The sequence below is a fragment of the Peromyscus eremicus genome, chromosome 12 (assembly GCF_949786415.1).
Source record: "Peromyscus eremicus chromosome 12, PerEre_H2_v1, whole genome shotgun sequence".
Classification (NCBI taxonomy): Eukaryota; Metazoa; Chordata; class Mammalia; order Rodentia; family Cricetidae; genus Peromyscus; species Peromyscus eremicus.
Genome location: NC_081428.1, coordinates 55,961,055 through 56,103,401, shown reverse-complemented (window position 1 = coordinate 56,103,401; position 142,347 = coordinate 55,961,055). Strand labels below are relative to the sequence as shown.

General features: G+C 43.3%; 4 protein-coding genes across 4 annotated transcripts; 2 read left to right on the top strand and 2 right to left on the bottom strand.

The window, feature by feature from the left end:
- The first annotated feature begins 30,106 nt into the window (after positions 1-30,106).
- Cd80 (CD80 molecule) lies at positions 30,107-40,837 on the top strand. Its single transcript, XM_059277015.1, has 6 exons — positions 30,107-30,119; positions 31,291-31,608; positions 34,963-35,244; positions 37,868-37,972; positions 40,354-40,506; positions 40,620-40,837. The coding sequence occupies exons 1-6, from the start codon at positions 30,107-30,109 to the stop codon at positions 40,835-40,837; spliced, it is 1,089 nt and encodes a 362-aa protein (XP_059132998.1).
- A 10,636-nt stretch (positions 40,838-51,473) lies between these two features.
- On the bottom strand, positions 51,474-76,094 carry Timmdc1 (translocase of inner mitochondrial membrane domain containing 1). The gene is made up of 7 exons (XM_059277394.1): positions 75,809-76,094; positions 74,023-74,188; positions 68,255-68,343; positions 67,151-67,218; positions 59,433-59,511; positions 54,093-54,203; positions 51,474-52,025 (listed from the first exon to the last, which is right to left on the bottom strand). The coding sequence occupies exons 1-7, from the start codon at positions 76,000-76,002 to the stop codon at positions 51,875-51,877; spliced, it is 858 nt and encodes a 285-aa protein (XP_059133377.1). The 5' UTR covers positions 76,003-76,094; the 3' UTR covers positions 51,474-51,874.
- Positions 76,095-79,488: 3,394 nt separating this feature from the next.
- Positions 79,489-104,593, bottom strand: Poglut1 (protein O-glucosyltransferase 1). Its single transcript, XM_059277328.1, has 11 exons — positions 104,466-104,593; positions 103,710-103,800; positions 102,208-102,351; positions 99,357-99,492; positions 96,407-96,528; positions 92,174-92,233; positions 88,565-88,664; positions 85,967-86,025; positions 83,774-83,941; positions 81,477-81,533; positions 79,489-80,665 (listed from the first exon to the last, which is right to left on the bottom strand). Exons 1-11 carry the CDS (start codon positions 104,548-104,550, stop codon positions 80,509-80,511), a joined length of 1,179 nt encoding a protein of 392 aa, XP_059133311.1. The 5' UTR covers positions 104,551-104,593; the 3' UTR covers positions 79,489-80,508.
- An 8,505-nt stretch (positions 104,594-113,098) lies between these two features.
- Positions 113,099-141,783, top strand: Tmem39a (transmembrane protein 39A). The gene is made up of 9 exons (XM_059277143.1): positions 113,099-113,390; positions 114,395-114,581; positions 122,260-122,482; positions 125,283-125,366; positions 131,559-131,713; positions 135,506-135,848; positions 136,627-136,814; positions 138,632-138,752; positions 141,303-141,783. The coding sequence occupies exons 2-9, from the start codon at positions 114,469-114,471 to the stop codon at positions 141,534-141,536; spliced, it is 1,461 nt and encodes a 486-aa protein (XP_059133126.1). The 5' UTR covers positions 113,099-113,390; positions 114,395-114,468; the 3' UTR covers positions 141,537-141,783.
- Positions 141,784-142,347: the final 564 nt, after the last annotated feature.

The following is a 142,347-nucleotide window of genomic DNA, read 5'->3' as shown; positions in this document are numbered from 1 at the left end:
GGAAGGGTTTCTAACGGGAACTCTTGGTTTCTCGCCCCTAAATTATGATTCTGGAATTATTAGTACCCTAAGGTAGCGAAGGTGAGCCAAGATGTCGGGTTCCAAGTATAAGCCTTCGCCCCTGGCCACTCTCCCCAGCACCCTCGACCCCGCCGAGTATGACGTGTCTCCGGAGACCCGAAAGGCGCAGGTCCAGCGCTTGAGCTTAAGGGCCCGGCTTAAACGGGAGTATCTGCTTCAGTACAACGACCCCAAACGCACACCGCAGATCCTGCCTTGACTCTTTGGACCTGAGCAGGATCAACAGCTGTTTATCCTAATTGCAGACCCACTCCCAAGAACTCACTTTTAGGAGCTGTGCTGGGAATTGGGCCTCTCGTCTGATGTTTTCAAAACAGAGTGAAAGGCAGACTTACCTGGGAAGGAAAATTGCATCGAATAGTTAACCTCTCATTAACCTTGGCAATGATGACTCTATTCTTGCATAAATAAATCTTCTGTTAATCACAAAAAAATAATAAAAGAGGCGTTCGTGTGGAGTTTGGGGACATTTTTATTAAGCAAACATAAATCAAGTTTTAGGATGATGAATATATGTTAATAAAGCAGTGGAGGGGCTGCTTGGAAGGGCAAGCGTCAAGTTGTAAATAATTACAAGTGCTTCTCAGAGGGGAACAAGGAGTTTTCTGAGCAGGGAGAGAGATGAAGGAAATTTTAAATTTTGGTGGTTTTTTTGTTTTTGTTTTTGAGAGAGAGTTTCACTACAGCCCAGGCTGGTCTCAATCTCATGATCCTCTTGTCTTCACCTTTAGATGCTGGAATTTCAGTTTTGTAACATCACACCTGGCTTACAGCTTTTAGACTATTCTATGTTATATATAAAGAGATTTTAGGAAAAAAAAAATAGAAACCACAGGCTACCACTCTGGTTATATATACTTACAGTCTTTATGGTATGCACATGATTTTAAACCAAAAACAGGGGGGTCCTTTTGTAAATAGAATTTCATATCCTTTCTTTAAAAACTGGCTTTCTCAGCTACTAACAGGACTCCAAATGTTCACCTACGTTAATGCTTCCGGGATAAGCTCCCTTCTACTTGGATACAGTAAAAGTATGAGGCCCTGGTGCCCAGTGGCTCCCCCACCACTTCATGACTAAAACTGTCTTAAGAAAACAGATTCACTGACAATCAGAAAACAGGCCAGTTAAACAAAGCTTTCACACGACATAGTGACAGCTAAAGGTTTAGAAAATGCCTACTAACAGGAAGTAGTTAATATGCAAGAGTCTGTTGGGCTCTCTAGCAAAGCTTGACAGCCAAGCAGCAGCAAGAGTCAAAGGAGAACAAGGCACAGGCTAGGACCCTACTTCAATATGAAAACAGGAAAGCGGTCCGGTGGTGGTGGTGGTGGTGATGGTGCACGCCTTTAATCCCAGCACTTGGGAGGCAAAGCTAGGCGGATCTCTGTGAGTTCAAGGCACCAAAAGTACACAGAGAAACCCTGTCTCAAAAAAAAAAGAGAGAGAGAAGGAGGAGGAAGAGGAGGAGGAGGTGGAGGAGGAGGAGGAGGAGGAGGAGGAGGAGGAGGAGGAGGAGGAGGAGGAGGAGAAGAAGAAGAAGAAGAAGAAGAAGAAGAAGAAGAAGAAGAAGAAGAAGAAGAAGAAGAAGACAACCGAGAGAATAGCAGCTCCCTCTGTGACATCCTGGCTGGACCACAGCACTCAGATAGCTGTTCAAATCTCCAGATGGGAAAGTATTTCAAAATTGAGATTAGCCTTTATATCGGTGAACACTGAGTAGAGTAGATTATCCTCCAAAATGTGGGCAGACCTAATTGAATCAGTTCAAGATCTTAAGAGAAAGGATTCCCCTCCCCTAAAAAAAAGAATTCTGCTGACTGCCTTAGGACCATTGGCTCCTTCTCAGGGCCTCCAGGTTGGCAGCCCACCCTGCAGACTTGGAGTTTGCCAAACCTCATCATGTAGAAACCTAGTATAGCTCTGGCTGGCCTAGAACTCAATATGTAGACCAGATTGGCCTCAAATTCACAGAGACCTACCGGCCTCTGCCTCCCAAGTGCTATGGTTAACAAATCCAATTCCTAAAGTGGATTTCTCTTTTTCTTCTCTCCCCTTCCCTCGTGTGTGTGTGTGTGTGTGTGTGTGTGTGTGTGTGTGTGTGTGTGTGTTCTGGTTCCTTGACTAACACAGTATCTAAATGTGCCAAACTTTACTAAGTAGAGAGGTCAGATAATAACCAGACTAATAGAAGATGTGTCTAGTGGACTAGAATAGCATTAGGCTGTAAGGAACATGATAAAGAAGACCATTTGAGGTGCAGGTTGGTGAATGAAGACAGAAACATTTTTGAGTCAGTCATAAAACTCAGAGAATATGTATGGAGAGAATTAGACCTGAGCTGATGTTTGGAGACAATTAGGTAAGCAAATAAAATTACTACAAGCACAGAAAGAAACACACACACACACACACACACACACACACACACACACTTGCTTGAATGCAAGGAAATCTATTTAAAAAGAAAAGGATAAAACAAAGCCAGCTAAGCATGGTAACAACCCTGTAATCCTGGGAATTTGGGAAGCTGAGCCAGGAGGATCTAGACTTTGAGGCCTCCCTGGGCCACATAAGGAGGCTGTGCCTCAGAATAGAAATTAAAAATAAAAGCAAAGTCACAGGTTTAGTTTAGCATTTTCTTCCTGAAGGATGCAGAGCTGCTAGGCCCAGAGTTGAACCAGGTCCTGAGTTTTAAGACGATAGCATTAGCGTTCTTTCTCATTTCCCGTTTACCAAGACATCCTAAACACACCATATGTAAGGCCGAAAATCCTAAAGAACACTTGGGGAAAGACTAGAAGAACGACTCAACCAAGGAAAGCAGGCTCTCTGGACACCATCCCTGGGGAACCCATAAGAGTTTTTATTTGTTTATTTATTTATTTGGCTGTTCTTTTAAATTGTGTTTTGTTTTTGGTAGGAGGTTGCAAGGGCAGAGGGTGAATGCAAGGGGACAGGGAGATGAGTGGGATCAGGATGCATAATGTGAAACCCACAAAGAATCAATAAAAAATTTAAAAAAAAAAAACATACACCAGATATGGTGGTACACAGCTTTAATCCCAGCACTCTGGAGACAGAGACAGACAGATCTCTGTGAGGCCAGCCTGGCTGAATACAGTCAGATGTGGCGGCTCGTGCCTGTTATCCCAGCATTTAAAAAGCTAAAGCAGGCAGAACGAGGACAATGCCAGCTACGCTCAAAGCAAGTTTGGGGACAGCCTGGGGTACAGAGGGAGACTCTGCCTCAAAGCCGTGGCAAAAATAGAATGCACACGTCCATAAGAGTCGTTTAAGTCATCAAATGTTAGTTTCGTGGAAGTGTTTGTTCACCACATTCCAACAAGGAAACCGAAGCCAGTAAGGAGAGCTCTTCAGAGTTTGGGTGACCCAGGGTTACAGAAAGAGTCAGGCCTGGAACCCAGAGTTAGCCCTTCCATTCCCCATACTGCCACTTAGGAAAAAAATGTGTGAAATGGCTTGCAGTTAAACACTGATTACATTCAAGGCACAAAGCCTGATTTTATGTTATATATATATTTGTTTTGTTTTGTTTTTTTCGAGACAGGGTTTCTCTGTGTAGCTTTGTGCCTCTCCTGGAACTCACTTGCTAGCCTAGGCTGGCCTAGAACTCACAGAGATCCGCCTGGCTCTGCCTCCCAAGTGCTGGGATTAAAGGCGTGCGCCACCACCGCCCAGCGTTTTATATTTTTATGTCCCCCTCCCCAAAGTAGGCTTAAGCATCCCTTTTGCGACCATGTAAAAGTAGTATTTAAAAAAATATTATATGAAAAAGCAAAACTTAGATATGCGCCGTAATTTTAAGAAGTGGACAGTAATTCCAGAGAGTAAACAGGCAGGGAGGCTTGGTGGCCCTGACACTTGATGAACTGGTGTCTCACTGTTAGGGAAAGCTTCGAGCTTCCAAGCAGAACAGAAAGACTGGGAAAGTCCTTGTCGCCGCCCCCAGCTGCCTCCCCGAGTGCGGTGGCGTATTTCCGCAAGCCAGGGCTTCCCAGCCTTTGGTAGAGACCTGCCAATACATTTTGAAATCTTCTCTGGAGAGTTCCAGCAGGTGGCCTCTACTGCTGCCTTCTTACTTTTGATGGAGTTCCCGGCTCCCCAAACCCAGCTTCATTTCCCGAACTTGCAAAGGCCTTCCATGCCCCCGCCACAGTCACACACTAAGGGACTTCACTGGCCACTGGGCTCTCGGTAGATGAAAATGCAGCCTTCAGGAGAAAACCAAAAATGAACAAGAACAGCGGGTGCTTTGTCTGAGTGATTTTTTTCCTTCCACGCCCACTGTGCTCAGCGGCTTTCACTGACCAGCCTGGACTGGCCACGGTTAGTCCGCTCTCACGGCTGTTTCTAGAAGACTCCTGGACACACACAAGCAAAGAAATTCTAGCAGGAGACATTGAGTTGCCTCATCTTTCCAGTCTGTTCCTCCACCCTTGGAGGGGTCAGTCCCTCCCTCCTGGGTCACACTCCATCCTAAAACTGTTCTTTGAAGGGAACCCCTGAAAGCACCAATAGACCATCTGAGGAGCCACTCAACTAACCCCCAAACGAAATAAGCAGGAGGCTCAGGAGAGATGCCATCTGAGGCTCTGAAGCAGTATGAACCCCACCCTCCTGCAGAGCCTTCTAGTGGGCAGAAAACTGGCTACATGGGTCCTCACTAGCTATGATTAAAATATTGCGCTAGGACAGTGGGCAAAGAGAACATTCTGTGTAATTATATTGACACACAGTTCGAAATGTGCAAATGACTCAACAGAGGAAGAAGACAGAGAGGCAGGAATTGGGAGGGGACAATTTCAGAACTCATGGAAATGCTAGGGGTGATATACATGTGTTCACTATCTCCACTGGTGATGGCTTGTGTGTGTCCAACTTAATATTTTAAATATTTGTAGCCTTTTACTGTGTGTGTGTGTGTATTGTTGTTGTTTGTTTTTTTGTTTTTCAAGACAGGGTTTCTTTGTGTAGCCCTGGCTGTCCCAGAACTCACTCTGTGGACCAGGCTGGCCTCGAACTCAGAGATCTGCCTGCCTCTGCCTCCCAAGTGCTGGGATTAAAAGCGTGCGCCACCACGTCTGGCTGCTTTTTAGTATATTTTAATGATATCTTAACAAAGTTATTAAGAGCAAATAATCATGTACATAAATTATTAAATCTTGTCCTCCCTTGAAAGAATTAGTACAGGGGGAAATTCCACTTTTCCTTTAAGTCAGGAAATTTCTCTTTAGTTTTATGAACAGAATTCATAAAGTTTCCCTTTTTAACGAAATCTGGAAACCATGACCTTTTGTTCAAGAGCATATTTATAATGTTATGTTGATATTATGTTGTGAATGCAAGATAAAAAGGCAACTGTCTGGTTCACTTTTCAGGAAAAATACCCAAGAAGGGAAAAGAAAAGGGAAGGGTAATGGGAGGGAGGGGACAGTGGGCATTTGCTTCATCTTAGGAAGGAGCAAATAGCCAGTCTGAGCTGTAAACAGCCTACTAAGTCTTTATCAGGCTCTGCACTCTACAGCCATTTAAACTCACACTTGCCATGACCACACTGTCCTGTCCCCAAAACACCAAGACCCTCTCTGACTTTTCCTACTGCCTGATCATGTCTCTTTACTCCATTCTCAGAGAAAATGAAATCAGGAAGTAAAAAGAGTGGCATTTGCATCTATGTTCTGTTGGGCAGCGGATGGGGTGTCACTACCAAATTTGACTCTTAGTGCCTGAAATCCTGCAGCCAGGGACCAGTCAGGTTCCAGAGCCAGCAAGAGACCCCAGCAAGAAGCCCCCAGAATATCCCCATCAATAAGATTCAGATTGGGTGAAATGTGTTTTTTTTAAATAGGGGCAAGACCCAAATCCTCTCACTGTAGGTAAATTTTTAGAAAGAATGTACAAAGTAGTAAAAACCTGGAAGTCGATTTTCTCAAAATTATCGGGGCTACACTCATTGAAAAGGGTGCCCACAGGGATACAGCTTCCTTAGTTGGAAGACCCTGCCTTTGTCCTCCTGATAAGTCTTCTGGCCAGGAAGTGGATACCTTCCTTATAGGGTACCAGCAGGAATGCTTGGGAGGTGGACCTATCAGGTCCCATCAGCCAGCCGGTGCTTGACACAGCCCAGGCCTGACAGCAAAGGGGCGGTTTTGACATGACAGAGCCTTATTCCCGCCTCTTCCTTTTGTATGATCTCCATTGCTTCCTGTCCTAGGGACGCCCATTGACCTTAGAGTCCTGTCATACTTCTCCATCAGTCTTTTAGTTAAACAGATTACAGTGCAGACAGACCCTTCACTGTAACACTGTAACACTGAAAAAATAGAGGATAGATAGTAACCTAAATTGTGATTTTTTTTGTCAGAAAAACTTTGTCCCCTAGTAACATTAAGTCATTATTTTAGACATTTCTATACCATATTCTCCATGTAGCCACACTCATGCACCATAACTACTATCATTTACTTTTTTCCCTCTATAAACGCCCCCTACTTTAGAAGGAAAACTACGTGTCTCTAAGATACTCGGACTCCTGCTGTCTTATTCTGGGTTCTCTGCAAAACTATGCTAGAGACAAAGAACCCAAGTCAAAATTAAGAAACTTGAATGGATAGAGAGTAAAGAAGAGAGATGAGATCCAATACAAAAAAAACTTTAACAAATTGATGGCTAATAAAGACAATGGTTAATCCATCCCCCAGGACCTTCTGGGAGTCCCATGAAAGGCCTTAAGAACTTCCACCTGGGAGACAAACGTGGAAGCAGCTGCCTACCTATTCTCAGCTCCTTTGGTCAAGGGTAGTCCCACAGACACTGACTTCCCCGCAATTAAGGTTCCTCCGCACGCTTGGGCACAGAACTTGCAAGGCAACATGGAAGTTAAGAGAACCTGTTGTCATGTCGAGGCAGCAGAGGAGGTCTAGGTGGGTCAGAAGCCAACTGTGAAAAGTGTAGGCCCAGTGAAGGGTCTATCTGTGTCTACGTGTGCAAAGAGATTCACGGTCCGGCCTGGCTGGCTGCTTGTTGATGGGTGCTCCAAAATTCCACCTCTAGGTTCCCAGGGTGTCAAACTGACTGCAGATAGCAGTTGTAGGGGAGACTGGAGCCTTCTTCACGCCATCCCCTGGTGCTCTCATTGTGATCATTGAGCTATACTAGCTGTGGTAAGGTGAGTGTGAGTTCAGGGAGCACACTCTTTGAGAATGGACAAGACGCAAATACAGAAAACACGCCCCCCAAAAGTGCCTACTACGTATGAGCCAGGCGGCCTGTTCCCACAGCAGTCCTACCATGGGCAGGAAAAGAGTAACTCTGAGTATAAAAACATAACTCGAGAGCAGGGCAGAAGCGGTCAGGAAGCTCATACATCACTGTGCAGGCCGAGCTAGTGACTGTCCCTTGCTCTTCTTCTTCTTCTTAGATACCCAAAACTGTCACCATGGTTAGTTTATCCCCCGCGTGGTGAGGGCAGCCCACTGGGCAACCTGCCCAAGTCACACTCTCTCAAAGAGCAAGGGAGCTTCCTCAAGGCTGCAGTTAAGGGAAGTTGGAAAGGGGAAATTCCGCCTCCCTGCTGTTTTAGTCATAAAGACAGCAAGAAGAGAGAGAACAGCTCCTAAGTGGGCCCCATCTTTTGATTTTTAAGAAAAAAGAAAAAGGAATCTGCTTCAGCCAGTAAGTAAATGCATTTACTATTTATTACACCATGGGATACCTTAGTAGAACAATTTAACACCAACCTGACTTTTTTTTTTTTTTAAGACGGGGTCTCCTATATCCCAGGCTGGCCTCAAACTTGCTGTGTAACCCAGGATGATCTGGAACTTCTGATCCTCCTGCCTCCACATCTCCAGTGCCACCACACTGTTTATACAACTCTGGAGATCGAACTCAGGGCTTCCTGCATGTCAGGCCAGCATCTACCAACAAAGCCATCTCCTCAGCCTGCTTTTAAAACCAACATATGATTGTGTCTTGCCCTCACAGGAGTCTCCTGTGGTCTCTTATTCTCACGGCTGTGGCATTCCAACACTGTTAGAAAAACACCACCAGAATGCTTCTTCATTTCCCAGATGCTAGCAGATTTTTCTGTAGGCTGAACTTGAGTTTTTCTAATCAACAGAATGCTAATGGGAAAGCCTCTTCAAGCTTACCAGTGAGAGTGTGGCTAGGGAGACAATCTGGTATGGCTCAAGGATAGCTCCAAAAGAGGAGAGTCGCACATCTGGCCAGTTGTAGGTGTGACATCATTCATTTTCATTTCTCAATTTTGACACGTTTACTGGAAGAAAAAAAAAAAACATCAACAAGCCTCTTCACATCATACTGCATAGTCTAAATACGCAATGTTTGTACTATGTCTTGTCTTTCTTCACTTTTTACAGTAGATCTCTCCGTTGGTTGATATCCCTGTAGGACTTACTGTGTTTAAGATCTGAGGTTCTTGATTAATATAACAAGATGTCCTTTCCTAACTAAAACGCAGCCTTGGACCAATACACTTTGGCCAGTCACTCTGCGTTTGTGCGTGTGTCCAGGGGGGGATTTAAGCTTTCTTGAATTGGCTGATACTGAAGGGTCTCTGTGCTTTTTTGCTGTTGTTGTCGTCTGTGAAAATGGGGGCCTCACTGTGTTCTAACAACGTTAGCCACACCCCCAAACAGAGAACCCTTTCACCCAACTGTGGCTGGTTCTCGGAACAGGCCAGGACAAGTCACCTCCCCTAGAGTCCCCTCCACCTTTGAGTTCCCCTCATGGCCACACCCTGATTTAGAGGCCACTCAGATTAAGAACTCTCACTCACTCTTGTCTAGCTCACGGCAGACAACTGAGCGACTCTTACTAGTTTCTTTTTCAGGTTGTGAAACACAACCTTCGGCGACTCAGGAACTCTGTCCCATCTCTGTGGAGCAACAGAGTTGTCTTCAGTACCTGCTTGGTGTGTACCATCCAGGCTTCTCTACTGCTCTGTTTCCCGATTTTTGTGAGCCTAGGAGGTGCCCAGGCTCTGCTTGGCTTTCACCGTCTATCCAAGGCATCTGAAGCTATGGGTTGCCAACTGAGGCAGGATACACCACGACCCAGGTGCCCACATCTCAGGCTCGCTCATCTCTTGGTGCTGATGTTCGGTCTTTTTCGAATGTCCTCAGGTAAGGAAGGAACTTTCAGGAACTTGACTTAAGCTCGCCGGGGTTTTGAGGAAGATGACGCCGTTCTCTCTCTGTACTGTCTCCCTCGGCCTACTTTGTGGCCATTCTTCTGCTCACTTTGAGAACTGGAGGAACCTTTCAGGGCATTCCCAGAACACTTTAAAGCTAAGAAAGTTCTGGTTCGAAGAGGGTAAAAGGACATGTAGGGTCACACAGCAAGTCAGAAACCAAGTTAAATTAAGAGCTTCAACTCTAACATAGAGGTGGGGACAGTATTATTTCAACGACACAGAAAACCAGAGAGCAGCTTAGAGCTGTGGCCTCCTCCATCTGTATTAGATGTTCATTTACATCTTGTTATGTGCCAACAGAGTTGGTCTGGGATTCTAGTTTCCAAAGTATGTTTCTACGGTACAACTCAATTAATGTGGCCTACCTCTAAGACCAACCGACCATGACCTTTTCCACTTGGGGGAAGGCAGGTAGTTGAGAAATGTCATCTTCCTAGTGTGAAATCTTTCTCTTAATATTTCTTCTTAAGCTTTGCTTTCTTTCAGTGTATCAGCACTGGCATCGGGCAGCTAGGAGTTAGTACAAAATGATTTTTTTTTAAAGTTATTTCTAACTGGCGGTGTAGTTCATATGTGTTCTTCAAAGGGTATTTTGTCCTCAAGGTGATTCTGTTTCTATGCCATGTTGTCTTAAGGAAGCTGGAGTTTAGGCACTATGAAGGGCTGGGGGCTCCGTGCAGGTCATGGTTTGCTTGGGAACTGTCATCCACCATGTCCTGCATGACCTTTTTTTTTTTTTAATTAGGGGTAGCTGGTCTATGTGACTTTTTTTTTTTTTTCTGGTTTTTCAAGACAGGGTTTCTCTGTGTAGCTTTGCGCCTTTCCTGGGACTTACTTGGTAGTCCAGGCTGGCCTCGAACTCACAGAGATCCGCCTGGCTCTGCCTCCCGAGTGCTGGGATTAAAGGCTTTCCTGACCTTTTTTAAGGTCAGGAAACAAAATATCTGCTTTCTAAGGAGTAGAATATAAACTGTTTCTCGCAAACAAGGAGGGAGCTAGAGTGCCACACAGCAATGCAGAAACTGGACATTCAACCGCCCTGATGTAAAGCTGTTCACCTAAAATCCTGCCTGGAATACCTAAGAGCATGAGAGACAAGGAGAGGGAAGGGAAGAGGATGAAGGATGCGCAGGCCACCTGCTACAGTAGCAGCAGTTCTAAATTTTCTGTCCCAAGCTGTGAAATTTGGTTGTAGAACCCAGAGAACCATGACTTAAGTAACCATTCATACCTCAAGTTCTGTACACAGTCAACAATTAGAAAGTTAAAAATGTGTAATTGGAGGTTACCGTGTGTAATCTGGAGGTTAGGGAAGTACTCCCAAACTCAAGTCTTCTGGAGAAACTACATACACCCAGAAACGGGGCTTGGGAGTTGATGGGTGGGGTGGAAAACTCTTAAAAAGAAAGCAGGCACCATTTAAACCAAGGCTTGACAATTGCACCAGAAAAAAAGAGTCAGAAACAGAGCATAGACGATACATTTTTAGCCATTAGGAAAGCACCATGCACTTATCGCTGCATTCAATTTCTAAACCTGTCCGTGAACATCTTATTCTGCATGTCTACCTTACCCCGAAGTAGTTGAGCCTGCGATGCGTGCCCTCAAACAAGTTTGCATATGTAAGCCTTGGAACTAACCCCACAAGAAATATGAAAAGCAGGAGATCCCGACCACCAAAGCCCAGGTTCTGAGAAATGAGGGAACAGGGTCACTGGAGGACCTGATGGAGGCAAAGAAGGGTTCTGGGCAGGGTACCACAGTGAAAAACACCAGCACAAGTTTCCTCTCTCCCCTTTTTAGGCAATCTCATGTAGCCTAGGCTGGCCTTTAACGCATTAGGTGACAAAGGATGACTTTGAACTCCTGGTCCTCCTGCCTCCATCTCCTAAGTACTAGGATTCCAGACATGCAGCACCATGCCCAGTTTATGCACTATTAGAGATCCAACAGAGGGCATTCCAGGCAAGCAAGCACTTTGCCAATTGAGCTACGCCATAGCTGTCTAGCTCACTCTTTTTAAACATCTAATTCAACAAAGACCAGGCAGTTTCTGGGTACAAGAAGTGTTTATTGGTCCTGGGAACAAATTATGAGCTCTTTCGTTCGTGGAATTTAGAGTCACTGAGAGGAAGAAGATGAGCAATCTGATTAATCATAGCACTAAATATGTGACTACCACAGAGATGAGAACTTCGTAGAAAAGGTATTGTTCAGAGGCACCATTCTCGCCTGCTGAGGACCTGCAGACAGACAGTAGTGGATAGAGGAGAACCGGAAGGGAGCCGAGCCTAGGACCTGGACTTCCAGGTCACCATTGGGAACCTGAACGTTATTCATACTGCACCGGGAGGGGGAGATGGCACTGTCCCATACATTAATTATGCATATTATTACCTGGGGGGGGGGTTAAAAGGAGGTCTCTGGTTCTGGGGATTTTTCAGAGAAGTGAAACTGTTTTGTATAATACTATAATGATATGTCTATTAACCGTAGACATTTCAGACCCATAGAAAGCACACCTCCTAGGAAGAATGCTAAACCATGACTTTGGGTGAGGAGGATGTGTCAGCATAGGTTCATGGAGTGTGACAAATGTGTCACCGTGGCGTGGGATGTTGATGATAGAGGAAGCTCGAAGGCGAGGACAGGACTGGCCTGTGGGCATCCTTCATGTTTGTCCACCCGGTTCTGCTGGGAACCTCAGACTGCTCTGAAAAATACTTTCAAGATCTCTTAGGTTTTGGTGTTTAGAGTCAGGATCTCACTCTGTAGCCCAAGCTGGCCTGTAATTCAGTATGTTGCTCAGGCTTGCCTCCAACTCCCACCGCAGCCTCCAGAGCAACAAGGATTATGTATGTGGGTATGCCCAGTTTAAAACTGTACTTTAAAATGCTGCTTCGGGCCGGGCGGTGGTGGCGCACGCCTTTAATCCCAGCACTCGGAAGGCAGAGCCAGGCGGATCTCTGTGAGTTCGAGGCCAGCCTGGGCTACCAAGTGAGTTCCAGGAAAAGGCGCAAAGCTACACAGAGAAACCCTGTCTCGAAAAAAACAAAAACAAAAACAAAAAAAAAATGCTGCTTCAGCTTAGGTGGGTCTGGACCAGGGCCCGAGATTCTGCATTTCTAACAATCATCCAGGTGATGTTGAGGTTGATGGATTGACTATACAGCCCTGTTCATCCCTGTTTAAGAAGTAAGTCTGTATGTAAATAATATTCAAAGAAAAGCAGGAAGCCAGACATGTTAACACTGGTGTCAGTAATCCTAGCTACTCTGGAGGTTGAGGCAGGAGGATCAAAAATTCAAGGGGGTTGGTGGGGGGTAGTAGTAGCACACCTTTGATCCTAGCACTTGGGAGGCAGAAGCAGGCAGATCTCTGTGAGCTCGAGGCCAGCCTGGCCTACAAGGAGAGTTCCAGGACAGCCAGAGCTATTACACAGAGAAACCCTGTCTTGAAAAACAAAACAAACAAACAAATTCAAGGCTAGCATGGAGAGCTTAGTGAGACCCTGTCTTAAAATAGAAAGCATGGACTCGAATATAGCCTGGTGGGTAGAGCGCTTGCCCAGCATCCACACGGCTCTAGCTCCATCTCTAGCAAGGTATAAACTGGGCACGGTGGCACATGCTTGTGATGTCAGCACTTTGGAGGTATAGGCAGGAAGATGAGAAAATCAGAGTTACTCTCAAAGGACACGGTGAGTTTGAGGCCAGCCTGAACTACAAGAGTCTTTGTCTTAAAAACAAAACAAGGGGTTGGGGATTTAGCTCAGTGGTAGAGCTCTTGCCTAGCAAGTGCAAGGCCCTGGGTTCGGTGCTCAGCTCTGGAAAAAAAAAGGGGGGGGGGATTGCATAGACAGCCCAGTGCGCTGGCCTCACACATGTGAGGCTGTGCATTCAATGCCTAAGACTGAAAACCACACAGAAATCTTGAGTCGCTGAAGCAGAGGAATGGTTCCTAGAGCAGTCGCCGTAATTGTGCAAAACCCAACAGGAGCCTGTTTCTGGGGCCAGATGCAGATGGGATGGTTTTGATGAAGAGAAAGGGGTCTGAGGGAAAAGGATGGACTGAGACATGAACAATAGGAAGCCGGTGAGGACTTGGTAGATTTTGGTGAGGATCTGAGGGGCCTTTGGTCCCTGCGGTCAGGATGGTGTAAGGTGGAAGTAAGATGATGGAGGACTGTTTGGGGCTGTGGATATGCCACACCTTCAAGCCTGCCCTGGGTCAGGAAGCCACACCCTGGTGGCATGGTCCGCTCTCCCCTACTACTCTCCAGCCATTGGCTTCCAGGGCAAGTGGACCTCTTTCTTTCATAAGATAGGACCCAGCCACATCCTCTCCACCATCAGGTTTCAGGCATGGTCTCTTGAGGCAGAAACACATGGCTGTATTCCAGAAACTAAGAAGCAACCATCAGGGAAGCGTAAGTGGGCAGCCTTTCCTTCGGGGCTGGGATCCTTTCAAGATGGCTCAGCTCTGAGGGCTGGGGAAAAGCTTCCTGAGGAAGCTGGATATAAATGCATTAGGAGCTCTGAGGTAGAGAAAAAGCAAGCATCCTCAAGGTGTCACAAGTAGCAACTTCCCACCCACACCCTGCTGTCTGAACACAACTGGCCAGCACATCTCAAGAGTTACCATTGCCAGGCGGTGGTGGTGAAGGCCTTTAATCCCAGCACTTGGGAGGCAGAGCCAGGCGGATCTCTGTGAGTTCGAAGCCAGCCTGGTCTACAGAGCAAGATCCAGGACAGGCACCAAAACTACACAGAGAAACCCTGTCTCGGAAAAAAAAAAAAGAGTTACCATCGTTACTGCCATTGTTACCCTGGTAACGGTAGTCCAACTCTCAACGTTCTAATAATTTAGAATTTAAGAGAAAAAAAATAAAGATCTGATTTCTGCACACTATAAGGGACTGTATCTAAACTGAAGGGAAAGTCAGGGGCAAGAATGAAGTCTTCCAATGGCTCGTGTGCCCTCACACATCATCTTCCTTGTACTGCTGGAACTCTGCACAGGCCTAACATCAGACCTATGGTATGCGCTTAACGAAAAGCTTAGAAGTGCCCCATAATATCGCTTCCACAGAAAAGGCTGTGCGTAAACATCAGTCTCCCATCCACATACTAACCGGACCCAACCCTGCTTAGCTTCCAAGATCAGAAGAGATGGGGCACGTTTGGTGTGATATGGCTGTGAACCTGAATATTGACATTAACATCTCCAGGTGTTAGGATGATAGGTAATATTTATGTTTTTCCCCCTTTCATTCTTTCCAAATTTAATGTGTGTGTGTGTGTGTGTGTGTGCGCATGTCACAGCTCTCATTGGAAACCAAAGGAAAACTTGCAGGATTTAGTTCTCTCCACCATGTGGGTCTGGGGATGGAACTCACGTTATCAGGGTTAGATCAAGTGCCTTTACCCATGGAGCCATCTCACTGGCTTTTATTTTACTACTTTCGTTTTATTATTTTCTTACTTTCATCTAAAACACCCTTTTCTGAAAAATATAAAAGTATGTACTCTTTGGTTTAGGTTTGGGGGCTTTTTTTTTTTTTTTTATTGAGACAAGGTCTCATTATGTAGCTCCGGCTGGCCTGGAACCCAATACACAGACCAAGTTGACCTGCCTCTGCCTCCAAGTGGTGGTGGGATAAAGGGCGTAAGCCACCGTGGCTGGCTGATGGCACTCTTAAAAAAGAAAGAACTATGTAGTCCCTAAGCTGTAAGCCAACCATAATACCAAAAAAATAAATAAGTAAATAGAAAGTTAAATTATCTGAAGGGCTTTAAAATTTGTCATATTAAAGTGAATAGTTCCCTGGGTTTTAGCGTCTCGTGTTGTTATGAAGCTCTCTAACTACTCAGAGTATTTTTGTCGCCTCATAATTAGAACAGTTCTGCAGCCACTCTTCCGTGTCACCCTGGTCTCGTCTCCTAGTAACCGCTACTCCACTTCCCTCTCGTGGACCATGCCTATTCCGGGCAGAGTAGAAGCATGCTTCCTGTGCTGTGTGTCCAGCTTCTTTTCAGGGTTCATCTGTGTTGTAGCATGTATTGGAACACCATTTGTCTTCACGGGTAATAATGCACTGCTGTAGACCGAGTTCCTAAAAGATGAGTGGTTTGTCTGAACCCAGTGGTCTTACTCTGGTTTCTCTTCAGGTCATATGAATCTTTTGCCTTTTACTAAAACCAGTGGTCTTTGTGTCTGTAGACGAGGCGCTTCCTCTCCCAGGGTGCTGGTGGCTGGGAGTTGAAGTCAGTAAGGGAGGAAGACGCCAAAGCTGTCAGGAAGGCTAAAGCTAACTGCTTAGTGTCCCCAGTTTACCACCCAGAGGAACGGTGTACACATATTCATTAGAAGTTGTCTTAGGGTTACTACTGCTACGACGAAACACCATGACCAAAGAGCAAGTTGGGGAGGAAAGGGTTTATTAGACTTTACACTTCAGCATTGCTGTTAGTCGCTAAAGGAACTCAGGACAGGAACTCAAAACAGGGCAGGATCCCGGAAGCAGGAGCTGATGCAGAGGCCATGGAGGGGAGCTGCTTACTGACTTGCTTCCCATGGGTTGCTCAGCCTGCTTTTTTTTTTATAGAACCCAGGACCAGCAGCCTAGGGATGGCACCACCCACCATAGGCTAAGCCCTCCCCCATTGATCACTAATTGAGAAAATGCCTTACAGCTGGATCTCACGGAGGAGGCATTTCATCCACCGAGGCTCCTTCCTGTGATGACTCTAGCTTGTGTCACAGAAAGCCACTCAGTACAGAAGTAAACAGAGTTGCCTCCTCTTTGTGTTCAATCCCTCTCATAGCCTCAGCTCGATCCAGCTGCTGATGTCTAAAAGGGGCGTGATGTGCACCCCAAGCCAGCTGTGGGCCTTCCATTCAGACCACAAGTCAGTTTCTACAGTTCCATTCTGGGTGTGGTTCAGCAGAGCAGGATGTGGTAGGGTTGTTAGAGGAGCCTACCAACATCTGTATTAGAGCCGGGGTGATGACTCTGAAGATAAACACTTGTGTAGGCCTCACGACCCTAGTTTGATCCCCAGAGTCAACAGTAAAGGGAGAGAACCAATTCCTGAGATTTGTCCTCTGACCATGGGGACACTAAGCATGACCCGTGGCATGTATCCATCCGCTCACTCACGCACATAAATAAAAAATAAAATAAAATGCAAAATTCTGTGTTTAAAAATCGTACCGCGGCCCGGTTAACAAAGCGCCTTGCTTCCGTCCTAGGATTGCTGTGGAAATTTGTACTGAAGGGAAGATAGCACACCCCCTCTGCAGAAGTGAGCCTGAGGCCCAAGGAGATGTACCTAGGTTATATTCCCAACTTGGGGTCATCTAAGTCCCTACTACTTAGCTCTGCATTCAGCGAGTATCCGATTTGTACCTTCTGGGCTGGGCCCCATTCTCAACACTGCAGATGTGGCAGTGAAAAGCAGGCCAAGCTTCACATGTGGACTTGCATGTCATTTATTATGGATTGCCCAGAGTCCAGGGAAGATGCTACATCTGGCATGGGATATCTGAGGGAAAAAAAAATCTACGTACACTATGCTCCTACATCTGTAGACTTTATTCCTCTAAGACAAAATTTTATCTACACAGCTACAGCTCCATCAGGCATTCAGGGCAGGAACAAATCTAGAGACACCAAGCTACTTTATCCATCTACTTTATTTCTCTGGGATGAAATCCTGTCTCCATAGCTTCAGTTCCACCCTGACACTCAGTTCCTTTTTGTCCCCTTTTACTGTCCTCTCATAGTCCTGCTAACAACTAAGCTCTTATGCTTCCAGCCTCAACTTTGTCCCCTGTCTCTTCACCCTCCATCTCTACTTGCTCTCTACTCCTGGCTCTGATGAACTCTACAAGAGTTCTGCCTTACCATCTACAAAACCTCTGTGTTCTTCCCTTCTCCCTGGTCATGCCATTCTGTCTGCCTCTACAGAAAAAATGCCTGTTCCTTCTTTCCCTGGCCACAGGGTTCTCTGCCTCCTCAGGAATTTTGCTCCACCCTACCTTCTACCTTGGTATGTAAAAACCTCTTTGTTCTCAGTCAGTTGCTCTGGAGAGCCACTAGGCCTCAAAGCAAAGGGATGGTCTGAGCTCCATTTGCACAAGAAACAAAGCTATGCATCTACCACCTGCTTGGCTTTGCCTAGGTGACCTTATCCAAGTACTGCCCTGAGCAGGAAGTTCACACACACATTCTATGGGAATTGTGAGCACAAGAAATTCATAACAAGGCACAGCTGAATATTAAGCTGTGGAACACTGAATAGTCCATGCTACATGGCTTCCCACTTGACTGACCCTTGGCCCGGTCAAGGTATAGCTTTAATATGCAGCTGGACTCCTTGGAACATATTCTTGTGGCTTGCCACAATCTATATATACATATATATATATAGATATAGATATATAGATATATAGATATATATATCCCATGTGTAACCTATATCAGCTGGATGGAGCAAGACTTAAGACAAAGCCACGCGTAGTCGTATATACGTGTAATCACAGTATTCAGGCCAGATAAAGGACACGAAGGGGTATACCTCATTTCAAAAACCAAAACCAAAACCAAATAAAAAGATTGAAGACAGACATATCAGGGTCAGAGCCTAAGGTGTGGCTAGATCTATGATGTTAGAAGGGACTGTCTGGGAGAAACAGGGGAAGGCTTTCTGAGTAGGGAACACCAGCCCAGAGTGACATGAGCCCTGGACCATGTGGACCTCCTCTGGAAGATGCTGCCTTCTCTCCTATCCTAGGCATGGTGAGGAGAGTTAAGTATGGTGTCCTGTTTGAACCCTAACTCTTGCTTTGTCTGGGGCATTGAAGTGCTAAGTGGCATACCCGACAAACCAATAAGATCCAACAAGGCCTGGGCCCCCTGAGTCACCGACACAGACGAAAGCCTTCCAAGACGCTTCTTCCATTTTCTCATTGCTCAGCACGAGAGTACAAACCTGGTTCCTGTGGGAATTTCCAGGTCGCACAGGAAAGTTTTGATTCCTCTTTTCAGTCTGGTTCTTCTTCAGCATTGGCGGGGTGATGGGTGGGGGGGCTCATACAGGAATGGAGAGCAGCCCATTGATGAGGTGCCATGACTTTTAGAGAGAGACATCCATGCTTCTCTTCATGTGACTGCACAAAAACTCCTCAGGAACCGCCATTGAAACGAGACAGTTTTGCTTTTGGTTATGATTTCTCTCTTGTTTGGGTCACCGGATGTCAAAATCGGCTGGACATATTGCATTCTGTAGGGCAGGAACAAGCAGTTCTGGGGAGGGAAAATTACACCAAATAAATTAGCTGTTTTGTGTCACGGTGTCCATCAGGTTCAGGCAAGACCAGACTTCTATACAGCTGATATGATCCCTGAGTGATGTTGGTTAAGCGGTGGCGCTCGTGGCTGGCTGCCGCCCGCAGCGGCCATGCTGACGGAGCAGAGTGCTGGATGTATCGGTGATGGAAGAGTCACGACCATAGTTACCTTTCTAGAGCTTTATTAGGCGAGAGAGGGGGAGAGAGAGAGAGGGAGAGAGAGAGAGAAAGAGAAACAGAGAGACCGTGTGGAGGGAAGAGAACGGAAGGAGTGAGTGCAGAAAAAAGAGAATGCACAGAGGGCATGTCCGCTTTTTAGGCTGAGACGCCATCGCAGGCTGGTGACATAATTAAGGACATAATCCTTACAAGTGAGATTAAAGTAACTAGAGTGTAAGATTTGGGGCAGGCAGAGCGAGAGCAGACACTCCTGCAGAAGACTTGCTGTCCCAGGGTCCCTCCTGTTTATATCATTTAATTGAATTTACTTTTGCAGTGCTTTGGAATGGGCAGGTATCTCACCCCTTTTACAGATGAGAAGACAGATATATCGGCAAGTAACTAAGCTGAGGCTGGAATTGAAGACAATGAGAATACATAGTCTTCGCCCTGTTAGACATCTTTTAGTTTTCCTGTATCCCCGAGTGTGTCCAGGTCATAGCTTGATCTTTAGCTCTCAGAGAAAGCTCCTTTCAGGCTTGTCTTTTCCCTCCTGTCAGTTCCTAGAGTAGGAACTGGTGACATTCAGCAAAGTTGCCTAAAGGGGAGCCTGAGACAGAGCTCAGCTGCCTCACATGATGGCTGCTGTGGTAGGAAGGTGTTACTGCCCCAGATCTTGCTTTCCAAGAGACAGGGGCCTGGAACTAATGGTGCACACCTGGGCTTTCCTCAAGGGCATCTTTGTGGCTCTGGAGGCACAAGGCAGGGTAGGTGCCAATGATGGCACTGGGTGGGGGACTGAGAACTTTGGCTTTAGAAGGACACTGCCCCTGAGTCATAACCCAGAGGTCTAATCTACTGAGGAATTCTGTGGTATTGACACTTGCTAGGAGCTAATGAGTTGGAGTTTAGACACTGAAAAGTTGGTTTTGGGTGAGGGAGGATATATTGATGAGGAAATATGTCTGATTTATTTTTTGTTTATTTGTCTATTGTGTATAGGTTTTTACATGCATGCATGTGTCATATAACTATATGTGTGCCTGGTACCCACAGAGACCAGAAGAAAGTGCCAGACCCCTCTAGAACTAGAGTTACAGATGGTTACCAGTCACCTTGTAGGTGCTGATAATTGGAGAGAGGTCCTCTGGGAGAACAGCCAGTGCTCTTAATGGCTGAGCCATCTCTCCAGCCCCAGGGACCGAGTTTTCAAATGGAACCCACTTAGCAAGTCCAAGCTGTAGGATAACTGCTGGTACAGAGTCTGGACAGCCAAGAGGAGGATGGGATGGAAGCAAGGGCCATCAGGTAGCTGAGAAGGCAGACACACCTCACAAGTGCAGGCCTTGCCCTTGTCCTGTGGTGGTGCAGTGAGTCATTCCAGCCTGAAACCATGAGGTCAGTTGAAGCCCGGAAAGAAAGGGACTCTTTCTTTTTTATTTTGTTGGGTTTTTTTTAGTTTTGTTCATTAGAAACCATGTCTCCTGCAGTGTAAGCTGACCTCAGACTCTCTGTGTAGCCAAGATAACCTTGAACTCCTGGTCTTCCTACTTCTACCTCCCAAGTGTTGGGGTTACAGCCCCCTAGGTCTCTTTATTTTTATGAATCTTTTTTTTTCTTTTTTTATTTATTTATTATGTATACAGCATATGTGACTGCAGGCCAGAAGAGGGAGCCAGATCTCATTACAGATGGTTGTGAGCCACCATGTGGTTGCTGGGAATTGAACTCAGGACCTCTGGAAGAGCAGCCCGTGCCCTTAACCACTGAGCCATCCCTCCAGCCCGCCTCTTTATTTTTATTCCTTCCTTCCTTATTTATTTGTAGGCACACCCATGGTACTTGTGTAGAGGTGAAAGGGCAACTTGCAGAAGTTAGTCCTCTCCTTTCAACACATGGGCGCCAAGGATCAAACCCAGGATGTCAGGTTTGTTAGCAGTGGCCTTTTCCTGCTGGTCCATCGCAAGATTCCTTCTTTCTTTCTTTCTTTCTTTCTTTTTTTTTTTTTTCTGATTTTTCGAGACAGGGTTTTTCTGTGTAGCTTTGTGCCTTTCCTGGATCTCACTCTGTAGACCAGGCTGGCCTCGAACTCACAAAGATCCACCTGCCTCTGCCTCCCGAGTGCTGGGATTAAAGGCGTGCGCCACCACCGCCAGGCGCAAGATTCTTTCTTAAAGTGGAAGAGCTCAGTGATGGGGCCAGGATGGAGCAAAGCAGTGTTGGCTTAGTTATGGAATTGAATCGTAAAACTGGGGAGAGCAGTCATCTTGGTTTCTTTTCCCGTCACTCTAATAAAATGGCCAGAGAAAAATAACTTAAGGGAGGGAGGGTTTGTTCTGCCCCTACAGTTTCAGGGTATAGTCTGTCATGGCAAGGGAGTCACAGCAGGAAGCAGCTGGTCACATTGCATCCCTGTCAAGAGAGTGAGTAGGAATGCTTGTGATCAGCTCTCTCTCTCTTTATACTATCTAGGACCCAGTTTAAGAAATGGTGCCACCCACAATGGGCAGGTCTTCCCGCCTCGATGAAATCAGGAATAATTCCCCATAGGCATGCCAAATGAATGAAAAAAAAAACGAGGACATGACCACTCCAAGGTATGGTTGAGAAGAAGGTTTTTATTGTAGATATGAGGGAGAGTACATGCAGAGGCATCTGGAAGCATCCAGAGCAGAGAGAGAGAGAGAGAGAGAGAGAGAGAGAGAGAGAGAGAGAGAGAGGGTTGAACAGATCATGAGAGGAGAGAGGGAGGTCAAGAGAGGAAGAGAAGAGAGAGGGACAGGAGAGAACCAGGAGAGGAAGAAGGACCAAGAGAGTGTGTGGCTGAAATGCCTGGGTCACATAGGAGTTAGAAGCTGGGGGAAGGGAAGGGAAAGGAAAGGAAGGGAGGAGAAGGGAAGCAAAGCTCAGGAACTGGAGAGGTTTAGGGTAGGGGCGGGGGTGAGAAGAGCAGAGAGGAGCCAGGACTCTGTAACAGTACTTGCAATGCCCAGAGAGCCTGGAGGCCAACATGGGTATGTTAAGTAGGCACCGCAGTTAGCCATTTGTCCTGAGTTTCTTTGGAAGCTGACACTGGTCTCTTAGGTGATCTAGAGTCTGTCAAGTTGACAACTAACACTAATGATTGCAGCCATAAATAAGAGAGTGGCCTTAAAAGTCTGGGCCAGTAAGAAGTACATGTGGGGGCTGGAGAGATGGCTCAGAGGTTAAGACCACTGGCTGCTCTTCCAGAGGTCCTGAGTTCAATTCCCAGCATCACAACCATCCGTAATGAGATCTGGTGCCCTCTTCTGGCCTGCAGTTATACATGCAGGTAGAACACTACACATAATAAAGAAATAAAATCTTTTTTAAAAATGTAAGGGAGAGAGAGAGAGAGAGAGAGAGAGAGAGAGAGAGAGAGAGAGAGGAAACACATATGATACGTAAAATTGGGGCAGTGCCTTTTCCTTGGCATAGTTTCCTCATTTGTAAAATAAGCTACAGAAAGAACAAAAGTTGATAATGCCTCTCAGGCTTCACAGTCCTCAACTTTGTCCTCCATATTCTTTTGTGGCACAGCAGATTGTTTAACCTGCCTCCGTACTTTCATTAGGGTCTCTTAAAACCCACCTGCCTTCTCATGGGACTGGAGGATTGGGTGTCCCTGCGTGTGACTCTTATCCACAGACATTAGGATCTGTGTGTAAAATGAGCAAGTGCTTTTTCTGTACATTAGAATGCACACCATTTGTTATCATATGATGTGTGGAGAGAGGAAGAATCAGGGCAATTCTTTGTAGTGACATCACCATTCCAGGATGCTTAACTAAGTTGTATGTATGGTAGAGAAATGGCAGTTTATTTGCCATTGTAGTAATAGGTATCCAATGTATAAGGTTGCGGCAAGAGTACTGGGTTCACTTTAGGCTGCATAATCAGAAGATTTATATAAAAGGAGCATCCCAGCTCTCCTCTGAGTCATTCTCTAATCTAGAAGTAGGTTTAGTGGCCTTTGTTCTCCCAAATCAAACAGTGTAGGAAAATGAGAACACTCAAAACCAGGTATGGCAACTTACACCTTTCCCAGAATTCAGGAAGGAATAACTCCAGCTGAGGCAGGAGAATGAGATGGTTAACCTGAGCTACCTAGGGAGACCTTGTCTCAAACAACAAAACAAAACGCAGTTCTGTGCAACTTAGTGTGTGTGTGTGTGTGTGTGTGTGTGTGTGTGTGTGTGTGTATGTGTGTATGTACGTGTATACACAACATGAGGAAAGAGCTCTAGAAGAAATGAAAGGGAAAGTTCCATTGGGTAGGGTTTTTTGTTTGTTTGGTTTTTTTGAAACAGAGTCATGTTATGTGTGAAGTATGGCACTAAGTAGACTGAAATCAGACAAAACGGTCCTTGTTGCAGTATGAAAGCTGAAATAAGATGACAGAACATCATGGTTTATTTTATCACTGTTGGGAATGTCTGGCATTCACATATTTTGCTGTTCTGTCCATGTCTAAAATCCTACAAGTATTGATTCTGGGTTCTAAATAAATTTTGGAGCTGTGCATGATGGTACTTTTCTGTAATCTTAGTACTTATGAAGTTGAGGCAAAAGGATTGCCATCAGTTTGAGGCCAACCAGAGATACATAGCAAGACCCTGCCACATCCCAAATAAAATGTAAATAATTTTGGAGACTAGGCCAATTCACTAATGTTGTCAAGAATAAGGATGTTCGGTTGTATTACCTATTTAGAATATGGCCCTTTTAAATTCGTATTTTCTCTTAACTGCTTCCCTTATTCTTCCTGATGAAGAGCCACAGGCCATAGAATCATAGTCTCCTCTGCCCTGAGCTTCCTAAACATCTCAAAGTCTCTGTAAAGTGCTATGACCTCTATCCCAAAGACCAGGTCAAGGGAACAGGTGAACTTGCAATTAATTGTTCCCATTCAAAGAGCGACTACAAAGTACCGCTGCCCTGAGGACCAGCCTCTCACAGCACAGGGATCACATTGAGGGTGATCCAACAGAGTTGGTGGACTATCACTCAATTTGACTTTTCTATCTGAGGGAGTAAAACTTAATTCTGTGGGTCCTGTGAAGAGGAGGCTAAGCTTAACTCTCTGGGGCTGTCGAAAAGGGGAAATACACACATACACTCTTATCATCTTTTCTTTCTGTTCTTTCTCTTTTTACCTCTGTCCAGATGTATCCTTTTATCTCTCTTGATGTCTTCCTTCTATAACTTTATTTTTTCACTTACAGCTTATATACCCTGTGGGAGCCCACAAAGGTTTCCTAGTGAAATCTGAGCTTGCTTTACACAGTAGGGCTGCATTAGGGGATGGCTGGACCATGTACAAGGTCACCAGATGTTTGGGATGATCTATACTTGGCTGTGCTGGGGGGAGGGCTTTTGCTTCACCCCTTGGCATTCCTTTAAAAAGCTCTTTAATAGAGACAGAAGGGGCTGGTGGACCCAGGTCCTCCTGAGGCTACCCTATGTTTTTTCTCTCTCTCTCTCTCTCTCTCTCTCTCTCTCTCTCTATATATATATATATATATATATATATATATATATATATATATATATATATATATATATACTTCTATCTACAAATTCCTCATTTCTCCCTGCTCAAGAGTACCCTGGGAGAATAAGAGGGAGCTGGTCTCCCTCAAATGGCACCAGGAACAGGGACACCCAGAGTACTTGGCGAAAGCTTTGGAAGAAAGCCCCACAGGAAGCAGTTGGACCAGTCTGGTTTTGTAAAATTAAAAGTGGGGGATTTTATCCTTGGGAGAAAAAGAAAAAATGAACTGGAAGGATGTCTGAATATAAGGCTGCAGTGTAGATTTCTTGCTATCTAGGTTTCTTTCTTTTTCTCTCCACTCTATCTTTCTATCTTAAGGAAAAAATATAAGGCAGTGTAGGAAAATTTAGAAATATGGCATAAGAAAAAGATTTAGGACTAAGATAAACTACAAGACAGAGAAATTGGGTCCTTGATTTTCTAACTATGGGGCCATGAATGCAAACTAGAAAAAAAAAATCTATCTTCTTTGAGCTTAACAGGCAGAAAAAAGATTCCTATGGAAGCTTTTGGTCTGGGGACAGCTAAAATGCTAAGTCCAAGCAGCAGAGGAAAAAGATTTCCCCTGAGGCAGATACAGATGAAGAATTAGTTTCCTCGTGGCATGAAAGCCAAAGTTTAGAGAACAGAAGTTTTGGGAAAACTTAGCAATCTCTCTCTCTCTAAAAAACAACAACAACAAAACTAAAAAGCCTTTTAGAGCTTTGCTTCTCTGAGATTTCTCTTTCTGTAAGGACATAATTAGATTCACCTGTTAAGGACAGCTATGGGAAAATCACCTGTGGCACTCCAAGAAGAAACCACAAACCTCTTGGAACAGGGCAAAACCTCTCTGCTAAGCTCAGTCTTTCTTTCAAGACAGGAGAAGCAGCAGTCAGAATCCCCTGAGGTTAGATAGAACTTTGCCATAAATGCTTGGGAAAATCACCTGTGATGGCCTTAGAAACAACAAGCCTCTTGGAATATGGCAAATCCTCTCTGCTAGTAAAATCAGTAGCCAGAAGTACCCTGCGGTTAGTGCCTAATGAGAGAGTGCAGGCAGAAGGCCAAAGCAGGAACGGCTTCCCCCAAGGTGAAGCTGCAACAGAAGCGGTAGGGACCTGGGGAAGGGTTACTGGCAAGGAGAATGCAGTAAAGCCAAGCCTCTCGACTTCCGGTGTCTGCGACATTAGGGGCTTTGTAGCTGGGGGAGGAGATAAGCCATGACAATATCCTGGAGAAAAGCTGGGGGTGGGTGGGGGGAATTCTCTCTGAAAGGGCTGGGAAAAAGCTTTCTTTCACTGACCCCATAACTCAAAAAAGCAAGCCCCGAGGGAATTTTGCTTTGAGCACGGAGGGACCTGCCTGAATACGCATGAGCGGGCAAGTACACTCAGCTTCGGGAACAGTGTCAGGAAAGAAACACACCTAGCAAGACCAGCTCAGGGAAAACAGAAATTTCTCGATCTCCTGTGGTGAAATGGCAAAAAGCCTGGTTCAAATCTTCCGTTGCAAAAGCTAAACCAAGAAAACTAAGACCTGTAAAGGGAACCGGAAGTTGACTCCTTGACCCGAAAGGAACTATGGGAAATGGAGTCCGAAAGTGGGCTGATATAGAGAAATGCATTCTGGGAAAGGTAGTTTTTAGGCTCAAGATGGCGATACTGTCCAAAAACTGTTCTTTTCAGCTCAGAATGAAGTTTCTTTTCAAAGCAATGCTAGAAAGCTTAATCTTACCTCTGGGGAACTAAGGTCAGACAAACAGCTTGCCTCTCAGGAGATGATTTAAAACACTAATACCATTTGTCAACAAGCCACTTTAAAATCCTTAAAAAAAAAAAAAGCAAGGGAAAGCAGTCCATACACTGAACATTGTTTTAGATATGAAGAAACTTATGAACAAATAAATAAGTTTTTTGTCTCTTGAACAAATAGCCTGCAATGAATGATTCCTTTGCAAATCTAATAAAGAGACAAGGAAACAGGAATTCAAAAAGAAATGACTGCTTTATAGACGGGGATCAAACTTCAGAAAAATCTAACCATATCACAAAATAGTTGCTTCACTTGAAAGTTCCCTAAGAAATCAATGCTGAATCAGAATGTTTGCTTAGTGAATGTACTGATGTTTGTGAGAACAGTCTGAGTTAAATAACTCATGGTTAGAGTATATTATAGCTGCTAATAATAACAACAGGGGTTGAGAAGGTAATGAATGAGGTGAAAAATACTAAATCATGAAATGTTCTTCCTCAGAGTAAGCTAATGAAGAATGTGTTTCATGAAATAACATCTATGTTCTCAACTCCTTTGAATAGTAGCAGTTTTGGTGAACAAATAACCTTGCTACGAAATATTTGGCCGATTGTCAAAAGAATTTTCAAAATGATATCTAAGCTGACTATAAGCTCTGAACTTTAGAAATAATTTGCATACTTCCTGTCTTGTTAAGAGAGTCTTTCTAGTAGTTCTAAGAAAGTAGTCCTATAGAATGTAAGCTTATCTTAGGGTAGATATTGTGTGAGTCTTTCTAATAGTTCTCAGAAGTATATTTGCTAAGGTAGTCCTATAGAGTTTCCTTAAGACTATAGGCTTGTAGGAAGTATATCTATAAAAAATAAGACTAATTTCTGCTAAGAGATTCTTTCTAGTGTAAGTTAGTTCGCTAAGAGTCTTTATAGTTCTTCTAAGAAATCTTTCCTAGATATTTTCTAAGGTAGTCCTATAGAGTTTCCTTATGAACATAGGCTTGTAAGAAATATAAATAAGTATATGTTGAATGTAAATTTGTGAGAAGTGTAACTGTTGAATGTAAGTCTAAATGTTTAATGTAAGCTTGCAAGAAGTGTAAATATGTATAGTGATAATAGTTCAATTAAGAGATTTGTAAATATGAGCCAGGCGGTGGTGGCACATGCCTTTAATCCCAGCACTCTGGAAGCAGAGGCAGGTGGATCTCTATGAGTTCAAGGCCAGCCTGAGCTACAGAGTGAGTTCCAAGAAAGGCTTCAAAGCAACACAGAGAAACCCTGTCTCAAAAAAATAAAAAATAAAAATAGAGTTGTAAATATGAATGGTTTGAATGGTGATGTTTATACCAGAATTATGTTAAGGTTAATGAACCAGAGTTTGGTAAAAAAGCTAAGGGAATCTTTAAGTTGGATGTAGTTTATTAGATGCAGTTTGCATCAAGAGTTTTAGTTGAAAAGGGGCTTGGCACAGCTAAGGCTGTTACAGACATCTTAAGACCCATTCCAAAAAAGAAATGCCATCTCTATTATCCTCTACTTCTGTACTGGGAGGTGTGGCAGCTATGAAGATTGCTGTGGAGTTTGTAAGCTCAATAGGAACCTGGGCCAGAGCTGAGTTAAGATCAGTACTCCCTCCTATCAGAGGCTGAGAGTTAAGGATGGGCAACTTTCTCTTGATAGCTTCCAGCCTAAGACAGAGTATGTTTGATGGAAAGCATATCTCCATGATGGATAATGGAAGAAATAATCATAGAGAATGACCTAAGACAGACCTCAGTCTATCTGGTGGAGCCTGAGGGGCTCTTTAAAAAATTAAGAGGAGGGACCTGTGGGAGCCCACAAAGGTTTCCCAGTGAGATCCGAGCTTGCTTTACACAGCAGGGCTGCATTAGGGGATGGCTGGACCACATTCAAGGTCACCAGGTGTTTGAGATGGTCTACACTTGGCTGTGATGGGTGGAAGTCTTTTGCTCCACCCCTTGGCATTCCTTTAAAAAGCTCTTTGATAGAGATAGAAGGGGTTGATGGGTTGGGTTTGGACCCAGGCCCTCCTGAGGCTAGCCTATATTTTCTAACTGTCTCTCTCTCTCTCTCTCTCTCTCTCTCTCTCTCTATATATATATATATATATATATATATATATATATATATATATATTTCTATCTACAAATTCCTCATTTCTCCCTGCTTAAGAGTACCCTAGGGGAATAAGAGGAAGCTGGTCTTCCTCAATACCCCAGGAAAATCTTTCAAGCAATATAAAAATTACAGTGTGGTTACATTCTATTATCCAAGTGAATGATTACAATGAATACAAGTAAAAAACATCATGTTTTCCATATCCTTTACATGATTAAACATGTTACACATTGTAGGTGAAAAACAAGTTGTCCCAAGAACCCACATACGTTCATACCCAAGCAACTTGTTATAGACAAACAGAGTGTAAGTAAGCAAGGTATTTTTCTCAGCCAATTCTTTTGTTTGCAGGCTACATTTTGCAGTTACAAAGAAAGGACCAATCATTTTATTATTTATCTCAAAGGGTAGTCTTATAAGAAATCTTAAAAGAATCATAAACTTTTCTTTTCTTTTTGATTTTTCAAGACAGGGTTTCACTGTGTAACAGTCCCAGCTGTCCTGGAATTCCCTTTGTAGACCAGGCTGGCTTCAAACTCACAGAGATCCACCTACCTCTGCCTCTCAAGTGCTGGGATTAAAGGCGTGCGCCACTACCACCTGGCTCAAATCTAAACTTTTATATATTAAAAAAGAATCAGTTGGCTCTATTTTTTTTTTTTTTTTGGTTTTTCGAGACAAGGTTTCTCTGTGTAGCTTTGCGCCTTTCCTGGGACTCACTTGGTAGCCCAGGCTGGCCTCGAACTCACAGAGATCCGCCTGGCTCTGCCTCCCAAGTGCTGGGATTAAAGGCGTGCGCCACCACCGCCCCGGCTCAGTTGGCTCTATTTTAAATCCTCAGGGTGCACACCCATTCATCAACAGTTTATTGTATCAGGAAGCTGAGGGGAGAAATGGGTACAAGGAATTAATCATCACCCTTGATCACAGTCCTCCTAGCAAGAAAGATATTTCAGCCGACAATAGCCAGACTGTCATTATTCTTGTTCCCTGACCTCAACAAGTACCTCACTCAGCTATTAAAAATATTCCTTTAAATTGTTTTCAAGGTTTTCTTTTTTAACCTCAAAGCCATTAACAAAAACATTTTAACCTAACCTTAGTCATTATTTAAAGCTTTGTTTCATCTATGATGCACACTGAAACCCATGAACACATCTCTCAACATTAAAAGAACTTAAGCTAATTTAACTTCTGGGACTCAATTGTTTTCCTCAGTCATTAACCTAAGCCACAGTCTATATGGCTCCTCAAGAGAAACTAGCTGTGTGACATTTCCTTGTTCTATTTTTCTATCCTCTGTAGTCATGTTTCATCAGGGGCAGGGGGCAACACTTAAAACAATTCAGCTTAGGAGGAAATCATCTTTAAAATAATCCACAGGTAAAAATGCCCAGTAGAATGGGATATTTCCCTGAGAGAATCACACCACATTAAAGGCAGTGGAGATCCCCCCACACCTATTCACACCATGCCAGATACCAAAGAAAAATGGCAGTGGTAAACATGTAAAAACAAATGCAGTAGCAAGAGACATTCTGGGGCCAAAGCCCTCAGGGCCTTGCCTATCCAAGATTCGCCTATTGGAGTTTTGAATGCTGGTGGGTTGATCCCCTGAAATCAATAGCCACCTGCTGCTTCTCTGACATTGCCACCAGCCACAAAGGAAACAAAAAAGAAGGGTATGATAGGCACTAGGATGCAGTGTATGGTCTATAGGCAAATGGCAGCACATTCACCAGAGTTTTGGTTAAGGCCATTTTCTCTTTGGGGGATCAATATGTTAGATAGAGCACATAAGAAGTAATAGGGCCCCAGGCGTAATGGTGTTTGCTTGTAATTGCCGCACTCAGGAAGTGGGGACAGGAAGACCAGGAGTTTAAAGTCACCCTTGGCTACATAGAGAGTTCAAGGCTAGCCTGGGGTAGGACTGAAACCTGACTGATTTGTGAAATCAGGGTTATGAAGAGGCATTTGCATACCCGTGTTGACAGCAATATTATCCATGGTAATAGCAAAGAGGTGGAAGCAGCCCATATGTCCATTAACAGATGAGTAGATTTATCAATTGTGTGTGTGTGTGTGTGTGTGTGACTATACAACATACAAGTTGGGAAAAGGATATATAGCTAGAGAGAGAGAGAGACAGACAGACAGACAGACAGACAGAAACAGAAATTATTTGTGATCATTATTGTCATACCATATGGCAAGGAAATCTTGTCATGTAACACAAGGTGAATAAACCTTGAGGACATAACATTAAGTAAAACAAGCCACCCACAAAAAGGCCAGTATATCTAAAGTAGTCAAATTCATAGAAACTAACAGTAGAGTGGTGGTTCCAGGGGTGAGAGAAATGGAAGAGAGCTTGTTGTTTAATGGGTACAGAGATTCATGACACATACAGACAGCTCTGTGATCTGTCTCACAACAATGTGAAGATATTTCTCCACTGTAAACTTAAAAATGGTCAATATCGTAAATTTGATGTATTTCTTTCAGTGCTGGCAGTCAAACCTAGGGCCCTGCACACGACATACATGTGCTCTACCATTGAGCTACCTCCCCAGCCTTTGGTATTTTGAGACAGGGCCTCCCAATGTAGGACAAGCTGGCCTCAAACTTGTTCTCCCGCCTCAGCCTCCCAAGTGCTAGGATTAAAAGTATCCAACACACATGGTGGTTTATTGTAGTTCTTTTCAACCACAATAAAAATAATATCTGAAAGCCAGTAGTGGTGGTGCATGCCTTTAGTCCCAGCACTCGGGAGGCAGAAGCAGGAGGATTTTGTAAGTTCAAGCCACCCTGGTCTACATAGCAAGTTCCAGGACAGCCAGGACTACATAGAGAGATCCTATCTCTAAAAACAACAACAAAATGTGTTAGGGCCAAAAAAAAAAAAAAAAAAAAAAAAAAAATTCATTCTAGAGTCATTCATCACTTGATAGAATGAGTTGGGTTTGTCCAATAAAGGTTGTTCAATCTTTTCTCACTTGCCTTTTAGGTATTGTCCATGTGTCCAAGTCAGTGAAAGGAGTGGCATCACTGCCCTGTGGTTATCCGTTTTCTCCTGATGAACTGACGAGGCTCCGAGTCTACTGGCAAAAAGATGACAAAGCGGTGCTGAGTTACACCCCAGAGAAGATAGAAGTGTGGTCCCAGTATAAGAACCGGACTGTACTTGACATCTCTAGCAACTTCTCTCTTATGATCCTGTCCCTGTCCCTGTCGGACAGGGGCATATACACCTGTGTCATTCAAAAGTCTGAAGGAGGAGTTCACAAACGGAAACACTTGGCTTCTGTGAAGCTGTTTGTCAGAGGTTGGTAGGATTCTCTGATTTACCGATTTGTAATGTCCTTAAAGGCACATGTCTATTGGTGTAGGTGACAATTTTGTCAAAGAAGGATGCGTCTCATTTCATATCCGAGGAGTGAGTTTCCAGTTTTACAAAAAAATCTAACTGATTGTTCAAGGTGGAAAAAAAAATCTATCAATGTACTTTTCTATTACTAGTATAGCAGAAGGTCACAGGAATCACGCCAGGCACGATAATGGCCTGAAATGCCTTCTGAGTTGTAGGAACATAACTTTGATGTAATGTGCCTGCACTGTGAACTGCACCTGAGAAATATCTATTCCGGGTAACAAGCTAACTAGGTCACAGACTTTTAACCTTTCTGAATAATGTGCACCCCTGCCTTTGTTCATAAGATATCCTTACCCAGCTCCAGGAAGAGTGGCCAAAACTTGTGTTAACTGAATCATATAAGATAAAAAAAGGACAGTCAGAAGAACGTGTTGGATCCCCGGGAGCTAGAGTGATACACAGTTGTGAGTCACCCAGTGTGAGTGCTGGTAACTGAACTTGGGTGTTCTGCAAAAGCAAGTTAAGAGTACATACTTGGAACTGCTGAGCCATCTCTCCAGCCCCAAAGGGCTAATCTTTAGATGGTTCAGAGTCAGGCAAGAGCTTCAGAGTAGTTATTGTAAACAGATTATCTTGTAGAAGGGCTAGGACACAAAGCTGAGGCTGTTCTAAGCTCAGTCAGACATGGAAAAGATGGCTCTTACTGAGCTAACTGTTTCTCAGTTTATGTTGATTGAGTGGTATAAGCTAGTAAGTAGAAAGTAAAAATGCAAACTATAATAGCTCAGGGACACATCAAACTGTTGGGTTTTTTTTTCTCGGTTTTATTTTTGGTTTTTGAGTTCTACTATGTAGCTTGGGCTGGCCTGGAGGCTACCCTCAAACTCAAAGAGATTCACCACCAATTTATTATTATTATTATTATTATTGTTATTATTACTTTGGTTTAAAGTGACTTCACAATTTAGAGTTTTCCCTTTCCTGGTTATCTGTCAGTATTTGCCCTTCCCCTATTTCTCCCAATGCCACTATGCCATTTTAGAAGCGTTCCTTGACAACCTGTTTTAAATGTGAGCATCTACCTAAATATGTCCTGTGTTTCAGGCTCCATGCTAAGTGATTTCTAGTAATGGTGCCATTTCAGCCCTTCAGCCCTGGAAGCACGAAATTATTAACCCATCTTACCGATGAGCAAATCAAGACTAGAAGCCAATTAACTGGCCCACACACAGTCACAAGACAAACCTCAGCTGAAGAAGTGCTCTTGGGGATCACTGACCTCTGCTCATGTGAGCTCTGTAGCACTCAGCCTTCTAAGAAGAAAGCTCAGTCTATGGACTGAAGTGGGGGGACTGAGTCCCACATGATAGGGGAGGAGTTCAATCCCTGATGTCTGAGTGAGCAAGTGGCTAGAAGACGTTTCCACACTTGGCTCTGAGTCTACTTCAGTGTCTTACTGGAGGTCAAATATGCAAATGATGTCAACTCCAGGGGGCCTCTTTGTCCCTTAAAATGTTAGAGTAGCAAGGAATCAATAAAACGTTATGGCTGAGATTACAGACTCAATATTGTACATATTGGACATAATTTTATCTGAGTACAAGTCTTTTTTTTTTATGAGAAAGGTCTTACTCTTAGCCCAGGCTGGCGTGGAACTCTTTGCATAGCCCAGGCTGGCCTCAAACTCCTTCTACTTCAGCCTCCAAAGTACACCTGACTTACAGGTGTGCCCCACCATGCTCAGCTGAACTTACTTTTTAAGAAGCAAGGCGTGCCGGGCGGTGGTGGCGCACGCCTTTAATCCCAGCACTCGGGAGGCAGAGCCAGGCGGATCTCTGTGAGTTCGAGGCCAGCCTGGGCTACCAAGTGAGTTCCAGGACAGGCGCAAAGCTACACAGAGAAACCCTGTCTCGAAAAACCAAAAAAAAAAAAAAAAAGAAGCAAGGCGTGTTGAACATGGACTTGGGGTGATGGCTACTGAGTGCTGAGAATTAGAGGTCCAGCAGGGGCAAGACCATATAAGCTCCTGTTTCCTGGTTCTCAGGTTGGAGGGTGGCTTCTCGCGTGTTCCTTACTAAATAAACAGATAGAAGGAGCCATTGTGTGCCTACAATATTAGGGTGGAAGGACAAGATGAGATAAACAGATATATAGCAAGCCACAGACAGCTTCTGGTGTTGAGAAATGTAATTGTGGGTCTCAGTTCTGCTACAGGGTTGTGAGTTCCCCAAAATTAGTTTATTTAGAAAATAAAATTACAAGCATCAATCACATCAAGTTAGTGCTATTGAACATTTTATTTATTTTGTTTGCTGTTGTTGTTTTTTGTTTGTTTGTTTGTTTGTTTTGAGACAGGGTCTCTCTATGTAGCCTTGGTTGGCCTGGAACTCCCTCTGTAGGGCAAGCTGGCCTCCAACTCATAAAAACACACCTGCTTTTGCCTCCCCAGTGCTGGGATTAAAGGTGCCACCCTGGCTAGCTATTTTAATTTTTTCAGGAGACAGGGTGTCACTGTATTTTTCAGGCTGGCCCCAAACTTGTGGAGTTCAAGCAACACTTCTACCTCAGCCTAGGACTGCAGACATGCACTACCCACTCACTTGATCCATAACCCTTTTAAATCTAAGTCCAAATCTCCTAAGGTTGTCATAAAGAGAAGGATTTCCAGAGGGTTTGTCCCCAGTTATTTATTTATTTATTTATTTATTTATTTATTTATTTATTTATTTTTCTATTATCAGCTTGATACAGTACAAATTCTTATCCTAATTGTGAAATGTTTCCCTGAGGCTTGCCCAGTGATTGAGTAAAACAGAGTTAACTAACAGGAACTCAATAAACATTCAGTTGTCTCTGCTGAGCGGTGGTGGCACATGCCTTTCATCCCAGCACTCGGAAGGCAGAGCCAGGCGGATCTCTGTGTGTTCGAGGCCAGCCTGGGCTACAGAGTGAGTTCCAGGAAAGGCTCAAAGCCACACAGAGAAACCCTGTCTTGAAAAAACAAACAAACAAACAAACAAACAAACAAACAAACATTCAGTTGTCTCTTCCCCTCTTCAAATAGCGAGCAGTACGTCAACATTAATCCACACGAACCTATTTCTTTTTCTAAGTGTGTTCCTACCTCCTTCAAGGTGAGAGACAACTAACACCACCAGTTCAAACTAGCTGATTTACTAACGCCTTATGGAGACCTGCAATTCGACCTTATTTGTCATTCTTATTGACTCCTGATAATTTATTTAACATACACCTATGCACACAGCTCTGTACCTGTGTATAACTGTATGCTTATTCTATCTCTAGCTGACTACCCGGTTCCTAATATAACTGACCTTGGAAATTCATCAGCGGACATTAAAAGGATAATGTGCTTAACCTCTGGAGGTTTCCCAAAGCCTCACCTCTTCTGGTTGGAAAATGGAAAAGAATTAAGTGGCATCAATACAACAATTTCTCAAGATCCTGAAACTGAGCTGTACACTGTCAGTAGCAAACTGGATTTCAATATGACCTACAACCACAGCATTGTGTGTCACGTTGTGTATGGAGACTCTCAAGTGTCGAAGAACTTCACCTGGGAAAAACGTAAGCAGCATTATACTGGCAACTGTCTACTCTATAGTATCCAAAAGAATAACCTAGCTACCTACATTTTAGAATCGAACTTACTGACTCTGACGATAATTTTAGTCATGTCAGACATACAAGATGTTGTTGTAGAATATTATTTTAAGATGTGTTGCATTTGTTTATGCTGTGGAACATTTGTTTTAATGATGCAAAGATGTGTTGCATTCTTTTATGTTACATTCGTTTATCTCTGTGAAGCTGTGTTACTTTGCCTGTCTAAAATACCTGATGGTGTAATAAACAGCTAAAATGGCCAATAGGAGGCAGGAGACAGGATAGGAGGGGCTGGCAGGCAAAGAGAATAAATAAAAGTAGAAATCTGGGAGGAAGAAGAAGAAGAAAAGAGCAAGAGAAGAAGGAGAAGAGGACATTGGGGCCAGCCACACAGTCACACAGCCACACAGCCAGCTGTGGAATAAGAGTGAAAGTAAAATATACAGAAGTAAGAAAAGGTAAAAACCCAGAGGCAAAAGATAGATGGGATAATCTAAGTTAAGAAAAGCTGGCAATAAACAAGCCAAGCTAAGGCCAGGCATTTATAATTAAGAATAAGCCTCCATGAATAATTTATTTGGGAGCTGGGTGGCAGGCCCCCAAAAGACTAAAGCCCAAAGAGTAAAGAGTAAAGAAAATCCAACAATAGGATGTGTCATTATGACTTACTGACATCACTAAACAAGTGTAATGGTGATATTACTAGACTAATTTTATTTTCTTTTAATAAATGTTCTAAATTTTATAGGTCTAATAACTGCTGACCATCAGGTAGTCATTTTGCAGTTTATGTACTGTCTTTTTTGAAAGCACTAAATTTTGTCCTTCTTTGTAATTTCCCGACTTTGGCATTTTACTTTAGGATATCCAATTCCAATGGTCCCATGGAATCAAACCATTGTCTTTTCTTGGAACAGATTTTTGTTTTTAGGACTACTCATTCACTCTGGGTGTGGGGTTGGAGCACTGAGCTCCCAAAGTCCTGACTCAGCAGTTAAGAGCATGGGCTGTTCTTCATGTCCAGCACCCACATAGTGGCTAACAATCATCTGTAACTCCAGTCCCAGAGGAATCTGATGCCTTCTTCTGGCCTATTGTGCACAGACATAAATGCAGGCAAAACATCCATACATGTAAAATTAAAATTAAAGAAATCTTTAAAAAGAAAGCACAATGCTTTGCCCTGGAGGAGATGGGAATGGGGGGTGGGCAGGGGGGGAAGGTGAGGGGGGCGGGAGGGGGGAGAACAAGGGAATCCGTGGCTGATATGTAGAACTGAATTGTATTGCAAAATAAAAATTAAAAAAAAAAAAAGAAAGCACAATGAATTTACTTTTCATCAGCTGGCTTCCAGCCATGTAGTCAGCAGCTGGATCTGTAACACATCTGGAATCCAGAAATGAGATAAGAAATGTAATATTCAAACTCAGAAATTAGATGGCATTTCAAGCTTTGATGTGGATGAGATTATGCAGGCAGACCAGGGTCACACACAGACACCATGGGAACAATGACATTTAGAAGCTAAGAGGAAGAAGTGCCTGCCAAGAAAGATGAGTGTTACAAGTATAAACAGAGGAGTGTGGGATCTGAGAAGCCAAGGACAAGGTGGTCTACTGTGCCAAATGCTAAAATAAGGTCAAAGCTAAACTTCATCAATGAGGCTTGGTAATGGAGAAAATTAAGAATGAGGTAGTGTTTAATATTTGCTTATAAGCCAATCCAGAGACGCCAGAGAGGTTGTGTTGCTAATAATCCCTTCAGATTGTGTCCTTATCCTTTCTTCAGATGTTGCTGTTTCTCAAAGAGATTGAGAAATAAGTGGTCTAGCTGCTACCTCCATGAGGAGGACTGGAGGGCAGCAACACACACACACACACACACACACACACACACACACACACACACACACACACACACCAGTCTCTCCTCTTTCCCCACCAGTCTTTGTATCCCTCCTGTGGTCCCTGGGAGACTAGAACTTCATCAGAAGCTAGCCCACAAAGCTGTCTTCCAGGACGGTCCCCTAATGCCAATTCATAGCCATTGTTAGTTCTTTTAATCTCCCCAAAACTTAAGGCTGGAGGGCAAAAAATAAATCTTGAAGAGAATGTGAGGCGCCTCCTGAATCTTATGGCGGCCACTGTGTGGAATATAACAGTGGAGATGAAGGATGTGGCGAGAACATGCAAGAGAAAGACAGAAGAGCTAGAGGAGGAAAAAGTAGGTATATCTAGCTAGATTATGACATCCCTAGTAAGACTTAGTAATAAGAGCTACAGAAATGAGCTACAAAGATAATAGCTTTTAAGGTATCTCTTTAGAATCTCTCTTCATGCCAAGTTAGCTCAGTCAATGAAAACATTCAAGTTGCTTTTTTCACATTCAGTAGCTATCATTTGAATGTTAGTTGCCCACAGGATATTTTTGGTAGGATTGTTTATGAGAGTGCTGGCAGCTGTGTGTCTGTGAGATGATCAGCAGAGTCAAAGGTTCTCCACAGGTGCACGGTGAAGAGGCACAGGATGGGAACCTGAGAGTAGGCTGCACATTACAACTGATGCTTATTCTTTTCTCTCCACAGCCCCAGAAGCCCCTCCTTATAGAAATCACCTAATTGAGGTGACCCCCACAATTTTGACAGTACTCTGTTTGGCCTCAGCAATAATACTAATCATTGTGTACAGCAGTAAGTACTTCCTTATCATCATGATTAATTCCTGGAAGCCTAGACTCCATTAGTGCGTTTCAGCACCTCTCTGGCATTCCAGTCTAGTCTTTGATCATATTTTGCAGCAAATTGATGGGACTTTAGATTCTTAATTATTTTTCTCACCAAATTCTGTTCATTCATCATTTTAAAAAAATTCCTGGATCCCTACTGTATATGTAGTATTCTCCCAGGCATTCAAATTCCAAAGACAAGAAGTCACTTAGATCCGATCTGGAAGCTGACTGTAGTGGCACACATTTATAAACTCTGCACTCATGAGACCGAGATGGGAGACAGAAAGCTAGAAACTGGACTGGGCTATACAAAAACTTTGAGGCCATAGTAAGATCCTGTCTTAAAAGGGATAAGTGCATTTTAGTTCAAGTCTGTCAATTTCCCATAACTTTCGATTTCTTTTGGAGACACCAATGCTTTCGGACTACTTTGAAAGCATCTCTAATGCTGACTGACATTCTAATCTTTGGATTTGGAGAAAAAGAAAAAAAATGACAAGCTTTAGAGGCAGAACCTTTCTTGGAGAGAGGTCACTAAGACTTGAGAAGCTAGATGCCATAAGTGGTTTTTACCAACCCTCAATTCCTCAAAATATTTTTGTATCAAAGAGGCTGTAGTTGGTTAGAAGAGATGTCTAGGACACTATAGGTTTTAAATTGGGGGCCTTAGACATGGCCTACCCTCAGTCTCAATGGTTGACTAAAGAGGGCTTTCTGTTTCAGACCTATGACCATAATACTCAGAAGGTATCAGGTAGACTAGGACTCACATCCACTGAGCAAATAAAATTAGAAGACCAACAACTGCTGACTTTGTAACCTTCAACATACATAAACAAAAAAAGTTCAAAGCTCAGATAGCAGTCACCAGATACTATGCTATGAGAAGCTCACCTTAGGGGTAGGATACAAAAGCTTAGTGGGCTTATAGTGTTTCTAATACAAATTAGGTAATCTTGCTCTTCAATTCAGAGTCTGCCATCCTCACCTATACTAGTATTGGCATTTTGGGCCAAATAATACTTTGCTACAGTGGTATTCTAATATATATAAGATCTTTACAAGAGGAAGCTTCCTCATCTTTCAAAAAAACAACAATAACAACAAAATGTCTTTCAGGAATTACCAAATATCCCTGGAGATTGGGGGGAGGTATTGGAAACTCTCCTGGTTTAAAAATCATAGTCTAGTTGTAAGATAGTGGGAAGGCTTGCTGAAATATACAGGGATGATTTATGAGATCCTCATTTGTTGTTATAATTTATGCTTATCTTCAAGTATGTTTCAGAAGAAGGAATGAGGCAAGAAGAAAAGAAAACAATGGGATTTACCTAGGGCCTGTAGAAGCATCAACTGAACAGAATGTCTGAAGGTACCCATCTTCCTTCCTTTAGCTCTTCTCTACCCATGTGGTATACATGGTATTATGTGGATTGTGAGAAACAATCTTCCTTTCAGCACTGTGCTAGTCAACCTTTTGGACAACTGGACACAAGACAGAGTTTTTTTGGGGGAAGAGAAAACATTAAATGAGGATTTCTCTCCATCAGGTTGCCTGTGAGCAAGTTTGTTGGGCATTTTCTTGATTGATGATTGATGTGGGAGGGTCCAGACCACTATGGGTGGTGCCATCCCTGAGCAGGTGATCCTGAGTGGTATAAGAAAGGGGGATGAACAAATGATGGGGAGCAAGCCAGTGAGTAGCATTCTCTCGTGGCCTTTGCATCAGTTCCTGCTTTGTTTCCTGCTTAAGCTTCTACTCTGATTTACCTTGATCATGGGGACTATAACCTATAAGATAAAGTAAACCCTTTCCTATCAAAAGTTGCTTTAGTTTAGTATTTTATCACAGTGACAGAAACCTAACTAGGACATAAATTGGTACCAGGAGTGGGGTATTGTACTCACAGACCTGACCGTGTTGTTTTGGGGAGGATTGTGAAAGTGCTTTGAACTCTGGAAAAGCCATTGATGCTGAATGTTCAATGCTTAATGGAATGTTCTGTAGAGCTTGGAAAATAAGAGTGTTGAGATAAATGCAAATGATGAATGTCTAGCTTGTGAAGTTTCACAGGGAAGTTTGAGAGTATCTCATACATTCTATCAGGATTTTTGTGTATGGTATATTTGTGTTAAGAATATGTGGTCTTGAGAATCAAGACAGCGCTGCTGGCCACTGGGGCCTGATCATAATGCTCTGGGTTCTCAGTGATGGCTACAGCAGCTGTAGGCTCGGCTAGGGACTCTATCTCTCCTCCAGCCTAGTGAGGCAGGACCAAGAGAGGACCACCTTGAAAAGAGGAGGCTGTGAGAAACAGCAAGAGTGGCACTTTACCCTGGCAGGCACCATTACTGGAGCCATCAAGAAACAGATCCTGGGTGCCAGGAAGCACCTAGACAACACAGAGACCTGGCCCAGGTCCACAAAGGGCCTGGGAGACTTGGAAAGCACCAAGACAACACCATGGCCTGATGCCCAGCTGGGTGTGGTGGGAAGTGAGTGAGTAGATGGTGGAGTGATGGGAGAGAAGAAAGAAGAGAGCAAATAGGTTGTGGAGAACATTGTTACTTGGGGAAAAAGTGAATTACACTGCCCATAATACAACCAGTTACAAAGACAAGTGCAAGTGGGCCTATGCCTTCTTCCTTTGAGAAAACCGACCACTGTATGAGTCGCTGTGACTCCCAGAGATGCATTCTCGCCCAGGAAGAAGAGCAGCAACTGCAGAATGGAGACCGACAACCGAATGGACATGTCCACTGTGTTCACTTCTCATCATTAGCCTATCTGCTCATCTCTATGGCTGTGGTGGCGGTTCAACCTTGAGACTGGACGACTCTATGTTGAATTACAGTTTTACCGTGCTGCATCTAACTCTGGCCACAGATTTATTTCCTTTGGAAGCTTTGGGGTGGACAAACACTTGAAGACACCCAGAGGCCCCACCCACCATGCAGAGTGGGCAGGAAGAAGACACCAGAGATCCTGCCCAATGTGTGGCCCATGAGCCATTACAGTGTGCAAGTATGGGCTGGAGAGATGGGAGAGAAAGAGAAGTGGAACAGCTTGGGCACTATGAAAAAAGACAGGTCTGGAGTCATAAAGGTGGAGAGGACAAGCCTGATGTGAGTAGCCTGTGAAGCCACCTGAGACCATGGTGAAGTCTTGGCCCATGCTGCCACTGAGGGCCATGTTTGGGTCTGTAGCCATGCAGCATCAGGTGTCTGTGTCAATGTCCATGGCCCCTATCACCACCAAAAGCCACATGATTGTCCCTGATTTACACTGCCGCCTGGGATCATGCTGCTATCCAAGGGCTGCACAGAGTTGGCCCCACCCTTCACTGACTGCAATGCTAGGGAGAGCTGGCTCTGCCCCTCATCTGCCATGCTGTGGCGTGGGTGAGGGAGAGATGCCCTCCCACCACTTGATCCTTGCCACCTGTGGTATGCCAGAGAGCTGGCCCTGAGGCATGAGAGCAGGAGAATTGGCTCTGCCTTTCACGGGCTGTGGCACTCGGGAGAGTGGGCCCTGCATCTCGCTTGGACAGCACTGTAGAGCTGATCCTGTTGGTGGTGGTGGGGTGGGGGGTGAACTGCCCCTCCCCCTCATCTGTCATGTGGTGGCATGGGCAAGGGAATGATGCCCTCCTCCCCTCTTGCCACCTTTGGCAGGTGGGAGAGCTGGCCATGCCCCTTACCAGCTGCAGCACTCAGGACAGTGTGCCCTGCACCTCACCTGGGCAGCACAGTAGAGCTGGCCCTGGTGGCGTGGGTGTGGGAGCCAGCCCTGAGAGGGTGAGAGAAGGAGAAGTGACCCCACCCCCTGCTGCCTGTGGCATTGGGTAAGCTAGCTGGGGCAATGCTGGAAAGCTCACCCTAGTGATGAGGATTCAGGAGAGTTGGTGGGCTGACCAAACTCAGCTACCACCCAGGCCCAGATCCATGGCTATGAGTTGGCTCACCCTATCAGTGAACTGCTGGGGCATGTGAAGGAGCTGGTCCTACAGATCCAAAGCTGCAGGATCTCCATGACACAGGGCAACTACAGGATATCTGAGAGGAGTCCCAGTGAGGATCCAATGTAGCAGAAGCCAGAGGCCTCAAACCAAACCATTGACCCATTGCAATGAACATTTGCAAGTAAAGATATATGGACCAAAGTGTATACTGTGTGGCTCACTGTGACACACTGCAGGTTCCACAATGAAATTTTGTTTTTGTCTTTTTTTATTATTATTTTATTTAGGGGGGTTGTAAGGACAGAGGGTAGATATAAAGGGACAGAGAGATGAGTGGAACTGGGGTGCATGCTGTGAAATCCACAAAGAATCAATAAAAAGTTAAAAAAAAAGAGAGAATATGTGGTCTCTGGACTGCTGGGGCTTACGAATCACCTGTGATTAACAAGAGATCCGCACCACTAAAGTGGAGCCTCTGCTTTACTGGGACTGGATGGTTAGCACTGGATGGATGCTGGTTAGCTGGGGCCGAGAAGTCAGCTGTGATTGAGAGGCCAGCATCACTGAGGTGAAATCTGGGAAGTATCTCCTCCTTGAGCTCGGTGCACAGATGCTGTGGTCCGTGGGAGGCAAGACTGCATCTCAAGTGGCTAGCAGAACTTGGTAATGTCTAAGAGGCTCACATATGGGACTGGTTTTGAAAACATGAAGAAGTCACAGGGAGCAGCTGAGGCTTGGCACTGTCAGAGGCGACCTGCGAAAGTGAGGGTTCAGTTGCAGTGATGACCTTAGGCTATTGGAGACACCAGCCCGATGGAATGTCAGTCAAAGACAGCAGCAGGTGTAGAGGGGGGCTGGCCTGAGTCTACCACACAAGCTCTACTTGCTGCAGAGAGCAGAGCCAGAGAATAGAGTTGCCCAAGCCCTTTTGGAGGCCAGAAAAATCATGAGGGAGTCCAGGACACTGAACACTGACTGAGCATTCTTACTGTTAAAACTTTGATTTTGCTTTGATCTGACTATAATTGTGCTCTGGATCACCACTTGGAATAAAGTATCTTAGTTTTGTTTTTGTTTTTAGTTATCTAATTTTTTTGAGATTATAATTACATCATTTCCCTCTTCTGTTTCCTCCCTAATAGTCCTCCCATATACCTCTCCTTACTCTCTTTCAAATATATCCTGGTGTCACTTGTACAGGAACCCACAGTTGAGAGATTGGACTTTCAAAGTGATGTTGAATTTTTAGACTGAACTTGTAAATTGAATTTTTAAGGTGATGGGGCTTTTAAAGTTATACAGCATTTTGTAGTGTCATAGTTAACGTGAGATCTTGGGGATAAACAAGAACGGTTACGGTTTAATAGAGATGTACTTGTGAGTCAGATTGACAAGGAATCAATTGTGCTGGTTAGATTTTTTTGCTAGCTTGACACAAGCTAGAGTCATGTAAGAAAGCCTTAATTGAGCAATTGACTCCATCAGATTGTAGACAAGTCTGTGGGGCATTTTCTTGATTGATGATTGATGTGGGAGGGCCTAGCCCGCTATTGGTGGTGCCATCCCCAGGCGGGTGGTCCTGGGTGGCATAAGAAGCAGGGTGAGCAAGCCCCGAGGAGTGAGCCATTAAGCAGCATTCTTTCATGGCCTCTGCTTGAGTTCTTTCTTCCTTTCTCATGTATACAGTGTTCAGCCTGCATGTACACCTGAGGGCCAGAAGAGGGCGCCAGATCTCATTAGGGATGGTTGTGAGCCACCATGTGGTTGCTGGGAAATTGAACTCAGGACCTCTGGAAGAGCAGTCAGTGCTCTTAACCTCTGAGCTACCTCACCAGCCCCCTCTGTTTAAGTTCTTGCCTTCAGGTTCCTGCTTGAGTTTCTGCCCTGACTTCCCTCAAGGATGGACCACAGGCTGTAAGCTGAAATAAACTTTCCACCCCCAGTTGCTCTTGGTCAGTGTTTTATCATCACAGGAACAGAGGCAGCAAATCTGAACTCTTCTTCATTACCTCAAAAACTTTTGTCAGACTGTAGGAGCCTGGGATCCCTTTCCTTTCTCTACACATGGCATTTTCTTATCTGACATATTCCTTTGCTGTTTATCACTCTGCCATCTTCTTGTGTCCCCCTGCTGTCTGCCATTCGGCATCTTATGCTATAAAACACTGATCTGAGTTCCTGAGGTGACATCCTTGGCCAGCTTCCTATTCCAAACACCCATTCTTTCCTGGTATCTCTCACTCTTGGTGAAGACAACGCTGGGTTACTGGTACAAACACAGTAACATTGTCTGAGTTCTCTCCTTCGTACTGACAGCATGCTACTGAAAAATCACGGAGTCAAATTTCATTTGAAAAATTATTCTGCCATGTCCTTTTCCCATTCAGAAACTCAGAAGAGAACCCAGGGCCTACAGGAGAAGCTTTAAAGCTTTACCTCTCCACAGTCAAAATGTCTTCATCTCTCTTCATTGTTTTTCATGACACGATTTCCAGTCACTTCATATGAAATTACTAGATACCAGCAAGTGAAAACTAACATTTTGGATTTGGTCCTATGACTTACACATAAAATAGGACAACTGAAGTCCTAAATGCTCTTCCAGTTAGGGGAGTGAATACAGCATCAACTTTTGTGAAAATAACAGTTAATGTATGTCAAATTTGTGTTCCCCTAAAACTCCCTGGTCTTTCATGTAAGAGAACATTGGATCTTTGAAATCTGGGGCTGACCTGAATCTGGTAGTACACGGCTGTAAACCTAATGCCAGCACTCAGGAAGCAGAGGCAGGAATGCTGACTGTCACAGGTTTGAGGCCAGCCAAGTCCATAGAGTAAGCTCCAGTCAGCCTTGGTTAGAAGCAAGACTCTGTCTCAGGAAAAAAATCTGAGGCTGATATTAAATCCAAGATAGTTATAACCTCCATGCAGGGCTGAGCCCTCAAATCTGAAGGTTAGGGTAACACCAGCATAAGAAATGAGAGTTTGCAGAACTTGCTTTTAAAAAACAAGGCATAGTGGCACATGCCTTTAATCCCAGCACTTAGGAAGAAGCAGAGGCAGGTGGATCTCTTTGAGTTCAAGGACAGCCTGGTCTACACAGTGAGTTCCAGGACAGGTGGGGTTATAATAGTGAGACCCTGTTTCGAAAACGAAAGAAAACAAAAAATCATAGAAAATAATAATGTACTATTTTTGCAGAATCACTATTTCATCTCCATCTTATAAAAAAATCGATGTACGGAAGATCTTTCTATCTCCTCTGATGGGAGATAAACCTGAGGTTCTCAGAGGTTGAGTGGTGTGGCTGAGCTCTCTGTTTGTTCTTCTTTGGCCCTGCCATGGTGGGTCTGTGTGAGGCAGAACATCATAGTAAGGGGGCAGTGGAACAGGACGGCTCTCTTCACTGCAGTTGGAGGCAGCAAGGAGCAAGAAACGTCTTTCCAGGCCATGGTCCCCAGTAACCTGCTTCCTCCAGTTTAGTCCATCTCCTGCTTTCCACCATCTCCAGCAATGTCCTGTGAGGTCAAACTCCTCCTTCTGACAAGCCCATCCACCGGTAACCGAGCCTTTAACACAAGAGCCTTTGGGAAAACATTCCATCTAGACTATAATCATCACACAGACTAGAAACAAACCAATAATCAAACTAGATGACCACTGTTGCTGCTACTCTAACTCCACAGCAGCCTCGCTGTATGCTTTCCAAAGCAGTGTCTTAAATTCTCTCCCGTTTTCTTTTCAGTTAAACATGTTACTCCTTAGAATGCCTTTTCCGCAATGTTCCTTCCCTTCAGTTCTGTGATGGAGAGTTTCCCCAGCTTACACCTTCTGGCCAATGCGCTGTACTTCACCACCAAGTCAGGAACCCACCTTTCTCCACACAGCCTTCTGTACTAAAATCCACCTTTCTACATCCTGCCTTCTGATAAGATAAAACGGTAGACTATTTGAATCTACTCTGAAAAGACAACTACTAATTTTAAATATTTTACATTGGATTGAATTTTTGTATATTGTATACAAATTATGTATATTGATGTACATTTGAGATTGATTTTGTTAGAAAATACTGGAGGAAGTGATAAGGCAGGTTGGAGAGAGGAGCTCTCTCTCTTCCAGTGGAGGATCTCGTAGGGGTAAGAACTAGTGGTTTGCTCTCTGACTCTCTGATCTTTCAGCTTTTACCCCAATATCTGGCTCTGGGTTTTTTCATTAATAAGACCATTTAGCAATTCATGTTACAGCCTTCTGTACCAAAATCCACCCTTCTACATACTGCCTTCTATACTATCTTGATGAGTTCATGCAGCCCCATCTATGGACTGTAGTACACCACATACTACTTGGGTTTATTCTCATGTGCCTGGTATCACATCATTTTCCAGACCGTAAGCTTATTGAAAAAGGCAACCATGTCTGATATATCTTTACCACACATAAAACACTATCTGCAGCAACAATATGTGGTTGTTTGGAGTACCTGGTGCTTAATAAACAGTTGCTTGGTGAATATTTACTGCATTTTTATGTAATAAAAATTAGGCCTTTTTTAAAAAAGATTTATTTGAGTGGGTGTTTCCCTGAATGTATGTCTGTGCCCTGAGGGCACCAGATCCTCCTGAAACTGGAGTTACAGATGGTTGTGAACTGCCAGATGGGTGCTGGGTATCGAACCCAGGTCCTTTGGAAGAGCATCCAGTGCTTTTAACCACTGTGCCATCTTCAGCTCCTAGTCTATTTTTATATTCCTTGGTTATCAAGATTAATATCTGTTACCACAAGTTAAGTATATAGTTGGCCTTGAGGTTAAAGCATAGTATTTTCTCTCTTCAAAAATTAGGGTTGATCAAGCTGGTGGTGGGAGCTCATGGACTCTGGCCTGTCAGCTGGAGAACATGCATAGGACCAAACTAAGCCCTCTGAACGTGGGTGACAGTTATGGCTAGATCTGTTTGGGGAGCCCCTGGCAGTGGGACCAGGACTTATCCCAGGTGCATGAAATGGCTTTTTGGAACACATTCATTCCCTAGGGTGGGATACCTTGCTCAGCCTTAACTCAGGAGGGAGGGGCTTGGTCCTGCCTCAACTTAGTATGGCAGACTTGGTTGACTCCCCAAGAAAGGCCTTACCCTCTCTGAGGAGTGGATGGGGGAAGGAGAGGGAACTGGGATTGGTATATAAAATGAAAACAAACTTTTTTTAAATTATAAAAATAACAAAAAGTTAGGGTTGAAATATTCCTTTATTTCTTTTGTTTCCTCAGGTCTCAACTACATCTGTGACTGGCCTCTTCTGTAAACGTCTTCAGAAATCTAAGACTACTCAACTGTGCCTTACATACATCTGTTCTCCGCAAAGCCTCTCCAGCGTTTTGCAGAATGGAGAAGAATGTAACATACCACAGTAACCCTGCTGATTTTGAGAAAGTAGTTTAGAGACTGAATTCTTTGTCTGGAAGGGACATTAGGGAACACTAGTACATTTGCCCCCACTACCCCCCCCCACACATTGTTTTGAGATAGGGTCTTACCCTGTTGCTCAAGGTGACCTAGAAGTCGCTATATAGGTGGCCCAGGCAGGTTTCAACTGTGCAGCAATCCTCCTGCACTAGTTTCCTGAGTGGCAGTTTCAAGTGTGAGCTACCACACTTGGCAGAACACTAGCTGTATTAAGGACACCAAGGCTCCAGGAGGGGACCTGAATTTTGAAGGCGAGTCAGAATCCAGATTTCCTGGCTCTACTGCTCTTAACCTTCAACAGTTAGACCCTAAGCTCGAGCTCATAGACAGCCTAATTGAAAATGCTGGTAACATTTGCCTAGCATCTGTAAGGCCTGCCCTGGGTGCTTTTTCGTTTGTTTGGGGTTTTTTGTTTTTGTTTAGTTTTGGAGAGTGTTTCTCTGTGTAGAACTGACTGTCACGGAACTCACTTTGCAGACCAGGCTGGCTGAACTCACAGAAATCCACCTGCCTGTCTCCCAAGTGCTGGGAAAAAAGGCGTGTGCCACCACTGCCCAGCTGTCTGTTTGTGAAGGCCTATTGGGCCGAGTGTAATCTGTAGGAAATATTTTGGTATGTATACCCATACAAGGGTAATAAAAATATTAGTAATTTTCAGTCAGCAGTTTTCATGTATTTTCATTTCCTCAAGTTCAAGAGACAACAGAATGATCAAAAATAAATTTTTGCTGACATCTAAGATGAATGCATGTCTTTCATACCTCAAAGCAAAAGTCAGGTTTGAAGGCACAGTTCATAATCTACTAGTTCATATTGGACTGGCAATCTCTTTAGGTTAGTTTGCCCTTTTACAGAATCCTTGAGAAAGTTCTCACTTAACATGAGATTATTTACTAAGTATAATCTGTCCTCACATAAATGACTGAGGTGACACTAGCCTTCCATAGAGCCTCTTAGATCCCTTGCAGTTATTTTTGCTCCTTGGTATTTAGAGATCTGCTCCCAATGGAAAACAGAAGCACTAAGTAAGTCAGGGACAGTAGCACACACCTGTAATCCCAGCATTCGGGAGGCTGAGGCAGGAGGATTGAATTCCGGGCAGCCTAGGTTACCTAGTAAGGCCCTGTCTAAAACCCACCTCCCTCCTGCCCCCCAAAGGAAAGGGAAACAAGAAGCAGCCGAGTGCTGCTTCTGTGTTGAAGGTTCTCTTCCCTCTGAAGTCGTCATCCACAACTTACTGGACCAAGAGTGGATCTGACTTAAGTCAAGACAATCAGATATTCTTGTCTGAAAATGTGGAGTTGGGACACCAGAAGACAACCAAGTCTCTCGATGTGGCTGGATGTTTAATTTTAGAGCTCTGATGGGGCCAGATTCTGTTGTACTGTCCAAGAAACAGGTCCATTTTTACACGGCTGCTCTCAGAACAAGTCACCAAAGATAAAAGCAATGGACTAGTAAGAAGTTGACAAGACATTGAAATCAAACCCAACAAAAGAGGGGACGGGGGGGGGGGACGGGGGGGGGGGGGAGGAGCTGCTGCATTTAAGACTCAATGATTATTAAGAGTAACCAAATGAGACCTCAAAAAAGAATTAGTGAGAAAAAAAGGAACACTCAATGGGGCAACTTGACAAGTAAATTATATTAAATTATTGACTACTACATTTGATAAATGTTTTTTTCAGAGTTCTACTTTGATTTTATTACTCATTTTTTAGATTAAAAGCAAAACTGTTTTTATAAGCAAATCTTTAGTTTTATGATTTTTTAGTTTAAAGATTCTGCCTATGTGATTGTGAATAAAACAATGAATAAAATGGCTAGTCAATTTGTCATCAGTTTATAAGGGGGGTAATTAAAGACATGACTTATGAGAATGGTTCTAACACAATTCACTGTGCCAATACACCAGTGCAGAGGTTTTTATATCCTTGTTTTGTTTTGTTTTTCGAGACAGGGTTTCTCTGTGTAGTTTTGGTGCCTGTCCTGATTTTTGCTCTGTAGACCAGGCTGGCCTTGAACTCACAGAGACCGACCTGGCTCTGCCTCCCAAGTGCTGGGATCAAAGGTGTGCGCCACCACCGCCCAGCGTCTTTTTTATCCTTACAGCTATGAATATTTATTATCATATAGGCATTATGCTAAAATTTTTGTTGGAAAAAATTCACACACACCCCTCCTCTTATACATTTATCCACATAAAAGACTTTTGTAGCCCCCAAAGTGTTTCTCCCAGCCAGGCAGGAAACAATTACTTTTGGAGTGGGCATACAGTTCCCCCAGGGTAATGGCTCAGTCCTGTAACTCTGACCAACTAGCTGACCAACTGAGGTTCAAGTTCCTCTGTGTGATGAATTTGCCTGATGAGCAAATCTCAGGAAGCAGGGAGACACACTTAACTGGTTTGCCATAAAAGACCTTCCAGTGAAAACGTGCACTGGGTGAAGCACAGGAAGTGTGTGGAGATTCTGCACCCTCCCTACTGCTCCGCCTCTGGAAGCCAGCAGCTCCCCAGCATGTCCAGTTGGGTTGTCATGGAAGCTTCATATGCAGTGATTAAACCTCTGGCACTAGGCGAGCAGCTCACTTCTCAGCTCATCGCCCTAAGCAGAGGCTGTGAGTTGGCACTGAAAATGCCTGTTCTCTACTCTGCTAGGAACTTTTACACGACCAGTCCTCATCTCCAAGAGGCCACCAGCCATCACGCAACTGCTCAGCACAAATAAAGATACTATCACTTGTGGGTTTCCAGGATTTGGGAAGCTGTATGTCAAGGATGACATGCAAATATAAATGTGACACTACCATCCTCAAATAGTTTCATTAAATATCTACTTTCAAGTATACACTTCTAAGTGAAAAATCTGAGACTCACGTACACCGGGGCTGAGGCTATAACTCACTGGCCGAGTATGCTGGACTCCAGGGTCATAAAAGTCTTGTAAGTCACACAGCCGCTACACTCCTGGCTGAAATGGAAAGTGAGTGCTTTGTCCCTGGAGGCCTTAGCTTTAGCTACTGCACTATGCTGTTCTTACAGACCTTGCTTAAGAGTAGAACCGACTTCCCATGAGTAAGTACAACTCCAAATTAAAACGCTAGCATTTCTTCCCTCCATCTGATCTACAGGATGTACTCCAAGACCACAGTGGATGCCCAAAGCTGTATACAGTCCAGGGTCCTCGACATGGCAGCAACGCTTACCTTTTCCCTTAGAGGGCACACTGCAGCCCGTCTTAGTGCATGTGAACTGTGGGCAGCACTACTCATGCACTTGGGAGCCATTATTAAATGACATTATTTTAACACAAGCATTGCCATTCCACATACTCGATTTGATAACCAAGACTAAGTGACAGACGGAGAGATACAGAGTGGGGAATGCGAGACAAAGGAATATGTTCTGTCTCGGGAGGCGTAAGGTGAGAGTTCATCATCCAACCTAGACAGGCACAAAACTTAAAACTTAGGAACTGATTGATCCTGGCATCTTCCAATTAATATTTCCAGGCCACAGTTAACTGTACGCAACTAAAGCTGAAGAAAGCAAAACCAAAGACCAGAGAAGTGCTGCCCATGTAGTTCAGTCTGTCTCCTCCCCCTGCCCAGAGCTGAAATCTGTAGGACAGCTTCCCTCGGGGAGCCAGCTCCTGGTGTAGGGAGCTGAGCCTCTCCTGTATACTACAGCACAGATGCTGTCTGTAATGTGGGAGAGGAAACGAGGCTGGCCTTCATCCTTAACAACACCCACCTGCTTCCATTGTGCTAAATCACATTCAAACGGCACAGGAATCGCCTTTTATTCTTTTATTCTTTTTTTTTTTTTTTTCCAGAGCTGAGGATCGAACCCAGGGCCTTGCGCTTGCTAGGCAAGTGCTCCACCACTGAGCTAAATCCCCAACCCCTGCCTTTATTCTTAATAAACCGAAACCAAGTGCACTGAGGCCCACACTATTGGAAGGGCCCAAAAGATGATTTCACAGGCCATTTCTTTTGCCTAGTCCCTTTTCCTAAAAGACTGGAGAGTGAACAGGCAATCCAGAGAACCCAATTTTAGTCTTTTGCGAAGTATTTTACTTGTCTAAAATCTAGCAAGATAGAGAAATACAAGTATTCAGATGGATCAACAATCAGTATAGCTAAGAAAATGTAAGCCAACTCTTTGGGTTGCTTTTTGGTTCTGTTGTGTTTTTGTGGGCGCACATTTTTGAAACAGGGTCTTATTCAAGCTGGCCTCACACCATCTTCCTTTCTCAGCCTCCCAAGCAGTTGGGATTACAGTGTGTAGCAGCCAGCTGTGACTGCTTAATTCTTGATGTAAAGAGAGAAAAGGCAAGGGGCAGTCACTGCTACCACAGGTGCCAGCACTGGCATCTGTCAGGCTGACAAGAAGTAGCCTGGTCTTGGCATTCCTAGACTGTACACAGACCCCTCCTCCTCAGTCCTGGTTTTGTTTATCTGGCGAAGAAGGGTTCCTAGGAAGGTTTAGCAGCTCCTCGATTCTCTGAACATCTTCCTCAGGCCGAACCTTCTCTAAACCACTTTCTATCTCCTCAGGGAAGAGCTTGGTGACTTGCAGTTTTCTTTTCCTACAATCAAAGCATAAACACGTATCAAGTTCTGCTTCGGCACTTGTCCTTACAGAGACGTCAAACGAAAGGGCAACATCTGTCCCGGCCTCCCTGCTTTGCTATGACAACTTATGAGCTGCACTCATACTGCAAAGCCTTTCTTCGCTCTCCCACCCTGCTCCACTTTCAGCCTAACCATGATTTCCACAGCACCAAAATGGACACACTGCGTCCTGCACGTCTCCCCAGTGAAGAGTGGGGGCAAATACACCCTGCGCTGAAGCTACCATTTCAAACTGGGCTGTCCTCCTCCCCTGCAGACTCGGGCCGTTAGCCCCGCCACTCTGCTCTCTCCAGATGTTGTCTCACCTCATAAAGACTGTGCACTGATGGTCTAGGTGACGTCATATAGGCAACTACAGATGCGTATTTATGAAGAGGAGACTCTAACTCCTAAGGGATCAGTCCTTTTCCTAAATAGAAGCTTAGCATCTTCTTTAATTATCAAGGCCACCTACATCTAAAGTCTCAACCCAATCAAATTTGACCATTTTTCTATCAAAACTCTATGGCCAGTCTCTATATTTTCTGTTAGGACGTTTTTAAAAGCTGTTCTATTTCTCCATATTATTTTCAAGCACAGAGGCTGACACATAGAAGTGACATAAACATTTGAACTAACTCTTCTTAGATATACCATACACATACTCGTGATAGATGTAAGCAACGCACTTAAAATTTTCAAATTTATTTTGTGTGTATGGGTGTTTTGCCTGCATGTGTGTCTATGTACCACACGAGTGTCTGGTGCCTGCAGATGCCAGAAGAGGGTATCAGATTGCCCAAAATGGAATTACAGACAATTGTGAGCTGCCATGTGGGTGCTGGGAACCAAATGTAGGTCCCTGGAGGAAGGAGCAGCCAGTGCCACTTCTTCTGTTCCTACGTTTTAACATTATAAAAAAAAAAAAAAAAAAAAAAAAAAAAAAGAAAGAAAAGAAGAGGAGCAGCAGCAAGTACAGTATATCTCCCCTCAGCCACCCAGGAGCTGATCCATGATAAACACTCGCAATGGAGTGCTAGACGGCAGCGGCCAGTCAGGCTTATGTGGAGTCTATCCAGTCAGTTGTCAGTTTCTCCATCTCCCCTACCAAATGGAGAGTACTGACCAGGCCTGTTGGTACAGCCTGTAATCCCAGCTCTCAGGAGGCTGACAAGAGAGGACCACAAGCTCAGAGGCCAGTCTGGGCAACCAGGTGAGATACTGTCTCAAAATGAAAATTAAAAGGTGCTTGGAGACTTGGTCCAGTGGTAGAGTAGTTGTCTAGCATTGAGAAGGTTCTAGTAAGTCTCCAGCACTGAAAAAGATATTGTATATGGATACATGGCATATAACATTTTCACTTTGTGTGTATGTGTGGGTGAGACTAAAGTCTTACTCCATAAACCAAGCTGACCTAGAACTCATGGTGATCCGTCTACATCTCCCCCTGCAAGGCTCCAGGGAATATTGCAGAGGAGGAAGGCAGACAGGTTGTAAGAGCTGGCGGAGCTAGGATGTCGTGAACACTGTCTTCCAGGCATGGACTGGCCACAGCGGTGACCTCAGAGCTGTAATCACCTGAGTAAGACTTGCACACGGCTGGGCCTGCCAGCATTCCAGGGAGGGCTCAGGAGGCTCTGCCCATCCCTGGGTATTATTTCTAGGCAGTTACTGTTTACTGGGGAAGCAGAAGACGCTTTCTTCAGTCACAGAGCCTGCTGTAAGTTGGTCCTGCTCCTGTAAACAACTATTTATCCATGTTCCTGTAGTAATTAAACCCACTGAGTCACAAAAGAGAAAGGGAAAGGAAGGAAAGAAGGACAGACAGACCTAAAGAAAGATCCCGATCAGATTAAAAATAAAATTAGTGTCTTCAATTTTTCCAGGCCCTTAATGAAACAGATTTAAAAGACCATACAGATTAAGAGTGGCAAGCCAGTAAACCAAAGTCTTCTCTGAACTGAGTGGCAGTCGGGAGAGCCCCTCGGTCATCCGTGGGCTGTGCTAGGAAGTCAGAGCAGCAGTCTTCCCACAGTCCTTACCACTCTGCCAGTTTCTGCTCACGGGAAGCCTTTTGGTCCTTCTGTCTCCTCTCCTGAACGGTCTCATCACAGTACTTCTGAAGTGCCATCAGCAGGCCTCCCATAGGCGTGCTAAGGGGAAAACAGAATTCACGGAGAAAGAATTAGCCGCCGACACACAAGTATCCCTGCTCATCAACAGCAGAGCGCTTGCTCGCTGTCAGATACGGAAGCATATGACCATTTAAACATCTCTTTCAAACAGATAAAAACACTGTGGCCATTTTCCTTCTAGGCTGAACAACAAAGAAAAACATTCACCGTAGCTTCCTTGACTGGTAGAAAATAGTAACAAATACAGAAATGGGTTCTTTAAAAAAAAAAATTAACGAATAAGAAATAAACCAAGACAAAGGGGGAAATACATATTTATGACCAGTTCAATTAAGCTGCTCCAAACTGGAGGCCTCTCAGAAAGAAATGACTAGTTCATTCAGGATAGTACCAGCCCCTGGAGGACAAGACATGTGGTGGGGATGGTTTGTTGGGAGGAAGATGCTACTGGCTTTGAGGGACAGAGCCATCAAAGCATCTTAGACTCTAGAGTCTGCTAAGACTGGCAGCTGCTACATCACCAGTTATGCACTAAAAGGTGGACTGGGGTGCTGGAGAGACGGTGTTGTACAAGAGCACTTGCTGCTCTCGCAGAAGACCTAGGTTTGACTCACACTGCCTGTGACTCTGACTCCAAGGAGCCTGATGCCTGTTTCGGCCTCCGAGGGCACCAGGCATGAACTTAATGCACATAAATACATGCAGGTGCTCACATGTACACATAAAATAAAAATACATGAGTCTTTTAAAAAGTCAAACAAAAGAAACTTCCTTAGGGGCTGGTAAAATGCTTGCCATGCAGGCATAAAGACGAGTTTGCATCCCCAGCACCCAAGTAGGAAGTCAGGTATAGACTTGCTCCTACGCTGTCTAGCCAATCTGTGAGCCCCAGGTTCAGTGAGTGAGCCCATCTTAAAAAAGAAAAGTGGATGGGGCTGAGGATGTCACTTAGTGGTAAAGCCCTTACTATCACGTGCAAAGCCCTAGGTCTGAACTCCAGTACCACAAAAACATACAAATAATAAGGTGGAAAGTGACTGAGGAAGACACCCAACACTATTTCTGGCCTCCACACCCATGAACACAAATGCACATGTACACAAAAGCACATTATATGCACAGAAGAAACTGATTTAGGTAATTATCATAGGGACAAACAGAATTTTCTTTCCTGTGTCCTCAAGAAAAAAGTTTTGACTTTGATATAAGTCAAATTCTTTCTGGCTAGAACTTAATAATCTCATTTAAAGATTTTTTTTTTTTTGCTAAGCAAAAGAAATAAAAAACTATATCAGCAGAATGGATAAAGAAAATGTCACACACACGCGCGCATGCAGAGTGGAGAACATTATGCATCATTAAGAAAGGAAACCATTACATGCTACAACATAAGTAAGTCTCAAGCGTGTTATGCTGGGTGAGCTAAGGCAGTGACAAAAGGACAAAACGCTGTGACTCCATCATTCAAATCATCATTCAAATACTACATGGTTCCAGTGTGCACGTCAACATGACAGAAAAGGCAAAGTAGAAGGAAGGTGGCCACCAGCTGGGTGGAGTGGGAGGGAGAATTATAGTGTGATAAATACAGAGTTTCAGGTATAAGACAAAACCATTTTGGAGGTGCTGTACAACAATACTTAAAAATGGCTAAAATGTGGGAGAGACAATAGGAGAGGAGGACCACTAAGAACAAAGTATTATGAAAATGTCATTATGCGTCACTGTGCGTTAATTTTAAAAATTAGTAAAATGGCCAATTGATAAATGTTACATATATAACCACAACAAAAAATGCTTTTGCTGGGATGATCACACAGCAGCTGATAAAGGGGTTCCTAACTGCACACAGCCTGGGCTTTAGCCCCAGCGCTGCACAAAACCAGGAAAACTGAAAGCCCTGTGCTGCGGAGGTAGAGGCAGGAGGAGAAGTCACTGTCAATCTTGGCACATGAGCGGCTTGAGGTCGCCTGAGCTGGTGACCCCATCTTAAAAATTTTTTTCCCACTAGTGTCAACAATTTTCCCTCCAAACCAAGCTGATATAGTAACAATAAAAAAAAAAAAAAAGAAAGAAAGAAAGAAAGAAAGAAAGAAAGAAAGAAAGAAAGAAAGAAAGAAAGAAAGAAAGAAATGTTAGCAGTGGGTTTTGACAAACCAAATTTTGTTAAATTAAAAAAAAATTCCAGGCCGGGCGGTGGTGGTGCACGCCTTTAATCCCAGCACTCAGAGGCAGGCGGATCTTTGTGAGTCCAAGGCCAACCTGGGCTACAGAGTGAGTTCCAGGAAAGGCGCAAAGCTACACAGAAAAACCTTGTCTCAAAAACCAAAAAAAAAAAAAAAAAAAAAATTGCAAAATACAATGTAAATCTAGCCAGGCGTGGTGACTCATGCCTATAACCTCAGCATTCAGAAAGTAGAAGATGATACAAGGTCAAGGCTAGCCTAGCCTACAGAGCATCACAAACCTGTCACCCTCCTGAAAAAGAAAACCATAATCTACAGTGTTACCCAAGCCTGAAAAAGTAGGGTGGGGGGGCAAGCAGAGAGGGAGGGTAACTCATTCGGAAGAATGTCAACTAACGAAAACAGAAGGGTGGCCAGAACTACCTTCCTGTAACCAAGGAGCAGATGTGAATGGATTGTCAAACCCACTACGGGAAAGACAGCGGGAAAGGATGGCAGGAGGGTGACATGGTCTCACTCCACCTATCACCAGGAAAGAACTGCCATTGGGGACTGACTAGAGAGCCGTGTAACCGTGTGACAGAGAGAGGCTGGAAGATTCCCCAATCTGCTGCCCTAATCCCTCCACTGCTGGAACACGGTCCAAGAATGGAGTCATGTAAGTGAGCACTTGTGAGAAAACTAATACATAAATAAATAAATAGATAGATAGATAAAGACAAAAGTCATGTGACCCCAGTTTCTTCGAAACACAAAACTACTCTTGAACCGTGTCTTCGTGCTCCTCCCAGGTACAGCAGATGGGAGCGAGTTTACTTCGGGTTACTCACTATTGCACGCCACTAGTATTCAACTGCCTCCATGGAAAACCATGTTTTTGACACGTGTGGCTTGTCCTTGCGACTGCACACTTTACTCAAAGTATAAATTGCTGACGCTCTGAATAAAGTTGGCTATTGCATGAGACTTTAGTTTGCCTCATTTTTAGGTTCCATTCTCCCCAGGTCCCACCACCTCTAGAGTGGTAAACGCTCCACCGTAACCATGAGGAGACAGTACACCTGTGATTTCACCGCGCTGCATGGAAACACGGATTTTGGGGATTTGAATTAATCAGAAAGGAGATTATCTGGGTGAGCCCTTTAAAAGCTGTTTCCTCTGGCTGCACAGAAGCAGAAGACCCGAAGTGTGAGGAGAGGTATTGCTATTCTGAACATGAATGGTCCATGAGAAAGATGTGGGTAGTCTCTAGGAACAGAAAGGGAGTGTCTGGCTTCCAGTGAGGAAACACACATCTCAGACCTACACAGTTTGACTCAGACCTATAAAGTACACACCAGAGAGTGGTAGGGCTTATCACGTAATAGTTTTAGTTTTATTGTTTATTTTGGGTTTGGTTTACTGCTTTTTTTTTTTTTAGACAAGTGCTCATGTAGCCTAAGCTGGCTATGTACCCAAGGATGACCTTGAACTCCAGTCTTTATATCCTTAGTGCTGGAACTACAGGTGTGTGCCACCATACAAGGCCCCACTTTTACTTTTTGGAGGCATACTGACTCCATACTGACTGTGATATTATCTGTACCACCTTACACTCCCGCCAACAGCACATATGGGTTCCTTTCACCTCTATCCTTGCCAACACAGACTAAAACTAATATATCAAATATTTAAAGTTAACATTATTGTAACGGGTATGTAACATGCCTCTTGATGTGAGCTATACAAGGGCACAACTGTACTTACATAGCATCCCTGCAAAAACATTTAACCCAAATCTAATTGTAAGAATAATCAAAGCAAACTGAGACCCACTCTGGGTACTGCTGTGGTGGCCGAAGGGCTTTGAATACAGACTTTCTATCACAGATGAGCTGGAACATGTTTACCGTGGTACCTGTACTACAAGTTCACCCTAGGAGATGCATCCTGACACATTCAGGGGTGAGATTTTATGAGGTCTCAAATGGTTTGACCAAAAAAGGGAAAAAGGGAAGAATTAATGTATCTCATACATATACAGAGATATAAATAAAAAATATGGCAAATGTCAGCAATTGGTGAATCCAAGTAAAAGTCACATGAGGTCTTTGAGTTTTGTTGTTTGATTTTTGAGTAGTGCTAGGGATTGAACTTAACCTTGTGCATGTTGGGTAAATGCTGTCACTGAACTACATTCCCAGTCCTGATATGGATTTTTGCATAAGGTCTTTTTTTTCCCCCTTTGTTTTTCGAGACAGGGTTTTCTGTGTAGCCCTGGCTGTCCTGGAGCCTGCTCTGTAGACCAGGCTGGCCTTGAACTCAGAAATCTGCCTGCCCCTGCCTCCTGAGTGCTGGGATTAAAGGCTTCGTAAGGTCTTAATATACTCATTAATCCAACTTTTCTGTAGGTTTGAAAGTGTTCAAATTTTTAGCTTTTTAGGTAGGGAAGAAAACTCTTAAATAAAACATGTATTCAGTTAAACAAAACAGATACATTTTAAAATATTATAAAACACACATCCCATACAAACAAATTTCTGGTCATTTTTTCTTGCTCCTTAGGAATGTTTTTGTTTAAATTACAAATAATTTCAGGTATTGGTGATGTTTAAACATATTTTACCCAGTGAAAAGGAATCTTGAATATACATACTATTTAACTCTACTAAGCTGTTTTTTACTATTTTAATTATACAGTGATAACTATAAATAAAACAAGTGGACAGTCAAAGCTGGGGATATGGCTCAGTGATAAAGAATGTATTTTGTTTTTATAGAGGACCTGAGTTTTATTCCTAGCACCCATATCAGGCAGCTTACAACTGCCTGGAACTCCAACTCCAAAGGATCCAACACTCCTTGGGCACATACACAGACAGACACATGGACACATAAATAATAAAAATACACATTTGCAATTTTAAAAAGCAGAGCATTTACTAGCATCTGGTTCAATCCTCTCATACCCCCAAAATAAGAAACTGAACATCACATCATTGTCAATACAGGACATATGTCTTTTAATGTCTCTGAGGACTAAATCTGTTCTTTATTTAGACCAAACCATGTTAACACTTACCCCAACAAAGCTCCAATTATACCACCAGCCACCAGGCCTCGCATACCCAAGTTTACTCTGAAAAGACCTCCTGTGACAGCTATGTAAAAGGGAGGAAAAAGGCAATATTAAATTATCTTTAAATGCTAGACTTCTATTCTTTTTTTGTTTTGTTTTGTTTTGTTTTTTTGTTTTTTTGAGACAGGGTTTCTCTGTGTAGCTTTGCGCCTTTCCTGGAACTCACTCTGTAGCCCAGGCTGGCCTCGAACTCACAGAGATCTGCCTGGCTCTGCCTCCTGAGTGCTGGGATTAAAGGCGTGTGCCACCACCGCCCGGCTAGACTTCTATTCTTTTACAGTAAGAACAAAGACCTCTAAGTGAGCTTTCTGAACCCATCATGAACAGTGTAGTGACAGCCATGAAGGTAACACTCTCTCCACTCCAGCCAAAGGAAGAAAATACTTTGTAAATATTTTAACATTTTAAATATCCTCAGTCTCACCAGGCAGTGGTGGCACATGCCTTTAATCCCAGCACTTGAGGGCAGAGGCAGGCGGATCTCTTGAGTTCGAAGCCAGCCTGGTTTCCAGAGCGAGTTCTAGGACAGCCAGGGCTACACAGAGAAACCCTGTCTCAAAAAACAAAAACAAAAACAAAAAACAAAACAAAACATAAAAACCCTCAGTCTCCTATGGCTCTCATACCATTCTACTTCATCTTTTTGCCCATTTCCTCTTAAACATCGCCAGTTCATTTCATCTTCTCCCACACCTTTAGCCTCTTTCATGTCTTTCTTCTTTGAGGCAACTCTGTCCAAAATTAAGAGACAACAGCAACAACAACCCCTTCACTACCCCAGAAGACTGTATCTTCTCCCAGCCTCCCCCGTCTGTCTGCCTGCTATACTGTGCACTCAGGCAGACCTGCAGAGCAGCAGTTGGCATACAGTGCCCCCTGGTGACCGACACAAGGGGTGCACCCTTTCCACTAGAACTCCATTTCTAGGACACTCGTTTAATTTCCCTTTCTAAAAACAGGGTCTCATGTAACCCAGGATGTCTTCAAACGCGGTAGGGGGCTGAGAATGACCTTGAACTTCTGGCCTCTACACTCTGAGCGCTGACATTACAGTCTACACTACCACCTGGAGTCTACGTGGTGCTGAGGCATGAACCCAGGGCTCCATGCATGCTAAGCAAGCGCTCTATCAACTGTGCTGAATACATTCCAGCTGGTCCCCTTCACTATGCACTTTACAGCTAATGCCATCCTAGGTGCTAAACACTTGTAGCTGTTTAATCTGTTTGTATTTCTATTTAACTACTATATATTCATTTAAATTTTTTCTAAATTAACAAGAACAAAAACCACTTTTAAACTCATTACTCAGAAACAGTACAGTCTTCCAAACAAAATATTTTTAAGAAACAAAATGAAGCCATGTTATATACATTAAACTTTTAATTTTCTCTGAATATATTATTAAATTCCATTATCATTAAATTTTCAGTTTTCAATATTAAAGTTTCCCACAAGATTCTATTGCATGGACATACCACAAATTTTTATCTTAACACCAGATTTCTATTGTAAATGTTTTAAATAAAGGCACTCCTGCACATGAATCTTTATCCATTTGATGGCTTCTTTAAGATGAACTCATAAAAATGAAATTTTGGGACAAGGGGTATGAACATTTTTACTTTAAAGATAATCTTTATTTCAGAATGTGGGTTTGGGAAGGGTATGGGCAGTACACCTGCTGTTAATTGCTGAGTCATCTCCAGGTGAGATGGCTCTTCTTGGTTGCCAACTTGACTAGATCTGGAATTAACTAAAACCCCCAAAGTTGAGAGGCACACCTGTGAGGGATTTTTGCTTAACTGGAAATAGGAAGATCCATTCTAATCCAGATCTTTGCGGTGGGAAGACACACCTTTAACCTGGCCCACACCTTCTGCTGGAAGCCTATATAAGGAGAGGAAGAAGGACACCTGCTCTTTGCCTGCCTGCCTATGCCTGTCTAGCAAGTCCACTGACACTGGAGCCCACTTCTTCGAGATTCTGGCATACACTGAAGACCAGCTCAGACAGACAGCCTCATAGACTCAACAACTACCAGATTCTTGGACCTTCTGTTCATAGGCAGCCATTGTTGGATTAGCTGGACCACAACAAATCCTCCTTCTCTATATCTAGAGATATATTTGTTCTATAAGTTGTTACCCTAGAAAACACTGACTAATACACCAGGGTATGTACATTTTTAAGGCTTTGAACTTAAATTACTACACTTCTATTCAAAAAGGATACACAAAGTTATTGCCAATTAAAAGTATGCAATTGTACACTCTCCTGGTTGGTTTTTTTTTTTTTTTTTTTTTTTTTGAGTAAGGGGCAATGAGGATCTTGTACAGCACAAACTGGCCTGGAACTCACTATGTAGCCCAAGCTGGCCTCAAATTTGTGATCCTTGTGCCTCATTAAAGGTATATAACCACGTATGGATCTTCTGCACTCTGAGTTGATGTTCCCCATTTTCATAGGCTTTAAAAATGGCAGCTAACTTAAATTACACTTCTCTAACTAGTAGAAAAAAGTATATTGCCAGGCAGTGGTGGCACATGCCTTTAATCCCAGCACTCAGGAGACAGAGCCAGGTGGATCTCTGTAAGTTCGAGGCCAGCCTGGTCTACAGAGCGAGATCCAGGACAGGCACCAAAACAACTCAGAGAAATCCTATCTCAAAAAAACTAAAAAAAGAAAAAAAGAAAAAGGTATGTTATTAGTCACCTGTGTTACTTATGTGAGTTAAGTCATGTTTTTGTTTGTTTATCTCCAATCAAGATATCTTTTCTTTTTGATACATAGAGCTTTTATTGAGTACTATCTGAACACATTATTACTCAGGGATCATTATACATTTAATGTCACCTGTAGTATTTTTATGTCGGTCAAAGCTATTCATAATTTCTTGTAACTTAATTTTTATGTTTTAAAACATATACATAAACACATATGTATATTTACATATCTTCCTACTCAGAAAGCCAATACACATACAGCTATATTTCCCCCTAACATTTCATCAATTTGTACTTAAATGTTTTAATGAATCTTACATTTCATTATATTAAATACTGTTGCAATTTGATTTCTTTCCACATTTAGTAACTGTCAATTCTCTCTTCATGTATCTAATATATCACTGTTAGTTTAGATAGACTGTACACTTAGTCTTTATTTCTGATTCTTTGAATTCTGTTCAACAGGTCTGCAAACAACCCCAGTATTCTATATACTGTAATTTTATGCATGTTTATTTTAGATGGAAAGATCCCCTAACTCTTTAGGGAAATCTTTTGCTAAGCTCATAGAATCTACATTTTAGACAGATATTATTAAGTTCTGTATTAAAACAAAAACAACTATAACTTTTATTTGATTGCTTTTCATTTAAAATTTAAGATGAAAAGGCCAGTTTAGTTTTTCTGGTGTGTAGAGGCACTCCAAATAGTTGTGTTTGACACCTCATCACAGGCTTTCCTACAGTACAGCCCCTAACAAAACTAGGCTGTCTGGAACCCCTGCCATAGGACTGTTGACTTCACACCAGGAAGGCTGGGAAGGCACCTACATCTGAATGTGGTGTGCACAGACCTCCAGGCATCTGTGCTAAGGCCCATGGTCCTTATGAGATTGTGTAAAGCAGAGAAGCACATCAGCAGGGCCTGCGGTAGCTCCACGTGTGCTAAGTGTGCTAAGTGTGTCCCCTACAGGGTCAAGCAGGATCTCCTTACTGAGGAGCAGAAACTTTGCTCTGTTTTTTCCTTTTGGTTTTTCAAGACAGTTTCTCTGTGTAGCCTTGGCTGTCCTAGAATGCACAGAGATCTGCCTGCCTTTTCCTCCCAAGTGCTGAGATTAAAAGTGTGCACCATCGGCCAGGCGGTGGTGGCGCACGCCTTTAATCCCAGCACTCGGGAGGCAGAGCCAGGCGGATTTCTGTGAGTTCGAGGCCAGCCTGGGCTACCAAGTGAGTCCCAGGAAAGGCGCAAAGCTACACAGAGAAACCCTGTCTCGAAAAACCAAAAAAAAAAAAAAAAAAAAAAAAAAAGTGTGCACCATCACAGCCTGGCGAGGGGCAGAAACTTTAAGTGCTAAAGGCACAGCAGAGTCAGAAAGCAAAATAAATATGGAGCTTTTTTAAGTCATAAAAGTCAAGGCTTGGTTAAAAAACAAAACAAAGCAAGCCAGTTTAAGTATGAACTGCACAGGAGTGAATCTCTGTGGTTATTTTTCTTGGAGTTTGCTGAACTTCTTAGATGGACAGATTGACATGTTCAAATTTGGAGAGGCTAGTGTTTCTTTCCCAGATACTTTCCCTGCCTCCTCTCTATCTGGTATTTCCATCACACATTAGTGCACTCAATGTATGTTCCTCACTCTTAAAATTCTGTCCTTCAGAAGAAATGATCTCTACTGATCTACTTTCAAGTTCATTCAGCTCTGTTCCTTAAAAATTTTTTTGGCTGGGTGGTGGTGGTGCATGACTTTAATCCCAGCACTCGGGAGGCAGAGGCGGGCAGATCTCTGAGTTTGAGGCCAACCTGGTCTACAGAGTGAGTTCCAAGACAGCCAGGGCTACACAGAGAGACCCTGTCCCAAAAAAAAAAAAAAAGAAACAACAAAAACAAGGACAATTTTTTTTCATACATAGTCTTACTCTATAGCCCACTCTGTACTCAAACTTGAGGTATTCCTCCTGTCTTTGACTTCCGGTTGCTGAGATTACAGATGTGAGGCACCTGCCTGGCTGATTCCTTGCTCTGCTATCTTAAACCTATGGTTCAGCTCTTCTCCAGTAAAAATCTAAAAGTATTTTTATATGTGTACAAATGCACATTTGTATGGTGATATTTTGTTGGTGCTTTAACAAATAAATCTTGCCTGGAGATCAGAGTGCGGAGCTAGCCACTAGTCAGCCATAGAGTCCAGGCAGTGGTGGCACACACCTTTAATCCCAGTAACTGGGAGGCAGAGGCAGACGAATCTCTGTGAATTCAAGGCCATCCTGGGCTACACAAGATTGATCCAGTCTAAAAAAGAAACAGAGCCAGGCAGTGGTAGCATACCTTTGATCCCAGCCCTTGGGATCTCATGCCTTTAATCTCAGCACTAGGGAGGTGGAGACAGGAAGTGATATGGCTGGGCGGAGAGAGGAATGTAAGGCGGGAGGAGACAGGAGCTCAGCTCCTTTTCAGGATGAAGATTCAGTAGAGACCAATTAGGATTCGTGCTACACATTTGTGTGTGTGTGGGGGGGGGGGGGGGGGCGGCGAGCGCATGCAGCATGTATGCAAAGTTCAAAGGACAAGTTCAGGCATGGGTCCTCACTCCACTTAGTTGAGACAAAGGTCTCTTGGCTGTCTTTCAACTCCTTACAGCAGGCTGGCTGGGCCCCAAAGCATCTAAGGATTTTCTGTATCCCATCTCACAACAGGAGTGCTGGAATTACAGATACTTGTGCTGTGTATCTGGCTCTTAAATCGGTTCTGAGGATTTGAACTCAGTCCCTTACACTAACACATAAGTGGTTTACCCACTGAGTCCCATCCCTAGCCGTCCAGTGACTTCTTAATCTCCATTACTGTGTTACCAACACCAGCTATTTTGGTTTGCTTACTTTAAAATCTTCTATCTTTATCACTGCATTTTGATTTGGCATTATCTGAGTTCTTTTGTCAGCTCTTCCCAACATAGTTTCCTTCTCCTTGTTGGGAATTTCCACCCCACCGCACATTTTCCCGTGTCTTATTGCTATTACTGTTGAATATCAACTTTTTCTCTTTTTGAGACAAAGGCTCATGTGGCTCAGGCTAGCCTCAAACTCTCTACATAGACAGGAATGAGCCTGAGTTTCTGATCTTCCTATCTCCATCTCCCAAGTGCTGGAATTACAGGCATGTGCTACAACTTCCAGCTCAAAAATGGACTCATAAAGCAATATATTGCAGCAGCTCTCGAGTTGAACCGTGTCCCTCACATGGCTGAGGTTCTGCATTAGGTAGTGATTTGCCTAGATCAAAATCTATGTCTTTTCCCAAAGAACACAGACACTGATATCTGCCTTCCTGGGAAGAGTCAGCTAACAATTCCTCCTAAGTTTTAATTAAAGCTTCTACCCTTGACCAACAAATCTGTCTGTGGCTTAGAAAATGCATTTAAACTTCAGTTTACATTATCTTTTCTAGCTTTTACTTTCTGTGTCCACAAGAACTCACATACAACCAAAGAAAAACAGCTTGCGAAGGCCCACACTAGTCTCTCCTGAGCACACATAGACCCCCATTATTACCCTCTCTATATGGTGATATTTTATTTGTACTGAAATATGATTTTATTTGTATGTTAATAAGTAAAAGTGCTTGGGGGTCAGAGCTAATGGCAAGCCATAGCAGAAGTCTGGCAGTGGTAGCACACACCCTTAATCCTGATCACATGACAGGCAGATCTCTGTGTGTTCAAGGATACAGCCAGCATGGAGACACACGCCTTTAATCTCAATACCAAACAGAGAAGACCTGGAGGTCTGTATAGACAGGCAGGGATGAGAAGATCATGTGGTTGGGTTTACAACCAATGAGAAGGCAGAACAGAAAGTCAATAAAAAGACACATAGGAAGTAGGTCTCTTTATGAGGGGAAGGACAGCAGCAGCGGGTGGTAAGAAGGTGGTCTTGGTTCTTAGCTACTGCTCTCTGACCTCTGGGGCTTTTAACTCTGCATTTTTTCTGTGTTTCTTATTTAATAAAACCGTTTAGAATTGCATCTATATCTCTATTTGTTTCTGTTTTTATTTTTTTAACATACAGAGTTTTCACATGCTGCCTGGGTTGGCCTTGAACTCGTGGGCTCAAATGATTCTCCTATCTCGGCCTCTCAAGCAGCTACCTCTGGTTTTATTGTCTCCTCAATAGCTCCATTGAAATCCAGCCCTGGTTTACTATTCTATGGCTCGCCCCAAATGAATCAAAACCTTAGGCTAGCTGTGTTAGAAGTCCCTGACTGTAACTGCTTTAAACAAGACACGGAATTTCCTGTGCTCTCTTCCAGAGTGTTCAAAGTGCAGGGATGACAGGCATCTGTCACCACACATCGGTCCTATGCTCTATTTTCAGTGCTTGTTTTAAATGGCGTGTCACCGCTAGAGGAAAGGAGCTTTAAATAAACCAAACTCGTACCTGAGGAAATCTGGTCCTTCCTCCTTCACATCCCAGTCTCACCCGAGTTATTTTCCTTCCTTGTGTTTGGAACACCGCCCTGCTTCTGCAGAACATCTCTAGAGATCTCCTCTGGATGCCCCTGTGAGCCCACCGTCCTGCAGTTTGCTCCTTCCTGTCTGCAGGGGTCAGCTTAAGTGACCCGAAAGGCCTTCAACAACCCTGTCCATGTCAGATCCATGTTCCACCTATTTGCAACTTTCTGTGATAGGAGCTGGGTTTTTTGTTTGTTTGTTTGTTTTCCCATCCTCATGGGTAAAATCTAATGAAAGCAATGATCTTGTCTGCTTTAATAACTACGGAGGGTCAACTATGAGTTATTTGTAAGCATATTTTATATGAATATCGAAAAGGATATAGTGTGAAACCAATCAAAAAATTCCATAGTTCTGATTCATAAACCCTATATATTTTAAGCCATACTTTAAATTAAAATGTGAACAAGAATAAAACATCTTACCTCCAGCAATGACAAAATGGCTCAAGGAATTTTTATTTCGATATACAGTTAGTCCAGTGTTCACTGTGCTGGGAAGAAGGGAGGAAAAAGAAAACATTCATTCAAAGTATATGCCGTTCACCTCCCTGACTGCTACTCTCATTGAAATGATAGTTTTAAAACATCCTATTAGGACTGAAGAGGTAGCTCAGTTGTAGAGTGCTTACCTATTATGCACAAAGTCTGGGTTCAATCCCTGTACCACATCAGACTAGACATAGTAGCTCGTGTCTCTAATCCCAGCATTTGGGAACTGAAGGCAAGAGGATCAGAAATCCAAACTCCTCCTCAGCTACACATCAAGTTCAAAGCCAGACTGGGCCACATGAGACTCTATCTTAAGAAAACAAAAACAAAACCCAGAAACAATAACAACAAAAGTCCTGTATTTTAAAGCCTTGTCCTACTCCAGGCCCCTTCAGGGTGTTCTAGACTAATATGCCTCTGGGTTTTTAGGTAAACCTGGTGAAGAATGAATCAATAAAGCCAAATTTCTAGGACAAATATTCATTCAGAAACAGCAACTTAGAAAAAAGGCTCCACAGAATTTTCCATTCTTCAAAACTTTGATTCCATTCTGGGCATGGTGCACACTGTAATCCCAGGACTTGGGAGGGTAAGATTTCAAGTTTTGAGGGCAGCCTGGGCTACATAGTGAGTTTAAGTTCAGCCTGAGCTACATAGCAAGACATCCATCTCAAAAAAAATGAAAGAAAAAAAGAATCCCTACCCCTGTTTTGACCCTAGTTGTAGAATTCTATCATGGATACAGAACAAATACTGACCCACTTTCCTATGTACATACAAGTTCTTAAGAAAAAGGCATTCTGGGGTCAGTGGCACGGCTGTGTTCAGGGCACCTGCTGCCAAGGCCTGACCTATGCTCAGTCTCCAGGACTGACAGGGCAAAAGGAGAAACGACTCCTCCAAGTTCTTCTCAGACTGCCACACCACACGTTTGAAGACAGCCTAGACTACACTGCGTTCTAGGTCAGCCTGAGATAGAGCAAGACACTGCCCTCCCCCACAGAAGATGACGACGCTCTTGCACAACTGAGAACTTACTTGAATATAGTCACAAACACTGCAGTTCTCCAGCTCCAACGCCAGCCATACCGAATGAAGCCCCTCGTGGCAGCTCGGTGTGCATTTTGCTAAAAATAATTTGTTAAAATGCTGTGAGGTTCCAAGATACTTTGACATTTTCGTTATTCTAAAACTGTACTGCAGAAATGTCAGCTGCAAGTTACTCAGGTACACCTAAACAGAAACATAGAAAAAAAATTTCTAGAACTATCATTAAGTACTAACACTTGAGCAAAAGACTTGGGAGTCAGAGAGAAAAGGGCTAAGAAGCTGTTGGTTCCTACCTGTTTGAGAGACAGCCCTATCTTCTCACGCACTGCTAGCTACATCCCTGACACATGACGGTGAATACTGGAAGGGAATATTTGGCTGCACTGGCACCTGGTTACCAGAGCTACTTTTAACTCTGAGAAGCGGGTACTGTCACCATAATGACCATTCACTGACGTCAACTACATGGTTTACATGTTCCAGTATGACTCCATTCACGGCAAGTTCCACGGCATGGTCATGGCTCAGAATGAGAAGAAACCTGTCATCAGAGAGAAGGCCATCTCCATGTTCCAGGAGTGAGATGCCTTCAGTATGACATGAGGCGATGCTGGTAACAAAGACACTGTAGAGTCTACTGGTGTATTCACCACTACAGAGAAGGCCAGGGCCCACTTGAAGGGTGGAGCCAAAACTGACCATCTCTGCCCCTTCCGCTGATCCCATGCCCATGGTAGAGGTGAACCACACAAGTGTAACATCTCACTCAAGGTCATAAGCAGTACCTCCTGTACCACTGACTGCTTACCCTACCCTCAACCCGGGCCAAGGTCATCCATGACAACTTCAGCATCGTGGAAGGACTTCAACCAGTTTATTCTAGTACAGCCTCCCAGATGACCACGGACAGCTCCTTTGGGAAACTACAGCACGATGGCTGTGGGGCAGCTCTGCAGCTACTGGTGTTGCCAAGGTTGTGAGCAAGGTTGATCAGAGCTAAGGGGAGCTTACTGACATGGCCTTCCAGGTTCCTACCCTCAATAAGTCCATCATGAATCTCATCTGCTGCCTGAAGAAAGCGGCCAAATAAAATGGCATCAAGAAGATAGTAAAACAGATATCAGAAGCCACCCTATTGGGCACACAGGGCTGTATCAAATGCCAGGTTATCTCCTGAATCTTTAACGATGATACCGACTCTTCCACCTTTGAGGCAGAGGTCAGTGCCCTCAATGACTACTTTGTCAAGCTCATTTTCTGATATGATAACCAATATCAGCTAGGCAACAGAGTGGTGGACCTTGCCCACCCGGCCTTCAAGGAGTATGAAGCCCCGGAGTACCCATCACAGCAAGAACACAAGAGGAAGAAGAAGACCCTCGGCTTCTGGGCCCCAACTCAGCTCCCAATGCACTGAGCATCTCCCCTCAGTTTCCATCCCAGACACCCAAAAGAAGTGGAGGGGCTTAGGGAGTCCTACTAGTACCATCAATAAAGTTCACTGTTGGGCTGGGGAGATGGCTCAGCAATTAAGAACACTTGCTGCTCTTCCAGAGAACCTGGGTTCAGTTCCCAGAACCCACATGGTGGCTTATAACAATCCATAATTCCAGTTCCATGAGATCCAACACCCTCTTCTGACTTCTGCAGACAGCAGGCATGTCCATGGTATACACACGTACACATACACACACACACACACACACACACACACACACACGCACAGGCAAAACACTCATACACATTTTAAAAAATAATTTCACTGTAACCCTCACCTTAAAAAAAAAAAAAAAAAAAGAAAGAAAGAAAGGAATAAAAAGAAAAAGAAAAAAGAAAGGCTCAAGAAGTTCTAGTTCCAGCCAGGCACAGTGGCATACACCTGTGAGGCAGGCAGGTCTCTCTGAGTTCGAGGTCAGCCTGATCTACACAGTGAGTTCCAGGACAGCAGAGCTACATAGGAAGACTCTGCCTCAGGAAAAAAAAAAAAAAAATTGCCAGACAGTGGTGGTGTTCTCCTTTAATCCCAGCACTCGGGAAGCAGAGGCAGGCAGATCTCTGTGAGTTCGAGGCCAGCCTGGTCTACAGAGTGAGTTCCAGGACAGCTATGACTGTTTCACAGAGACATCCTGTCTTGAAAGACAACACAAAACAAAACAAAGAAGTGCTATCTTCAACCAACCAGCCTCTCAGTTGAGCAGTAAACACACTGAAAAGTCATAAAACTGAAACAGCAATGCTTCTTACATTCAAGAGAAATGTGTGAAAAGGAAAAAAAAAATGTATGCTAAAGAAATGCTTAATTAAAAGCAAGGATTAAAATAATATAGATATGGGGGGAGAAGGAAAAAATTTTTACTGATAACCCTTTATGCAAAAAAAAGCTGATGGCTTAGCCAAAGGGAGCTAGTCACTAAAGCCTGATAACCCAGGCTTGAGCCTTGGAACCCATAGGAAAAGCTGGATGCAGTGGCTCACGTCTGAACTGAAGCGTGACTCCAGCGAGATGGGAGGAAACAGGAGAATCACCTAGGAACTGGACGGCCTGTTAGCCTAGAGTACATGGAGCAGTAGAAGAAACAAAAGTGACCTTGCCTCTTCAAGGTAGAGGTGACTCCCAACAGTCCACATACATACACAGACAAAAACTAAAATAATAATAATAATAATAATAATAATAATAATAATAATAATAATAATAATAAATAAAGTTAATATATTACTTCATTTACATTCTCCCCAGGAAAGTGCTTTACTTCTAACTAGAGCTTCAGTGGGAAGTTTACCACCCCCATCTTTCGGTGGGAAGGATTAACTTCAGAACTGAAGGGCATGCTGTCTGTCTCCACAGTACGTTTCCATCTATTAGCCTATCATACACCAGGTCTGCTATAACATGAGGTAAAATTTGTATTTGTGAGGACGATAAGAAAATACACCTGACGATCCTAACTCCTATACGATCTCGGGCAAGCCAAAGCTTCTCTAAGAAGTATCAATACAGGGGCTAGGAGAGCTGGAGAGCTGGCTCAGCTGCTAAGAGCACTTGCTGCTCTTGCAGAGGACCTGAGTTTAGTTCCCAGCACCCATGCAGGGTAGCTCACAACTTCAGCTCAGGGGATCTCATGCTTTCCCCCGGCCTCTGCAGGCACCTATACTTACATGGTGCACACACACACATGCACATGCACCATACACACACACACACACACACACACACACACACACAAATTAAAAAATAAAATAAATCTTTAAAGAAAGTATCAGTATGAACTTATATTTTCAAAAGATAGGTAGCAACACTGACCGAGAGGTGTCTGAATGCACATACAGAATATGATCACACACACACACACACACACACACACTTTGGAACTCTATCTGTCCAGTCTAAAAGCAGTAATACTCTGGAAGAGTAGAGTATACCAAGGACTCAGGTCTTGGTTTCTAAATACCAATCTTCCCTAAAAGAAATTCTAGTTCCACCAGATGTGATAGAGCACATCTTAAATCTCAGCACTGGGGAGGCAAAGGCAGGAGGATCTCTGTGAGTTCGAGTCTAGCCTGGTCTGTATAGCAAGTTCCAGAACAGCCAGGACTATGTAAGGAGACCTTGTCTAAAACAAAACCAAAACCAACTCTGAGTTGGCTACCTTCAAGAGCAGGAAAAGAAGAGTAAAAGCTCAGCCAGCCAGCCAGGAATACTGTGAGCTGAAAGTCAGCCTGGACTACCAAGCAAGATCCTTCTTAAAAATAAAAATAAGAAGTGCTTCTGTTTATGTGAGCAGACTACATATACTACGTGTTCCCAGAAGACGGCCGTGAACCTGTAGCTGTCCTAGTGAGTGCTTCTGTTTATGTGAGCAGACTACATACACTACGTGTTCCCAGAAGACGGCCGTGAACCTGTAGCTGTCCTAGTGAGTGCTTCTGTTTATGTGAGCAGACTACATACACTACGTGTTCCCAGAAGACGGCCGTGAACTTGTAGCTGTCCTAGTCTGTGCAGTCCATTCTGAAACGCACACAATGACAAAATTACCCAACATGATTCTCAGAACAACTCATTATTACTTTTATTACTGTTATTATTTAATTAAATGGATGAGTTAATAAATATAATGGGGTAACTACTGCTACTTAGCACAATGCTAACTAATAAATGTAAAAAAAAATGCTAGAATTAGAAAAAGGCCATTCGACAATCATGGCAGTAAAAACAATTTCGGGTAAGAATGAACTGAATTCTAAGAGCACAGGGTAGATGAAAATGGGATATTTAGAAACTCTCAAGGTCTCTAATAAGAATCTGTAAAATACTTCCTTCTTCAAAAGGAAAATAATAGTAATTTCATATTCTAGGAACCTGGCTGATCTTATCTTACCCAAGTAACTAAGAGTCAGAGAACAAATAGGATATGCTTCTCATACAAAATCCTGAAATATCGCCGGGCGGTGGTGGCGCACGCCTTTAATCCCAGCACTCGGGAGGCAGAGCCAGGCGGATCTCTGTGAGTTCGAGGCCGGCCTGGGCTACCAAGTGAGTTCCAGGAAAGGCGCAAAGCTACACGGAGAAACCCTGTCTCGAAAAACCAAAAATAAAAAAAACAAAAAAAAAAAAAAAAAAAAAAAAAAAAAAAAAAAAAAAAAAAAAAAAAAAAAAAACAAACAAAATCCTGAAATATCAATTCTAGGGTCTTTTCCCCTCCTGTCTGTCTGTCTTCATATGTGTGTAAGCATGCCGCACCATTGAGAGGGTCCTTCCCACCATCCTGGGGATCGAGCTCAAAGGTTGTCCGTCCAGCTCGGCAGCAAGCATCTTTAGTCAACAAGCCATCTCAAGGCTCACAAATCGGATTTTTTTTTTTTTTTTTTTTTTTTTTTTTTTTTGAGACAGGGTTTCTCTGTGTAGTTCTGGCTGTCCTGGAACTTACTCTATAGACCAGGCTGGCCTCAAACTCAGAGATCTACCTGTCTCTGCCTCCCAAGTGGAGGGATTCTCTTCAGATCGTAGAAACCTTTCGCCTTTCATAAATCTGAATTTTATCATGAGAAACTGTAGTGGTTTGAAAGAAAACTGGCCCCCAAAGGAAGTGGCACTACTAGCAGATGAGGTCTTGTTGAAGTGGGTGTGGTCTTGTTGGAGGAAGTGCGTCAGTGTGGAGGTGGGCCTTGAGTTATCATGTGCAAGCCATGCCCACTGTCTCAGACCACTTCCTGTTGCCTACATATCAAGATGTAAAACTCTCAGCTCCTTCTCCAGCACCTTGTCTGCCTGCACACTGCCATGTCCCACCATGATGATGATGGACTGAACCTCTGAACTATAAGCCTACCAATTAATGTTTTCCTTTATAAGAGTTGTCGTGGTCATGGTGTCTCTTCACAGCAATAGAAACCCTAAGACAGAAGCTATCAAGCAAATCTGAACTGAGGGGCATCCTACAAATGGTCTATAATCTTTAAAACTGCCCAAGGCCAAGACTGACAGAGAAACTGTTTAAGATTAATGCATTCTAAAGAGGCATGAGGCAAATTCAGTATGTAATCTACTATTAAATGCCAAACTGAAAAAATTATAGTTGAAGAAATAGAAAACTCATCTAGGTACTTTAGCATTAGTACCTCCAGGGTATTAAGTACAGATCTAACTTCTTCACCCTGACATTCCAAAATCCTCCCAACTCAAGACCTAACAAAAATGAAGTATAAAGAGAATAGTTAAACCGGTGTATCCCTATTAGCCCAGCAATACTTACCACAGCATCAAAGCGGTTATGATAAATCTCTGCTTGACTCTGCTCAATGTAGCGCCTTTTAGCATGAATAAAAGCAGGTATTCCTCCATATGCCCAGCCAATGATGCCTGCTGAAAGAGCTGCCCTGCAGATATACTCAACATCCTTTGGAATTCTCTGCTGATCACTAAAAAACCAAAAAGAAAACATTGGGATATTATTCAAAACACTGTGCTCAGAATTATCCCAAATGCTTATACTACATTTTTTGCTGTGGACAGAACTGCTTAAATCCTTTTATGCATTAAACAGTGCAGTTATATAAGAGCAGCACAAGTTGGGTGTAATGATGGACACCTGTAATTACAGCATTCAGGAGGCTGAGTGCTGTGGGATGGTCTTTCTGTATGCTGTGAATATGTGTTGCTATGACTGGTTAATAAAGAAGCTGCTCTGGCCTATGGCAAGTCAGGTTATAGCCAGGCAGGAAATTGAAGAGAGAGATAAGAAGAAGAAAGGCAGGGGAGACACCAGCCTGCAGCCCAAGGAGCAACATGCCAGCAGACCAGTAAAGCCACGGAACACGTGGCAAAACATAGATTAATAGAAATGGGTTAATTTAAGATGTAAGAGCTAGCTAGCAAGAGGCCTGCCACAGGCCATACAGTTTGTAAATAATATTAAGCCTCTGACTGATTATTTTATAAGCAGCTGCGGTACTACAGGGCCTGGCAGGACCAGAGAAAACTTTTTACTACAGCTGAGGTAGGGGGAGCCATGAGTTTGAAGCCAGCCTTTCCTACATAATGAAGCCCTGCTCCAAAAACAGAACAAACAAAATAGCAATACATATTTGTCTTAAACAAAAGCAATCTATGCTATGAGAAAACTAGGATAGTAATTATTCCTGGGAAGAAAGGCACAAGGCGAGCTCCTGGGATACCAGTAACTATTTCCGGTGTTGCTTGCATGGATATACTCATCTATGAAAACTCATTAATAAGTACACTCAGGTATGCTTTTCTAAGTACACAATACAACCCTAGAAATAAAGAAAAACTTTTTTTTTTTTTGTTTTTCGAGACAGGGTTTCTCTGTATAGCTTTGCGCCTTTTTCCTGGAACTCACTTGGTAGTCCAGGCTGGCCTCGAACTCAGAGATCCGACTGGCTCTGCCTCCCGAGTGCTGGGATTAAAGGCATGCGCCATCACCGCCCGGCCAAGAAAAACTTTTGAGTTGGATATAGACTAATACTTTCATTTTTAAATTCTAAGCTAATAAACATCTCATGGGACTCATGAGATTTTTAAGAGCAATACATTAAAAATGGAGGTGGGAACACGGGGGCAGAGAGGAAGAGCAGAGAAGGGAGGGAGAACCGTCGTCGTCACTATTTTTAGTCTCTTGTGCAAAATAAAATAAAATTGACAATTCTCCTCCCCTCCACAACTCCCACTTGAGGTACACATAGGGCCACTACTGGCCAAGAAAGATCAAAGTTTGAGACCAAATGAAATATGAAAGAATGTTAGTGTGGACTTCTAAATATAGTTCCCAGTGATTACTACATGACAACCGGGTTGGTCCAATCTTTCTAGTATATAAAATTAGGCTCTGACACTGTTTTAAGAGCGTGACTTTGAGTCGGACTCAAAAAAATCCAGCGTGTCAACCACCTAGGGAAGGACAGACACTACACAAGCATGGCAGAGAGACCTTCCAGCGTCGCTAGGACCCCAGGCTGGGGCTCGCGCCGGGTGGCGCCGACCCCCGAGGAACCCTCCCCGCACACCCGAGGCATGTTTACTCTTTGACAAACAGCTGCCGGAGGCGGTCCCATCCGGATTCCGGGGGACCGGGTTCCGAGACATAGGACTGCAGCTCCCGATCCTCCACAAAGCCTTGGGAATCCGCAGCCACAGCACCGGCAGCAAAGACTCGGGGCGGAGGACCCCAGGCCCGGCAAAGGAGGCTGCGGGGCGCGGGCGGCGGCGCCTCCATGGCGCCCTCCCCACCCGCGGACAGACAGACACCCCGGGGCCGGCGAGCACCGTGGGAGAGGGTGACCTGCAGAGCGGAGCGGGGGATATAGTCAGGACACTTGAACCTCACTTCCGGTCCTGGACCGGCTCACTCCAGCAGGCACTCGGAAACACGAGACCGGAAGTCCCGCCCCTAGCTGCCCAAATGGCCGAGGGGCGGGGCGGCAGCGGAACCCTGGCCGGGGAAGCCCTTCCGCTCAGGGTTAAGGTGGGTGACGGTGGTGCCCCGGAAGTGAGGTGGCGGCGGTATCTTTTCAGTGAGGTCCTCAGTTGTTTGTGCCCGGTAGCTCTGGTCTACTGGGTCGGGCCCCGCTCAGCTTGAGGTGCTCACGGACTTGGGAGGGCGCTCGCTGAAGATGCAGAAAGCCCACATGGAAGGAAGGCGACAGTACTTTATTCAGTGCACGTGCAGTGCGGAGAGAGACAGGCGATGCGCTTCAGCTAAGCCCGTGCAGCACCAAGCTTGTCTGGGGGCCGGAAGATCCCCAGGCCGAGCAGAGTAATGTCCACTCTTGCCCTGGACATTACGGTGCACCCGAATACCTCCGAGATTTGAGGACGCTTTTGGAAGCATCAACTGTGGCCATTTTTTTTTTCTTTCATATCGTGGGTTCCGCTACAAGTATTCGTATGCTTACTGCTCTGAGAAGGCAAAAGATCTAGAATTTTTTATCGTTTAATGACTGGAACTGTTACTTCCTGTTACCTTCTGCTAAGAACATGTGCTTCCAAGTCTAGTTTTCATTGGAATGCCCTCACTGGATGAAGCGGCGCGTGTCTGTAATTTCAGCCTTTAGGAAGTGGTGCAAGAGGATTATCAGTGCAAGACCTGATTTGGCCATACATGAGGCCAGCCAACCCGAGCTTCACAAGACCACAGCATGGTTCCCAGCACCTACATCAGGCATATCACAACCTCTTGTACTCCAGCTCCAGAGTAGCATACATCCAATTCTGTACTCTTGAACACACATTTTTTAAAAAATATATATATAGTGCTCTATCTGCATATACACCTGCATGCCACAAGAGGGCATAAGATCCCACTATAGATGGCCGTGAGCTTATGTGCTTGCTGGGACTTGAACTCAGGACCTCTGGAAGAGCTGCCAATGCATTTAACTTGAGCCATCTCTCCAGCTCCCACGCCTTTTTTGTTTTGTTTTTTTCAAGACAGGGTTTCTCTGTGTAGCTTTGCGCCTTTTCTGAAACTCTAGCCCAGGCTGGCCTGGAACTCGAGAGATCCACCTGCCTCTGCCTCCCGAGTGCTGGGATTAAAGGCGTGTGCCACCACCACCCGGCTTGCCTTTTTTTAAAAAACAAAACAAAATACCAAGGCAAATTTTTTTTTAAAAGTTCACCAAGGTAAAATATTCCTGGTTTGTTTGTGTAATATTTAATCCGTGGCAGTTACCACATATCTCATATTCTCTTTGCAAACCTACTTTTCTAGTTCTTTGAAAGCACATACTGGATATAAAGCTCAGTGGTGCTCTACAGTCACTTCCATAGAGTACTGAATAAATAACTATGGACTTTCATATGGATATATATAGTAAATAGGATTTGGGGAGTTGATTGTGGCACATCTCTACAGATAAGGTCCAGAGACGTGCCTTAAATGGAACACGCATGAGCACAGCACTGCATTGTTGTAATTTCCTGTTTGCTGATCTCTCTCAAGAGGACTGAAGCTGAATACTCATCTCTCTGCACTTCTGGCTCACCAATCAGTGTTTACCATGAAGCAGCTGTTAAGTAATTAACCACCCCCCACCCCCCCAAAAAAGGTAGGCTTTTTCTGTGTAGCCCTGGCTGTCCTATAACTCTATAGACTAGGCTGGCCTCAGCCTCAGAGATCTGCCTGCTTCAAGTAATTATCTGTTGAATGAAGAATTCAGATCCCAATTCCTGGCTCTCGTTTGCACCTTCTTGGTCCTTTTTTTTTTCAGAGGTGGGCACTGGGATTAAGGTCCTAAGACCAGAAAGACCAACAAATGGATGTGCTGTCTGTCTAGCTTACCTGTAGGAAAAGCTGAGTGCTTGTATTTGTCTGACATTCTTGAGGTCTTGGGACTGATCCTCAGAACTTGAGCTAGTGTCATTCTGGAATCAGGGTAGACTTGGAATGGGGACTGGGCAGAGGTTGGGCAGACGATAAAATCATTTACATATAACTCAAACATCCCCAGGATCCTGTATCCAACAGACACAAATGATAACTGATAGATTTCACTAACTCTGCAGACTGATTTTGTTGTTTTAGGTGGTAATGGGAATTGAACCTATGCCAGGCAAGTGCTCTACCACTCAGCTATATCCTAGCCTCCAAAGATTCACTTTGGCTACTGCTCAGCCTTACTGCGCTATCTCATCTCTCCAACTCTCTTACTCCGTCAGCCTTCCATATTTCCCAAGCTATCAGAACTTACCTTCTTGTACCACAGGGAAGCACTCTGCCTCTCCTGTACTCTGACTATTTTGAAGGGTCACAAAGCAATACTGTCAAAGTCACAAGGTTGTTGTGAGAAGTAATCAAAACACACTTTAACACATACCACTCTTTCATCCTCAGGACATGAGCTTGCAAACAGAGTAACCATCAGTGAAGGATTTCAATCATCACTGCTTGGAACCACCACCTGATCCCACCCGATCCTCAGCCTGTGTGGCTGAATTCTGCTCATCAAACCCAATACCTTTTTCTGTTGTCAATTTTCTCTCGGGTCAGCAGTTCCTTTTGCCAGGTTCACCAAGTACAACTCTTAGAAAACATACTATATTTGGTTATATTGAAAACAACAGTAACCTTTTCCATAGTAGAGAGAATGAATTTTTTGAGGAGCAAATGATACGTTTGAGACTGAGCTAGTATGAATAATAACAAAATCTTCAGAAGTGTGAGCACACAAACTATTTTCAAAAGCATACACTTTACATGGTGTTACACGTCATTCTCATACCATCTACACTGAGGTACACAGGTAAGTATAAAATCTGAGCAACTTGTTTTTAAAACAAAGATACCCCTTGCTACTCGAGAGGGCAAGTGAGGATCTGTATTGATCCATTTCTTACAATGCATCTCATCCCCTCAGCCAGTAACTGAGCAATTTAAAAATAGAATTTAGTTAAGCCAAGTGAGTGTATCAATCCATCCCCTACTCACCCATCCCCCCAATAGTTCTTCAGTAATTATTCTGTGAGGCACTGTGCTGGATAATGGAGACATCAAGAGCAGTGAAACAGCATTCTCACCATCAATAAGCTTACAGAACAATGAAAGAAATAGCCAATAACCACAACGCAGTGTGATAGCACATAATACAGGCATGAGCAGATTGTAACAATAGTCCCTAACTGCCAAGAATGAGGTTCAGAAAGGTGATGTTGCAGCTGTAACTTGAAATAAACTGTCTGTACATCTTTCTCAGAAGGGGAATAAGGAAGTACTCCAATAATGATTTACACTAAAATATCCCCTATGGGAGTAAAAAAATGAAAACTGAATGCTCTATAAATTATCACTTTAAGATGTGTTCACATATGAAGATTATGGTCTCTGCAAATTGAGATGGTCCTGCTGCTACTAATTTAAGAACGCAAAATCAAAGGTGTGCAAAATGTGAGTTAGAGTTTATAAGGCAGGATCTCATGTAGCCAGGCTGTCCTTGAACTCTCATGTAGCTGAGGGTGGCCATGAACTCTTCCTGCCTCTACTTCAGAAGTGCTAGTATTACAGGGACATTGTTTTGTTTTGTTTTGTTTTAACCAAGGCTGCTTCCTAAATGTATTAAGAAATTTCTCTCTTTATCTCTCTCTTTTAGAGAGAGAATAAAAAGGACACGAAGGCACAAAATGGGCACTTGAAATCCACCTGCAAAAGTTACTCATGCAATTGAAGCAGTAGAGAAACCTCCTGAGTGCCGAAGAAGTTAGGCTCTACAAAAGAGAACTCCAACAGCGCCGCATGGCACAGCCACTACGTCCTTAGACGCTTCAGGAAATGATCATTGTGGGGCTTTTCAAACCCCAGAGGATTTCTACGTTAAAATAGAGCAACAGGCATCAAGCCTAGAATGACTTCAGAGTTGCAGATATGAACTGTACCAAAGGATGGATGGTCTGCTCCAAATAACAGGACAAAGGGCCTGGACCCAGTCAATTTCACAGTGATGATACATGTAGATGACCTGAGGCACAAGCTGTGATTGATCCTAAGAAAATGAAAGTTAGAATGTCGTTCCAAATCCTTATTTCATGATTTCAAAGAGCTGAGCTGTTTCATTTCTGTTCATTAAACACATTTTAGATCTTTCTCAAGAGTCCCTCCAGATATAACATGATAAGGAAAACTGGATGTTTAGTTTGACCAAAGGTGTTCAAAATACAGGTGTCACGCTCATGGTATTTCACCACAGAGCATCCCAGATCCACTGTCAGGATTCCGGTCCTCTGAGGACTACTACAGTTCAGTTTTCAAAAGTTTGGGAATGATCTGAAAATAATCTTTCCTTTTTGTTACATTATAGGACAGGAATTTGGAGTATTCAGTCAAGAGGTTCTCCCAGTAACAGGTGATGTCATCCATCTGCAAATGGTTTTTGATGAACTGGCTTCCCCTAGAGACAAGATTGACAAGAGTATTTTAAATCACAGGCTTTATTAACAACAACAAGCCCACATATGGTTACGCTACTTTATCATGAGCCTTATTCTGAGCATTTGATTTAACTCAACTGCACCTCACAACCAACCCTGTAACTGTCACATCCATATGCATGTATTCAGCAATAGTACTGAACGTTTGTTTCTAAAAACAAGCAATATTGCCAGCCAATATTCATTTTAACCACGTAAGTTTGTTGCTGTTGTTTTGTCTTGGTGTGGTTGGGAGTTTTGAGACTGCGCACTCTTTACTTCAGGCTGGCCTAGAATTCACTTCATAGGCCAGGCTGTCCTGGAACTCAAAGCAATTCTCTTGGCTCAGTCTCCCCATTGCTGGGATTACAGGTGTGAGTCACCATGCCTAGCTAAAAATATTTGTCTTAGTTCCTCCAAGACTGGAGAGACCCTGGGCCTGGAGAGAGGGTTCAGTGTTTAAGAGTGTACTGCTCTTGCTCATGACTGCCTGTAATTCCAGTGCTAGGGGGTCCTGTGCCTCTGACCTCCTGGGCACCAGCACTGACATGCATATACCCACACACAGGCAGACACAAATATACATACAATTTAAAAGTCAATGAATCCTTGAAAGACTGAAATCTATCTGTATAAACACGGAGCATTTGTGGATGTGTGCATTTGCCTCAGGACAGCTGTAACTCTGGATTCCCTTTGTAATGAAGCCGAGGCAAGGACATTATCATGTAACTATATTTGGAAAACTTCAGGACAGATGAGGACAAGAAAGGACAAACAAATAACGCTTACCTGTTAGCAATTTCCTGAGCAATATCATCATTTGCTTTTACAAACTGCAACAGCTCCCTAAAATGACAAGAACCACGACAATGTAGAAGCTGGGGAGATGGCCCAGCTGCTAACGTATTTGCCATGCAAGCACAGGAACCCGTGTTCCACACCAATACCCACAGAAGCAGCCAGGCATGATGGCTTGTGCTTCTAATTCCCATGTCAGTAAAGTAGAGACCGACGGATCCCTGGAGCTTGCCGGCCAGCCAGCCAATTCTAATAGGCAAGCACAAGGTCCCAGCAAGAGATTTTGTCACAAAGAGAACAAAATGTATGGCCCCTGTTGACCTCTGGCCTTCCTACACACATGCACCATACACAGACACACACAGACACACACAAAATCATAAGCTTTTAAAATATAGATCACACTCATTAATACCAAGTAAGAAAAGCAACAGATAAATCTGGAGATCTGTAGGTTGTAGATAATTTCTTTAAAGGAAAGATATCAGGGTGCCTAAAGAAATAAAGTAACAGCAAAGAAAAAAACTCTATATACAAAACCAGGAATCATGGGGTATGGTGTATGCGATGATCCCAGCACATGGGAGGCAGAAGCAGGAGCATCAGGAGTTCAAGACTGCCTCAACTATACAGCAAGTATGAAGAAAGCCCGAGTTACGCCGGGCAGTGGTGGCATACACCTTTAATCCCAGCACTCGGGAGGCAGAGCCAGGCCGACCTCTGTGAGTTCGAGGCCAGCCTGGTCTACAAAGCGAGTTCCAGGAAAGGTGCAAAGCTACACAGAGAAACCCTGTCTTGAATAACCAAAAAAAAAAAAGAAAGAAAGCCCGAGTTACATAAAATCATATCTCAAAAAAAAAAAAGCAAGTTAAAGTCAGATTGTTACCTGTCACCACCATCTATTATACTATGTTCCAGTATATAAACTTGGGATGTATTTTGGAAAACACAAAAATGTACAACAATAATCATAAAAAGTCAAGTATAAAAAATAATTTCTGGGACCAGAAAAATGGCTCAGCAGGTGGCAGCCTGACAAGCCAAGTCTACCCTGGAAACCCCTGTGAAAGGCTGGATGTGCTGGCAATCTGCTGTCATCTCAGCAGGGACAGGAGAGTCACAGGAAGCCTGGAGCGTGCAGCACAGCAACAGAAACGAGCGAGGTGGAGAGCAAACAGACTCCTGCAAGTTGTTTCTCTGACCACAACACACACGCAGTGGCATGTCATACGCTCCTTCACAAGTGTCCCCCAACACACACACGCACACAAAGACATAAATAAACATTGAAAATTTCCGATTTGTCTCCAAACTCTTGTTCTAGTCAGAGGACGGAACTTGGTTCACATTTCTGGCCCTTCTCCACATCTCTTCTCTTCTCTCTCTCTCTCTTCCCCTTCCTCCCTTCCTTCCAATATATTGTTTTAAAATTTTTTCATTTATTTTACATCCCAACTGCAGTTTCCCCTCCCTCCTCTCCTTCTGTCCCCGCCCCCCGTGTCTCCCTACTCCCTCCACCCCACTCCCGCTGTCACCCCCATCCACTCCTCCTCTGTTTCTGTTCAGAAAGGGACAGGCCTCCCATGGGTGTCAACAAAGCCTGACATATCAAGTTAAGGTAGGACTAAGCTCCTCCCTTTGCATTGAGGCTGGGCGAGGCAACCCAGTATGAGGACTAGGTTCCTGGAAGCCAGCCAAAGTGTTAGGGACAGGAACCGCTTCCACCACTAGGAGTACCACAAATAGACCAAGCTACACAACTGTCACACATGTGTAGAGGGCCTAGGTCAGTCCCATGCAGGCTCCCTAGCTGTCAGTCCAGAGTCTGTGAACTCCTATGAGTCCAGCTAAGTTGTTTCTGTGGGTCTCTTTGGGATGACCTTGACCCCCATGGCTCATAGAATCCTTCCTGCCTCTCTTCAACAGGATTTCCGGAGCTCTCTGCACACCTCTATCTCCTCCCATCATGAAAGACTATATTTGCCAGGGCTTCACTGAATAACAACATAATAAGGCCAAATCTATCTTCAGGTGTTGAAAGATCAAAGCTTTTCACATCATCTGCATGTTATGTTAGAAACAGCACTGTAAATTAAAGCACTTCAAGTTAAATGCCATGTATAACCTACCTAGATAATACATAACAGTATACAATGTGTACAGACCAAATATTCAATGTGGGAAAAAGCTTAAACTTGAAAATGAAATCATCCTGAGAAAATGCCTTAAGTGGCTGGACTGAAGAGGAAATGGTCATAAGAAACTTCAGTTGGAAGGTAAGTGCTTACTGGACATTGGAGAGGTCTGTTTTGACTGGGATGTAGTGAACCCATGGCTTTAGCTGTGGGTAGAAGAATTCTACCCACTCATCACCAACATGGAAGACCAGCGAACCGCACAAGAAGAGATGTTTGAACCGGAAACTTGCAGCTACACCTCGAAAATTAAACAGATACCTAAGAAAGAGAAGAAAGCACACTTCATTTTCTAGAGCTGCTGCCACAAAGGGGACCTTTCCCCTCCCCCCATCCCCTTCCCTCACCCCTGCCTCTGCTTTTATGTCCCCCCTTCCCTTCTGTAATGTTTTCCTTTTTTATTTTTTTAAGACAGAGTATGCTGGTTAGTTGACAACTTGACACCGCCTAGGGTCATTTGGGAAGGATGCTCAGTTGAGAAAATTCCTCTATCGGTTTACCTATAGGCAAGTCTGTAGGGGCATTTCCTTGACTAATGATTGACATGGGAAAGCCCACCTGCCTGGGGGATGTCCTGGGTTCTATAAGGAAGCAGGCCGAGCAGGCCATGGGGAACAAGTCAACAAGCAGCACTCCTCCATGGCCTCTGCTTCAGGACCTGGCTCCAGGTTCCTGCCTTGAGTTCCGGCCCTGAATGCCATGGATGATGAACTACAGGCTAAAAATCAAAATGAAGCCTTTCTCCCCAAGTAGTTTTTGGTCATGGTGTTTTATTACAGTAGTAGAAACCCTAACTATAACATGGTCTCACACTTTACCTTGGGCTGGCCACAGACTCACAGAAATCCTCCTGCCTCATCCCCCCAAGTGCTGAGACTCAGGCATTGAGCCACTATGCCCTATTATCAGCGTTCAAAAACACATCAGTATGTATCTGTGCAGTTTCCACAAATTCCTTGCTTTTCCTGGGTTGGAGCTGCAGGTTGTTCCAGGAATGTCAGGTAAACCAAAGAAATAATTTCTCCAGAGTTATATGGAGCCAGCAGCTGTGTGCTGGGTAGAAAACAGCCAGGATCAGAAAGAAATAATAGGCTGGTTTTGTTGTTTTGTTTTTATAGATTTCAGACCTATATGAAAAATATGTTCAATGATACACATTAAAAACAAAAAGTAACAAAGCTTGGCTGTAAAGATGGCTCAGCAGGTGCTCGCCACCAAGCCTGAGGTCCTGCATCCAATTTCCAGAGCCTGGAGGGTGGAAGGAGAGAACCGACCCCACTGAGTGGTATGACCTCCACATGTATGCAATGGCACACATGCACCCACACAAAATAAGTAAATGTAAAAAAATACATTCTGAAAAAGAGTAAAAAACTCTACAATGGGCATGTTGGGACATGCCTACAATCCCAGCATTTGAGAGGTAGAGACAGGAGGAGCAGGGGTTCAAGTGCATCCCAGCTACATATTGAGTCATATAGTAAGTCAGGCTCCCAAATCTCTGTTTCCTCTCGTGCAGTCCATCAGGTCAAAGACAGGCCTCTTCCTGGATATCTATCACCCTCTTCTTCCAAAGTACAGGGAGACAAGTCTAAGCTAATCAATCCTCGAAGAGATGCTCCCTGGAAAAAGCTCTCTAAGAAAAGGCTGTTTTAAGCCGGGCGGTGGTGGCACACGCCTTTAATCCCAGCAGACAGACGCAGGAGGATCTTTGTGAGTTCAAGGCCAGCCTGGTCTACAGAGCGAGATCCAGGAAAGGCGCAAAGCTACACAGAGAAACCCTGTCTCAAAAAACCAAAAAAGGGCTGTTTTCTTCTCAGCATTTCTCATATATGGAGCTGTCTGTTTCTAACAGAGGCGCTCCCCCTCCCAAGTCCCATCCCAACCCTCCTCCAAGCCTCAGTTTACCTGTTTAGCTAATTCTTAGTCCCAGAATTTCATTATGATGTTTGCCTGTTTGTTACAATGATCAGAATGAACCTGGGGCCTCTATTATGGTAAGTAAGCACATGCTCCAATACCAAGTTGTATTTGGAGCTCCTCGTTATAACATTTATTATTGTGACAAATATGTAATCTAACTACTGGAAGGAGTGTTGTGGAGAGAGGTAATCCTGACACTTTAATTAATGGTAATTAATTAAGGAACCATGCCTCACTCTTCTCCACAGTCCCTGCAGGCCTCAGTGAAAACCAACTAAATGAATGAACAAGATACTTCAGATGAAAGTCTCCAAAGTGAAGCATTTGGAAAGCAATACAGACATAAGTATCTGGAAGTCTTACTTGTACTTGCAGTGATCTATCAGATGAACATCCTTAGCAGCTGGCTTCCCCAAGGTATCCTGCAGGTGAAAAGGAATCGATCATTACTAGCAAGAGCACTTACTGGCAAGTGCACTGTTAAAACATTTCATAACCTCATTTCAGTATCATGAAAACAAAACAGGCCCCAGAGGCATTATCATATTTACTAGACCACCAAGGAGCCCAAGGTTTCAAGTCGGGACTTGCTCAGTGTCATGTGATCTTAATAGCAGCAATAGGGTCTGTCTGGTTTTAGACTCTGGACTCACCTGAAGTCATGCTATCTTCATTTGAACTAAGAGGTCATGGTGTACTGCCCACCTCCCTTTGTGTGAACTGCCCCCCACACACACACACACAGAAGGCCACATGGGCTGGCTTATGGGGCCCATGGTCGTAACTCACAGAGACATTCGTTGGGCCTATTATTTAAAAATAAATATTCAAACCACTGCTAACATTTCACTAGGTGGCATGACATTTCTCACAAAAGCCCAGATCCCTGGCGTGGCTTGGCAGCCCATACCAAGCCTGGGATCCCAGTGGGGGATTTGACCGTTGAAGTTCAAGTGAAGGTGGAGGCAGGAGGATCAGAAATTCAATGTCACCCTCAGTTACATCAAAAGCTTAAGGCCAGCTTAGGCTACTGAAGACCCTATCTCAAAGTCAATCAATCAATCATAAAAATCCAGATTTCTAAATTTTCTTGAAGGGAAATAGTAACAGTAACAATAATAAACATCTAGCAAACCAGGCTCCTATCCCATTTGGCAGCAGCCATCGGGAGCTGCTCCTTCCTATTTGCCTCGCTGCCCGCCTCCACGGGAGATGCTAACAACCTGCGTGCTGAATGAATGCGTTCTTTCGTTTCTTGGTTTCTGCTGTCCTTTTCCCATTTTGTTTTGTTTTGTTTTGTTTTGTAGAAAGGCTGCATAGCCCAGGCTAGGTTCAAAGTCACTAACTGAGGGTGCCCTTGAATTTCTGTGCATATCTGTGTTAAGGTTTCTTAAACTCATTTCTTCCTGTTTGACTAAAATGGTATAAGATAGGCTAAGAGTCGGGCTGGAGAGATGGCTCAGCGGTTAAAAGTACTTGCTGTTCTTGCAGAGGACCTGGGCTTGATTCCAAGTATCCTCATGACAATTTACAACAGTCCATAACTCCAGCACCCTCTTCAGCCTCTGGAGGCACCAGGCACACATACATAGACACAGGCAAAACACTCATACACATAAAATACAAATTTTCAATTCAAAACAAAATAGGCTAATGGTTGTAGCTCTAGTAGAGTGTTTGTCTAGCATTCCAAGGCAAAGATTCAATCCCCACTATGGCAAGAACAAAAATGTCCAAATAAAACCTATGCAAATAACACATCCATTTCAGGTATACGCTAGGTTGTTCTCCATGAAGGTTAACACTTTTTTTTCTCATATGCTGTATTAAAACTGCAAATGAGGAAATTAGGACTTTAAATTCTTACAGAAGGCAAGAAGTCAGAGTCAGGACCGATGGACCACAAAGCGAAAGGTCACAGTTTTCATATTTTAAGGAAATGAAGATTCCTGGAACTCTGGCCCCAGACACTTAGTCATTTAGCTCACTGTCTGAGCCCTCAGGTTTTACTCTATAGCCACTGAGCACCATTCATTTAACCCAGGGGTTGGTAAACTACAGCCACAGACCGACTCCAACCCATCGTGTGGGGGTATAGAACTCATGTACTGGATATTCTCACATTTTCAAGGGACTGGGGGAAAAAGGGAAAGAAATATATTTTTGATATGTAAAAATTATATGAAATGCAGGTATAGTGGCATAGGACTTCCATCTCAGCACTCAGGAAACAGAGAGAGGTAAGTGGATCTCTATGAGTTCAAGGCCAGCCTGGTTTACATAGTGAGTTCCAGAATCACCAGAACTAAAAGCAAAAACAAATAAACAAACAAACAAACAAACAAAGGAAAGATAGAAGACATGAAATTTGCGGGCTGCAGTACGCAAGCCTTTAATCCCAGCACTCGGGAGGCAGAGCCAGGAGGATCTCTGTGAGTTCGAGGCCAGCCTGGTCTACAGAGCGAGATCCAGAACAGGCACCAAAACTACATGGAGAAACTCTGTCTCAAAAAAAAAAAGCAAAAATAGATAGATAGATAGATAGATAGATAGATAGATAGATAGACAGACAGACAACATGAAATTCAAATTTCACATGAAATTCAAATTTTGGTGCCCATTAATAAAATAACTAGGAAATAGCCATGTTGTGAAAGCTGTCTGCTCCTTTCACCCTGTTACAGCAGAACATGCAGTAATGACCTGGGTGGACCCACACTTACTATCTGGCCTCTCTCAGAAGCTCATAACCCTCAACTCTTCAGTTATTGACACACTCAGCATAGTACTGAGTAAAGTCTGGAGAGCGAGCAGAAATTTACATATATGCTAATACTGGTGCACAGAACTGCTCCACGTTCATCTCCTCACTGAGAGGAAACCTAATCGGAAAGTCTAGCCAGCTGGCAATGTTCTTAGAGTCATCACTGCTCTGCTTCTATTCAGACGGTTGCTCATTACTTTCATAGATTTCCAGGCCTGGTTTTTGGTGTATTCTGCATCAACCAGTTTGGGATCTTTCCGAGACAGAAGAATGAGAGGATCTCTTTCGGGGCTTGTCCTACAGAGAAAATACAGAACATAAATCTATGTGGCCTACACCATAACGTTCCCAATCCCTAAAAGGTGAGCCGTACTGGCCAGTGTGGTGGCTGTTAGCACAGATAGGATAATTCACTGGGTCTGGTACAGTAAAGGAAGGGGATCCTGGGTAGGGCAGCATTTTGGTGGTTTAGGCTATTCCCACTTTACCCATCAAAGACGGGGAGTATTGAGTCTTTACTTTCATCCAGTTTTACTGTTTTGAAACAGGATCTCATGTAGCCCAGGCTACCCTCACACTTACTATATAGCCAAATGTGGCCTTGAATTCCTGATCCTTATTGGTAATCTCTCAGGCACTGGGATTGTAAGTGTGTGCCACCACATCTGGCCTACATCTGGTCTGTAAGAGTATGATTTTACAGGCTAGTTTTATGTCAACTTGTCGTAGGCTAGAGTCATCAGAGAGGAGGGAGCCTCAGTTGAGAAAATGCCTCTGTAAGATCTGGCTGTTGGGCATTTTCTTAGTGATTGATGGGGGAGGGCCCAGCCTATTGTGGGTGGTGCCACCCCTGGGCTGGTGGTCCTGGGTGTTATAAGAAAGCAGGCTGAGCAAGCCATGATGAACAAGCCAGTAAGCAGCCACCCTCTGTGGCCTCTGCATCAGTTCCTGCTTCCAGGTTCCTATCCTGTGTGAGTTCCTGCCCTCACGGCTTTGGATGATGAACTGTTATGGGGAACTGTGACTGAGATAAACCCTTTTCTCCGAGTTGCTTTTGGTCATGGTGTTTCATCACAGTAATAGTAACCGTAAGGCAATGATGTCCTGGTCACTACAGCTATATTTCGGGGAATGATTTTCCTTTTTGGAAAGTTCATCCAATACCTATCATCACTGCTTTTCACAGCTGTGTGGCTACATAATCACCACTCACCAAAATAGCTACATGGTCTTTGTTGTGTCTTATGATGGCTATTCTTGGCTGTCAACTTGACTGTAACTGGAATGAACTATAGTCCAGAAATGGAGGGCACACTTGTGATCCGGATCTGAGGCAAGAAGACAACAAGGCTTTGATCCAGATCTGGAGCCAGGAAGACACACCTTTAACTTGAGCCACACCTTCTGCGGCAAATCTATATAAGGACAACGGAAGAAGGAAGGGTTTGTTCTTTGCCTGCTTGCTCTTTCCTGTCAGCACATCCATTTCTTCTTTGGGATCCCAGGAGACCAGCGGAGACACCCAGCCTCGTGCGACTAAGCAGCTGCTAGGTTCTTGGACTTTTTACTCATAACTAGCCACTGTTGGACTGCAGTCATTGCAATAAATTCCCATAGGCATTCTATCTCTCTCCATATATATGAGAAGGAGAAAGTCATTTCATAATTTCTGTGACTCTAGAGAACCCTGACTAATACATGTATGCATTGTAAAGTCCAGTATAATATTTAAATGTGAAAACAAAGCTGGGCACAGTAGCATATGCCTTTAATCCCAGCATTCAGGAGGCAAAGGAGGAGCTTTGTGAGTTAGTTCAAGGGCAGTCTGAACTATATAGAGAGCTCCAGGCCAGTCAGGGCTACAAAGTGAGACCCCCATCTCAAAATATACACAAACAAAAAAAGGTAAGACCATAGTGATTACATGCTCATAATCCTAGCTACTTGGAAAGCACACAGGTCTCAAGTTCAAGGATAGTCTAGACTATATAGCAAGACTCTATCTCAAAGAAAAAAAAAGGTGAGAATCAGATAATTAGTAAGACAGTAAGTTATGGGTGTGGGGGTCCCAAAACAGCTTGAACACACAGCTGCCATGACAGGCTTAGAGGCCCAGACACAGCTTCTGGGATGGGCTTACTGGCAGACAACACCTAGACCCAGGAAAAGCCATAAGCTGACCCCACCCAGGGAGGGCCTACATCTAAGGGGAAGTACCTGACATCCCAAACATTCCAACCATTAGATAAGGTTAGATAAGATGGCCAGATGTCAATGTCACTGAGTCTAGCACACATCTATTTCTGTTTTACAGATACACCTAGACAAATGTCAGCCAATCAGGGCCCTAACCCTGGAAATCTCCTCACCCCAACGTTTGCTATGATAAAAACTCTACCCTGCCTAAGCTCAGGGCTCTCTGCTCTTACTGCTGCATTGGACAGATAAGAGAGAACAAGCTCGGAGCTTGAAAATAAAGGATCTTTGCTTTTACATTGGGATTCGGTCTCAGTGGTGGTCTTTTGGGGGTCCCCATGATCTGGGCATAACAATGGGTATTAGATCCAGTTGTACTCTGAAGTCCACTGTCCATGCCAGGAGGTGAGTAGAGGATGGGTGGTACCATAAAAACTGCAAACTCTCTTCCTTTTTCGGTCCATTTACCCATTTCACAGACACTGTCCTCGGCAGAACACAGACAGGGATTTCCATCTTCCTACCTGCTCTTCTTCTCTCTCCACTCCCCAGCCTCAGTCTGTGCCGTTAAACACTATTTAGCAGCCACATGGTCTGAGGACAAGGCAGTCAGGAGACCTGGTGATGATCCCTGCTGAGGTAAGCAGGAGAGACTGAGGCACAAGGACAAGCTACTTCTAGGAAACTGTAAACAAGAAGAGGACCATCCACTCTGCCCAGCAGCTGGCACTCTACAAATATTGACTGAGTAACTGTCTGGGGACTTGACTTCTTTGAATTTCAGTTGAATTGTGAGTAATTCAGCAAATATTTGATGTCCTATTTTGCTTTCCATGTGGTGATAACACCATGACTAAAAGCAACTTGGGGAGGAAAGGGTCTGATCAGCTTACATATCCTGATCAGTTGATCTTTGAGGGAATCAGGGAGCAACTCTCACAAAAGCAGGAACCATGGAGGAAAGCCACTTACTGACTTGTTTGCAGCCAGGGTCAAGTTCAGCTACTTTTCTCATACTTTCTAGGACCACATACCCAGGTGAGGCACTGCCCACCACGGGCTAGGCCCTCCCATATCAATCACCAATCAAGAAAATGACCCCACAGGCATGCCTACACACCAATCTGAAGGAGGTATTTCCTTCTCCCTGGTGACTCTAGTTTGGGTCAAGTTGACAAACACTAACCAGCACAGCTGAATTCTTCTCTAGTTTAAGATCCTGCCAGTCCATACTTTTGTTGTTATTGGTGATGGTGGCTGTTTTGAGACAGGGTCTCACAGTATAACCCTGGCTGGTCTGCAACTCACTATTCAGATCAGGACAGCCTGGAAACCACTCTGAGAATAAGGCTGACCTGGAACTTACAACCTGTGGACCAGGCTGGTCTGGAACCCAATACTGAAGATGAGGCAGGCCTGGAACTTGTAGCGGTCCTGCCTCTGCCCCTTGAGTGCCAGATTACAGATGTGTGCCATGGCCATCATTCCACATTCATTTCTTGGCTATCTTAGCTTTTCCTTTGAGCAACAGGATACATTATACCCTCAAGGTCACATAATTTTACCCACAGCTTGGAAAATGTTATTATAAGGTCAGAAAATATAATCACCTTGATCCTCGAAAATATGCTGTAGAATTTTTCTTTTCCCATGGCCACTGTGCTGCTGACCTGAAAATAGATTTTTGATTAGTTTTGGAGCTTTCCTCTAGATACATGTTTTAACCATTTCTGAAGATTAGTTCAGAACTTTGTACCTTTAAATAAACCCATTTAAGGCTACTAAAACAAGCCATGTGTGAAACCACAAACCCTTCTATTAGTGTTTCGGTGTTCTGAAGGGCTTGCCAGGAATAGCTACAAATCCACTAACCCACTAACATTAACTTACCAAAACAAAAGTGCACAGGGTCCAAATGGCATGCATAGGACCGTTCAGATGGCACAGTTCTACACTCTGAGTAAAAGAAGGCTATTAATAAAATTAGCTCGTGACAAGAAATGCAAAGGAACTGAGTGAAAGAGAATTCACTTCCCGGCTTCATGTTTTGGAAATAAATCAAGGATCACCAGATGTATGTACTCTGTTATCTGAAAGGACCCTGGGATTCGTAATGCTTCATGATGCTCTAAAACAGATAAAAGTCCCTGAAACTCAGGAGTTAGTAGATATTATCATGATCAGCCTTCCTTGCTGAAACTTATAGTTCAGGTCACTTTCAACTGCCCTTGCAGGAACAGCCCACCCCACCCCCAACAGGGAAGTCTATGTGTCTTCCTCTGTGAAGGGGAAGGCTGAATTGGAGTAGATGAGGGACAGTGGGGCTGTATTATAGAAACAGAAGAACACAGGATGCAAACTTTCTGAGGTCTAGGTAGATTTCAGATATATAGTGACATGCTTCCTCTTTTCACTCATCTAAGAGCAATGCTTGGTATTTCCAAGGCCCTCAGACCTCTACCCTCAGCTAAACTGGCCCACCCTTTAACCTTTTATTTTCCTTTCCTTTTACCAAAGGGCCATGCTGTGGGATGGTCTTTCTGTACGCTGTGACTATATGTTGCTCCCATTGGTTAATAAACAAAGCTGCTTTGGCCTGTAGTAAGGCAGGAAAAGAGCCAGGTGGGAAATCCAAGCAGAGAGACAGGGAGAAGAAGGGCGGAGTCAGAGCAGACACCATCCAGCTGCCCAAGGAACAAGATGCCAGCAGACCAGTAACACCACGGCCACGAGGCAAAATACAGATTAACAGAAATGGGTTACTTTAAGATGAAAGAGCCAGCTAGCAAGAAGTCTGAGCCATAGACCAATTTGTAATTAATATAAGCCTCTGTGTGTTTATTTGGGACTGAGCAGCTGTGGGACACAGGAAACCTTCTATAGGCCTACATGTAGCCCAGGCTGGTCTCACACTCTGATCCTTCATACAGATGAGTGCCACCACTGCCTGGTTTTCAGCGGTGCTGAGAAATACACCCGGGTCTCTGTGCATGCTGGAGAATCAGGCCAACTGAAAAACACCTCCAGTCCTATCTTTTCCCTTTATTTGGAGACAGGATCACACTGTGTATCCTAGGCTGGGACTTGCTGTGTAGCCCAGTAGCCCAGGCTGGTCTTGAACTTGCCAGAACGATTTCTTACTCCCCCGAAGAGTAAACACTATCCACTGATGGGAGGGTTTTGTCCTTTTGTATTTAGTGGGGAATGACACATTCACTGTTTCAGACTCTGTGGGAAAACAGAAAGCATTCCAAAAGCACCTGGAATCTCCCTGCCCACAGCCACGGACTGTGCAAGACTCCAGTGAAGGCAGGCTTGGGGCTGGAGAGAGGGCCCAACAGGTAAGAGTATGCACTGCTCTTGCAGGGTACTGAGTTCAGTTCCCAGTACCCACGGCCCACAGCTCGCAACTGTCTGTAACTCCAGCTCCAGAGATCCAACATCCTCTTCTGGCCTCTGAGGGCACTGCATTTGTGTGCACACCCCCCCCCACACACACACACATCATTTAAATGTAAGAAATAATTTTAAAAAGGATTTCTTTCCCACAGTGGTGGCACACATCTGTAAGCTCAGCACTTGGGAAATAAAAGCAGAAAGATAAAATACTTGAAGGTCATCTTCCACTGCCTGGGGAATCTGAGGTCAACCCAGGCTAAATGTCTCAAAAATAAATAAAATAAAAGGAACTGCTTCCTATTCGTTTCTCCACATAGCTGGGTCTTCCTTCCCTTTTCATAGTGCTGGATACTTAGGCTAGTACCTTGTACGTGCTAGGCAAGTGTTCTATCGCTGAGTCACATCTGTAGCCCTTACTGGCACTGGCTCTGTTTTCTTACCTACCCATGGGGCATATGGCTATATCTGGAAACATTTCTGAGGAACTGCTACTGGCATTTAGTGGGTAGAGGCAAGGGATGTTAAATATCCCAGAAGAACAGGACAGCTCCTTACCACAAAGAATTACTCAGTCCAAATATCAGTATTACCAAGCCTGAGCAAGCTTGCTTGATGTAACAGAAGGCAGGCCACGTCTATATAGCACTTCTGTGTTTTAATCAGTCCCCTTTGAATCTCTAGCCATACTTGTAAAGGTAACAGGTTCTGGGAACAAAGATGAATTAGATTATGCTTTCCTTGCCTCCTAGAGAAGGCCTATAATGACTGTGTTTCCAGAAGATCCTTAAGTAAGCACCAATAAGCAAGGTATGGTCATACATACCTGTAACCCAAGCATTCAGGAGACTGAAGCAGGAAAATGGCAAACTCAAGATGGGTTTGTTCTACATAGCAAGACTACATGGGCAGGCATCATTAGAGTAACACCAATACTGTATAAAATCATGAATGTAAAATACAGCTGGTTTAGGAAGTGTAGGTGACCAGACCTTGACAAGTCTGGTAGGATGGCATCAGTAGGCCCAGGCATGTCTCAGTCATGAACAAGAAGGATTCTGAAATACACTTGTCCTTGATATACTTAAGGATCCACTACAACCCATCATTAGTACCAATTATCAAGCACATTCCAAGTAATTTTTAAAAGCCTACCTACAATGCTGGTATTTGGGAGGGTAACACCCCAGTATCCAAGAGGATCAGGGGTTTGAGCCCGGCCTGAGTTGCGTGTTCAAGGACAGCCTAGGTTACAAAGTGAGACTGTTTCAACAAATTATCTACCCTTCCTTACAATAAGATCACTGAATTTACTTTCTCCTATTATGATAATGATACACAGTGGAGTATGGTGGCTCAGGCCTGTAATCCCAGCACTTGAGAGAGTGAAACAGGATTGCTTGAGTTTGAGGCTGGGCAGTCTATAACAAGTTCCAGGCCAGGCTGGGGTACCAGGTGAGACCCTGTGTTAGAGAATATTTAAAATATGAAACATTTAAAGAAAATGGTGCTGGAGAGATGGCTCAGTGGTTAGGAGTATGTGGTGCTCTTGCAGAGGATCTGGGTTCAGTTCCCAGTACTCACGTGGCAGTTCACTGTCTCTAACTCTTAGTTCCAGAGGATCTGATGCCCTCTTCTAACTAGGGGGCCCTAGGCATGCATGTCGGACACATACAAACATGTAGGGAAACACTCAAACAAATAAAATACAAAATGATCTTTACAAAGCTTAGAGACTCTTATAACCCTTCCCTTGGAGGCACTGCTGACAATTTAGGAAGGAGCCTTCTGCCCTTTTGGACAGGGATTTTCAAATTTTGAGACAGGGTCTTATGATTTCCAGGCTATTATCAAACTCCCTACATAGATGAGGTTGGCCTTGAACTTGTGATCCTCCTACATCCACCTCTCTACTACTGGGATTACAGGCATAAGCCACCATGACCAGTTTATGCAGTGCTGGGGGTCGAACCCTGGGCTTCACAACCTGCTAGGCAAGTGTCAACTAAGCTCTACCCTTGGGCCCAACACAAAACTGCTCATATTATATAACAGTCCCTGACTTTTATGTTGTTTGTGTATGTGTGTACACATTTATGTGCAGACACCTGTGTGAGTATATAGCAGGGTCAGAAGAAGACATTAGACAGGTCTTTCACTGACAGGTCTCTCACCATTTTTGCTAGGCTAGCTGGCCAGTGAGCTCCCAGGATCCACCTGTCTCTGGCCCCAAGAGCACTGGGGGTTACAGGTACATATAGCCATGCCTGGATTTTATGTGGATCTCCATATCCAAGCTCATATCCTTAGGTTGCACAGCTAAAACTCTTACCTACTGAGCCATCTCCCCAGCCCAGGCAGAAATCTTACATTATTGACTATATTCTACTTCTTACTTCAAGAAAACTCACAGAGAGGGAAAAACAAAACCTTCCCAAAGGACCTACCTTACCAGATCTTCTCTGAAGAGGTCCCACCGTCCAAGACCTGTAGGATAAAGTGGCCACACAGCAGGTCCCCCTTCCCAAAATGTCCATGCAGGATACATGATATCATGGTACTCCGATGTCTTTGACAGAAACAGAAAGGCATCCTGAGTAAGTTTTGGAGGAGAATGAGAAGCAGCCAGCTGCATTCATTATATACAGTTGCAACAAAGGCCTTCATGGTGCCAGGGAAATACTGTATTTGTCTGCAAGGTCTAAGTCCTAGACATTAGATGTGGGAATATGGCTCCGAAAAGAGAACTTACCTAGCACAAATGAGGCCCTGAGTACAATATGCAGCACCACAAAACATCACCTCTTATGCCTAGACTGCAGACATTATAAAGGCAAGAATTACCAGACGTAAAAAGTAATAGATTCAGCTGGGCGGTGGTGGTGCACGCCTTTAATCCCAGCACTCAGGAGGCAAAGGCAGGTTCGAGGCCAGACTGGTCTACATAGTGAGTTCTAGGACAGCCAGTGCTACTCAGTAAAACCTTGTCTTGGAAAAAAAAAAAAAAAAGTAACAGACCATCCGAATCCCAAATTTTTAATCATATTAAAGGTCAAGATTTTCAGTTCCTCAAAATTCTGGAGGGTTTTTTTTTTTGAGGGAGTAGGGATAATATTCCGAATTATGAATAATCAGTTCTGTCAAAACTTAACTGCTGTTACATCCTGGTGTTTCCCCTGCTTTACCAGTTTTGAGTTATTTCCCAGGGGTTATTTTGAGAGTAAGAATCAGGAAATGGCACTGATCACAGTAGTCTGAATGCTGACTCTTCCTCTTCACCACAGAGTGCTCCGATGTATGCATGCCTCGATCTCCTGGTAATGGGGAAAACGATATCCCTAAGTCTACCTACAGGTCTACGTTCCACACAAAATGACTTACAATAGTTTAAAAGGACAGTGTCTGATGACTACTTAGTACGCACGATCTAGCGTCACCTAACACTGTGGAGGTCACTGTTGAGCTCACACTGGCTGCTTATTGACCAGAAAGACCAGAGGCAGAACAGGAGAAGGCAGGTGTCATCTGGCCACGCACATCTTGGTGGGAGGGGTGGTTTGCTGTTGCTGCTGCTAATGCTGCTGTTGTTGTTAGCTAGGAATTTGCTGTGTAACTCTGGCTGGCCTGGAACTTCCTACATAGACCAGGCTGGCCTCAAATGCAGTGATCTTTCCATTTCCTTGGTGCTGGGATAAGCCAGTGCTTACAGGCATAAGCCATCCAAGTCCAGCTCACATATTTTTGGGTAAAAGTTTGAAACCCTCCGTTCCCCCCTTATGGCTACCTCTATCACGTGGCCACTTACAAAGCCTTACTCCACTGTTTCTTCATTGCAACTACATACGTAAGGTGCTGTCTGACCCCTCTCCAACACTTAGAGAACACCCCGTGACTCTTCAAGCTTCTCCAACAAAGAAAGCAGTTGTTCAACAGGAACTTCCCAGTTAACCAAAGCTGACAGACTACAGTGAGCGACTGGGAAAAATAGGAGGGAAGTAAGGACAAAAAAAAAACAACAACAAAGGCAGTAAAGTCACGGTCACATTGGGACCAGGCACTTTCGAGGAGGCAGCACAAACCACTTACAACACAGGCAGTAAGTCTAGAGAGGAAGTCCACCTTGATGAAGAAAGAGCGGGGACGGCTGGGGGATGGCTCAGAAGGTAAAGCGTTTGTCTTGCAAGCACGAAGACCTGCGTTCCAGTCCCCGAGGCCACAAAAAGCTGGGCACCGTGGCACACAGTAGACCCCTGCCTGGGGCTTGCTGCCCTGCCAGGTAGCCCAGTCAGTAAGCTCAAGGCCAATGAGAGGTCCTGACTCAAAAACATGGTAGACGGCTTCTGCAGAATTTACCCACGGTTGACCTCTGGCCTCTGTGTACACACACATACAACCCTGGGCAACTGTCCCCTCACGAAAACAAAAAAGGAAAAAAAAAAAAGTAAGAAAAAATTAAGAATACTGCTTTGGTTTGGGGAATGGTGGCACACGCCTTTAATCTCAGCACTCAGGAGGCAGAGGCAGGGGGATCGCTGTGAGTTCGAGGCCAGCCTGGTCTACAGAGTGAGATTCAGGACAACTAGGGCTGTTACACAGAGAACCCTGTCTCGAAAAACCAAATAAAGAAAAAAAGAATATTGCTTTGAAGAAACCAAAACAGAACACCTGCTCCTTTTCCCAAAGATTTATGGGCCAACCTAAGCCTATCATCTGTCACTCGGAATGTCTCCCCACTCGCACTCGGAATGCCTCATACCTGGTTTCTACAGAAGGTACTCCTTGCCAATACACCATCTGCATGAACCTGAGTACAGACAAGCTGCTTATTGTCCCAAATTCTCCAAGTCCATAGGTGTTACCCAATTACTTCTGTCCTCCCTAACAGAACCCAAACTCCCTCTTACTGAACTTCTTGGTTACCCTAGGCCTATCTGTACAATGCACTGTTTAAGCATAAACCATGTGGAGTTACCCAGCACCTTCAGTGTTCAATTTCAGCTATGCGGGATGCCTGGGATACAGACAGAGATAGGGCAGATGGTACTCAGCTCTACAGCTACTACATACATTATAGAAATGCAAGAAATATTTCTCAAATGAAAGCATTCCCTAACTAAGCCTATGAGTTTCCCTGGACTCCCCTGTGAATGTGGTAGGCTCTTAAGGCACCCTTCTCCCTAGCCCTAGACATTAGATGTAGGCAATCTTACATTACATATGGGTCTTCACGTCTAGTTCTTCAGTCTTACGGTTCAGTGATTGTGAATTAACACCGAACAAGTTCATTCCTGAATCTCCAGCCTCACCCTCACCAATACCCATCAAATTGCTAGAGGAGATCTCTTGCTTATACCGGAGGCTCACCCTCTGCCCCCCTGTGGCCCTTCCTGTGCTCACCTTACTGAAGGAGAAGACAGGGATGGTAGGCTCCATCCACTTAGGAACCTGAGGATAGTCCCGTACATTGATTACCATTTCCATGTCTGGGAGGCGCCGAATCACTTCCAAAATAAAGTGTTCGACACCACTACACCTGTCAACCAGACCAAAAAAAAACACAAAATCATCAGAGCAGTGCCTGCAGGCTGTGTGACAAGGAGGATCCTAACGTTAAAGTGAGAGAAGCCAGTGGCCAGATCACAGTCCCCTGAAAGCAATGCCTCTACAGGGACGATGGCACTTTAGACAAGGGACGGTCTTCGTTCTTAGCTAAGTTGCTCCCATAATCCTAACTTGGAAGAGAATACCATTTCTACTCATATCACTTCTCTAATCATTACCGGGTCTTTCTTCCCATGACACGAAATAGTTTAATTAGTAGAGAAGATGCAAATTGTAATATGGAAACTGGGAGGCCTTATTTTCTCACTGTGTTCCTTGGCCTTCCTTCACACACAAAGACACTGCTATAGCTTGGATCTGGAATGTCTGGTCCTCAGCTTTGCCTAACTGGGAGGTGATGGTAAACAGTTAAGGGAGAGGGTAGTCTTAGATCACAGAAGGCACGACCTCCAAGGAGACCATGAGCTGCTGCATTCCCACCCCCCTACCCCCCACCCCGTCTCCTCACGTTCCAAAGGGACAGAGGTAAGCAGGTTTCTCTACCTTGTACTACCCCCCATGCTGCAGGACATAACCACAGACCCAAAAGCAAGAGAGCCGACTGACCACAGACTGAACGTTCTGAGACCATGAGCCGAAATGACCCTTTCTTCTATACCTACTTGTCTCAGGTGTTTTGTTACAGTACCAGAAAGCTAACTAAGATACTGTTGTAGTCGGGGTTTTCCCTGCTGCGAAGAGGCACCATGACCACGGCAACTCTTATAAAACATTTCACTGGGGTGGCTCGCCTACAGTTTCAGAGGTTCAGTCCTTTAATATCATGACAGGGAGTGGCATGCAGGCAGATGTGGTGCTGGCTACATCTTGATCAGAAGGCAGCAGGAAGTTGACTGACTCACTAGACAGTATTCCCAGCACAGGAAACCTCAAAGCCTATCCCCACAGTGACACACTTCCTCCAACAAGGCCTACCCACTCCAACAAAACCACATGTCCTAACAGTGCCTATGAGACTGTGGGGGCCAATTACTTTCAAACTACCACAGGTACCATTTTTCTTTCTACCATGATTAGGTCTTGAGAAAGGAAAACCTTTCATACCTTCAACCTAAAGACAGGTCATTATTGAAATTAGTTTTGCAAGACAGAAACAGCATTGACACCATCGTGAGGACTAAAACAAGACTTTCTGACCAGACTCCCTGAGAAGCCTCAGAGAATTTGTTTATTTGAAAGAAAGGGAAAATGTTTGGCTTGTGTCTGCCCTATCCTCTGAGGTCCTACCCAGCACCACTCTAGGATCTCACAGACCTAGCATCTGACAGACTGATTTGAATTTTCTGGCAACACGGCTGGCCGGGAATTTACCATGTTGACCATCTGGCCTCAAACTTTTGGCCTCAAACTTCCTTCCTCTGCCTCCCAAGACCCAAGATTTCAGCCTCTATGCCAGGCTAAAACAGTTTACGCACAAGGATATAACTACCAAATAAATATTATTTTTAGTAAGTATTATTTACTTATTTTTATAAATAGTATTTATTTATTATTAAAATTATAATTATTAAATATTATCTATAGATATTATATATATTTTTACATACAAAGAGATAACTACCAAATAAAATCAATGGTTCATAAATGTAATATGCTTAACTGTATTAGTAATAAGAAAGTCTCAATAAAAGTAGACAACTTTTAACAATCTGACAAAAATTATAAAAGTCTAATACACAGCATTGTATTAGAGGGTATGAGGTTTACTTAAGAGCATGTGAGCCAGACGTGGTGGCACACATCTCTAATCCTAGCACTATAGAGGGCAGAAACAGGCAGAACTCTGAGTTCAAGGCCAGCCTGGTCTATGTAGTAAATTCCAGGCCAACCAGCGCTATATAATGAAACACAGTGTCAAATAAATTAGTAAATTAATTAATAAAAATATATTTAAGAAAGCATGGGAAACAAAAACAAAACACATTACTTAGCCTACCTATTCTGGGAATTCAGTCTATATGTGTACATGTCCATGGCCAGTGTGCTCAAAGGTATATGCATAAGAATGCTCATAGTAGCAATGCTTGTATTAGCCAAATTTTGTAGGGGTGTTGTAAGGAGTAACTTAAATATTCACTGATAGAGGACTAAATGAAGAAATCCATACAATGAGTTATTACTATGTAACCACATAGCTGGCCCACAACATACATTCATAAATCCCTCCACTTCATTTCCTCCTATAGCCCACATTACCCTATCAGGTTTCATTAGCTTGTGGAACCAGGCCAAAAAAAAAAAAAAAGCCATCATAATTAATGATGTATACTAGGCTTACATAAAACAGCTGGTAAGTTGGGCGGTGGTGGTGCACACCTTTAATCCCAGCACTCAGGAGGCAGAGTCAGGCAGATCTCTGTGAGTTCAAGGCCAGCCTGGTCTACAGAGCGAGATCCAGGACAGGCACCAAAACTACACAGAGAAACCCTGTCTTGAAAAACAAAAACAAAACGAAAAAATAGCTGGTAAAATAAAATTATAATAAAATCCTAGGCAAGGTGAGTGGTGAGTTTATCCTGAAACACAAGGAAAAGATTCACTTGCTAATCCTCTAAGTCGGCATCTAGGAGCACTATGAAGTCAGCCTATATATGGAGTACCATTAGAAGACTGCAGAAGATCTTACCTGGAGGGAAACATGCAGTCATCTTCCCGGTATAATCTCTTCTTAATGATCTGGTAATGGGTTCCTAGCTTCCGTCTGACTACCTCGGCCATCATCTTCCTGGAGATCCCACCTCGGAAAGGAGTGAGGTCCTCTTCTATGACGCTGTGAAAGAACAGAGATCATCGAGGAGAACAGGCCAAGAGACTGGGGCCGCTCCAGCTACTCCCAAGTACATTTTGTTCAGAAAATACACTAGGTACGTTTAGAGAATCCACTAAGCAGAAAGGAAAGCAGTGGATGGGAATGAGCAGCTCTTCTACAAAAGCACCATGGGTAACTAAACACACACACACACACACACACACACACACACACACACACACATGCACGCACGCACACACGCACACACATCAAACTCAGAACCTGGGGAAGGTGGTTCATTGGGTAACAGGGCTTGCACAAAGACCTGAGCTCACATCCCCAGTGCCAGAGTACATAGCCATAACCCCAGGGAAGAGAGCAGATCTCTGGAGGCTTGTTGGCCACCAATCCAGCTCCAGGTTCAGTGAGAGACCTAGTCTTAACAGACTGAGGCAGAGTTGACACCTGAAAGAAACACACCCAAACGTACACAACACACACAATCAAACGTGCTGAGGACATAGTGCCGTTGTAGAGTGCTTGCTTAGCATGGGCAAGGCCCTGGGTTTGATCTCCAGCACCACACACAGCAAAGCCACGGGAAGAGCAAGTAAATGTTTCTTCTTCCTCCCCTCATCAGGCCTGCCCCTTCCTTAGATGACCTGTATTCCTCCTTCCTATTCATGGCAAACCCACGTCCTTAGCCCCTGCCATCTCACAGATGTTCTACTTTTCTATATTATAAAGGTGAGGTTCATGCTCCCTAGCATAAACTGCAGTAACCAGGAAATAAATTACTTTACATCTCTTTTCAAGTTCAGCACAAAGTAGGTGTCAAGAAACATCATTAGCATCAGGTGGATTTCTGAGGACATGAAGAACTATGACTTCTGTTGATCTGATGAGGAACTTTCAGAGGAGCTACATGGCTTGCCATATGGGGTGGTCAGTGGGAGAACTCCTCAGGCCTGCTTTCAATGTACTTGTCTTTCTACCATACTAAACCCAGCCCAAACCTGCATACCTTAAAGATAAAAACCAAGAGGAAATACTGATTAGATGATAAATATGCTCGTTCCTTCAACATGCAATTGTGGACTGCCAGCACCACAGACAAGAAGACAAACTCTGTCCCTTAAGAGGCTTTCAGTCTGTGGCAGAAACAGAAAAGCACGTGTGCTAAATCCCATAGAGAGTAGAGACCATGTGGAGAATATCAAGCCTCTCCCATCCCAGGGCCTTCTCATATAGCAGAAATACCCCTTCTGCTCTCGAGACATGCTTAGATCACTGTTAACTGCCATCAAGATCTCTCAAGGGACTTTGGAAAGGTCCTTATGACAAGAATCCAGCTCTCAGGGACACATCAAGGAACTCACCCGTGATAGCAGCTGCAGTTTTGACTTGAACAGGGTTCATAATTCTCCAAAGCCCTGTTAATTTGGTCAATAAATACTTTCCATTTTGAGCCTTCAAAAAGTGAAGGAAACAAGAGTTAACAAAATACCCTTGGCATTCCTATTTGCAAGCAGCAGGCAGAAGCAACAGAAGACCAACACTTGCAGAAATCCCCTTCCTTTCCCAGTAGTGGAAACGAAATGCCAAGAAGGATTCTTTGTGTAACTTGTCGGGGCTTGAGTCAAGTCTGCTCCTCTACCTGGGCCATCGGGTATCTAAGAAATTGGAAAAGTCACAAGCTTAATGTCCGGCCTTAAACGGCTTATGGATACAGTGGACTTCGACATGGATTCTCACCTAATCAAACTGAGCCCCATCAAGAGAACCCAGTGCCAAGTCTTGGACATAACCCTCCCTCATCTCTTCTGTCATTACAGCTAGAAGTCTCCCTCTCTCCTAAGCGTGTGCTAGGGAGGCACGGAACAGTTTTCTGTGATTAAACAGGGGACATCCCTCTCTCCCTACCACCCCCAGTTCCTGAAGATGGGTTACTGTCCAGGGGCCAGGGCTAGAAGCAGAGGCCCAGACACCTCTGCTCGCCCCCGCCCGCTGCCGGCCGCCCGGCTCGCGCTGCAGCCACACAGCATCCTCCGCGCGCCGGGGACCGGAGCGAGCGCCTCGGGGAGCCGAGCGCACCCGGAGCCGCTGCTGCAGACTCGGCCCTGCCCGGAGCCCACCTGACTCCTTCTGGCGGCCCTGCACCGGGAACAGCAGCAGTAACAGCATCCATGGCCCAAGCCGACAGCCCGCCCGCCGCTCCATCACCCGCAGACCACTGCGGATTCCGGCCCGCACGCCGGCGGAAGCGCCGCCCCGCACAAGGATGGCCGCGGACGCCGAGGCACGTGGGAACTGCCCGGCACAAAGATGGCTACCCAGAACCTCTCCCCCCCCCCCCACCCCCCCCCGCAGGAACCGGCCTTGCGAAATGAGGCACCTGGAAGCTAGTTAGGATAGCACCCTTAACAATGGTCATTCTTTCCGATCTGTGACAAACTGAAGGTCAGAGGTAGCTTCTTGTTACAGCTACACACAGTGTAAGCTAGGTCATCCCAGAACACCAAATTGCTTATTTATTGGGCATATGATTGGATGCATACTGTTAGGCCACCAAGGGTTTCAAATAGGTTAGCACAGGTCACTTTGTAATAGGAATTTATAGCAATTATAACACCAATCTGCTGTGGTAAACAAGATTTATAGTAAGCCCTCGTCTTGTAATGAGGCCTGTGGTCGGCTCTAAAAGACCATACCAAACCAGAATATCAATAAGCAAATTGAATATATTTTTAAAGTTATATATTTTATCATTAAGGTTTTTTGTTTGTTTGTTTTCTTGAGACAGAGTGTTACTATATAGCTCAGGCTGGTCTCTAACTAATGATCCTCTTGCCTCAGCTTTCAAAGTTTGTAGGTACATGCCACCAGACCTTGCCAAATGCAGACCTGAACTTCAAATGGGTTTGTGCTTTTATAAACAAACAACAAACCGTGAGACTCACAGCAACTGATCAAAGAAGTATCACAATGGAGGCATGGCTCAGCGGCCAAGAGCACACACTGCTCTTACAGAGGGCTTGAGTTGAATTTTCAAAACCAATGTCCCATGACTCACAACTGCCTGTAATTCCCCAGTTTCAAGGGGATCTAGCCTCTGGCCTCCGGCCCCAGAGGGCACCTGCACTCTAGTATACATAGCCACACACAGACATATATGTTTAATAAATAATAAAATAATAAATAATAAATAATAAAAATAAATCTCTTTTTAAAAAAGAAAAGGCCAATGCAACCTGGGCAAGTATGATTTTTTAAAAACGGTCCCCTTTTTAACATCCTAAGGAGAGTAAGTTTCATTTCTGGTTGTTGTTTTTTGAAACTGCATATAGTGTAACCTCCACTTGGGCATGTAGCCAAAGGTGTCCTTGAATTCGGAGGTGATGGTGCACACCTTTAATCCCAGCACTCAGAAGGCAGAGGCAGATGGATCTCTGGGTTTGAGGCCAGCCTGGTCTATATAGTGAGTTCCAGGATAGCCGGTGCTACATAGAGAAACCCTGTCTCAGCTCTTTAATGTACCTGAGTTTCCCCAAGGTGTTTTTTGAGGGAATGATTGTCCTGTCTGTCTTAATTACTTTTCTATTGCTGTGCTAAAATACCATGGCCAAGGTAACTCATAGAAGGAACAGTTTATTGAGACATACAGTTTCAGAGGGTGAGTCTATGACTATCATGGCAGGGAGCATGGCAGCAGGCAGGCAGTGATGATGCTAGAACAGTAGCTGAGAGATCACATCTTTTCTTTTTGGTTTTTTGAGACAGGGTTTCTTTATGTAACAGCCCTGGCTGTCCTGAAACTCACTCTATAGACCAGGCTGGCCTCGAACTCACAGAGATCCTTCTGCCTCTGCCTCCCAAGTGCTGGGATTAAAGATGTACGCCACCACCCCTCAGCTCGAGAGATCACATCTTGAGGCACAAGCACAAGGCAGAGAGAAAGCTAAGTAGGAATGGCATGGGTTTTTGAAACTTCAAAGCCCATCCCCAGTGACACACCTTCTCCAACAAGGCCACACCTCCTAATCCTTCCCAAACAGTTCCACCAACTGGGGACCAAGTATTTAAATGTAAGAGCCTATGGGGACCATTCTCATTCAAACCACCATAACTTCCCCACCACTTAAAAGTCATCCATTTGTTTGTGTATGCACACCATGCTGTATGTGTGGAGGTCAGAGGACAACTTTCAAGAATTGGTTTTCTCCTTCCATATCTGGGTCCCAGGGAGCGAACTCAGGTTGTCAGGATGTTTGACAAGCACTTATTTTTTAAGCTGCTGAGCCATCTCACCAGCCCAAGAACACCTTGAACCATAGGTAAGATGCTGTGAGACTCATGAATCACAAATGAAAAACAATTAGTTCATTAAATTCGTTGAAAATGTGGGTGTTTTTTTTTTTTCTTGACAGTGGGCAATTCAATATGGGGCAGTATGGTTATACTCCAAAGTGCTGCTTACTGGATTGCTCCTCCTGGCTGACTCAGTTTGTTTTCTTATACACCCCAGGACCACCTGCCCAGGAACAGCACTATCCAGAGTGGCTTGGAACTCCCATATCAGTCAACAATCAAGAAAATGCCCCATTGGCCAATTTTTGCCAAAATTGCCCACAGGTCAACCCTAGGAGGGCATTTTTCTCAACTGAAGTTCCCTCTTCCCAAATGACTCTAGCATGTGTCAAGTTGGCATAAAACTAGCCAGCACAGTGCGATTGTGATAAAAATGATTTTATTAAATTAAAATTATGCCTCGTAGGGGCTGGATAGCTGGCTCAGAGGTTAAGAGCACTGGCTATTCTTCCAGAAGACCCAGGTTCAATTCCCAGCACCCACATAGCAACTCACAACTGTCTGTAACTCCAGTTCCAGGGTCTCTGACATCCTCACACCAATGCACATGAAATAAAATTAAATTATATATATATTTTTTTTTTGTGGTTTTTTCGAGACAGGGTTTCTCTGTGTAGCTTTGCGCCTTTCCTGGAACTCGCTTTGGAGACCAGGCTGGCCTTGAACTCACAGAGATCCGCCTGGCTCTGCCTCCCGAGTGCTGGGATTAAAGGCGTGCGCCACCACCGCCCGGCAAAATTAAATTATATTTAAAAAAAAACCTGTTCCTTAAAAAAAAAAAAAAATATGCCAAGTATTATGGCACATGCCTGTAATCCCAGCACTCAGAGATGATTGAAGGAGGATCGGGTGTTTAAGAGTAGTTGGTGCTATGTGAGACCGTCTTTCAGAAAAAAAGAAAGGAAGGAGGAAAACCAATTAAAAATTAGTTTGGGTCTGTTCAAATGGCTTACTGGGTAAAGGTGCCTGCTGCCAAGCCCAACAGCATGAGTTCAATTCCAAGGGTCCACCAGTGGAAGGAAAGAACTGATTCCCGCAAGTTGTCCTCTAAACTTCACACAGGCAAAAGGAAGAAGACACAGCTTTTTCTGGAGTCAAATATTAGTGACCATGGGCCCAGGTGGGTGCATGCATTGAGCTTACCCCAAATACAGTGTTCCAATATAGTAATCATTTCATGAAATTTTTATAGTTACAAAACAAAAAATCATAAATCAAGGTATTTTTTTTCTTCCATTGATTTTATTTATTTATTTATTAGCTTTGGAGCCTGTCCTGGAACTTGCTCTGTAGACCAGGCTGAACTCACAAAGATCCGCCTGCCTCTGCCTCCTGAGTGCTGGCCATCACTGCCCAGCTTGCTTGCTTGCTTTTCTTTTTCTTTCTTTCTTTCTTTCTTTTTTTTTTTTGAGGCAGGGTTTCTCTCTGTGTAACAGCTCTGGCTGTCCTGGAACTCGCTTTGTAGGCCAGGCTGGCCCCAAACTCACAGAGTTTTGTTTTGTTTTTTTTTTTTAATACATTAGTGGAAACATCAGGTTGGTAGCTTACAGCCAAGCTGGGAAATCTCTGCTATAGATTTTGGTCGCTATTTGCTGACATGCTTAGCTTTGGGGTTGGTGGAAGCTAGTGACCTGTTAATACATCCAAAAAAGTTTCAAATGATGGTCACAAAAATGGTAGGTTAGACACAGGGGAGGGCCATGAATGCTCACTAAAGGGGCTGAAGATATCTGTATAGTTACTTTTCTATCACCATGGCCAAGGCAACTTATAGAAGAAAGAGTTTATTTGGCCTTACGGTTCGAGAGGTTTAGAGTCCATGATGGTGGAGAGAAGGAACAGCCACAGGAGCAGGAAGCCAAGGCTCATATCTTTTGTTTGTTTTTGACTCACATCTTGAGCTACAAACGTGAAAAGAAAAAGAAAAAACAAGAAATGGTGGATGTCTTTAAACTCTCAAAGCCCACCTTCAGTGACACACTTCCTCCAACAAGGCCACACCTCCTAAGCCTCCCCAAACAGTGCCTCCAACAGAGATTATGGGAGACATTCCTCATTTAAAGCACCACAATAGCTCCAAGTAAGTTGGCTCTGGATTCACAAAACTCTAACTCTCTACAATCCAAACTTCTAATCAGCCAATCAGCTTAGTTTAACATATGTGTGGCTTTTGGAAAAAAAATGAAAAGTGGATAATCTATAGCTGTGTATCTCAGATTGGCCTTGAACTTGAGAGGATTCTGCTGCCCCAGCCTCCCAGCTGGGCTTACTGACATGCACCGCTGTGGTTGGTCACCTTAGTGGTTTTGATAGTTGCTATTCTTTTACAGCAAGGTAAAATCCATATTGCTTGCTACTCTATTATCAGAAATGGAAGACAGAGGAGTGGGTGGAGGGCAGTAGATTTATCCAAGGCCAAATTTGAGAAAAATGAAGACCTTTCCATCTCAGGTCTCCATTTTCTAAGGCTCAGAGAGTGAAAGGACTTTTATGAGACACCAGATTACAGGGAGTTCCCAGGATGGACAGGGACTTTTTCTTTAGGTCACCATCTACTTTTCTTCTTGAAAGTGGATATAGAGCTCAACCTCCTGTGGTCAGTACCTGCTATTTACATATGTATTTTAGAGATGAGGGTGGGTCTCACTACAGTCCTCCAGCCTTAGCATATTTGGGAGATTACTGGCTACACCATCATGCCTCGCTTTTGCATTTTCTTTTCAGATTAAAACAGGTCATGAAGAGAACAGAGGGTCATTTGCAGAGACTGTCACATGAAAAGGATGGGACACAGGGAAAAGGCTGGAAGGAGAGCCGCAAACTAAAATCTCCTAGTCACCTTACATCCCAACCCCTTCCTCCAAGATAACCAACTTAATCATTTTTCACGGCATCATTCCATTTCCAATTCGGCTGTTACATTCCTCACCGTCAATCCTTCCAGGGGATATGAAAGTGATGTCTCTGTTATGGCTACTTTGTGCTGAGTGGGGATGGAGCTGGCTTTTTTTTGGGGGGGGGGTTGGTATAGAAGGTCATAACATGTTATGAACATAACAAACAGAAACATCACAATAGACCCTGACCTCTTGCGGCTAGTCAATGAAGCCTCAGGGAGGGCTTCCCTTCAGGGAAAACGATTGGCGAGGGACATAAAGTAAAAGGAAGAAAGGAAACGGGGTCAAAGGACAGTTTCTATTTTGTTTTATTGCTAGGACACTTTTAGACAAACCTGTTTCAGTTCTGGCTTAGCATAGGTAGAATGTTTTCAACAAGTTATTTGGTGTCAGTTTGTAAGTTTCCTCTATAAAATGGGAATCACAGTGCTATCTAACAAGTGTTTGCAGACTTTTTTTTTTTTTTTTTTTAAGATTAGGTATTCTGTAACCCAGGCTGACCTAGAACTCACTACAACGCTGAGGATGGCCTTGAACTCTTGAGCTTCCTGCCTCCACTTCTCAAAGGTTGAGATTATAAGCATGTGCTGCCACCCCTTGCAGTTTTTATTTCTTTTTTCAGTGCTGGGGAATCTTAATTCTGGTTCTCACGCATGCTGAGTGCTCTATCTCTAAAGCTACATCTCCAGCCTGCGAAGTGTCAATGAAATATGTAGTCCAGTATCTGTCACAACAATTCCTAATAAAGTTTAACTAATCCTACAGTTGATATAAAGATGTCTGGGGAACATCTCATATAAATTCTCATTTTGATTTTTTTGGTGATTTCTTTCCTAAAATTTTACTTCTTAATCAACATACAAAGTCACAGTTTCCATATGACATTTCATTTATACTTAATTTTGGTCGTCACCTCATGGTCCTGCCAGTACTTTTCCTCTGTCATTTTTCCCCTTTCCATTTTTGTATCACATATTTTACTATTCACCTCAGCCTCTGATTCTTTAAAGCCTCGTTTTCCCTTCCCTGGGTCCCTCTCTAGTTCCCTGATTGCTACCCATACTCATTCCTACACAAACACACATATGTAAAAATGAAGATACCCAGCAGGGGAGAGGCTCAGTGGATAAAGAGCTTGTTGTGCATGTGTGAAGGCCAGGCCTTAACCATCCCCAGAACCTATGCAAAGCTGGATGTGGTAGTTATGCAGCTGTAATCCTAGCAAGCTTATGATAAGATGGGTGCAAAGACAGGGGACTCCCCAGAAGCTCATTATGGCAGCTCATAGCCTGGTATAGAAGCAGTCAACAACAGAGACCCTGTCTCAGACAAGGTAGAAAGCAAAAACCAACAGCCAAGGTTGTCCTATGACCTCCACACTCTGCCCTGGCATTCATATGCTCATACTCACTCCCACCCCCATAGACATACATTGCTTACACATATATAAAAATTAATGTGCCTATGAGAGGAAGCATGTGACATTTCTCCTTTCAAACCTGTTACCTCATTTAATATAATATTTTCCAGTTTCATCCATTTTCTGGCAAATATCGTTTTTCTTTACAGCTTAATAAAATTCCATTTGTATATGAACTGCATTTTTATGATCCATTCATCTGAAGAAGGACATGTAGACTGACTCAATTTTCTTATTACTGTAAATGAAACAGCATTAAACATGGATGTGCAAATATCTTTGGGTATATGCCCAGGACTGGTACAGCTAGATTATAGATCAGCGTTTTTGTTTGTTTTAATTTTCAGAAACTTCCATAATGATTTCCACAGTGGTTATACCTATTTATACTTCCACCAACAGTGAATTAGAATCTTCCCCCTCTCTCCCCATCCTACCTAGCATTTTTTTCCCCTTGATAGTAATTCTAACTGAGATGGAATCTCAAAGTAGTTTTAATTTGCATTTCCCTCAGAGGTAGGGATGTGTAACACTTTTAAAAAAACGTTTATTTACCATTTTTCTTTGAGACAGGGTCTGGCGGTGTATAACAGGGCCCCAGACCTTAGGAGTCCCTGAGACCTTAGCACAACTGACTCCATGATGGAAGTGCCATTTAGGCTGTAAAAACAAGTAGACCGCACCACCTGCTCTAACTAAAACAAAGATCTAATCCATCAAAGCCCATAGTTCTGGGTAAGTTTCTGAATGTACTAACCTTGCTTTTTGGCTTCTGTAGCTCTACTTCTGGTTAACTGTTCTTGCTAACTGAACTGTGTCAATCGAGAACATGGTTTTTGTGCTTAAAAGCTCACCCTGAGAAAGGCTCAGTGCTACACTGGGATTCTGAACACCCAGTGTAGTCACCGGCCGGCTAATAAAGACTTTCTATGGGCTTAAATCCATGTCCAAGTGGTCTTCTCTGGTGAATACCCACAACATGTAGTCCCAGCTGGCTTGGAATTCACTACATAGACCAGTGTGGCCTCAAACTGAGCGATCTGCCTGTCTCTGCCTCTTGAGTGCTAGGATTAAAGGCCTTGTATTTTTTTTTTCTCATGAGAAATATCTGCTTAGTTCATTGGCTGAATTATTGATTGGCAGTTTTGTAGGTTGTTTTAATTTAACTTTTAAAATGTGCATTTTTTTATTTTTTTATTTTTATGTAGCACTGGCTTGCCATGTAGTTTTTGGACAACCTTCAACTCATGATCTTCTGACTTCCACCAAACATACCAGGCTTCATTTTGATACTATTTTAATTCCAAACTATTGACAGTTCTGGACTCATCATTGGGCTGCCCATCTTTTTTTTTTTTTTGGTGAGGTGAAGGTTGGGGCTTGAACTCAGTATGGTAAAGCTCTACCATTAGTCCTCCTCATCTTTTTATCTATCACTTTCTGTCCACAGGAAAACAGCTTAGTCATCTTTGGAGCCTCAGCTAAAATGCCAAACTTTCCGAAAACCTTTTTCAATATTGACAGTAACACCATCCCAGAGTTCATCAGCTACCATATCTTGCACGTCCTACCAGGACCTCGGATATACTTTTAATCTTGCATTTATTGTTATTAACAGCATTACTGCGCCTTGTCGCTGCATTCTCTTTTTTTACTAGAAGGAACTTTTCTAGAACTCGGTTTTTATTTCTAGATTCTACCTAGTTCATTATTTAATATACAGTTCGTGCAAGGGGATGGCTGGAGTCTAAAGCCTCTTCAACAGTCGTCTGCTTAAGAGTGACGTGACCTTTAAGTGGCGGCTCCGATTCTCCCTCCTGATGTGAGGGTACTCCTCTAGACACTAGCTGATTGAAGCCAGGGAGTTTAAAAAAAACAAAAAACAAACAAACAAAACCCCAGCCAAACAAAACCGCGAGCCACGCGTGGGCGGGAAAGCCCAGACATCGCCGCCCTCCCCACCATCCCCCAGGCCGGCGGGAGAATCCCACTGCGCAGGTGCACCGGGAGGCTGGCAAGCCGGCTCGGCTGGCTGCAAGTCTGTTTCCGGGGGCCAGCTCGACGCGGGGCTGACGTCATCACTGTGCGCTGCCACGTCTCCTCAGCTCCTGGGCGATGGAGGCTGAGGATGAGCGGTGATGGGGACGGGCTCTGCTTCTGGCTTCAGCTCTGGCTCTGGCACGGACTCCCGGTCTGGGTCTGGTAACCTAGAGACCCGACACGCTCTTTCGACTCTCCAGCGGGGTCCTGCCTGCGTCCCGGCAGCTGTTTTGGAGCGCTTCAGAGAAGGAAGCGAGTTCGGGTGCCTGGGGTCGGGTCTGTGAAGCCGCCGCCTCCTCCCAGGGATCCCGCTCCGTGGCCCGCCTGTTCCATGCGTGAGTTTTCCTTACCTGCTTTGTCGTCCCGCTGTCCCCGGCGTGCTTCGGCCCTTTCGGCCGCCGGGCTGGGACCACTTGGGGGTTCCTTCTGGAGGCTAGTCTATTTAAGTTTGTGGTTTCTCGCCATCCACCTTAACCCACCCCACGCTCTTGTGTCTCAGCTTTTGCCCCTCACCTTGCTTTCTCCTTAATTGAGCAAGGATCATTTGTCCTTGCCTCTAACAAGTTTGGATTCTTTGTCCCACTTGGCGTTTGTTGTTAGTCTGCGGACAGAGGATCTGGAGCAGGGAATATCCGATCCCTCTGTAGTAGTAACTTTTCGAAAACGGGCTTTTTTTTTTTTTTTTTTTTTTTTTCAACGTGTAGTTTCCCGAGTATTTTTAGCTGTATTTAGGAAATATTTGGTAGAACCATATTTGCTTAAATTGAGGAAAACAATCTTTTTTTTTTTTTCCTCCCAGTGAAGATCTTTGTTGCCTTTTAATCTTGCAGTTTCATTAATTTTTTGAAGTGGTTTTACAGTAGCTTTTCTGAAACAGGCAACCATTTGAATGAACTGAAGAAACGGGGTTAAATGACGTGGTCAAGGTCAGATAATATGTGACATATCTTATCTCAGCCAGATCCCTGGATAACAACCTGTTATTTTGGACAGTGATAAGCTTCCTGTATTTCAAGTGGCTTTAATGTGCAATGTCAGGTTGCAAATAAGTTGTGGCGTTTCATGTATACTTCCACCTGACTGTAGTGTGTTTTATATAACAAGAAGTCAGCAACAAAAGACACAAATTGTGAGTTGCCTAATGCTGAACAAAGCTTAGGTCAGATTTTGAGCCTCTGACCTTACCCCAAGGTCCAAGCAGTCTGCACAAATGGGATCATTTGTTTGAAAATTCAACCTGTTTTTTTTTTTTTTTACAAGATCTGCTCACTTCGTTTTAATGTTTGCTTGTTACACTTATATAGCTGATATTTAATTTTTTTTCTTTTGTGTTATTCAGAGTTGAAATAAGTTGACGACCATTAGACTGGGTTGCAACTGCGGGTGGTACTGGAAACTGACTGGTTCCTGGACATGCCCAGTAGAAGGAGGGGTCCTAGTCGGCAGCAGCTAAGCCGGACAGCTTTACCTTCTATACAGACTTTGGTTGGTGGCGGCTGTAGCAATGGAACAGGCTTGAGAAACAGGTAAAGAAAAAAATCAGTCTGTGCATAATAGTTGCATAATTTCTGATCTATTATCAGTAAGACTAATATAAAAGTAGTTCTATTCAAATATTTGCTTATCAAACTTTTGTTCTTGTCACTGAAGTAGAAGTTCTGCCTTTGAAGACTGAAAGCTTAGTATTTCAGAGTACTTTGCAGGTAGGATGGTATTACACAGGGACCACAAAGTAGAAGAGTATTTTTTTCTTTTATTTCTCACTTAATATTTTTAAATTTTTTATGTGTATGAATGTTTTGCCTGCATGTGTGTCTGTGTACCACTTGCATGCCTGGTGCCTATGGATGCCAAAAGAGGTTGTTGGATCCCCTAGAAGTGGATGGAGTTCAGATGGTTCTGAGCCACCATATATATTCTAGGGACCAAATCTGAGTCCTCTGGAAGAGCAGCCAGTGCTCTTAACTATGGAGCCATCTCTCAAGCCCCAAGCCCCTTAAAAAAACAAAACAAAAACAAAAACAAACAACCCAGTGAGTCCACTTGGTGCTGTTCATATACTTCTGGTTGGAGGGCCATCTGCTGAAGTGTGGTTGACGTACCAGGTGCCACGCCCTTGAGGGAAGAAGCCATCAATTGTTCATAGCTCCTTAGTTAGGGTTGGGGACTCAGAAGCCCTTGTCCCCTCCTTTGGCCCCCTACATTTTATTATTAAAAGTTATTCAGGCAAAAAATTGTTTGATATTAATAGTAACTGTCAACTATAGCATAAAAATGGTAAGAATTGTGCCATGATATATAGGATTCTAGAATTTGAGTTTGGGGGGTGTGTGTGTGTGTGTGTGTGCGCGCGCGCGCGCGCGCGCAAGCAAGCTCAGGTGTTATTCCTTAGGTACTCATCACCTTTAATTTTGAGACAAGGGCTTTTAGTGGCCAAAAAAGTCACCAGTAGGCTAGTTTGGCTTGCTGTTGAGCTCCAGGGATCTATCCTTCTCCTCAATGCTGGGATGCTGGGATTACAGTATATACCACTCTGTCCAGTTTTTAAATTTTTTTTTAGAACTTTGTGTGTGAGCTTCATCCCTCCCACCTCTGATTTGTCCTGTGTCCTCCCCAGTCTATGTATATACAGCCTACTAAGTTTATTCAGTGTTGTTCATACTTGCATGTCCAGAGCTGACCTGTCATCCTAGACAGGAGTTCATCCCTGGAGACAACTAATTCCCCTTTCTCAGCCGTCATCGATCGCCTGAGGCTCTTCTTCTATGGTTGGGACTGTGGAATCTCTTCTGTCCTTGTGGCCGTGCCAGCTGCTGCTCACATTGCGCTGCTCTTGTTCTGGCAGCCATGACTCTTGAGATTTCATAGGTGTATTTTTTCCTGTCATGCCTAGGGGACACTGTCTGCCAACAGGTATTCTGTAGACTCTCTCTGCCTGCTCTTCTGATAGTCTTCCCTGAGCCCTAGGTATAGGGGTTGTGTCGCAGATGGAGCAGTTGGAGTGGGGCGTCTCGTAGTCTATAACTGCATTTGACCAATTGTGGATCTCTGTAATAGTCTCCATCTGCTGCAAAAAGGAGCTTCTTTGTTGAGGGATGAGAGCTCACTTATCTGTGGGTGTAAAGATAAGTATTTAGGCTATGGTTAGAAAATACTGGTTTAGGGACATGACAGTAGTAGGTTCTCTTCTCAGGTCTGTGGCCTCTCTGGCCATTGATGTTGACTATGTTTATAGTACCAGGAATGAATTCCCTCTCACGGAGTGGGCTTTAAGTTCATTTAGGCAGTTATTGGCTACCCCAATGTAAAAGGGCCACTATTGTACCCGTGGTGGGTATCTTAGTGGTTCAGTCATGGTTCTGGTTTGTATGCTTTACAGCTGGGAGCTGGGGGAGATGGCTTCTCTCCGTTGGTAGCTTGTACAGCACCTTCTCTTATTATGAGAGCTAGTCCTCAGGGAGGAGCTTCCAGGTCTGTTTCAGCTCGATTTCTCTAAGTTCTGTGTCTTTAGTGTGTGCTGTCATCAACAAGAAAGTCTTACCCTTTCAGCAGTAGTTCATTTGTTTGGGGAAACTCTTGTAGTCCTCTGACCAACAATCAAAGGGAGGTTTCCCATGCTTGGCGCTGGGATATTTTTAGATAGTGAATGGCTCTTAGCGGGAGCATCATCTCCCCATTTAATAATAACCCCATTATTAAAATGCATACACACACAAGTAAAAGCATACTAAGCATGTGCTTTACTGCTGAGTTACATACCCAGCCCAGGATGAGTTATTTTTGCTGATCTTATCTAGGGCCACTCGTGTCGTTGGAGGCTTGTTCTTGTAGCACTCACTGCAGAGATACTTTTACCTAGTCAAGCATTTGGTCAAGATAATTTTTTCCTGAATATTTTTGTTTCCTCCCTGAAAAGAGTTTTTCCTTGTCTTGATTTTGGTTTCCAGAGTCACCAGTCAGTACCACTCCTGTCTTTCAGGCTCTCCTGATATATTTGAGAGTTTGTCTGGAGGTTGTAGTAGAGGAACACAGCTACTCATATACTCCTGACCTAACTCCCGACCTTCCATTCATGGAAGGTCATTCTCTTTGACTGAGTGCACAGCTTTGGAGCTGTGAGGGTAGCCAGGATACCCATCTAGCCACTCCCAACAGCTGAGTCAGCCCTGTTTACTCTTCCTGTTTGGCTTTGTATTCTCAGAGCTGCCCCCTTGCTTCTTCCTGATCTGCTCTAGGTAGCTTAGAAGGAAAATATGATCAGGAAATCCTTGAAGTCAGGCCAGGTTTACTAGTCCTCTTAGCTAGACTAACTTTTTTAAAAAAATTATTTATTTTTATAAATATTTTTTTGTTTTTGTTTTTGTTTTTGTTTTTCGAGACAGGGTTTCTCTGTGTAGCTTTGTGCCTTTCCTGGAACTCGCTTTGGAGACCAGGCTGGCCTCGAACTCACAGAGATCCGCCTGGCTCTGCCTCCCGAGTGCTGGGATTAAAGGCGTGCGCCACCACCACCCGGCCCTATTTTTATAAATATTTTTATAGAAAAAGGCATTGGTGTTTTGCCTGCATGTATGTTTGTGTGAGGGTGCCAGATCCCCTGGAGCTGGAGTTACAGACAGTCATGAGTTCTGCTATGTGGGTGCTGAGGATTGAACCTGGATTCTCTGGAAGAGCAGCCTGTGCTCTTAACTGCTGAGCCATCTCTCCAGGCCCCTAGACTAACTTTTAATGTTTTAATTACTGGAGTGTTGAAAATATCGGATGAGGAAAGGAGGCAGTCTGCTGTTTAAAAAGAGGTGAAACCCAGCTTTGGTGGTGCAGACCAGTGTTCCCAGCACATGGGAGAAAGACCCAGAGCACAAGGCCAGCCTTGGCTACATATTCAGACGTTATTTCAAACAGACAAAAGTGCCTGGAACTGAAGCTTCATTTCTAGATAGTTCTGCTTATGCTTGGATTCTGTAAACAGTATAGTGGGAGGAAAGAGGAACATTTGAAAATACTGATACTTGCCAGGCAGTGGTAGCATCTCCTTTAATCCCAGCACTAGGAAGGCAGAAGCAGGAGGATCTTTGAGTTTGAGGCTAGCCTAGTCTACAGAGTGAGTTCCAAGACAGCCAGGGCTTCACAGAGAAACCCTGTTTTTTTTTAAGCTGATTATTTATTCATTTATTCATTTATGTATGTGTGTTTTGAGTCAGAGTCTTACTATGAAGCGTTGGCTGGCCTGGAACAAACTAAGCCATGCTGGCCTCAAACTTACAGAGGTCTGCCTGCCTCTGTGTCCTAAGTACAGGGGTTAAAGGATGTGCCACCAAGCCTGACAGTGTTGATAGTTTTAACTGAGTCTAGCAATGCTAGTTTCTATGTATTTTCCTGTTCTTTCTTGTAGCTCTTAATGGCTTTCAAGGTTTTAGTCATGTTTGCTTTGATTTACCATTCTCTAGCTTTCTTCCTCTTTTAATATATGTAATTTTTGCAGTTTTAGCTGGGGACATGGAAGAATGTGTTTTTCAGGAGATTAAAATGAAAGAGGTATTTAGTTTATTTAAAAATTGTTGTGACTCTGATTAATATTTTGTGATATGTTTACCTTGAGATTAGTTTGGAAAAAGAAGTTAACCCTTGCAGAGATTCTGCCACCTCTGCCTTCCAAGTGCCAGGATTATAAGTGTGCCACCAAACCTGGTTTCCCTTTGAATCTTTCTTGATTTATTCATTTATTTACCTGAATTCTGCTGCTTGCTGGCTCCATAAGGACCAATCTTTTGCCTGCAAGAATATAATAAAGTGAGAGTTCAGTATAAACATTGAGCATACAGTTTAGGCACAGTGAACCATTCTTACTATTTAGGGGAAGTTGTTTTATTTTTAATCATTAGAGAGAATGTTTACCAGTCACATTACTAGATACAGCCCTCCTAAGCAAGTCTTTTCCTATTGTACTTTTCTTATTGTAGTGTTGCAGTCTAGCAAAGACAGCTTGTGGAAGGAAGGGTTTCTTGTGGTCCACGGTTTAGGAGTGTGAGCCCCTCAGTGGGATCTCCTCAGTGGCAGAGGTTATGGGGGTGGGGCATGCAGCTAGGACTCCACTTCTGGGGAGACATGAGAGCTTTGCTACTACTCATGCTTCCTCTTCTCCATTTCATCTCAGGCCATGGGGTGGTGGCACCCACATTCACAATGAGCTTTCCCTTAGCCTTTCTGGAAAGCCCTTACGCAGGCCTGTAGGTGCGTCTCCTCAATGATTCTAAATCCAGCCAAATTAGCTGAACGCCAGCATTCCCTTGGGAAGCCTGGGGTTAGGAGAGAGAATGCTATTGTGACGTCTCCAAACAAAACCTTGGGCATTGCCTGTAGTACTGGCACTTAGGAGGCAGAGGCAAGTAGAACTCTGTGAGTTCAAAGCTAACCTGGTCTACACAGGGATTTCTAGGCCAGCCAGGGGCCACATAGTGAGACCCTTAAAAATAAAGGAAAGGAAAACCTAGGTTTTTGAGTTTCTAAAGAGCTTTCTTGGTAGACAGTACCTTTCATATATTTTAATAAATAGCTACTACTGGAATTAAGTGCACTCTGACTAGAATTCTTAAATCTGGCTAGGGAATAGAGCGCACTAGGTAGAGTGCAGGCCTAGCCTGCTGGAGACCCTGGGTTAGTTCTCCAGCAAACTGTTCAACTAGGGTAGTGGCAGACAGGCCTGCAATTTCCGGTATTCCAGAGGTGGAAGCAGAAGGATCAGGAGTTAAAAACAACAGCAACCAAAATAGCAAAAAAGTTGGAGTTCTTATATCTGTATGTATATCATATTAAAGGGTTTCCTCCCACTGTGCTGGGGATGGAACCCAGGGCCTTCCACATGTTGGACAGGTACCCCACCACTGAGCCGTTACCCTCAGACTGGGAATAGTATTTTTATTTTTCCTAAATATTACTTCTGTAATTAATTTTCTGATGTGTATTGACCAAGTGTATTTATTTTTAAACTTTTTAGAATTTTTATTTTTGATGAGTGTATAATCATATATGTGAAGTGTAATATAGTATTTTGATATATCTGTGCATTGTACACTTAATTAAATAGTTTTGGTTTATAAGAATTTTTGATATATGTCCCCTCAAGCTTTCAGCTTTATAGATTAGAAGATGACTTGTTCTGACAGATTCTGTAGGACTGGTTTCCTTTTTCCTTCTGATGCCCTGTACTGCTTTGTCTGACCTTCTCTCTTGTCTTTTGGCTTAAAGGTTAAAAGCTAAACTGCCGAGAATACCACAAGTGTGTATCTTCTGTGTCAGTACTTTGTAAATGTCTGTTTTGGAACAAGCATTCATTGACTTGTTCAGTGGAACAAGTATCTCAATCCATTTTTCTTAGAGAAATTTTATGACCTTTTAAACTTGGAAATAGCATATGGGAAAGCATATGCTTTCTCCCTTTATTTTGACTGAAGGGGAACAAGAATTTTCATTTGTTTGGATTATAGGCTCCTCGCTTTGTACTGTTTCATCAGCACTTCTCATTTCAACGTTTATGGTGAACTGAAGTGAGGTAGTAGCTGTGGTGCTAATCCTTTGCATTTAAGTCGTGATGTTTTCATTATGCAGAGTGCGCGAAGCTCATGTTCCCATGAGTCCCTTAAAGTGCTGTAAATGCCACCTACCAGCTAGAGTTCTATATTTGGAAATTTTAGAGTGGTAACACTAATATTGTTCCTTCTCTTGGTATTAAAACCAAGCCTGTTTTTCCTTGTTGTATAAATAAGAGTCAACCATTAGATCTCAGTAACTGTTCCCTGTTTTCTCTTGGGGTAGCTGAGCTCTCCTGACCTGTAAGCAAGCATGAGTGAACAAGAAGATAGGAACTAACACTTCTAACTTTAGTGTTTTAAGAGAGCTTTCTCTTTCCTGACTGTACTGGCCTGCTGTCTTCTTAAATATATATTTCAACCGTGAATTAAAGAAAGTATTTTCGATCCTCAGGATTATAATTTTGTAGTTAAGACATAAACTTATATGCAAAAATTATGTGATGAAACTGAGAAAAATGTAAGAATAAAGGTAATTTAAATTTGATGAAGAGAGATGTATCAGTTTTGAGGTAGAGTAAACTTCACAGAGGATATGTTTGAAACATCCCCCAAGCAACCCCTACGCTTTCCTCTTGTGCATGTAGGGAGAGCATACATGGTGCCATAGCGTGTATAGGGGTCAAAGGACAACTTGCAGGAGTTTGTTTTTTCTTACTGTGTGGGTCCCAGTGTTCAAAATTAGGGTGTCAGTATCAGCGGCTGGCACCTCTACCCATTGAGCCATCCTCCCAGCTAGCTGGCTTTTCTTTGCTTTGTTTGTGATTCTACAGCTTTAACCCAGATAATTGTATGTGCTAAACTAATACTCTACCGCCAAGGTAGCCCTGCCACCCCAAGTCCCTTAAAAGTCTTGAAGAATGAATAAGAATATCTAGAAGATTTTAAGGAGGGTGATTATGGGGGAGAGGTAATAACTTTAAAGGGAACAAAGTGCACAGAAGTAGTCATGCCTGTGTTCCAGATGGCACAGAGCATGGGCATCAGATGTGGCACAGGTAGAGAAGGGCCTTGGGATAAGGTTGCTTTGTTAAGGACAGGACCGCATATGACTTACTAAAAAAGTTTGGCTGTTATTTCATTGGCAATGGAGAACTATTTTAAAGGTTCAGGTAAGAAAGCAATTTTAGAATTTCCGTTAAAATGATCCTTGAAGGCAGCTTAGAGGGCTTGGTGAAGGTAGACTCGGGTTTGCTGCAGTAATGTAGGTGAAAGTTGGTAAATGGTTGAACCAAGATAGTGCGTTGTGAGGGGAAAGAGAGGCTAAAGAAAATTTTATAAAGCAGAATCCAGTCCTTTAGAGAGTGGTTGAATATGGAGAAGCAGATGAGAAGTCCTAGCTTAGATTTTGGTGTTTGGGTGGCCAGCAGAATAAGCCGTGGACTAGTGTCAGGACTGTGGGATGGGTGGCACAGATGTTCAGTAGGCAACTGGGTAACGAGACTAAAGGCAGGGTGAGCTCTGTGGATGAATTTTAGTCTTCCATACCCAGGAGACAGTGGAACGCTTGGCTCCGTTTTAGATCACTGATGTAAGGTGAAGGGAAAGCCAGCAGTTAGAGGTAGGTGGAGGAGACACTGAAGGCTGTCACCATTTGAGTTAACTCTGATTTCTTTTTCAGGAATGGTAGTGCTATTGGCCTTCCAGTCCCACCTATCACAGCCTTAATCACCCCAGGTCCTGTTCGTCACTGCCAAATTCCTGACTTACCAGTCGATGGGAGCCTGTTCTTTGAGTTTCTTTTCTTCATCTACCTGCTGATTGTTCTGTTCATTCAGTACATCAACATCTATAAGACCGTGTGGTGGTATCCGTACAATCATCCTGCATCTTGCACTTCACTGGTAAGTCTTCAGATGCCTTCAAGTTCATTGTCAACAGGCAACAGAGCAGCTGGAGACAGTGTCTCACAGAGCCTAGCCTGGTCTTGAACTATTAATTCTACTACCTCAGTAGTGCTACCACCTCAGATTATTTTCAGAAGTAAAACTTCCTAAAACTGTTAAAATATTAATATTGCCAGAGGAAATAAAAGTAGAAATTAAGATGCATGAAATGTTTAATAACGTATTAGAAAGTGTTTGATGTTTGGCTTTCTCTATATCATGTTAAATGCATTGCCAGATGTCACTATGATTAAATTCCAGCAAGTTTTTCTTTTCGGTGGTAATGGGAATCAAACCCAGGGCCTTACGCACATGCTTCATCACTAAACTCTATCTCTAGCACCAATTTTACCTTTATAATTCGAATAATTATGTAATGATTTTAACACATGACAGTCTGAGGCAGGTCTTCCTCAGACTGTTAATTAAGGGACCTACTTGGGTGGAAACTACCATCTTTTAATGTGTGACCTTCAAGGTAGATGTAGTTGAGCTTTGTGACCCAGAAATGGAGCTGTGCATAGGAAAATAGAAAAGAGATTGTTTTTTGAGGCAATGCCTCATGTGTTCCAGGCTGGCCTCAACTCACTGTGTACTAAAGATGACCATCCTCCTCCTATCTATCTTCTGAAAGCTGGGATTGTAGGTGCCCAGTTTACGAGGTGCTGGAGTTAGAACCCAGGGTTTCATGCATGCCAGGCAAGCAATCTTATCAACTGAGCTATGGCCCAGTTCTTAAAGGAACATGTCTTACGGGCCATGCCTCCATCATTTTTTATGTATGCTCCTAACTATAAAGGAGGCTAAAATGTACATTAAGTGCTTATGTTGTTAATCTGAATAAAAGTGTATTCTGTCACAAAAACTAGCTCTGTGTATTGAGTACATAAAAGCATATTATGGGCTAGAGAAATGGATTAACAGTTAAGAGTGTTTCCTCTCTTCCAGAGGACACAAGTTCTGTTCCTACACATGACTCACAGCTACCTGTAACTCTAGGTCTAGAGGACGCCCTCTTCTGTCCTCCATGAGCACCTACACTTGCATGCACATACCCACACACAGACATACATACACATAATTAAAAATTATAAAAATCTTTTAAAAAGGCAAATTGTAGCTCCCCCCCCCTTCCATTATTTAGAAGGGCAGTGATAATCGTGAAGCAGAGAGTCTTCTGTAAAGGTTATATATAAAATGTCTGTGATTCTAGTCAGAGGACTTGACATACATGTTATCCAAGCAAAAAGCCACTGTCCTGTTGATTTGTGTGTATTGAGGACTACAAAATATTTGAGAACTTTCTGCGATGGATAGATATGAGAATGAAATGTAAGTTTAAATCTTCAGCATAGTATGGGATGGGAATATATTTTTAAAGTTTTAAATATTTGTATAATTTGGTTGTTCTTAGAATTAACTGTTAAAACTTTTCCATATTGACCATTTACACTTAATATGATGAGACTGTTCATATTTTAATTTAAGAATTGTAATGAGTTGGTGTCAGAATTTTGTTTTTTGTTTGTTTGTTTGTTTTTTCAAGACAGGGTTTCTCTGTGTTGTTTTGGTGCCTGTCCTGGATCTCGTTCTGTAGACCAGGCTGGCCTCAGAGATCCGCCTGGCTCTGCCTCCCGAGTGCTGGGATTAAAGATGTGCGCCACCACTGCCCAGCCAGAATTTTTATTTTTTTATTTTTTTATAGTTTTTTTTCTCTCTACATGGATTATGAACTTATTGAATGTAGACACTATATACCTTATCTATCCTTGGCCAGAAGTAGTTTTTGCAAAGGAATCTGGGAAAGGAACCATAGCTAGGAGTCACGAAGGCAGAGGACTAGCTACTGAACTCTCCCATTCTGTTTCCTTATGCCATGACTGAGAGTAAGATTCAGGAGAGGAGGAGCCTTCACTGTCTTCCTCAGCACAGTGTCCACTGTGTCAGGAAGGGTACCTGCCATCATTTGAGTGTTAAATACATTTTAAGTGAATTAATTGAGAAATTCAAATTTTACTTTTGGAAGCCAATGTAGAAACTTGGGGATCTTTTGACCATCAGAATTAAAATATATCCCATTTGGTTCCTAGGATACTGTTCCTAAAGCTTTCCTTCTTCCTGTCACAGTACTATGTACAGACTTAGAAGAAGAAGCTGTAGCATCTGGGTGAGACTGTTTCATAGAAGAGATCAGCTCCAAAGCACATTGCTAAATCAAGTTAGAAACACTAAGTGAACAGAGCAGATATACCAAATGGAGGGCTTAGCAGTAGATACTCAGATTAATGTGGAAAAGAGGTGAACAGTAGTAACTCCTAAAAACTCTTGAATCCTAGCTGCTCTATGTAATCGGACACACTGTAAATGTGGCATTTAGATTCATTGTTCTCATTATTCTGCAGGTTATTACTTGTTAACTCCACGTTGCCTTTTTTTTCTTTTTCTTTTCTTTTTGAGATAGTGCCTTGCTATCTAGACCAGGCATGTGTCATCACCATGCCCAGATCTTTTCTTTTCAATAAAATAGTTTCAAAAGCAGAGGGGAATGCATCTTAGGTAGCTATTTAATGTTTGGAAAGCTATGGCAGTTTGTCTTGAAAAGAGAAGTAGCAGGTAGGCAGTCTTTGGGGGATCTGAATTCCCATGGTCTGTAGTGGGCTCAGAAGACCTCGAGAGGGTGGGCTCTGCTGCCGCCGTGTAGCAGAGAGCTGGATCTACACGATGCCTCTTTCTGACGCACTCTTTGTTTCTCTTATAGAATTTTCATCTCATTGATTATCACCTGGCAGCATTCATCACAGTGATGCTTGCGAGGAGGCTTGTGTGGGCCCTTATTTCAGAGGTATATTGGCTCATTCACTCTCTTGTGTCACCTGTGGCTGAACTTAGTTACTAGAATGGGATCAGATTTAAAATGTGAAATGACCACATATAATTTGAATACAATTATAAGTTAATTGCTTCTGTATGAGTTCTTCCTATACTTAAGAAAAAAAGTTTTCCTACAGTGTTTAAAGTCCAAATGTGAAGTATTTCAAGAGCATTATTTGAAATCTAGTTTGTAGGATTGTAGGATCTAAGCTTATTTTAGCTTGTAGATTTAAAAAAAAATACAATCTTTAATTGTAAAGTTCTAGTTAAAAACAGAATGTGATTCGGGTAATGAGTTACTTGCACATATATAATTGAATCTGAAATACTCAGTTTCAGATAACATTCACTTGAAACAGTTTGTATACCACTTGTGAAATTTCCTAAGAAGAAACAATTTGAGCTTATTAGAACTTACAGTTTTGAAAAGTCTGTTAAATTTTGGGTATGATTAATCTGAAAATTAGAACCCAAGCTTCAGTGGACAGAGGAGGAAAGAACTGCACCATAATGATCCTTTCAAAGCTTCATGTTCTTGGTAGAGTTGGTCATTGGTATCATTTCTCATATATGTATAAACTTGGTGAGGGAGGAAAATGTGCTTTCATAAGTTTTATTATATTTAACATGAAAATGATGGCCAAAACAAAAATGATAACTTAGCCAAAGTGGTTTATGATTTTTAATCTTGGAAAATTATATTTCAGTGTGAAATTTTAAATGAATATTTGCTATAATCACAGGTAATTGAGACTCAACTTTTTTCTCTTTTTAAAAGATTTTTTTTTTTTTTAAATTTATGTGTATGTGTTGGTGTGAGTGTATGCCACATGTGTGCTGGTGTCTACAGAGGCCAGAAGAGGGGGTCAGATCTCTTGGAGCTGGACTTACAGGTGGTTGTGAGCCACCTGATGTGGGTGCTGGGGGTACCAAACTCTGATCCTTTGGAAGAGCTGCCAGCTCTTAACCACTAAGCCATCACTCCAGCCCCAGTGTTTTCCTCTAGAGCAGACATAAAAGTCTGTATGTGTGTGTTCTACTGAAGAACCGGACTACCTATTTTTTTTTTTTTTTTTGAGACAGGGTTTCTTTGTGTAGCTTTGCACCTTTCCTGGAACTCACTCTGTAGACCAGGCTGGCCTCGAACTCACAGAGATCTGCTTGGCTCTGCCTCCCGAGTGCTGGGATTAAAGGTGTGCGCCACCACCGCCTGGGTCGAAAAACTGGACATTTGTGAACACAGTAGTTGAACGTAACTGCAGAGCTGTGGTAGTAAGATTGCTTTATTTCCACAGTGGGAAACCTTTCACCAAGTTTGTTTCAGGTGATCCAAGTAGATGCTGAGCTTGCTGTGGTACCACATACCAACACTTGGGAGGGGAAGACAGTATGATCAGCAGTTTAAGACTAGCCTTGCTTCGGAGTGAGTTCAGGGCCAGCCTTGGTTACATACTCAAAGAAACAAAATAAAAATAAATGCTTTTTGATTGTTTTTTCTTTTAGTGCTGGGTATGGAACCATGACTTCATATATACCAGGCAGGTGCTGTACACTGAGCTGTATTCCTAAGCCCTCTTTTACTTATTATTTTGGGATAGAGTCTTATTAAATTACCTAGACTCACTCTGTTGACCAGGCAAACCTTGAACTTTCTGTCCTTCTGCTTCAGTCTCCCAAGTAGCTAAGATTACAGGCCTAGCCTAGATGTGTCCCCCCCCTTTTATTTTTTTCTTACTGGATGCTTAGTTTGGATGTTCCCAGAAATAACTTTATTTAGAGCAATTCCATTGTTCTTTGGTTTTTAGCTAAACAATTTTTTTGTTTTAATTCTTCAGTTACTTAGAAATGATAGTTGTTAGTTGGGTGTAGTAGTGCATACCTGTGATGCCAGTACTCAGGAGGCAGAGGCAAGTAAGATCAGAAAGAAGGCTATCTTTGGGTACACAGTGAGTTTGAGGTCAGTCTAGGCTGCATGAGATCCTATGCATATCAACTGGTTATGTCCTGTCTTGTGTGAAGCCTCAGTGACTGGGATTTCCACCTGCTGCTGCAGGTACTAAAACTTAAAGCACTTACTGCTTTTATTGATGATGTAATAATCAAGTAGCTTCTGCACCATGTTAGGAGTGTGCATTAACTGTTTTCAAAGCTGCTTGCCATTCCTACTGGAAACAGGATGCTGAATTTAAACAGATTTTTTTAATCCAAGACTGAAATCTGTACTTTACTGTACACAAAGGAGTGTAATTCCAATACTTTCATATAAGGAACAGTATGTGGCTGTTGAAGGGTGATAGGGCTCTTACTTGGTGAAGTTCAAGTAAAGTGCAGTAGCATGGGGCTTTTAAAGAGAGTGGGTTTGTTACTGTTTGGTGTGTTTGACAGAAGTTCTTAGTATGTAACCCTGGCTAGCCTGGTACTTAACTATGTAACCCAAGTTTGCCTTGGACTTATGACTGTCTGCTGTCTCAATCTCCTGAGTGCTGAGTTTACAAGCTTATACCATCATCCCTGGCTTTAAGGCAGTGTTTAAAACAAGACAAGTAGAAGGAACAAAGTCTGTTTGCTGATGTGAAAAACTTGTCTCTGGGAGGATATACAGACTAATGCCAGGCATCTGTTGGTGACTGGGGACAATACCAAGACTTTGCCACCAACATTGTATTTATCTTTTGTACCTGAGTGCTGTGGCTACTACCTGTTCAAAAATTAAAAGATTAGAGCTGTATCATAATTCTCTCCTAAAATATCTAAATTAGATGGATAAAGCTCATCATACAACATCTTTTTTTGCCTTCCATTAAAATATGTTTGCCTTCTTTTGTTTTCTTATGCCACAGAAAGGATCCCTACCTGAGAAAGACCAGTCATTTTTAAGGACAGGCTGGAGGTAATTAATTCAGAAAGCTGCATACTGCTCAGAAGGGACTACCTCTCTACCTAGGTAGACTCTATTTATTCACCTCCAGGCCCAAACATAAATTCAACTGTCACCATTGTGAACGAACTCTCTTTAAACATTCTTTCTCTAAGCAGGAAAATAGGGTATTTCATTGGACAAAACTAAAAAACAAAGCAGAAAATTAAAGATTACAGTCCCATTAGAAAGAACCAAATTCCTTCTAATCATTATTATATGCACATAAAAGTTTGATGTGTGTGTTTATGTATTTTTCATTTGTTCTGAGAACATATATTTGTCACTTAATTCAGTGTTATAAATAATTTTCTACCCTTTCCCTGGCCACAGTTTCTTTTTCCTCAGGTCTCAGCTTAAATATAAATATCGCTTTGGAATGGTGTAGGGCAGGGATCCTGGGGACTGAACACAGGGCTTCTGCACACCTAGGCAAGAGACCTAGAGCTCCCTCTACACTATAGCCATAGCCTGTTTTACTCATTATTGTGAGACGAGGTCTCACAAAATTGCTCAGGCTGGCATTGAACTCACTCTGAGCCCAGACATGTCTTCTCTACCAGGCTCTAAATACTTCCGTTAAGAGTCTTGTCATGTGTTCTGGTAGCTTAGGTTTTTCCTGTAGCACTCATCATACTTTAGAAGATAATTGTTGAAGTTTAAGTTTATATTTGCATTTCTTGACTGGGTAGCTTCATAGAGCTGTTTTGTCTCGATTGCCTTGGTTCTGGACTAGATATAGATTTTGTAACTTACATCACGGTGGTTAGGAGTTGGGGTTCTGAAATAAGGCAAAATTACTGAGCAATACAAATCCATTTTGGTGCCACTACACTGAAGCAGTCTTTTACTTTATTTTAGTATTTGAAACCGTCTTGCTGTGTAGCCCAGGCTGCCTCAAACTCATGCTCTTCCTGCCTCAGCTCCTCATTGTTAGGAATATGTAGGTGCCATGCTACCAGCTTGCCTTCTTCTACATTTCTATTTTTAAGTTGAGACTGGAGGTGATGGAGTAGCTCCCGAAGCTTACATAACTTCCCCCGGGTTTGACACGTGAGGTCCACTGCTGTGGGGTGTGTATTCAGGTGTGAAGTGGAACCATTTTTTCTGCTATAACTTAAAATATCTCGAGCCTTTCCCACAGTTTGAGGCTTAAGCAGAGGTATGGTATTCATTTAATGCTATTTCACATTTTTAATTGAATGTACTGTGGGCATCTACAGTATGTGTGTGTAAGCATACGTGCCAATGCTGCTATGTATTACAATGACAAGATCTGAGAAATACATTGCAAGTTTTTCTCATTGTGTGAACATTGTATAGTGTATTTACACAAACTTGGATGATGGCTGTCAGTCACCCCACATGACTTCTTGATGTAGTTAAGAGGTGGTGCTGCCTGAGTTGTGCTGTGTACTGTTCTACAGTAGGCTTATAATGAGTGACATTAAGATAATGATAAAGTGTAATATATAATCTAGCTCCAATAGCATTGTTGTATGTAACTACGTGGTACTTGTACACAATTGGAAGTATAGTAGGTATGTTTGAATCAGCATCACCACACACACTAGGAACTGTGACATTCTGACAGCTATGTCATTAGACAAGAGGAGCTTTTAAAGCCCATTTAATCATTTCTTCTTTAGAGATGAGATCTTGCTATGTTGTTCAGACTGACCTCAGTCTCCAGGCCCCAAGCAGTTCTGCCTCTACTTCCCAAGTAGCTGGGATAAAGGCATGTGATATATATATCATACAACTCCCCTTAATTTAATTCAACCACTACAATGTATTCAGTCAACTGAAATGTTTCACTGAGCATTAATTAGTGTAGTATGTAACATAGTACCTATACATTATATATGTTAAGACTGATGTGTAAACTAAGGCATGGATATAAAGGAGAGACTCAAAACGCTATCCTCTCAATGTGTATTGGTGACTGCAGATCATTTTTACTCCTTTTCTGGGTCCCACGACTACTGTTTTGAGCTGGTATATGCCTTTAATTCCAGAAGGGTTATGAGTTTGAGATCAGTCTGGGCTATAAAGTAAGAGGCCCTATCTCTAAAAGAAACAAACAAAAAAAAAAAAACCCAAAAACCCAGAACAGAAGGAGTGATATTTAGAGGTGAATGGGGGTCTGCTGATTTCCCTGCAGCTTATTCCTGATGTCTTTGCTGCATCATTTTAGAAAAACAAAACAAGAAAATACGACATTTAAAGCTTCAACTTTTGACAAAGATGTTTTCTTACTATATGTAGTTAGTTTTAAATATTTGGGATTAAAGAGGCATATTTGAGCAACTGTGATTAAAAAGAATTAAATGTGATAATTCATTGTTTCCATGTGTGCAGAAGTTTAAAAGGAAATTTATGGTACTCTAGATGTGATTATGGAACTTCAGTAGTTTATTAAATACTAATCCAGCAGAAAGTTAAGAAGGAAAGGTTTAAAAGAGAAATATTGAGGCCTTGTTGTCTGGCAGGAAATCAAGAGAGAATAGCCAACACCTCTCCATCTTTTGTTCCTGCTTTTTTATGGCACTGGGGGTTGAACCTAAATCCCCATCTAAGTTAGCCGGTCTGGCCTTGAACTTGTTCTGTAGCTCAGGCAGGTTTTAAACTTGGGACCAGCCGGGCGGTGGTGGCGCACGCCTTTAATCCCAGCACTTGGGAGGCAGAGCCAGGCGGATCTCTGTGAGTTCAAGGCCAGCCTGGGCTACCAAGTGAGTTCCAGGAAAGGCACAAAGCTACACAGAGAAACCCTGTCTCGAAAAACCAAAAAAAAAAAAAAAACAAAACAAAACAAAAAAAAAAAAAAACTTGGGACCATCCTGCCTCAGCCTCCTACATAGCTGGGACTCTAGGCCTTCCCACCAGGCCCAGCACCTTTCCCTCTTGTTTGTACGTAAAATCACTTAGATTGTTGAAACACAGATTCCTCGGTTTGGCATCTTGTTGTGCATTTCTGGACAAGAAAATTGTTAGGTATTGATGCATTCAGTAAGCTTACAGGAGGTCTGCATGAGGGGGATTCAGTAAATGAAGGCAAGAGCAGTGCCTAGAAAAGTCTGAATTTTCAACTTTAGGAAGGTAGGTGTGGATGGGGCAAAGGTTTTGCTTTTCTGAGGCACAGTTTAGTTTTCACTAATTCCAGGCTCTTACTCTGAGGCACACTGCTGTTGAGGAGACAGTGTATAAATGTATAAAATATTTCTTTTGGTGCTTCCACACTTGCAGGCCACTAAGGCAGGTGCGGCATCTATGATTCACTACACGGCTCTGATACTGGCCCGCTTGGTGCTACTTACTCTGTGTGGATGGGTGCTTTGCTGGACCCTGGTTAATCTCTTCCGAAGCCATTCAGTCCTCAATCTCCTCTTCCTTGGCTATCCGTGAGTATTTCAGTTTTACATTTTATTAGCAGATCTTTAGACGTTATTTGAGTTATGCAAGTGATATAATGGAGAGGAAAATGAGATTCTTCATACCTAAAGTAGGAGTTTAGAAAATTGGAAAGCCAGTAGATATGCTCACTATACAATTTGTTTTCTAAACTAGTGTAGTTAGGGAAGCAAGTATAAGCCAAGAGCATTCTGGGGAAACCAAGATACGTGTCTATCCTCCCAGTGGAGAATATTTCAGTTAGTGCTGATCGCCTAGTAAAGGTCTCTAGTTTAAGAGGAATACGATCATCAAGATGGCTAGCAGACTTCTTAATTTAAGTTTATAGAGAAGCTTACTGCAAAGCATGGTAGCTCATGGCTTTAATCTCAGTACTTGGAAGACAAAGGCTGGTGAATCTCTGAGTTCAAGACCAGCTAGGGCTACATGATGAGACATTGCTTTACTCCCTCCCCCCAATCTTATTTATTCTCCACATCCCACACAATAGTAATTAACATATAATTTAAACAAATCTTAGGTTTAAATATACTTACCTTTTTTAGTTTTGAAATTTGTATAATCTACCTTTTATATAAGCATCAATTAAAAAGATATGAGAAACTTAAAATACTGAGTATGGGAACAACCACATCTTTTCCATTTATTTGGAATTTTTTTTTAAAACCCACCTTCACTTCTTCCCTTCAGTTTTCAGTGGATTCTTAGTAAACTAGTCCAAGTCTGACAGCTGTGGCTCTTAACCATGTCTTGAATCTGGCTGTTCCCAGAAGCACTGGAAAGGTGGAGGCAGGAGGATCAGTTCAGGGTCATCCTGGCTACATAGTTTGAGACCAGAATTTGAAGTGTATAATTGTGTTGTTGCTCCCTTCTTTAAAATCCTTCCTTGAGGGGCTAGAGAGATGGCTCAGTGATTAAGAACGCTGGCTACTCTTCCAGAGGACCCTGTTTCAGTTTCCAGAACCTACTGGTGGTTCATAACCATCTATAGGCAATCTGACACCCTTTGCTGACTCCAAGGTACCAGATACTCAGGTGGTTCACATACATGCATGCGGGCAAATACACATACACCCTTAAAAATGTTTTAATTAATCCTTTAATTTACAGAGGCCTCTCTGGTCCGATGTTCTCCTCTGCTTCCTCTCATCTTACCCTAAATCATAGGACTTCAGCACATGCTCTATATTTATTGCATGTATGTGGAAGTTAGCTGGGAATCGGGGCTCTCCTGATCTATCTGCCTGGGTTCATCCACAAACTTAGGATTAACTGACCACCAGAATGCTAACCTCTGTTCCCTGTGTCTCATTCTTTAACAGGCTAGCCTGGGCATGAGTACATGAGTTTGGCAGCGTATCAAGAGAAAGAGTCTGTGTACAGCTCATTTCAGCTTTCTGATTGTACTGTGTTGGCTGACGTCATAATTGGCCCAATGTTGTGAGCTTAGCATGTGATAGGGGTTGATCACCTTACCTACCGATGAAGCCGTACAGTCACATGGGAAGTGTAGTATTCAAGGATGGCTGGAGAATTGGGGTACCCATCACACTCAGTTATACACTTAGCCTCTTAACTATCACTTCTAGATGTTCAGCTTGCATTTCAACAATTTTTTTTTGGTTTAGTTTTTGTGACAGGGTTTCTTTGTATAGCTCTGACTGTCCTGGAACTCACTCTGTAGCCCAGGCAGGCCTCAAACTCAGTGATCCTCCTGCCTCTGCCTCCCAAGTACTAGGATTAAAGGTGTGCGCCATCACTGCCTGGTGTGTTTCAGCAATACTGAATTTAATGAAACTTGTAGTATCATAGTTTTGTATACAGAGATTTTGTTTTGTTTTGTTTTGGTTTTTTGTTTTTTTCCAGTCAGGGTTTCTCTGTGTAGCTTTGGTGCCTGTCCTGGATCTTGTTCTGTAGACCAGTATGGCCTCGAACTCAGAGATCCACCTGGCTCTGCCTCCCTAGTGCTGTGGTTAAAGGCATGAGCCGCCGCCCAGCTGAGATTTTAATTAGTTTTTGTTTGAGACAGAGTCTTACTGTGTGGCCTGGAATGTGCTGCGTAGCCGAGGTTGGCCTCAGACTTTTGGCAGTATACCTGTTTACTGGTCCCAAGTGCATAAGTGATTTTCTCCTTGATACTTGTGCCTCTTGACCCCGTCCCATCCCACCCTCTCAAGGGCATGTTCACAGTGGACCCTGGAGCTACCACAGACCACTCTCAATTAGTCAATAGCTTGTCCTTTTTCCCTCCATAGAAAATTATGAACAAGTATCATTTGTTAGTTTTGTTATTAAAATGAAATAAATGACATACTTTTCTACTGATGTTTTTTTTTATATCTGAATTGATGTCAGTGAAATGACCATTTTATTTACAATATCTATTCATATTATGGCAGTTCCCTAATGAAGACTTGGGGTTATTTAAAATCCTTAAGGACTCAATAGTTGAGTAAATCTAAGTTATTCACATAGATGATTGGGAGGTGTACACAGCCTACGGTAGATTTGTGCTTAGCATGTGCATTAAACATTAAACATAAAGCATTAGCATTAAACCCTGAGTTTTATCCCTAGGATCGAAAGAGAAGTTATCAAAATTCTTAAAAAATTCAATTCTTTAACCAAGTATTGTGTGTAGAAATTTACTCTACTTGTAACTTTTTGGTTAATTTATCAAATATTTTCTGAGAGACTTCCATTTCATCAACTATTTTAGGCACCAAGAATAAATACATCAGTGAATTAATCAGACCTAAATTGCTTTGTAGAGTTTAAATTGGTAGTGAGGGAAAGTAATCCAAGAAAGTAATACCATCCCCAAATAATAAATCTATTAAATACACAAGGAGCAGTAAAGTCTATGGAGAAAATAACAAGGAAATGAGTCAGGCAGTTGTATGGAATAATTGAGTATCATGGGACTCTACTTGGTTTTGTTATGGACTGTTCCTGCCCCGATAAGGTACTTGACAGTCCAGTTCCTTTACCTGTATGACTGTGTACACAGCCCTCTCTGAATAATGCATCTAGCAACCTTGACCCCCACTTGCAATCAGCTTTATATCCATCTCTCTCTGAGCAGTGTGTCGAATAGGTTTCTTCTCCCCTAACAACTACCAGATTTAGACAGTTTCTTTTCAAATATATTCCCAACAAAGAATGCAAAAACTGTTTCAGGCCTGAACTGGTTTGGGGTGGATGATCAGTAAGTCAAACTGTCCTGAAGTGAATTTGAGAGGGAAAATCTTCTCTTTGCCATATTATGCAAATGCATAATTTAGAGTACATAATTAAAGTCAGATGTATTATGGGAAGGGACATGCACAGTAGCAAAATGATTATATGATCCTAATCTATCAATCGAAAGAGAAAACCATCCTCATTACAGTCCTGAGTAACTAATGTTATCCTCCTGAACCCCAGAAAAGAAGTCCCGAACAGTAATCTGAGCCTTGGGTATCTGTGTGAGCCTTTATTTCAGTTCTTTGAATAAGAGTCCAGGAACCTGGCAACACACAGCTCAGACCCCGACCCCTGGTAGTGACTGTGTAGAAAATTTGCATTCTGAAAAACTGTGCACTCAATAAAAATGATTGTTTCTAGGCGTTTGTATGTTGTCATTGGGCCTTTTATGTACTATCCTATTCTGCAGTGCATACACATGCTTTTGTAAAAAAACAAAACCTCAGACCCCTCGAGGTTACATTCTCTCAGGTAGTAGAGCACAGTTACATGATGTGTGAGAGCCGTCTCATTTTCATGTTCACTTTGTGTTACAGGTTTGGTGTTTATGTTCCTCTCTGCTGTTTCCACCAAGATAGTAGAGCCCATCTTCTTCTCACAGACTATGTGGTTCAGCACCAGGCAGTAGAGGAAGGTGCTTCGAATGTGGGCAGTTTGGCCAAATCCAAAGATTTCCTCTCCTTACTGCTGGAGTCTCTAAAAGAACAGTTTAATAATACCACGCCCATCCCCACCCACAGCTGCCCCCTCTCTCCCGATCTCATTCGCAATGAGGTAGAATGTTTGAAAGCAGATTTCAACCACAGAATCAAGGAAGTTCTCTTCAACTCCCTCTTCAGTGCCTACTACGTTGCATTTCTCCCGCTGTGTTTTGTGAAGGTAAGCAGGTGTCCTGCTCTCTGTACTCCCTGGATTTGTGTGTCAAATACATAAACTGGGTATTTCTTGTTTAATTCCCCTTTTCTCTGTCTCCCCTTTGGCAGCCTGGATGGTGGAGTTCGGCTGCATCTGGAGTGCACTAATACCGCTCCTGGTTGGCGGATAGGTATTTTCATATATGTGATGCACCCCGTGGTAGCTCCCCCTTTCTTTCTTCCTTCCTTCCCTCTCCCCCCTTTTTTTAAAAATTACGTTTTTTTAAGTTTTTGGGAAAAATAAAGATTGAACTTACAATAGATTCATTACATAACAGCTTAAGAGAACCAAGATTTCAATGAAATTTAGCCTGCTCTGGTTGATATTAACAGGGTCATCTTGAATGTAACCTAACCTCTATCTAAACTCAATTTATTTCAGTAGAAAAGATAAATGGTCTGGATATGACATGGGGCCAAAAGCTTTGGGGAAGTTCTAGTGTCTTCCTCTCGCCTATTCAGAAGCACGTCTGCAGCTGGACTGGCCCTTCAGAAGCACTCAGTTCTTCCAGAAGGAAACACATAGAACATAATTACTCTCCCTCCCAGCCCTAACTCGCACAGCCAGAAAGTCAGGTTGATTTTGGAGGACCTTGCTCCCGAAGTTTCTGCACGGACAGCAGGACAACCAGTGCATGTTGACTCAGAGTGGCATTTGTCTGCAGGGCCTATGTCCACACACACCCTTCCCTGCCTCCGTTCCCTGCCAGCGCATGGATCGTTTCTCTTGTGATCTCTTCCAGAGTACCCAGTATTACGACATGCGCTGGTCATGTGAGCACCTCATTATGGTGTGGATCAATGCTTTTGTCATGCTCACCACACAGCTGCTGCCATCCAAGTACTGTGATTTGCTACATAAATCAGCTGCTCACCTGGGCAAGTGGCAGAAGTTGGAACATGGGTTCTACAGCAATGCTCCACAGCACATGTGAGTAGGTTAGAGGGTAACCGTGTAACATGTCTCTTCATGATACTGGTCATGATTATATGCTCTGTGTGTCATTCTCGTTCTCGGCTTTAAACGTTTGGTTTTTATTTACGTGTATGCTTGTCATCATACTAAAAAGAATACAGGGCATTAACTCATTTCCACCACCATCACCAACTCCTTCTCAGATGGGTCCACAGTTCAGCTGCCCAGGCACTCTAGAGTGCATTATACTCTGGATTTTTCTCGCAAGCTTTATCCCTTGCCCTAATCCAGATATATTCGGGGATCTGTGTGTGTGTACATATATAGTCATGTGTACATATAATGTATTTTAAACTACTTGTAAGACTTAAGGTTTGTCTTCTCATCCTCACTGCCACAGCCGTGTAGCTAGAATTTGCTGCTTTTGTATTTTCTAATAAGTCCAGATCTGGACTAATAATTTTCCTTGCCTGTAATTCTGCCTTTTTCTTCCTAATCCTTTACCGTGTTGTTTCCTTGCTTCTCCTGTACATAAATGAAAACTGTCCCTGGCTCTGATTGTGTACCTTTATCAGTTATTTCTTTGCATGGTTCAAAATGCCTAACCCTCACTGCTTTCATTCTGTCAGTTCTGAGCCCACTGTCATACCTGTCTCTCAGGCCTGGGCCATCTTCAGATATGGACCTCTTCACCTTCCCCCTTCTATAATTTAAATATTTCACAAATTTCATCTACCAGTTTCCCCTCATTAAATGGGACAGATTGAGGTAACCTTCCCTTCCCCTCTGCCCCTCAGAGTTCTCCCTTCAATTATCTGCCTTGATGTCTGATACAGATTAGCACAGGCCTTCAAGCCCAGGAACTGAAAGAGATTGGGCCAGGCTGCAAAGAAACCTGAATGTGGGCAAAGGACAGATTTCAATAACAGTTGAAAGTACAATCCACAGTCCTAGTACTGTACATCTTCAGGCTACTGGTGGCACGTGGCCATGAGGTGTATCATCACCTTAATGCTGGTAAGTGTGAGCAAGGCCGGTGGAACGTGTTCTGAACTGGGAAAGCTTCAGGGTGTTAGAGTAATTTTTATTGTTAACATATCTAAACTGCTGTCCCAGTTCTTATCCTAGGAGACTAACCTTTCCAAAATCAGGAAGTGATGAATTAACTTAGATTTAAGTGAAAAGAATAAGTTTAATTTGAAGATTTCCACCCTTCTGCAACTCCATTACATTGATGCTGGAAAGAAAGAAGCTTTTCTTCCCTAATTTCTTTTCCTTAGAGAAACCTCTGTAGAAATGAACCAAGCAAGCGGTAAAGAGGGAATCTGTGTGTTAGTACTTGTGTGTGTGTTCTGCTGTCTAGCTTCTCACGGCTGTGGGATAAGCAAACCCCCCTGTGGAGAGCTGTGGTGACGCAGCAACGGCTCAGGCTCCTAGTAGGCGGTGCTGTTAATTTCCCTTTTGCTTTTGTTGTCCTCGGTGGCGTTCACTTCCTGTTTGTGTCCTCTTACTGCTCTCTTGGGGTCCAGATGACACTTCGCCTCTTATACTTGGTTTCTGGCCTGCTTGTTCTCCCACACCTCCAAGTCCTTCAACACCGAGTTAACTGTATCACTTGGTAGTTTCTGTCTACTGTGTAACAATGAAGTTATCACAACAGATCCTTTCTAACTCCTAAGAGCTTGGCTATGGAATTACTGTATGTATGTTCAGAATTCTGGCAGATGAAGCCTTGAATGCTTAATCTGATCTTCCATAGGAATTTAGCTGGCCTTTCAAAACACTGTCTTCCTAGTCTCAGTATTCTAACAGTGCATTTCTTTCTCCCATAGTTGGTCAGAAAACACAATATGGCCCCAAGGGGTGTTGGTGCGGCACAGCAGATGTTTATATAGAGCCATGGGACCTTACAACGTGGCAGTGCCTTCAGATGTATCCCATGCCCGCTTTTATGCAAGTACCACTTACTTACTTTTCAAGCATAAACTTAAAAGTGTTAGGAGGCCCTCTGTGTAAGCACCCAGCACGGTATGTAATGCACTATAAGAAGTTAATACATGCTGATTATTGCTATTACTGGGACACTGGCCCTTGATCTTGAGAAATGTCTTTGGAAAGGCAGCTTGAAGTCCACATACCATTGCTCAAAACAAGTAGACAGGTGATTTCCTTTTTCACCTGACAATTTAATTTGATAATAGTTTGGTTTAGGGGTGTCCTTCAGATACGTTGTTTCTGAGCCTGGCATGGTGGCATATTACTGTAATCCAACACTTGGGAGGTAGAGGCAGAAGGGTTAAGAGCTCAGGTCAGACTTGCCTATATTGACCCTGTCCCAAAACAAACAAACAAACAAACTAGATCTGTGCATTAACTCTAAAGCACTATTTAATACAGTAACAATGGGATGTTTTTTGAAGTGTTTACCTTGAGTTTGAAAGAAATAAAGTTAAAATTTAAAAGAGGAAAAAGCAGTAGGCACATATTAAATTCAGCTCCTGTCCCATTTGAACTTATGCCTTGAGTTGTGTTCTAATTGAACTGTTTTCTAGCTGTTTTGGCTCTAGGAGTCAGAAGTCTCTGACTTCTAAAGAAAGGGCAGCTACTGACCAGTGTGGGCAGGGAAAGGTATATACAGAGGTGTGCAGTACGTTGCCTTTCCATTCTGTAATAAAATGGAGGGTATATTATTTAAAGGTATTTTCTCTTTCTCCCTCCCAATTCCTTATGAGAGTACATGGACTTTCTGGTTACAGAAGCCTTTGACCTCTGGGAACCAACATCAGGGCAAGATGCCTGGAAATACAAGTGGAAGGGAAGAGCATGGGGAGAATGAAAGGGCCTTGAAAAGGAGACAGTAGCTTTTCCTCTGTTCATGGGAATGAATTGCTGGTTTTGCACTACCAAATAGGTCAATCACTACTTCTCAAAAGTGATCCTAGGGCTACCTATATGTCATTATCTGTCCTATTCGTAACAGTGATGAGGCCCCTTTTCTAGACTTCTGAATCAGAATCCCTGGAGGAGCCCAGGAATTTAGAACATTTTTGTACTTGAAGTGATAATACAGATTGAAGTGTGAGAGCATTCAGATTCATTTAAACCTGCCTGTTTGCCTGGAAGGCAACTCACATCAGTAATCCTAGCCTTTGGGAAAGTAGTGGCAGGAGGATCAAGAGTTTCACAGCCAGCTTTTGGCTACAGAGTAAAAAACCCAATAAATCAAACTTATTAAACAAAACTTGTCCATTAACAGTAGCTTTACTCTATGACTTGAGGAGTTTCTAGGTTACTAGTACAGTTAACTACACTTTGCCATAGAATCTGAAATGACTTTTCTTAATCTTTCTAGAACAGTAATTCTGAGCCAGTTTCATACATGGTGTTGCTGAATATCTTAATGAAATTCAAGTTACAGATTTTCTTCCCCCTGAAGACTGCCCTGAGAAGCTAAGTGTCCTTGAGAGCAGCCAAGGCTGTTTAGCTTCATTCCCACATTTAAGCCCCAGAGACAGAAATTCCATCCAAATGAGTTGTTTTTAGATGACATAGCAGTATAGACCATATCTGTCTTCATCTGAATGTAGGACTGATTGTATGGTTACATGTTGAGTTGCAATCTGTATCTCTCTATCCAGAGTACCCTTTTATTAATAAGCTAGGATTTAGTCCCTTAGAGTGAAAAATTTAATGAGGGAAAATAAGAAGCCTCACTTTTAGTCTGGCTCCAATGCTTGCACATTTTCCGTTTTTCCTGTTTGCATGCCGTTTGTACCTGATTTTTCAGTATCAGGGGAAGGAAAATGTGCTCATCAGAAGTATATGGGGTAGAGGATTCAGTCAGGAAGCAGAGTTGGCAAGTGGTGGAAGGGAAAATGACGACGCTGTTGGAGCCTGGTGAGGCGGCACAGGCCTGTAGTCCACACTGGAGGCCAAGGGAGGAGGATCGCCAGTGTCAGCCAGCTTGGGATACATAGTAGGCCCCTTTGCAAAACAAACTTACAGAAGCTGCTGTACTGATAGTTCAACTTGTAATACTTTTCGCTTCCCCCAGACTTGGCTAATACTGGTATTTATGTCTTACATTAGGTCCTAAGCTAAGAAAGATTAACAATACATTTTGAATAGTTATGTTATGACTACATTGCAGCTTTAATTTTTGGGTCTGTGTTCCAAAGCCTAAAATATTTCCATGTGGTTCTTTTACTAATCTAGTCTTAGATAAATATACTTTGGAATGTCTTAGATAAAATAACGTTTATGATACCATGTTAGAAAAGTCATATTGGGTATAATCATTTTTTGCATTTTAGAGGCTTTGCAATAAAATTTATTTCATTGTTCATGAATAAAAAGGAGAAAGATAGTTTGACACTGAATATGCAGATCTACTTGGTATTGCCGGGTATGTGAACTTAAAACTATGTAATGGGTTTAGGAAAGTGAATTCAGTAATTTTACTTTCCCCACGATATAACATTTTGTTTTGTAATTTTCTTACAGTTCCTGTTTCATCGCCCATTAAGGCTGTTGAACCTGCTTATCCTCATTGAGGGCAGTGTTGTCTTCTACCAGCTCTATTCCTTGCTGCGGTCGGAGAAGTGGAACCACACACTGTCCATGGCGCTCATCCTTTTCTGCAACTACTATGTTTTATTTAAGCTCCTCCGGGACAGAATAGTCTTAGGCAGGGCGTACTCCTACCCCCTCAACAGTTACGAACTCAAGGCAAATTAAGCTGCCTCTCAACACGAGGGAGAACTCAGATAAAAATATTTTCATACGATCTATTTTTTTCTTGCGATTTTTATAAATATTTAAGATATTTTATATTTTGTATACTATTATGTTTTGAAAGTTGGGAAGGGCAAGGGATATTAAATGTATCCATAAACAAGGTGATGTTATCTTTCATGTGGTAGTATATTTGAATATTATACATGAGAGGTCGCCCCTTCAGTAAAAGATTGACTTGTTTGTCTGACTCTGGAGTCACATTCACTTAGGAACATGTCTTGCATATTGACACAGTGTCTTTGGTGTCTTTTTTTGTTCTCTTTAGTTCCTCCCCTGGCCATATTACTGCTGTAGAAAACAGAGATGGATGAGTTACCTGCCAGCACCAATGCCCTTTGATTGAATTTAGCGTGCTAATAGTGCTGGGGTAACTATAGCAGAGTGGGTTCAGATCTCGGGTCGAGTGCTCTTTGTTGCCTACTAGGAGGAGAAGGATCTAAACTGGTGTCTTTGCTGATCTGTTCTTGTGAGACTTTCAGTTAATCTCACCTGGTGTTCTGGGAGCTGCTGTCACTTGGCCTGTTCTTTCATAACTTTTGCTTCCAAAGATTTTCCTTTTCCTCTTAGTTATATGTAATAGTGCTTTTCATAGACAGGAAGTGTGTAGTGCGCCCACATTCATGAAGGAGAAGATGTGTAGCTGAATCCAAGGGAGAGGATAAGAATAAATGGAGTATAAATGCCATGCCGGTCTCTAGAGTGTGGGGAGATCAAAAACACTCAACTAATTGGGAGAATGGGCAAGCCCTCA

What these genes read in the sequence shown, in the direction of transcription:
- Cd80 (XM_059277015.1), top strand. An exon ending in TGTGAAGCTGTTTGTCAGAG is followed by an intron (nt 31,609 to 34,962) that starts GTTGGTAGGATT and finishes TTCTATCTCTAG; the next exon opens with CTGACTACCCGGTTCCTAAT. An exon ending in ACTAATCATTGTGTACAGCA is followed by an intron (nt 37,973 to 40,353) that starts GTAAGTACTTCC and finishes TTACCCTGGCAG; the next exon opens with GCACCATTACTGGAGCCATC.
- Timmdc1 (XM_059277394.1), bottom strand. Translation starts at nt 76,002, where the DNA reads ATGGAGGCGCCGCCGCCCGCGCCCCGCAGCCTCCTTTGCCGGGCCTGG. An exon ending in GTGTTTGTGACTATATTCAA is followed by an intron (nt 67,219 to 68,254) that starts GTAAGTTCTCAG and finishes CCTTCTTCCCAG; the next exon opens with CACAGTGAACACTGGACTAA. An exon ending in ATAATTGGAGCTTTGTTGGG is followed by an intron (nt 54,204 to 59,432) that starts GTAAGTGTTAAC and finishes TTTTCCCCTTAG; the next exon opens with CACGCCTATGGGAGGCCTGC.
- Poglut1 (XM_059277328.1), bottom strand. Translation starts at nt 104,550, where the DNA reads ATGGAGCGGCGGGCGGGCTGTCGGCTTGGGCCATGGATGCTGTTACTG. An exon ending in GGGCCGCCAGAAGGAGTCAG is followed by an intron (nt 103,801 to 104,465) that starts GTGGGCTCCGGG and finishes CACTTTTTGAAG; the next exon opens with GCTCAAAATGGAAAGTATTT. An exon ending in TTCAGAGAAGATCTGGTAAG is followed by an intron (nt 92,234 to 96,406) that starts GTAGGTCCTTTG and finishes ATCTATTTTCAG; the next exon opens with GTCAGCAGCACAGTGGCCAT.
- Tmem39a (XM_059277143.1), top strand. Translation starts at nt 114,469, where the DNA reads ATGCCCAGTAGAAGGAGGGGTCCTAGTCGGCAGCAGCTAAGCCGGACA. An exon ending in GGAACAGGCTTGAGAAACAG is followed by an intron (nt 114,582 to 122,259) that starts GTAAAGAAAAAA and finishes TTTCTTTTTCAG; the next exon opens with GAATGGTAGTGCTATTGGCC. An exon ending in TGTGGGCCCTTATTTCAGAG is followed by an intron (nt 125,367 to 131,558) that starts GTATATTGGCTC and finishes CCACACTTGCAG; the next exon opens with GCCACTAAGGCAGGTGCGGC.